At 39.6% G+C, this 120,645-nt stretch overlaps 2 protein-coding genes and 2 pseudogenes across 3 annotated transcripts; 2 read left to right on the top strand and 2 right to left on the bottom strand.

The window, feature by feature from the left end:
- Nucleotides 1–18,947: 18,947 nt before the first annotated feature.
- On the bottom strand, nucleotides 18,948–20,138 carry LOC123838282 (glyceraldehyde-3-phosphate dehydrogenase-like; annotated as a pseudogene).
- A 12,225-nt stretch (nucleotides 20,139–32,363) lies between these two features.
- On the top strand, nucleotides 32,364–53,993 carry GLIPR1 (GLI pathogenesis related 1). Of its 2 annotated transcripts, XR_006790597.3 has the most exons (7): nucleotides 32,364–32,641; nucleotides 33,870–34,112; nucleotides 43,672–43,784; nucleotides 50,722–50,804; nucleotides 50,899–50,974; nucleotides 53,686–53,712; nucleotides 53,816–53,993. XR_006790597.3 is itself a non-coding variant. In XM_045872945.3 (6 exons), the coding sequence occupies exons 1-6, from the start codon at nucleotides 32,468–32,470 to the stop codon at nucleotides 53,968–53,970; spliced, it is 795 nt and encodes a 264-aa protein (XP_045728901.1). In that variant the 5' UTR covers nucleotides 32,364–32,467; the 3' UTR covers nucleotides 53,971–53,993. The 2 variants fall into 2 exon arrangements, 1 of the variants encoding a protein (XP_045728901.1); XM_045872945.3 differs by lacking the exon at nucleotides 50,899–50,974.
- LOC123843488 (large ribosomal subunit protein uL23-like) lies at nucleotides 43,797–46,999 on the top strand (annotated as a pseudogene).
- On the bottom strand, nucleotides 53,365–69,111 carry KRR1 (KRR1 small subunit processome component homolog). Its single transcript, XM_045872944.3, has 10 exons — nucleotides 68,954–69,111; nucleotides 66,040–66,212; nucleotides 63,834–63,968; nucleotides 63,530–63,655; nucleotides 63,355–63,438; nucleotides 62,201–62,257; nucleotides 60,290–60,460; nucleotides 58,005–58,082; nucleotides 57,805–57,898; nucleotides 53,365–55,129 (listed from the first exon to the last, which is right to left on the bottom strand). The coding sequence occupies exons 1-10, from the start codon at nucleotides 69,039–69,041 to the stop codon at nucleotides 54,987–54,989; spliced, it is 1,149 nt and encodes a 382-aa protein (XP_045728900.1). The 5' UTR covers nucleotides 69,042–69,111; the 3' UTR covers nucleotides 53,365–54,986.
- Nucleotides 69,112–120,645: the final 51,534 nt, after the last annotated feature.

The raw sequence follows: 120,645 nt of genomic DNA, 5'->3' as shown, positions 1-120,645 counted from the left end.
TATAGGGGTGGCCTAGTAAGAGGTATTAAAATCTATGCAGATAAGGGGGCATCCATGTTTAGAGGTAATTTCACATGAGGTATCAGAGTCCAAGCTAGGTGAGGAAAGCTTTAATGTGGGGGAGGTGGCCTGGCACTGGAGGGGTCAGAGCCCTAGTGGAAAAAGGAAGGAATCTACACACTGGAGAAGCCCAAAGCTGGGTTTCACAGTCTGAGCAGGGTTGGGAGGGATCCAAGTGGAGGATCAGCCTATAGGTTGCCAGATTAAATACAGGATGCTCAGTTAAATTTGGACTTCAGGTAAAAAATATATATATATATATTTTTTAGTATAAGTATATTCCAAATATTGCATGGGATATACTTGTCCAAGAAATTCTTTGTTGTCTTCTGCAATTTGAATTCAACTAGGCATCCTATATATATTTTTTAAGTTTTTATTAAAATTACAGTTAGTTAACATACAGCGTAATATTAGTTTCAGGTGTACAATATAGTGATTCAATACTTCATTCAACACTCCGTGCTCATCACAACCAGTGCACTCCTTAATCCCCATCACCTATTTAACCCATCCCCCACACACCTCCCTTCTGGTAACCATCAGTTTGTTCTCTGTAGTTAAGAGTCTGTTTCTTGCTTTGCTTCTCTCTCTCTCTTTTTTTTCCCCTTTGCTCATCTGTTTTGTTTCTTAAATTCCACATATGAGTGAAATCATATGATATTTGTCTTTCTCTGACTTATTTCACTTAGCATAATACTCTCTAGCTCCATCCACATATTTTTATTTGCTAAATCTGGCAATCCTACAGCCAGATGTAGGGTGTAAGAGCCCAAGCAGAATGAGGAGGGCACCCATGTAGGGGAGAGAATAGAGGCAATAATGAAAATTGGAAACATACTGGGGATTGATTAAAAAAAACAAATGGATTAAGGATAATGGAAGCCAGTTTTCTCACTGTCAGAGAATGGAGTATAAATATGTAAAGGAAGAAAACAAACATGAATCTTATGATGAATTGAGCTCTGAGATGGTTTTGGAGCAGTGGCCTCCCACCCCCAAAGGAATGAGCACAACTAGCACCCACATCTTGGTTTCCAAATTCTAGCCTGCAGTAAAAGAAACGAGGGCTCATTGGAGAAAGGTTCCAGGGCTGGGGCAGGGAAAATATCATATAAAGCCGGATCATCTTTTTATACCTAAAAGCAAAGAAGTGCTCAAAGAGTGATGGGGACATATAGCAAAATGGACACACAGGACACAGAAGACCTCTTAAAGGGCTCTCCGTGATCAAATCTGGGACAATTTGAGTCCTGAAATAAAAATAGTAATTGATTATAACTCATTGGATACAACAGGAAACTATGATTCATACTAATATAAATTAATAAATGAATAAATTAAAAGTTTGATGAGGAACAATGTATTACATAGTTCCAAAGTAACTCCCCATAAAAATATTTAATTACTAATGGGAAAAGAGTAATTTCACAATGGAGCAGCCTAGCAGACACCACCCTAATAAAGTGATCCATGTGAACATCATCAGCAATGGGAAAAATCAAAACCAAAACCCTGCACCACCTGAGACGGTGCAATGAGAATAGCACAGCATCACTTCTGTGATACTCCTGCCAAAGATGCACAAACAAGTCCAATCACAGAGAAGCGTCAAATAAGTCCAAATTTCAGATTTGTCTAGAAAAAAATTGAAGATTTGTCTGCAAGATAACTAGCATGTTATCTTCAAAATATGTCAAGGTCATGAATGTCAAAGACTGAAGCACTGTCCCAGACAGAAGACTATAAAGAGACATGAAAACTAAATGTAATGCATGAATCTGAACATGATCTTTTGTTACAAAGGACACTCTTAGCACAGCTGGCAAAAAATGGAATGAAGTCTAAAGATTAGAAGGCAGTAATGTAACAATGTTAATTTCCTGATTTTGTTGGGTGTATTACGGTCATGTAGAGAATGGCCACTTGCATTAAAATGGTTCAAAATAAAAGTTATTTGTACTGTATTGCAACTTTTTTCTAAATGAGGGATTCTTCTAAATTAAAAAAATATGTGTTAATGCAAAATCTAAGGAAAGCAAATCAATTTGAAGTTTTTTGTTATAGTACAGGGGAGAGATGAGGTTCATACTGGAGTATTTGTAAGAGAAATAGAGATGATGAGACAAATTTGATTAATATTTATGGGACAAAATTAGCAAGTCTTAGAGACTAATTTGATATAGTGATAAGAAAAAGAGTCTAATATAAATATCAAATTTGGTGCAATTGATTGAGATATGAATTATATGAAGAGAGAAGCTATGGAAAATAGATGATGGGTTTTGATCATCGTTAGCTTTAAATACCTGTTTAATATCTGAGTATATAAGATTCATAAGCTTAGGGTACAGATCAGGGCTCTATTTCAGAATCATGAGCATGTAGACAAGTCTAAAAATATAAAAAAGGAAGAACTCATCCAGGTACCGTACACAGAGAAAGAAGAATAATATACTAAGAATAGGATCCTAAGGGGGGAAATAAAACAATGAGAAATACTGAAAGAGAATGAGGGAAACAGTAGATGGGGAACAAGGAGAAAATGATACCCCAGTGTTCCCTTTCATTAAAGTGTACTTATTGAATTGGCAATATGGGAGAACATTAAATCTGGGTTTCAAAGTCTGAGCCAGTTGGGAGGGGGTCCAAGTGGAGGATTAACCTGTAGGTTGCCAGATCAAATACAGGGCGCCCAGTTAAATTTGAATTTCAGGTAAACAAAAATATTTTTAATATATCTCAAATATACTAATGAAGAACTGAAAATCACATTGAAAACAGCACAAGGAACCAAAAACACTGGAAGATACAGGAAGGGATATGGAGGTCAAGCCTAAGAAATGCAAGCAAGAAATTTAAAAGATTAAAGAGAAAATTATAAATAAGCACTGATATATCAGATTCAATATGTGAATAATTGGAGCCCCTGAAGAACAGAACAAAAATAATAGAACAGAAAACAAAGCAATAGATAGATATACAGATATTTAAAGAAACAATAAAAAATCTCAGAAATAGAAATTCTTGAATCTAAACATTGAATGCCTACTATGGAATGTAAACTGGAAAAAAATAAGAGGTTCCTCAAAAAATTAAAAATGGATCACATGATCCAGTAATTTCACTTCTGGGTATTTATTTGAAGAAAATGAAAACACTAACTCAAAAAGATATATGCACCCACATGTTCATTGTAGCATTATTTACAATAGCCAAGATATGGAAAGAATCTAAGTATCCATTAATGGATAAATGGGTAAAGAAAATGTGTTATATCTATATCTATATATACACACACACATACACACACACACAATGGAATACTATTCAGCCATATAAAAAAATGAAATCTTGATATTTGTGACACCATGGATGGCCCTTGAGGGCATTTTGCTAAGTGAAATGTCAGAGAAAGAAAGATACCATAGGATCTTGCTTATATGTAAAACCAAAAAACCAACAAACACAAAAACCAAGCTTATTGATACAGAGGATAGATTGGTGGTTGCCAGAGGTGCAGGTGGGCAGTGGGCAAAATGGGTAAAGAAGGTCAAAGGTAGAAACTTCAACTTCTAGTTATAAAATAAATAAATCATGAGGATGTAATGTACAGCATAGGGACTATAGTTAATGATAATGTATTGCATATTTGAAAGTTACAAAGAGAGTAGAATTTAAAAGTTCTCATCACAAGAAGAAACATTTGTAACTATGTATGATGACAGATGCTCACTAGATTTACTGTGGTGATCATTTCACAATAAATACAAATATCAAATCATTATGTTGTACACCCAAAACTAATACAATGTTATATGTCAATTATACCTCAATTGAAAATAAATAAATAAATAAAAATACAAACAACAACTTTTTAAAGATAAAAAAGAAAGAAAATGCATATTATGTGCCAGGAAAAAGTGATGCAAAATAGTCTCCATTTAGACCCTGATTAGTAAATTAGAGGAAAATAAAGAATCCTTTAAACATCCAAACCAAAATGTAAAATAATTCATTAGAGTTTAATAGTCTGGGTTGAGTCAGGAAAGCAGCCACTTTAAATATTTTTTTTCATTTTAAATATTCTGACAATATAGTGTTTAACATAGAAAACAGAGCTTACGTGAATGGTGTAAACTCTAGGGGAGCAAAGATCACAGAAGTTGCTATGAAAAGGCAGAGAAACTGTAGTTAAAAGGTCAAAGAAGCAGAAACAGAAGACCTCTTAGCCTTAAGCACCAAAATAGGTGGTTCTCAAAAGCTTACAAGAAAATTGCTGCAATTCTCAAGAATCTTTGAGAAAGCTCCCACCAAACTGTATCAGTGTTTGACAGCAAAGCAGATAGTTAGTTTCCCATTCTACCAAGCAGCCACTGTGATTCTCACATCTGTTTAGGTATCTGGCTAACAACCACCCCTGGAGAATAATAATGGTTTCCACTTCTCTTAAATCTTCCAAAGTTCACTTGCATCCCTGTCATTGGCAAACTCTAACTTGAAGCTATACAAAGGAAGGAATTCACAGAAAGGTAGTTAGTTCCTGATCTCAGGTCTGCAACACAGGATCAGCTTTACACCAGTGCGGTAGAATGCTGCATTGGCAATTGACCAGCCTGCACATTTTGGCTGTCATGAAACTTTTCAATAATAACAGTCAATGCCAAGAGACAGTGGAATAATTCCTATATTGTCCTTAATGCTGTACATAAATTCAGCCAAACCTACTATTCAAGTACAAGCAGATAGACAAATCTTGTGGGAACACCAAGAAATTTGTGGTACATAGTTCTCACAAGCACATTCTCAATAAACCCCTAGAAGCTTTCACCAAAAAAAAGAGATGAATGGAAAATGAAAAGCTGCACTGGAAAAACTATAAGCATTGAGACTTAATTAATAGACAAAGACTAAATTCTGAAGGCTATAATACAAGACAAAATGTAAATATAATAAATTTTGGCAATATACAAATGATATAATTAATAAAACTTGGGAGAAGAGAGAGAAAAATGTGCTTAATTTCCCCATCTTTTATAGCAAGGGGCCAAAAGATACTATTTAAAGCTGATAAACAATAGAGATGTAAGTAGATTTAAATGTATTTAAATATTCAGTCAAGTGCAAAAGTAAAAGAAGAATGTAATCGATGGAAAATAGTGATAACAGATGAAGGAAAATGCAAATAAGAAATATGCTAATTACATCATTGCTCAAACTAAGTGATCAATAGATACACATACACGGAATGAAGTAGAGAAAATACAGACTGTGTGGTAAAAGATTTTTTTTAAAAGGAGTGCTAAAATAGAAATCATTGCATAAAATATGAGGGAAAATAAGACCAAGCACAAAAAGCTAAAATAACCTCAAAGATCCAATAGGGCAGTTCATCTCTAGGATTATCTGAAGAGTGATTTCTAAATTTTCTTGTAAGGGTAGTGTCAATGGCAAGACAAAGCCTCTGGTTGCCATTGGGTTCTCTATGTGTGAGAACTAATTTATCCTTTCACTTTCCTTCCTAATGGAATCCAGGAATGATTTTCTGATCTTCTCTACCCCAGTCAGCAGAGGGAAGGAAATTTGTTTCCTGAAAAGTATTTTGAAAGCAATGGACTAGATAGCAGAAACAATGAATACCAAGCTATAGAGTTAACTTTGCCATGTAGGAAATGAAGAGCAACTAAAAGCCCCTGAGAATAAGAATTGGATGAGGAAAGTGAGTAAATTCAGAAGATTAATTTGGATAATGATCTGGGGGAAAAAAGAGAGATGCAAGTAAAAGATATTATAAAATCCTAGAATGGTAAAGCTGGAAAAATCTTTAGGGCACAGAAGTGAAGTGATTCATACAAGGTGACAATGATTTAGAGACAGAATTGGTAATAGAATCCACACGTCCTCATTCCTATACTTCTATGTTCTCCCTAGCAGACTAGGCTGACTTTTACTAAAAGAGAATATATTGTATTTTATGATGGGCTAATGGTTGGAGGAGGCACATCAAAGATGGCAGCATGATACCTGTGGACTAGGAGAACAGTGTCATTATTTTTAGAAAAATTATTTTATTTCTAGAGAAAGAAGGAATTTTATGTAATTCTTTATGGACTTTCTTTTTCTTTTTAGGTAATGCAGATCGTGACCAATCCGTATGTATGTATTGTTGTCCTTTATTTCTTGGACAATTTAACTACCTTATGCAAAATCCAGCTTTCAATTTTGCTTCTTTATTTACAGATTACCGATTCTGGTATCCCAGATGGGAAGTTCCCCGGCCAATTGTGTGTGATCCACTGTGCTTATTTATTTTCTTTCTGAGAATGCTATGTTTTTCAATATGTATCATAGTTGTTTTGATAATACAGTCTCGGTTTCCAAATATATTATTGGAAGAAGAGATGATATTTGCCCCTGAAGTAACTGAGGTAGAGCCAGAAAAGTTACAGGAAGAAGACAGGGAAAAGGTGGAGGAAGTGGGGGAAGAGGAAGGAGATAATGAAAAGGAGGAGGGAGAGGAGGAGAATGGAGAGGAGGAAGGGGTGGAGGAAGAGAGCTTAGATTTACCACCATCATAGGACAAATGTATAATACAAAAACTAAATAAATAAAAGCAAAAAATAAAACACTGAGCTTTAACAAAAAAGAATATGTACAAACCACTACTGCAATACCTTTTATTCTCTTCTCTTTCTTATATTTGTTCAACAAATTTAAATTTGAAAAACAGAAACAAATAAACAAAAAACATGTTTTTTATAAGTATTGTAAGGCAAGCTCTTGGACGCTAAGAGTAGGTAAAGATGTGATGACAGAAATACTAAAAAAGATTTGACCAGTCTAATTAGTTTTAAGATTTGACTGTGTTATCCTTATAAAGGAAGGAATTCCCATTTTCTAAATATGTTTCTCTCTGTGTGTTTTAAATATTTCTTAAATGGGTTAATAAGTTTCTCAAGTATTAAGGTGCCTAGGATCATTCCAACTCAAGATAACCATTTAATAACCTTTGGTTTTGTTATTTTTATCATTACTGTTATAGTTGTTATTTTTTTATTTTATTTAAAATCAATTAATTATTATTATAGTTGTTATTGATAGTGGTGATGATGGTGGTGATGATATTGACCATGGGATATCAAGGCATTGAATATCATTATGTATATTTATATTGTGTGTGTTTGAAATAATTTAAGTGGTACTTGTACATGCTGTTAGGAGATAAATTTTTATTTCTACTTCATGTTTAATATTTCATTAAAGCCTTGTAATTCTTTATTAGGCTATATAATTTGTTGCCACTAAGGGCAAATAAATGTCAAAAGTTTAATTATTTATGATTGAGCAATTTGGCTGCTTCCAAATTTATGTGGTAAAATAAAATAAAAATTTAAAAAGTTATTTACTGGCAATTATTTAATATGTACAGTATAAGTTCATAAATTAATAATATAAAATAACTACTTACTATTTGTAGTACTAATAAATGATCTGAATAAAAATACCTAACATAGCACACATCAAATGGTATAAACTCCATATTTATTAACTTCAGTATATTAAAAGACTATTCTTAAATGGGGCAAGGTGAGAATTATACAAAAAAGCCCTGCATATATACAATTTCTGTGTAGTCAGCCTCTTTTCTAACCAGCTTCCTAAGAAAAAGCCTTAGGTAGAGAAAAGAGCTGATTCTCTACAGTGCTTTTATTTATTAGTATTTTCTGATATTTATACACTACTTCATAGCTTCCAAAGTGCTTTCACATAATTCTTTAATTCCCAAAACCACTGTGTGGAGTTGGCCTTGCTTCCATTTTTAAAAATGAGAAGACTGACTTTGAGTTTGTGAAGTGTTACAACCTAGGACTGAAAACAAATTAATTTCTGGACATTCTGATGCATTTATAAGTGTAAATTCTTCATGATACCACGTTCAGTTCCCACTATGACTTACGTATCTGTATATCTAACTTCTACTCATCTAACTTCACGCTTCAACATATTCTCCAGGTGATTCCATGGAATATGATTGCTATAAGCCACTTTTTTTTTAAAGATTTTATTTATTTATTTGAGAGAGAGAGAATGAGAGACAGAGAGCATGAGAGGGAGGAAGGTCAGAGGGAGAAGCAGACTCCCCGCCGAGCAGGGAGCCCGATGCGGGACTCGATCCCGGGACTCCAGGATCATGACCTGAGCCGAAGGCAGTCGCTTAACCAACTGAGCCACCCAGGCGCCCAAGCCAGTGGTTCTTAACTAGAGGCAATTTTGCCACCTTCCTTCCAGGGACATTTGGCAAAATCTGCAAACGTTATTGAAGTTGTGCCCAGGAAGGTACCACTGGTATCTAGTGGAAAGAGGCCAGGAACGCTGGTAACAATCTTACAGTGCCTAGGACAGCCCCCACAGCAGAGACTTATCCTGTCCAAGATACCACCAGTGCCAAGGTTGAGAAATTCTGCTGTTGGCTTACTTCCACCCTGGACATGTGTAAATTATGGATGTATTGTATATGTTATTGTATTTCCTTAATTTCTCATTTTTCTAAAAATTTGTTCTCTCATTTTCTTTCCTACCCTTCTTACCTCACCTTTTTATATCCACAAGTTACCATGGGAACATCATTTTGCTTTTGTGATTCTGTCTCCTTACTTTGGAGATGGTCTGCTGACCACAGGTGGGTGCAATCATAGGTTTTGGCGTGGAGATCCAGACAGACATTCAAGACAGATTCTCCTTGGTGGCAAAAGTTGTTTTTTTTTTTTTTTTAAAGATTTTATTTATTTATTTGAGAGAGAGAGAATGAGAGAGAGCACATGAGAGGGGGGAGGGTGAGAGGGAGAAGCAGACTCCCTGCCGAGCAGGGAGCCGGATGTGGGACTCGATCCCGGGACTCCAGGATCACGACCTGAGCCGAAGGCAGTTGCTTAACCAACAGAGCCACCCAGGCGCCCAGTGGCAAAAGTTTTAATAGGTAAAGCTCTGAGGCTGTTTAGAAGACTGCATGGAAAGAAAGAATGAATACAGAGAAGCAGTGAGTGGCTGTTGTCCCTGATGCCTAGTTTTATCCCAACCTTTCACATGTATTTTTTTTTTTCCCAGAATATATCCTATTTCCATCCAGTAAGGTTTCCTTACATTATTTTTAGTTGGATTCTGTAACTGACTCAATTAACAGGACATTACTATAAAGATATTTTCATTAAAATGTCCATTATTGGGCACGTGAGTGGCTCATTCGGTTAAGCATCTGCCTTCGGCTCAGGTCATGATCCCAGGGTCCTGAGATGGAACCCCACATCAGGCTCCCTGCTCAGCGGAGAGCCTGCTTCTCCCTCTGCCTGCCGCTCCCCTGCTTGTGCTCTCTCTCTGTCAAATAAATAAATAAAATCTTAAAAATTAATTAATTAATTAATTAAAATTATTCTGAAACGGCATTAGCAATAATGGCACTAAAACTCAGTATGTAAAGATCCTTCATAGCATCAAGTGGTCAAAGGAATAGAGTGTCTTTTTAAGTTTTATTTCCTAAGTCTTGGTTCTTGGTATCATCTCCATCTCTCCCAGAACCATATACTCTATGTGCTTAGAATACTTACTTTTATCTTTATTACACAAGTTACAGGTTGACTCCCTGCATAAGGGATCATTAGTATGAACCCCAGAGATGTCAGGGGAAATTACTCTTACTCAGTTTCCATGGCACTGAGTTTCAGGAATATACTTTCACCAGGATGTTCTGACCTAAATGGTCTTGAGTGGTGAATGACCATTTGGTTCATTCCTTAAAGTATTATATATTCCATTTTGCATTATAAAATTCTAAGACTGTTGAAATGTTCCTGGCACTAGTAAGGTAATCTCCAACGAGTGTCTATACTACATTACGTGTAGTATATACTTGCCCTTGGTTTAGCTAAGGGTTTGATCAAGAAAGTGTCAGAGTCAGTTCACTTAGTCAATAAATATTAACAAAATATTAGTGATCCAATGCTATCTTGAGCCCTTCATTTAAATGGTCAAGGATCAAGTATGTTATTCCTTAAAACTAGATAAAGGTAAAGATTGTTGGGTTTTCTATAGGTTCCTCAACTCCCCATAACAACTACATTGCTGGATGGTAATAGACACTACAAAAAGAGAGGCTGGGGAAGAACAAGAATGAATACAGAATGTTCACAGGAACAACACACAGCAATGGGGAAGGAACTAGATAGAGTCCTAAGGGTTTGGTGACTCTAGAGGGGGTAGGAGGACTTGCAATTATTTAGCATAGCCGTGAGCCCCTTCCACAACATTCAGTATAATGTTGCTGGGAAACCAGGTTGGTCAGAAGTGGTGGGCTGGAGCAGAGTGGAGGGCATTGGATCTTTTCTTTCCCTTCCATAGCAAAAGCAATTGCCAAAAACACATGCCCACTCAAATTCAAAGTACTGCCTGAGTGAGAGAAATTTATTATGGGCAGTATTAGATAAGATCTCTAAAAATATTTGAAATCTGAGGAATATTATTGATATTCCTGTTATTAAACAGATTTGATAGACTTCAACGTTGGAGTGAGACATCTGATGGGATGCTAGCTTGTGTAATGTTCTATTCCTGTGGATCAGACATTCAAGAAACCAACACACAGTGGTGTTGGCTAAGACTCTGAGGGCAGGAAAGTCACACCCATACCCAGAAAAGATGTCAGAATAAGTGTCTATTTCAGTGAGAATGAACCACTGGCTTTTCCAGGATGGAAGGAGCCCAATGTAGTCAACTTGCCACCAAGTGCCAGTTAGTCTCCTCAAACAATAGTGCCATGTTAGGGACCCAGAATTCATCTCCATTGTTGGTAGATTCTATATACAGAGGTACCTGGACCAACACTGATAAATGAAAGTCTATGCAACTGGATCTATATGTGGCATCCATGCATTCTATTTGTCTGCCCATCATGCTAATTCTGGGTGGGCAAAGGAAAAAATCTGGTTAATGTCAACTGATGAATTATTTCATCTACTTTGTCATTTGATGCATCTGGTGGGCAATAATCTGTAAAAAAAATTTCTGGCTACCATTCCCACTTCTTTATTTCCATTCACATGCCTCTGCCCCAGACCCTCTTATTTCTGACCTTTCAATCCTTTTCCTTCCAAACTCCTAACCTACAGCTAGATATTTGCTATGCTCCATGTGTCCATATTGATTCTCATCTCAAGCCACTTGTACTTCCATACAAAGTGGATAGTCAGGTCTACCACTCAAAGTTCCACCCTGAAGATTTTCTCTTACTGCTGCCTTTCAAGGCTATAATGCAGTCATTGTCCATTTTCTGCTTGCACCCACATTTTGGGCCAACTAATAAATTAACATTTGGCTTTTAAAAATTACTTTTACCTAGATGTACAGGACACCCCCTCAATATAGTCACAAGTGTGAACTGAGATGGGGTGCTGGTATAACAGTGGTGGGTGAAATGGAGGTCTAGGTTATCTGCTCATGTAGCTTACTCATGCCCTGTGGTCCCACTTGGATTTGATTCCATGATGATGCTTTGGTTCAATGTCAACTCAGATCATGTGTCCATCAGTTTCCCAAATGTGTGGATATTCCCCTTTCAAATATATATTCATTGAAGTAAATGTCCATGGGTTCCTTTTGGAAAATACTCAGAAATTCGTTAAAGTGCATATTAGTGGCCTCCTAGGAACTCAGCCACCTCTTCAGTGGTTTCCTGTATAAAAATTGGCTTGGTTCCAGTAACTAAGCAAGGGATCATGATTTCTTACCACTTGCTTCATTGGATCACTACTGAAACCAACTGTGCCAGTTCAGATCCTCCTGAAGCCAATGTCAAGACAGAATTAGAAGTATAAGAGGTTCATTATTTGATGCCTGTAAAACTTGAGGTATCAAAGAATATAATATGAGAAAGAGGGGAAAAAAAGAGTAACTTTGTAGTGGAGAAACCTGATAAATACTACGACAGCCAGGTGATCAAGATCAATATCAACAATGGTAAGTCATGTTAATAGCATGTATCCTTGATATGGTATGATGAAAATGGCATTTTACCTCTATAGTCTTCTTCCCCAAAATACTGGAATCCCAGTCAAATCATGAGAAAAACATCAGAGAAATCCCAATTAAGGGACATTCTATAAAATACCAATACTTCTAAAAACTTTCAAAACTTTCCTTATCTCAAAAAAAACCCCAAACTTTCCTTAATTCATCAAAAATAAGGAAAACCTGAGAAACCATCAGAACCAAGAGGAGTCTAAACCTAGACACAAGACTACTAAATGTAAGATGGTATCCTGAACAGGATCCTGGGACATAGGAAGTACATTAGGTGAAAACTAAGAAAATCTTAATAAGTATGTGCTTTAGCTAATGAACTTGTATCAATATTGGTTCATTAATTGTGACAAATGTACTGTAAGATGTTAATAATAGGGGAGAGTGGGTGTGAGGTATATGGGAACTCTGTACTGTCTTCACAATTTTTCTGTAAATCTAAAATTGTTCTAAAATAAGGTTTTTAAGAAAATTAAAAAATTATGGGACATGAAAATTACATAAAATTCAAATTTCACTGTCCATAAATAAAGTTTTATTAGAATACAGAAACACACACAAAGGGCTGGGAGAGAGCATTAGTAGATAGGGAAAGCCTTCAGACTATAATGCAGATCTGACACCTGTAAAATTCAGTCAGAAAAAGGCTCAGACCACAGTGCAACTCAGAAAAATCTCAGCCCAAACAAGGCGGGGAGCTGTGGTGCAAAAATCCCCTATAGAGATCTTTCGTGCTGGGAGAAGTATGTGTTGGGCAGTGTTGTCAGAATTTCAATCTAAAATTAAACCAGAGGGGGAAAACAAATAAATAAATAAATAAAATCAAACCAGAGGATACAAAATGGAAAAAATCTCATGCATGTCCCCTCAGGAGCACAAAACTTAAGGACTGAGAGACTCATTTCCCATAAACAGAAAACTGATATTATTGGAATTTTTAAAAATGATACAGGGCGCCTGGGTGGCTCAGTCGTTAAGCGTCTGCCTTCGGCTCAGGTCATGATCCCAGGGTCCTGGGATCCAGCCCCGCATCGGGCTTCCTCCTCCACGGGAAGCCTGCTTCTCCCTCTCCCACTCCCCCTGCTTGTGTTCCCTCTCTCGCTGTGTCTCTCTCTGTCAAATAAATAAATAAAATCTTAAAAAAATAAAAAAATAAAATAAATAAAAATGATACAGGGTTTGCCTTATATCAACCTTGGGAAGTTTTGCTAATAGTTCCCAGAAGAAAAATGACCCCAGTCGGTTGGCCTTGCAAAATAAGCTGAATTGAGCTTTGTTTGTATGACTGGATGGGTTTTGTCTGCTCAGGGAATTTTCAAAACTGGTCTCTGTTTTTGATTTTAACAGATGCTAAGTGAACTTTCTCCTCTTTACATCTCTGCCCATAAATACAGACTACCGCAAATCCTCAACAGAGGATTGCCTGTGACTTGCTACAGTTTGCATGTTTTGAATTGCAATTCCTTTGCTAATTCCCAAATAAACCAGTCTTTCCGGCCATTTTGAGCCAGCATCGGTTTACCTCGTTATCTAGGTCGATAGCAGAAATGGATTAGTGCAGCTGTCATTCTCAGTCACTGACCACAGTTACCCAGGAAAAGTGGAGCCTTGGCTGAGATGCTGTAGCCAATTCCACAGTTCTGCGGCTGGGGACCATCAGCTAACCGCACGCCTTGTGACAGGTTCTATCTTGATGAGAGATCTGAGCGGTAAGCCCTTGCGCGGCCACAGTAGGTAAAGAAGATTCGCCTACGGTGGCTAACACTTCACATGGGTCAAAGCAGATATGCAGCGAATCTCACAGCTTTTAAGATTTAAAGGAAAAGATAAGGGGGAACCAATTGTTAAAAAAAAAAAGTGGGGAGGCAATTCTGATTAGAGTGTGAGATTAAACTCTCCTCCATAAGGGAAATAATTCCTGGAATATGATATGAAAATTCCAATTGACAGGCAGGCGAGGAAGGTCTGAAACCATGTGATGACATCACAGTATAAGGGCCTGAGGATCAGTAACAGAACTTTCCTGGGTTTCTGGGTACTGGGCTTAATGTGCAATGTAGCTCAGATCCTAGGGCATGAGCCATATGTCAATATTGAGGGGAGAGAAGGACACAGCGGTAAGAGTGAAAGGTGTTAGGCTAGCCAGTTCTGTTAGGAGGAATACCAAAGCTCATCCATGGTAAGGATGGTGTGAGTGAGTTGGGAAACCCGCTGCTGCCACTGAGCAAGGGTGGGTTCTTTACTTGGGAGCCTTGGAGTAATCCAAGCTGAAAGGCATGGGTGAGTTTAAGGACTCAGACCCTGGGGGACACAAAAGGAAATTGTACTTCTGGCAGAAGACTGAAGGAGGGCTGCAGGAAAGGACATTGCATTTTTTGCATTAAGAATACTTGATCCAGTTATTCACCATTTTCCCTTTGAAAGGCAATCATATGCATTCTACTGGGTTGAATGCTTGGTTGAGACTTTATTAATAAGGGACTCCAGTGATTTTAAGATCAAAGATGCCAGTAAGCACCTGGGCATTGTCAGAGAAGCATTTAAATTAAAAACAGGCAGCTCGTCAAAATGACCCGATTAAATGGAAAAGATACATTCAGATACCTGTTTGTAAATAAGGGGAAGCCATTTCCCTAGGGCCTAGAAGATGATTTGCTTCTGACCTTGAAGGCTTGTTCCCCACTATATGAGTTTCTATGTGCAGAAAGAAAAAACAAGATAGAACTTGATTTGTGGATGGCAATGCTTGATTGATAGAGAAGATTTGTTTCTGAAATAATGCCAGCTAACAATAAATTTCTAGTAAAAGAAAAAAAGGTGCGTAATTTGGGCACCTAGGTGGCTCAGTCAGTTAAGCGTCTGCCTTCAGCTCAGGTCATGATCCTGGGGTCCTGGGATCAAGCCCTGCATTGGGCTCCTTGCTCAGCTGGGAGCCTGTTTCTCCCTTTCCCTCTGCCCCTCCCCCTGCTTGTGCTCTCTCCCTCTCTCTCTCCCTCTGTGAAATAAATAAAATCTTAAAAAAAAAAAAGTGCATAATCAGCAATATGGACAGTTATATACAGTATATCTAACACAAACTCTTACTGAGATAAGTAGATAGATAGATAGATAGATAGATAGATAGATAGATAGATAGATAATAGATAGATAATGATTCAGTCAATGACCAGTGGTCTAACCATTTGTTTTGGCAAGTGGGACACAGAGAACCAGACTTAAAAATACCATCATTTGGAAGCTGGACTTAAAGAAAAGCCATGAGCTTTTTATCTTAAAATATGGATTAGTCAAAAAAATATATGGATGAATCATGTTGATGCCCATCAGTCACATTCAGAGGAGAGTAGTGCCAGTGATTCAGAAAAACAAGACATGTTTATTTGTGCAAGCTGTGACAGTGTTAGGTCCCTGAGAGGAGTTTGCATGAGGTTGTTAGCCAGGTCTCAATAGACACATTTCCAGAAATTGCTCTTGTTTTGTGTCCAGCTTATAATTTACTAAAGACATGTTTACATTTTAGTCCATAAACTGATCCCAAAGTTACATGGCTCATCACCCAGGGGAGTAATAAGTTACAACTAGGTTTTCTTTGCTACTGACAATTTTGCGGGCTTTGATTTTGTGACCGAGGCCTTGACAAATACAAAAAAGTCTAAAAGATAAAGACCATCCACATACACAAACCCAAACTTAGATACCAACAGATCAGGGAATGATAGCATTTTATAGCAGACAGTATAAGACACAAAGGAGCAAGAAATGTAACATGAAGTGATCCTCTCAATAATTCATATCAACCACAAAACAGAGGAATAAATGAAAATTAAAATAGGCACTTTAAGTAATTGTACCCTCCTTGATCTTCATAACTGGCATGGTAACCTTTAGCAGGTGTTCTTCATTTTATATGATTGATTTACTAACCCTCCTTTCATATCTACAAATCTTATTTTTCTTTCTGGAAGAAGAATTAAAGCCCTTACACATCACAGAACAGGAATTGCACAACACAGAAAGCCTCTTGCACTGAGAGCTGTTAAGTAGGCACCACTAAATCTCCACGGAATCAGGAAATGTTACAGGCCACTGCACCCCCTCACTGATCCACCACGCCCTGTGCCTTTAAAACCCTCTTGGCGAGGCAGAAAGCGTGGAGTCGGTAGCCAGCCTGCTGAATAAAGCTCCTATTCCTTTTCAATCAACACTGGTCTCTTGAGTATTGAGCAACAGGCGGAACTTGGGTTTTGGTAACACAATTATTAGGCAAAACATGGCAGGGGTTGTGATAAAGCATTAAGGAGTAATATTCCAGATTAAAAGAACGTGTTTCAACTCACGTTGCAGGGCGATAAACTAGCTGATCACTAGCTGAATTGTTTCTAAGAAAGGGAGTTGGCAATGAGGGGAGAGACATGAAAGATGCAGCTTTCTGAATAACTTCTCCAGAGGTAACTTATTTTTCTGCCCCCTACACAAAGTGGAAACAAGCTATCTCCATTGTGTCCCCAGTCTGAAACAGACACCTTCCATCCCCTCCTCCTCCTCCTCCTCTGTATTTGGAGTGTGGACATGAAGCCATGGAGGGAGCAGTAGTCCTGTGACCATGAGATAAGTATCAGTGGAAAAGCCACATGCTAGGGATGGTGGGACAGGAAAACAGAAAGTGAGGGACATAATGGCATCATGTTGCTACCGCACATCCCTGCACCCCCCACCTTTGGACTTCTTGTTATTTTAGAAAAATCATATCCCATTGTAGTTAAGTCACTGTGGATGTGTTGTTGGGCAACTATCCCTTCCTTCAAAAAACAACCTCAGGGGGCGCCTGTGTGATTCAGTCAGTTAAGCATCCGGACTCTTGATTTTGGCTCAGGTCCTGATCTCAGGGTCGTGAGATCGAGCCCCACTGGGGTTCCATGCTGATTGTGAAGCCTGCTTGGGATTCTCCCTCTCCCACTGCCCCTCCCCCCACTCCCCACTTGCACGGGCACTCCCACTCTCTTTCTCTCTAAAAAAAAAAAAAAAAAAAAAACACCACAAAACCTCAAAACAGTGAAATTTGAAATGCAGAAGACCGTGTGTTAAATGGACTGCTTGCTTGGGCCTACCTGCTCATGCAAACCCATAAGACTCAAGCATGATTTCATACCTGCATATCTTAGCAGCTCAACACAGGCAGATAACGTCTTTCTTAAAAATAACAAATAATATATATTTTAGTTCTAAGTTTCTAGTTCTTTTTGTTTTAAACCAAAGAGTGGCCTACATTTTCACACCTACCAGGAAAGTTCCAAGTTACTGTCTCACTGGTGACAACTGTCCTCCTCACAAAAGGGCAATCAGAACAAACTCACTTGTTCATGGGTGTGATTTTGTTTTGCTTCGTCTTTGCTGACTTCGGTTTTAGATATCAAATGACCTCAGACATTGCCCGTTGGCAGAGTTCCCATCTGGTTTTTGACGTGGCCTGCTATTTCTCAATCCTTTCTGTCTGCCTGGTTGGGCTTTCCTAACACTGACTTTGGCCTCAGCTGTTAGCCCTCCTCACAACAGGCAGCCCCGTGGATCCTGGCTGAGCTTACCTATACTGGGCTAATAAAAATGATAACCCCTAGCAAGACTGGTCAAGAAAAAAAAAAAAGAGAGAGAGAGAGGAAACAAAAATTGCCAATATCAGAAATAAAACAAGGGCCACTACTAGAGATCCTGGAGGAGAAATTAGAAGAATAATAAATGAAAATAATAAATAACTTTTTGTCAATAGATTCAGTGATTTAGTTGGAATGAGCAAATTCTTGAATGAGTCCACTTTCAAAACCAACATGAGAATAAAGAAAAAAATCTAAGTAGCCTCCCATTAAAAAAAAAAAAAACTAAACTAAACTAAAACTATGAAAGGTCCGAGATTGTATGTTGCTTGCAAACTAACAAGTTAGTCAACCACAGTTTCAAAGATACTGAAAGAAAACACAGGACTTCTGGGTCAGAGATGAAGGACAGTATTTTACAGTAATGGTAATGAATTAAAAAAACATTTTTGTTTCTTAAATTTTATTTATACTTAAGAAAGCAAATAGTCCTCTATGGCCTGTAATAAAAATATAGTTGTCCCTGGAACCACAGCTGACAGCACATGCTAAAGATGCTTTAGCAAAGAAACTGCAAAAAGAAAACAAAGGGGAAAAAAAAGTTAAGATCTAGAATGTTGAAAGAGAACAGCAAAATTCCTGTTGGAACCACCACTTCCTTTGAGTTGATCAAGTTCAAAATCATTTCCTTCTCAAAAGTGAGAAATTAACTAGGCTAAAAGTGTGTAGCTACTTGAATAGTGTAAACTTTAATTGGGTAAGTCTCAATGCTATGATTATATTGGCTACCTCATCTCTTTGAACATTTATATCTTATATTCCTACCTGGAAACGCTTGGGTTATGATCAGATACAAGGTACTCATGTTCAGATACATGACAAGCTTACCTCATGAATGATTAAATCTAGCAACATTATACATTATGTAAGTACTTCATAAACACAAGCACTAATCTATTAATATTTATTTTTGCCTGTGTATGGATTTAGAAAGTATATTTATCCTTTCTATATTTACAATAATTTTAAAAGTTTAGCCATCACAATTATCTTAAGATAAATTGCTTTCAGAAAAGGGCTATTTTTAAAAAAAATTTTTTTAAAGATTTATTTATTTATTTTAGAGAGAGAGAAAGAGAGAGAGCACACACACAGGTGCATGTGAGGGCAAGGTCGGGGGTAGAGGGAGAGGGAGAGAATTCAGAAGCAGCCTCGGCTCTGAGTGTCCAGGGGGCTCTTACTCCTTGGAGGCCATGTGGACCATAAGGTCCACCACCTGGTTGCTGTAGCCAAATTCATTGCCATACCAGGAAATGAGCTTGACAAAATGGTCATTGAGAGCAATGCCAGCCCCAACATTGAAGGTAGAAGAGTGGGTGTCACTGTTAAAGTTGCAGGAGACAACCTGGTCCTCAGTGAAGCCCAGGATGCCCTTGAAGGGATCATCTGATGCCTATTTCACCACCTTCTTGATGTGATCATATTTGGCAGCTTTCTCCAGGTGGCAGGTCAGATCCACGATTAACACACTGGGGGTGGGGACACGGAAGGCCATGCCAGTGAGCTTCCCATTCAGCTCAGGGATGACCTTGCCTATAGCTTTGGTAGTGCCAGTAGAAGCAGGGATGATGTCCTGGCAGCTCTTTGGCCATCACACCACAGCTTCCCAGAGGGGCTGTCCATGGTCTTCTGGGTGGTATTGATGGCCTGGACTGTGGTCATGAGTCTCCCCACAATGCCGAAGTTGTCATGGATAACCTTGGCCAGAGGGGCCAAGCAGTTGGTGATGCAGGAGGCATTGCTGACAATCTTGAGGGAGTTGTCCTACTTCTCATGGTTCATACCCATCACAAACATGGGGGCCTAAGCAGAAGGGGCAGAAATGATGACCCTCTTGGCTCCACCCTTCAAGTGAGCCCCAGCCTTCTCCATGGTGGCGAAGACCCTGGTGGACTCCACACCATACTCAGCACCAGCATCACCCCATTTGATGTTGGCAGGATCTGGCTCCTGGAAGATGGAGGTGGGCTTTCAAGTGATGACAAGTTTCCCATTCTCAGCCTTGAATTTGTGCCATGGAGTTTGCCATGGGTGGAATCATACTGGAACATGTAGACTATATAGTTGAGGTCAATGAAGGGGTCACTGATGGTGACAATATCCACTTTGCCAGAGTTAAAAGCAGCACTGGTGACCAGGCACCCAATATGGCCAAATCCATTTACTCCGACCTTCACCATGGTGTCTCAGGGATGTGGTTGGCACTGCACCAGAAGATGCAGCTATCGGGGTGCCTGGGTGGCTCAGTCAATAAGCGTTTGCCTTCGGCTCAGGTCATGATCCCGGGGTCCTGGGATCGAGCCCCACATCGGGCTCCCTGCTCTGCAGGAGGCCTGTTTCTCCCTCTCCCATTCACCCTGCTTGTGTTCCCTCTCTTGCTGTGTCTCTCTCTGTCAAATAAATAAATAAAATCTTAAAAAAAAAAAAAAAAAAAGATGCAGCTATCTATCGAATGGGGAGGAGCAGATAGCCTAGAATCTTCTAATAATGGGGCAAGGTAGCATTATCACCAACATCTTTCAAATCTTAATCTCATATTGATAAGAAACTTGAATTTACTATATAGTTTGCAGAATTATAAAAAATAGACTATTCTTGTAAGTACAGGTTTGTACACAAAGTTCCTAGTTGAAAATATTCCTAAACTCTATCGGTCCATACTTCTGTGTTAGTCACTATATTCATACTGCACATATATATATTTATTTAAAATGTCACTAATATAATGCAAGCCACACCTGCTATTTTAAATATTTTTGTAGCTATGTTAACAAAGTAAAAAGAAGCAGGTGAAATTAATTTTAATAACAGACTTTACTAACCCAACTTATCCAAAGTATTATTATTTCAACATTTAATCAATATTAAAAGTATTAAAGAGATATTTTACATCCTTTGTTTCATACTAAGTCTTTAAAATCCAGTGTATATTTTATACTTAGAAAACAATTCAATGTAGTCTAGCTACAGTCCCAGTGCTCAGAAGTCCCATGTGGCTAGTGGCTATGACACTAGATAGCACAAATTTAAAGACTCAGATCTTGCAATGCCCCAACTCTAAAGTACATCTTGTCCAATATCCCAACAGGTTTCTGTTTACTTAATATCATTTGAGGTGGGGATTCTGAATTAGAGGGTATGTTGACTGAAGGTTTGCATCCCCTCCAGATTCATATGTTGATGCCCTAACCCCTGATGTTATGGTATTAGGAGGTAGGGCCTTTAGGAAGTAATTAAGTTTAGATGAGGTCGTGAACGTGGAGCCCCCATGAAGGGATTAGTGTCCCTATAAGAAGAGGAAGAAACCAGAGTTCTCTCATTCTCTCCACTATGTGATGACAGAGCGAGAAGGCAGTCCTCTACAAGCCAGAAAGAGGCCCTCACCACGAACTGAATCAGCCTGCACACAGATGGTGGGATGTCCCAGTCTCCAGAACTGTGAGAAATAAAGTTATAAGCCACCCAGTCTGTACTGTTTATAACAGCCTGAGGGAACTAAGGCAGAGGGAAAGATAGTAAGAGGTAATATAATGAAGACAAACTGCTTCTGCCTCATAGTTTAGAGGAAAAGGAAGACATGTATGTAAAGGGAAAAAGGGAACACAGAGGAAAGGAGAGTCAGAAAATGCAAGAGAGAATGGGCAACATTTGATTTGGGCCTTATGGGATGAGTAGGAGTTTGACAAAGAAAGCAGTAAAAAAATGACACTTGGGTCAAAAGGAACAGAAACACTGATTCAGAGAAGAACCTGGCATTCAGTTCCTGTCGAGAAGTTTAAGGAAGCTGAATTACAGGAGACCAGCTCCTCAGCATGTGTCAGTGGCTTAAGGATTGCAAAAGGTTTGGATACACCACTGCTCAAAATAAAAAAGTGTATCTGATTTAAAATTCTGAGGAACAAAAAACTGTGATGATGACCATCGACATGTTTTTTCTACTTTCTGTAGTTCTACTTAGTAAAAATTAAACTAGCACACATTCTTTGATCAAGGATCAGCTGACCAAGCTCGCAGGGAGATCCTAAAGTGAGAGTATGGAAGATACTGGTGTGAGCATACTTGCGGTTCCTGATCATTGGTATCTAGGCTAGATAGTGAAAAGGAACAAACAGGTTGGAGTCAGGGGGCATGATGGATGAGAGAGTAAGATGAGAAGCTTTTGAGTCACCAAAAGCATAGACAGCAGATTTAGTAGCAGGGACTGTGCCAGAACTTGGGAGGTAGGAGGCAGTAGATTGTAGGAATTTGGAGGTAGAATAATTCCATTTGGAGTTTGGAAGTAGAGCAACTCTAGCTGATAAGTCTATGTGAATGATTTCTTAAAATCAATGAAGTAGAGTGGGCTAAAAAGTTTGTGCTGGGTGTTAGGTATCCAAATGGAGACAACAGTTATAGGCCATGGCCCAAGTCCTCAAGGACTAGAGGGGAGGTTTGAGGAGGATGAGGGTAAGAATGGAATTCAGTGCAAATGGATGTTGTGTACTCACAAAATCTTACTGAGGAAAGCTTGTGTAGCAATGGAAACAGGTAGAAAGCTGGGAGACTTTTAGTCCCAACATCCTAAGATACAGGGAATGAGAGTGAATAAGTGCCTTCAGCCTAAGTACTTTGCCAGAGATAAGTTATCATTACAGCAAAGAGAAGCCACGTGGTGTAAAATAGTGGTTCTTAAACTTTGGCCATATCCCAGAAACACTGGCAAGAGTTGATTAAAAGCACTGACTAATTGTCATGATGTGGACTGTCAAGTGTAAAAGGTGTGTGAGTCATTGGTATAAAGAAGAGAGATGAGGGGCACCTGGGTGGCTCAGTTGGTTAAGCAACAGCCTTTGGCTCGGGTCATGCTCCCAGGGTTCTGGGATTGAGACCCACATCGGGCTCCCTGCTCAGGGGGGAGTCTGCTTCTCCCTCTGCCTCTTCCCCCTTCCCCCGGCTTGTGCTCTCTCTTGTTCTCTCTCTCTCAAATAAATAAATAAAATCTTTAATTTAAAAAAAAATGAAGAAGGGAGATGACCCTTGGTTTAATGCACTTCTTTCATTTGCTGTGAACTCGAGCAGATTACTTAACACTGGCCCTCAATTTCCTCATCAAAAATTTAGCTACAGAATACATACTTTCCAGGATCCGAATGAGGTAAACATTAACTGAGAACATGGTGGGCCACAGTAAAATGGAAAGTATAAGATCATGGATCTCTGTGTTGTGAAGGGACCATCACCATGGTAGTGACCGGCAGAAGAGAGCCACCCTCTTTGTTTAAGTGGAATAGTCCAGAGTACAACTATCTGGCTTCCCAGCGTTGGGCAGCGTAAAAGCACAATGGCAGAAGGTGAAGGCTTGTTGCTATGGTAACTACATACCAGCTCTCTCAGCTTCCCCACAGGAGAGCTCCTCTTCCTGTACACAATATGCAGTTCGCACCAAGCTCTTTGCTGAGCTACTGAGAGCCTGGTAGTATAGCGGAAGCATGTAAAGCATGCTCTGAGATCGCCCCCGTGGAGAGGCCCTGAAGGCACTTGATGGAGTGCAAAGTAAGAGCTTCTCTCTTGCCTTCTTCAAATCAGAACGGCGTCACTCTGTGAGAAACAGAAAAGAGAGCATCAGGGAGATTTTTATGCTAAAACTGAATTAACTCATATTTGGACTCTTAGCAAACTAAGAAATGCAACCAGAGGATGTAAAGCTTCAGTAAATGTTTTCCTCTGAAACAGATCTAGCTTCGGGAAGTTTTTAGAAATGTGTATACATATACATATTTCTTGTGTATATATATAGGAAGAGAAGTGTGGCAACATTTAAGAGTGTAGAAATGTATGTTACTCATTTCTCATGCTGTCATTATCTTTGAGTTCATATTTTGAAAAGTGACTACTCTGTTTAAGGTTGAGCAGAATTGATCCCAGTGCTTATAAATTTCGTTTGGATGCTGTCTCTCTTGTTATGCCAAAGGCAAAATTGAGAAGTTCCACTATGACTTCCTTTTTGGAAAAACCGTTCCTTGATGTCTGTGTGGCTGAAGCTGAAGTCAGGAAGTGATCAACTAAAGTCTGGCATACAAAAGGATAGAAAACAGGAAGTACTTAAATATGTATGTTAACATGACACTCTTCTTGATGGGACTTCATTCCTGTTCTTGACTGGACCTCAACCTTGCCCCCCACCCCATCCTTGCCAGACCTGCATAGGCCAGCTTTATCAACAATCCTATCAGTTGAGAGTATCAGGGAGCAAGAATTCCCATCCACTTCAAGGTCCTTCTAGCTGGACTAAGAATCTGAGTGACATGAAACAGACTAACAGGAGAAAATAAAATTTAATAATGTATGTACAGGGAATCCACATAGACATGGAAATTCCAAAGGCAGTCAAACAAAATGAGGTATATATGTCATTTTGAATTAAGGAGAAGGGGGTAGAGGTCTAGGACTTCAGAGGAAAGGACTGTATTTCACAGGGTGATAAGAAGAACGGATATTTGGTAATTAGATGTTTGCCCTGACATACAGATGGTTCACTCAGATAACGTTTATCTCTGCTAAGAACCTTGTTTTGGGAAAGACCCCCAGTTTAGATTCTTCTACTTAGTTAAGGAAGGGGCAAAACTTTCTCTTGCATTCACAGGGTCTTGATTACCTTCAACTCAAAATAATCTTCAGCTTCAAAATAATCTCAAAATAATCCTCCAAAGCGGCCCATCTTGAGGCGGCCTTCCCTTGGCCCCTATATGAGAAGCTCTCCCTCACCCTTGATATATGATTAGCCTCAGTATCTAATCAAATTCCTCACAGTCTGCAGGCTATACTTCTTAGAGCAACACCCAGGTCTGGCTGATAAGAAAACCATCACCACTGTGGCTGAGTAACGTCATCAGCAGGATTCTTCTACAACTGGGGGCCAGCAACTCTAGAAAGCTACCACCTTTTAAACTGCAACCCCCAGAGGCTGTACGTGTCTGTTGCCACTCATCCAGCAAAAAAATGGAAACAATGTGGGGGCTATTCATGTTGCTCATCTCCAAATCAAAGTCTTGGAGGGTTTTGAGCAAAAGAGTGACATAACTGACTTCTATTACAGAAGGGATACTTCTGACTGCTGGCAGGGGAATATAAGGTAGGGGCAGGGGAGGAAGCAAGGAGACTACTTAGGAATGTAATGCAATAATCCAGGTTGGAGGTGAAGATAGGTTGCTAGAAAAGGGAGTGGTGAGAAGTGGATGAATTCCAGATATATTTCAATCAGATTTGCTAATGGATTACATGTAATGGGTGAAACAAAAATCAAGGGGGACTCCAAGATTTTGGCTTGAGAATTTGGAAGACTGGGTTGTAATATACTGAGAATGAGTAAGAGACAGGCGGGACTAGCTAGGGAGAGATATGTAGGGGGCTATGGGACCAGGCTCACAAAAATCACAAAAATGTGGAGGTGTAAGGAAACCAGAGATAAGGGAACAAACTAGACCACCCTGCCCTAGGTGTGTAGGCAGAGTGTCTTTTTTATGATAGTCACCTGTGACCAACAAAGAATAACCAGACCCTAAAAAAGACATAAGCCATTAAAGATGTTATCGCCAGTCTTACTCAAGCCAAGACATCATAAGAATGATAAGGCCACAAGCGTCCTGGTCAGTTCTAAATAAAAGACTGTCAGTGGAGGCCCTCAGCGGCAACCCCATCGGGATCCCTCTCACTCCTGGGAGCTTTTTCTGTATCCTTGCTTAATAAACTTCTATTGCTTTACTCACTCTCCTTTGTCTGAGAGATTTATTCTTCAACTCCGTGAGACAAAAACCTAGCTCTCCCACTTCAAGATGGGAAAGATGATGTATGGAGATGACAAGTAGCAGCTAAATACGTGACAGGAGCTCAAGGTTGAAGATAGAAAAAAAGAAAATGCTTTGCATAGTGGCTAGTACCTATAGGACAGTGGGTAGGGATTTTCTGTTGGATCTAAGTACAATTCTGGGCATACCTGGGCTTGTTTGGTCAAAATCCTATTTTCATGAAGACTAAGGAGCCTTCTAGAGGGAACTCAGGCTAAGTTTGAACCAACAGAAAATTCTTTAGACCTTGACAGTGAGAAAAGATTCTGAACAGCATGGGGACTATCACTTGGATTTACCTCTTAATCTATACCCCATTAGAACACAGACGGGGCGGGGGGGAGGGTGGTAAGTAAAAACTACAAGGCAAGCACCTGGGCATGGAGCACTGCTTTGAGACCCATCCTTATGGCCTGGCTCCTTTATGGAATAGTGACCACACAAGAGAAAAGACTAGAAAAGTAGCATGTGCCTTGAAAAGTAGCATAAGCTATTGGTGGAAATGGATTTACTCATCAGCTAATGTAAAACAAATCCTTTGCAGGCAGTGAGGGCAAGAAACAGTGGAGTGTACATTACTATCCTAACTTGTTGTGGTTGGCTCTGCTTGGGGAAGAAAACTCTGGTTAGAGTGTGTATTTTCACTAATAAAGAGTTGAAGAAAATGAAGAAATTCAGAACAAATCTCCCCAAAATATGCCACTTTGTCATGTAGACTATTTTGAGCTGAAGACAATCAAGACCCTGTGGGCTCAAGGGAAACTTTGCCCCTCCCTTAACTGCCTAGAAGAATCTAAATTGGGAGTCTTTCTTAGAATAGAAGTTATTATCAGAGGGACACCCGGCTGGCTCAGTCTGTAGAGCATGCAACTCTTGATCTCAAGGTTGTAAGTTCCAACCCCAAGGTGGGTATAGAGATTACTTAAAAATAAAATCTTTAAAAAAAAAAAAAGAATAAAAGTTATTGCCAGAGATAAATTTATCTGAGTGACTCATGAGTATGGCAGGACAAACATCTAATTATCAAACATCCCCTATTCTTATTGCCCTGAGAATTGCCCTCCCCTTTTTTGGAGCCCCTGACCTTTACCCCATTCCTTAGCTCAGGATGACACATTTACCTCATTTTACCTCTCTGTCTTTGAACCCCTTATGTATGTGGGATTCCCATACACAGGAAATTAAATTTTATTTTCTCCTGTTAATCCATCTCCTGTCAGTTTAATTCTTAGATCAGCCAGAGGAACTTTTGAAGGGGAGAGGAAAATTTTCCTCTCCAACAAAAGGAAAGTAGTAGGAGTACAAAAGACTGGATTATTTCTTCCCTTAGGTCTAAAAAATTTGAAAAGATACCACATGACAGAATCCTTAGTAATGAAAGGGAGCAAAATTTGCCACTCCAAAATATGTCTCTTTGGCATGAGGATTATCTTGAGCTGGTTATATTTAAGAAATTGCAGAACAGAAAAGCTCTGAAAACTGAGTAGATATTACCCTTTTGTAGGAAATATTTACATTTACAAGGGAACTCTCCATTTGTTAGCCTCTCCCCATCTCTGCCACCCCCCCATAAGAAGAGAGGGATGCTCCTTAATTTCTAGAAACTCTTATAAATGGAGAGGGCAATGATTTAAATCAATACCCTTGTTTACTGTGCCTTTCTGGGTAACCTCCCATAACTGACTTTCTCCTCCCCGCAACATCTTCTGTCTTTCCGTATTTAAGGCAGTGGCTTGGGCCATTTCAGGGACTTACTCAGTTTTCCTGGGTATCTTTCGTGTATACATGTTATTAAACTTCTGCTTATTTTCCAGTGTTAATCTGTTTTTTCATTATAGGAGGTGTCTCAGCCAAGAATCTAGAAGGGTAGTGAGGAAATACTTTTTCCTCCTCCACAGTTACAAGAAAAGATTCAAGATAGTTATATATGAGAACTACATATAACCCCAAGCTCCCAGTCATCCAAGCTAGACAAGACATGAAAGTAAAACTAAACTTTATAAAATTACAAGTCTTAAGAAGGCAATTGTTTTTTGAAAATGCATCTTCAATTGTTGAGTAGAGAAAAATGTATTGAAAAGAGAGAGAAAAGAAATGTATAATGCAGCTAAAAACTTCAAAACATAAAAGCAGAAAAGTATTTCAGTCTAACAAATGAAAATGCCAATATTCCTGCTTTGTATATTATCTTAGAAGAAATGAGTGTATTTTTTAGTAGGAGCATGTCTCTAGTCCAGTGCGTTTGTGTGAGAAGGACCTTTGAATGAAAAGTGGCATTTGCCTACCATTCTCCATTTAATCTCCAAAGATGTTTAAAACTAATTATAAAATATCATTATGGGTAATTGAGTCGATCTATTTCTAAAATTAGGAAAATAAATAATTTAGATTATCCAAATGAATATCAAATGCAGTGGCATAAAAAAAATCACAAGATAAAGAATCTATTAAGAAACAAATCTAACACCATTCTGAATAATTTGCATCAAAATCCATTGTGAATCTATTGCAATAATTTTTATACTGTCAAGATATATTTTTTCTAACAATTAACTTATCTAAATGTAATGCCATAAAGTATGAAAATGTTCTAGGTTAAACTTACTTTCATTTGTACCTATGGGATGTACATGTGCCTACCTAGGTTATTAAAAGGAAGTAATAATAATAGTTAATAGAGGTAGTATTTGTGTGCCTTGCATGCACTGAACTTTTTTTTAACAAATAATTTCTTATCAATTCAATGAAGTGGATGTTATTACTCTCCCATTTTAAAGATAGAGAAGCCAAGGCACAGAGGAGTAAAAGGCTCAGTTCTACAGCCAGTGCATGGGACCTGATTTGAACCTAGATCGTTTAAAGAACTTGTGCTTGGGGACACTTGGGTGGCTCAGTTGGTTAAGCATCTGCCTTCGGCTCAGGTCATGGTCCCAGGGTCCAGGTCTTGAGTCCCACGTCAGGCTCCCTGCTCAGTGGGGAGCCTGCTTCTCCCTCTTCCTGCCCCTTTCTCTGACAAATAAATAAATTAAAGGGGAAAAGAAAAAAAGAACCTGTGCTCTTAACTGCAAACAGGATTTGCAATCAGGCAGACCCGATGTTACCCTCTCAGTAGTGCCCTGCTCTTGGTCCAGGTGTTTAACTTCTTTACGTCTCAAAACTGGGATATGTAAAATAAGGATAATAATGTATATCTCACACAGCTGTTGTGAAAGCACAGTGAGATGATGAACATGAACAAGCTCAGCCTGGTGCTCGCCGTCACTGCTGCCACGTGGCCTAAACTCAGGTAGTTTCAAACGTCAGGTTCTTTCTGTAAACATGTGTAAGCTCAAGCTGTGGGAGCCTGGTTAGGCAAAGGCTATTTTCCTCATCCCAACCTCAATATTGGATGCTATGCTACTATGAAAGCAAGTCTTAGGGGCGCCTGGGTGGCTCAGTCGGTTAAGCGTCTGCCTTCGGCTCAGGTCATGATCCCAAGGTCCTGGGATCGAGCCCCACATCGGGCTCCCTGCTCGGCGGGAAGCCTGCTTCTCCCTCTCCCACTCCCCCTGCTTGTGTTCCCTCTCTCGCTGTGTCTCTCTCTGTCAAATAAATAAATAAAATCTTAAATAAATAAATAAATAAATAAATAAATAAATAAATAAATAAATAAATAAATAAATAAATAAAAGAAAGCAAGCAAGTCTTAGACAAATTCTGCTAAATGTCTAACCATTCATTAGCAAGCAGTTACAAAAACAGTTCTGTTCTGTCCCTAGATGCTCCAACCATTCACCTGTATGAGAGGCTTGCCCAAGACCCGTTCTCAAGTCTGGATCAGGTTCTTCAGATAGAGCAGGGGACCGGGGTCTCAGTAAGAGAGTGTGCTTGGCTGTTTCTCTTAAACCTCCATGCAATGGCGGAAGGGCATGTTCAATCTTCCTACGCACCATCCATTTTGAATTGTGTTCATTTTGCCAATGGAAATTGTTAACATCCTTACCCTAGTTAACAAACTCTCTCGGGTATCCGTTTTCATAACTGTATGTGAAATGCTCCAAGCACCTTTGGACTATGGATTCCTGATTAGAGTCCTTCAGTGCTAACTAATGGTTCCTAGGATGTGGATTAGAGTTAACTCGTACACACGGGCATCCATACCACTGGCTTATACCAAGTTATTATTGTGTGAGGTATTATCACACAGGCAATATAACCGTGTCGTGTTTGTGTTAGGTTGATTAATATTATAATCCTTCCCCCTTTCTGGACCCTTTCCCTTTGTCCATCCCCACCCACCTCCCATCCTCAATGTAGTAGGTGACTAGCACCTCTTGAAACCAAAATATTTACAGATTCTAATTAGGGAGGCATGGGGATATAGGGCATTCTACATCATTGCTCCCCAAGAAATAAGAAAGTTCATCATGGATCTAAAAAAAAAAAAAAAAAAGTGTCAAGAACAACACAGAGCAAGGCTGAGATTTTTCCCATAATATATACAATTATCTCCAGCTATCCAAACTGTTGTGGTTTTTTTGTTTTTTGTTTTTTTTAGAAGGTTCCTGAGTAAAACATGCTGGGATAGAGAGCCCTACCTCATCATTCATTGACAAGCCTTTAGTCTTCTATCTATGCATGGGTTTATCAGCAGTGAGTATGTGTTAATTTGTGTATGATTATAGAGATCCCATGGTTCTCCAAAATAAAAATGTTTTAGTTTTTCTTTCTGATTAAAAGAGATATTATATGCTCACTGTAAAAATATTTCCATAATACAGAAAAGACTAAGGAAAATACAAAAAAATCTAAACTGCCGCCATTCAGAGATAAACACTGAAAACAAAGCTCTTTCTTAACATACATTACTTTTCAAAGAGACCATGGCAAAGACCCAGGGTAAAGAGAGGAAAGACTCAGCAAAGTTGTAAGCCTTCTTGAAAAGAAGTGGAGGCTTGCATTTGCTCCTAGCTCAAAGTTCCTGTTCTGAGTAAACCACTTCCGTGGGCTTTTGTTGTGAAAAGTTTTGTTGTGGAAATTAGGACCTTAGAGGGTTTTAGCTCCGAGGAGCTAATTTACTTTGCATAATAATGTAAAAATGGTCTCAGTAATGGCAGACTTTCCCTTTTGCTTATTATTTTCAAGAAATTAGAGAAAAAAATTGGATTAGTTCCTTACAGTACCAAGACAATATGGCTTACTCTTGGAAGGTATATGTATACAATGGGGATTGTTCAAACGGTCACAAAATGTCACTGAATTTCCTCGTTTGCAAGGTTTTATTTTTCTTGTTCTGGTGTTCAAAATTCAGTCTAGCTCATAGACTCAGAAGAAGGTGGGAAGCTGCAGCAGGCCTGCCTCCCACCTCAAGCTGCAGGAAGGTCTCACTGTTGACGATCACTGCCTTGATCAAAAGGTTGCCTCTGAGCCCTAGACTAGGGGTCTTAGGTCAATAGACTGGAAAGGAATGCTAGTACAAATTAGGCCGCCTGGACACAACTGAGATTATATATGAGTACTTTGTGAGGTTATATTGGGGGGCAATAATTCCACCTTAGAGTTCTGTAATGTTTCCTTTTAATAATTTCCATTAAAGGGATGCCTGAGTGGCTCAGTCAGTTAAGCGTCTGCCTTTGGCTCAGGTCATGATCCCAGGGTCCTGGGATCGAGTCCTGCATTGGGCTCCTTGCTTAGCAGGGAGCCTGCTTCTCCCTCTGTCTGCCACTCTCCCTGCTTGTGCTCTCTCTTTCTCTGACAAATAAATAAAATTATTATAAATTATTATAAAATTATTTCCATCTTTCTCTAAGCCAAGGACCCTCTTGGCTGGTCCTGTGGGACCCCCTCTGGGTACCTGGACCTGGCCTGCCTGCATCAGATATGTGGTCCCTGTCCCCTCCAGTTCTCTTCACCTCCTTACCCTTTTTTCACTTGATCAACACCAGTCTGACTCCAGCTCAGCAAAGACGTCACTGCTGTTTAGGAAGCCATTTTGACCCTTCCCAGGATGGGTTAAGCATCCTCTGTAAGTCCTTAGCCCCGAGTGCTTTCTTCTACCTAGACCTTCAACTGTCTCTGTCCTTGTCACCACTGTCTCACAGCTCCTACTTCTCTGAACTCCTGGAGGGCGGGTGTTTATCTCATATTACGAAACTGAATACCCAGAGCCGAATTTAATACGTGTTAATATATTAGCTAGTTCATTGGATCCTCCCAAATCCTCTTTGATTAAGGAGCTAGAAAAAGTTTTATTGGCCTCATTCAGTAAATAGGCAGCTGAGGATTACAGTTTGGTAACTTGTCCAAGTCTTACAGCTAGTGAGGAACAGAACTTAAACTAAAATGTGAAATTGAGACGAGTGCTCTCTCTACCATTTCTCTCTCTCTCTCTGCCCTCTCTTTCCCTTGGTTACACACACACACACACACCCCATCGTGAATGAATTCTATGTCAAGTTAAGATGTTAGCCAGATATTCCAACCGATATGACTCTTACAAAGTTTTTGAAAAGCATTTTGCAAGACGTTTATGGAAGAAATATGTTTTTATTTAACCACCAGAACCTCCGTAAAAATTGAGACTGTTATTTCTGGAGATTCTAGAATTTCCCTTGGAAATATCCCCTAACTCAAAAGAAAGTCTGATGCAGCCTCACAAAAATCTATGTTATAATAGGTGCTGTGTTACTGAGAACCACTGCAAAGGCGGGGTTAAAAGCCCCAAAGTGGCGGCAAACCATATATGGAGAAACCCATTTCTTTAAACTTGTGATGAACTCATGTTCTGCTTTTTGTTTTTTTCTCGAAGCTGAAGTCAGTAAAACCGAGAGAGGCACACACGTCAGGACCAGCCGTGGCTCTGGGGTCCACCCTCCAGGCAGACCGAGCATGCGAGTCACACTTGCTATGACAGTTTGGATCGTTTCTGTAGTTCCCAGTCACGCATATACAGCAAGCAGTTTGCCAGATACCGAAAATGAAGATTTCATCAAAGACTGTGTTCGGATTCATAACAAGTTCCGATCAGAGGTGAATCCAACAGCCAGTGCTATGCTATACATGGTAAGGAAAAGAGCAGCATTCGTGGCATAAGTAAGTAAAAGACAACTAATGTGTACTGACGTGGGAGGTAAATCCTTGCTAACCCGGGATGCTCTTTTTTTTCATCGTGATTCATGCGTGCAGTAAATTCATAATCTGTGATCAAAATGAATCCGGTTCAGCTCTGTTGACTCATCTCTTGCAAGCAGGCTCAGCAAGTACATTTTATTTCTCTCTTTTAGATACTTCCTTTCCTCTGGTCATAGATAGATTTTGCTTTTTTTTTTTTTTTTTGTCACTTTCTTCCCTGTTAATTTTTGAAGGTTTTGTTGTTTGTTTATGTTGTCTCTAAGTTTGCCTTTTTTTTTTTTTTTTTTTTTTTTGCTGCTGGCAGAGTATTGGCTTTCTCAGGAAGGCAGCATGGCATCTCAAGAAAGGATGTAATTTTGAATCGGTCAGGCTTGGGTTTGGGCCCAGCTCTGTGGCTGTGAGCAGGTTTTTAACGTGTCTGGGCTCTTTAGGGTAGGGCCTATTGTGCTTATTAAATTATATCAACTGTATGAAACACAGCATATAATATTCTGCACGTAATAGGCCCACAGTGAAATGTTGATCTGTGTCCCTCATTTAGATTCTGAATTCCACAAAACTCCATCATCAGCTTTCCCACTGGCCCTATAGGGTAGTGGAAGACCGGAATGAGACCCCTATTCCAGTTGTCACCCTCATCACACCTCATTCCCTTTCAAACTCTCACTTTGCTCACTCCAGTTACGTTGTTTGGTAAGAGTTTTCATTCTTTTTGAATGGAAAGGAATAAGAGCTTCATTCAGGAGGCTGGCCACCCGGGGAGGAGGCCCCCTCTGGTCCAAAAGCCGGCTCTACACTTTCTGTCCACGAGGGTTTTAAAGGGACAGGATGCGGTTAATCAGCGAGGGGGTGCAGTGGCCTGTAACGTTTCCTGATTCCCGTAGGCTTGGTGGTACCTATTTACAGGCTACAGGGCTTGAGGGTTGTGCAAGAAGTGTAATTCTTGTTCTGCGACACGTGAGGGCTTCCTGTTCTCTCATTAATGGTAGGAAGCTGAGTCACCCGCTGATCAATCCGCTTTCTCATCTTCCAGTGTCTACGCTGATCGCTCTTCAACTCTTTTTCCTCACTGTAGTTGAAAGATCTTTACAAAATCCAATTTTCATTCTTGACCCTCCTATTGTTTAATGTTTTGTTTTTGGTTTTTTTTTTTTGGCAGACGTGGGACCCAGCACTAGCCCGAATTGCAAAAGCATGGGCAAAAAACTGTCAGTTTGCACACAACGGACAGCTGCAGTCGAACAAGCTGCACCCGAATTTCACTTTCGTGGGAGAAAATATCTGGACTGGGTCTGTATCCATATTCTCTGTGTCTTCAGCCATTACCAAATGGCACAGTGAAATTCAGGACTATGACTTCGAGACTCAGAAATGCACCAAGGTCTGTGGCCATTACACTCAGGTAAGCGTCTGCCCTGTATTCTCTTTTTTTAAGATTTTATTTATTTATCTGACCGAGAGACACAGCGAGAGAGGGAACACAGGCAGGGGGAGCGGGAGAGGGAGAAGCAGCCTTCCCGCCGAGCAGGGAGCCCGACGCGGGGCTCGATCCCAGGACCCTGGGTGTCGAAGGCAGACACCCAATGCCTGAGCCACCCAGGCGCCCCTGCCCTGTATTCTCTTGAAACATCTTTTCAAGGGCAAAGAGAAAACTGGAATCGGGTGTTAAGAAAGTATATAGTTAAGCTGGTGCAACTGCAAATATGAAAGAGTAGGGGTTGCAAGCTTCCTTCAAAAATAAATAAATGGGGCAAACTTCCATAGCAGGGGAGGTCATGATTGAAGAGTTCAGTTATGTGCGTAAACCTAAAACGTGAGGCTCACTGATCTGGACAGACTTTGGATGTTTCGGTAACAGCAACCCCCCTGGGGGACTTGATTCCATTTGTGAGCCATCAGAGGATGTGGTGAGTGAATGGATTTTCAGGGATGCGTCCTCTATGGAACTGGAGGCACTTGATTTGGGACTCTAAAATTGGGAGACATAAGCATCTCTGACAGAAGCTTCAGTTCCATATGCTCCCATTCCTCCGGGAGTGGGCAGAGAGCCTACCGTGTGTTGCCTGAGGACGAGAGAAACAACAGTGGAGAGGCCAGCATGTAAGCTTGTGTAAACCATCCTGTGGCTATTCTGCCCCCCAAATCTACAGGATTTAGTCCCAGTGGCCACATTCAGAGGCTCCCATTGAGATTTTTTTTTTTTTTTTAATTGAAGCTGGTTTGGTTTCCTAACCCTAATGCATGTTTGCAACACGTGGAAACAAATCCCTCAGGTAGACCATCTTCTATGGTCTTCTTACTCTGCTGCCTCCCTATCCCAGCCACATTTCATTTATTTACTTTTATTTCCTGGCATCTTTGTCAAGCCAATAACTAATGGTGCTGAACCCACGCCTGACTGGTTCTAATGTACAAAAATGTGTTGAAATGAGGTATGAGGGCAAAAACATTTCTAACAAGGTAGTTAACTTGGAATAACAGGTGTTTTTTTTTTAAGATTTTTTTAAATTTATTTATTTAACAGAGATATAGAGAGAGCGTAAGTAGGCAGAGCGGCAGACAGAGGGAGAGGGAGAAGCAGGCTCTTCACCGAGCAGGGAGCCCGATGCGGGGCTCGATCCCAGGACCCTGGGAGCATCACCCGAGCCGAAGGCAGTCGTTTAACCGACTGAGCCACCCAGGCGCCCCAGAATAACAGGTGTTTTTAAAGAGTGAGACGTTGTTGGAAAAACTCTCAATGAAGTTCAGCCATATAGAACCTCTGGTCTCATTACAGGTAAAACAAGGTTGGCATCACTATTTATTATTATGATGTGAGGGGAATGGAAGATTTCAGTGACATTTTCACCTCAAGATTATTGTAAGCAAGGAAGAGTTATCAAACCACGAGTAGCATTGGTCCCTTTCTTAAAAATATAAATAAGGTTCCTCTAGACTTATCCCATAAACCATTCATCTTGGCTTATGTTCACAAAAAATTGTAACCAGAAAGTTGATTCCATCAGAATCCTACAAGTCCTCGAGGGCCAGGAAGCTAACTCCAGGTTGTTTACAAGTGGTACCTGGTACCATTAAACATTGCGCTGTTTAAATCTCCAAAAATAATTGTCAGTTTGAGGGTACTGACTCTCACTCAGTCCGTGTTTAAGCTTCTACCCTGCACGCGGTACTGTTGCAAGGCACTCCCTGGTCATATGTCTTTGTGCAGACGCCTGCCAAACAGAGCCTGGGGCAAAGGCTTTCTGTCCTACCACATTACTGAGGAGTACAATCACCAAGAAGTCAAAGTGAGGAGAAATGCGGGGTGGGGCAGGGAATGAGGGACACAGATGGCAATGGCCCCTGACCCTTAGGAGGCGAGCTTCTGTGAGGAGAGACGTGTGTAAGTGGATGTAATGTGGCGCACGGTTGGCACATTGTGGAGAAACTGACAAGGTGCCATGTGGGCAAAGAGGACACGGCAACGTATGTGGCCAAAGGGAGGTCTGGAGACATAGGAGTTGTTCATACGGCAGGAGCCAAATCAGTTGGTTCTTGAAAACTAAGTGAGAGTTTATCAAATGAAAAGGAAAAGGAAGAGAACTCCTGGCAAAATTAACAAGGTGTACAGTGGGTACAAATGAGCCCCGTACTTCAGAAGAATGGCTAGGAGCTCACCACAGCGAATATCTGCAGATCAAAGGACTGTTAAACTGAACACAGACTCCTAAACCATGCAAGTCAGTACACTCCACATCCATGATTCCAGGGACTAAAAACAGGAGGAGGAAACTTGATTTTATGTCATCTAGACCTGAGATTTCAGAGATGGCCTTCCCCAAATTAGCTGTGCTTACTTGTAAATTTTTCCCTTCCATCTAGGACAAAAAAAGGAGGGCCAACATTTCGGACCTGAGAAAACTCATTTCCTTGCATACGGGTATCAGAGCCCAAGCTGAGTGATCCTAACCTGTTCTCTCTTAAGAGACCACTACATTCTACTCCCAATTCTGAAGAGTAAGCCTTATCCTGGAGAGGAAGTCCAGGGACACCCTGGGTTTGGGATAACACAACCCGCAGCAACCACTTTTAAGTGTGCTTCTTAGCTCTCCGTGGTTTAAGATCTCATTCAAATCTCACCACAAACCTGTCAGAGAGCCGCAATCATCCATAGATGAGTCAACAGGCTCAGGGAAATGAAGAAGTTGTTTTCCTAGACCTTGCGTCCTTGCCTCTGTGCACCTAATCTCAGCTGGTCTGCAGGGGACCCCCTGAGCACCAGCCCTAATCCCCCCGCAGGGTCCCATTTCTGCTCCAAGATGAAAGAAACTATCATGAACCAGGAGAAACTCGCCAAACTGCAAGCACACGTGCGCATCGGTGGGAAAGGAACTGCCCACTGGAAGAAGGTGGTGCATAGAACAGCTACAGCAGATGATAAAAAAACTTCAGGTCTCCTTAAAGAAGCTGGGGGTAAACTATCTCTGGATTGAAGAAGTGACTACGTTCACAAACCAAGGAACAGTGATCCACCTTCACAACCAGTAAGTTCAGGCATCCCTGGCAGCAAACACTTGCGCCATCATAGGCTGTGCTGACGGAAATGCTACCCAGCGTCTTCAACCCACCTGGTGCAGACAGGCTGCCTAGTTCAGGAAGATGGGCTGAAGCTCGGCCCACACAATCTGTGGACGGAAAAGCATCACTTGCTATAGGAGAGGAAGAGGAGGAAGTTCCAGATCTTGTGGAATTTTTTTTAAAGATTTTATTATTTATTTGACAGAGAGAGAGAGAGAACAAGCAGGGGGAGAGACAGAGGGAGAAGGAAAAGCAGGCTCCCCACAGAGCTGAGAGCCCGACGTGGAGACTCGATCCCAGGACCTGGAGATCATGACCTGAGCCGAAGGCAGACACTTAACCACGAGCCACCCAGGCGCCCCTGGATCTTGTGGAATTTTGATGAGGCTTCCAAGAATGAAGCAAACTGATCTGACTCATCTTCTGAAGAAGATAAAACTTATTACTGTGAGCTGCTATTTTATATGATGACTACTTTTTAAAATTTTGTTCATGGATCTGATGAAATCTGGATCTCTAATATTTTTTAAGCCCAAGCCTCTTGGCCACTGTAGCTCTTTTCAGTTTTTGCTTAGACACAATTCATTCTTTGCAGCTATTAAGCTGAAGAAGCCTCAGGATAAAGTTTGAAACAAGGTTAATAAAGATCTTTGCCTAGTGGAAGAAGAAGAAGAAGAAGAGGAAGAAGAAGAAGAAGAAGAAGAAGAAGAAGAAGAAGAAGAAGAAGAAGAAGAAGAAGAAGAAGAAGTTGTTTTCCCCGTGTCACAAAGCTGGTAAGAGGAAGGGCTGGGATCCAGATATCAGGTATCTGGTGAGGATTAAATAATAGGATTTAGATAAATTATCTAGTAAAGTGCTGGTACTTAGCAGGCATTAAGCAAAGGTTAGATCTCCTTCATGAGCTGGGGTTTTTTGCCAATTATATTGGAAGAAGATTTTGACAGCGTGGTTAAAGATGACCTCACATTAAAATATAATGTTTTGATCCTTGCAAGAAATATTACCGGGAGATTCAAGACTGCTCAGTTGCCATTTTAAATTCTTGCTGGAAATCACCTCAAGTGGATATTATAACCCCCCCACTTATCCTCATCTTCTATTAATAAAAAGCAAGTTATTTTCAGATTTTGGCTGGTGAAGGATGGTTGTACAGAGTAAAGACAATAGATTTAGATCCAATTACTAACTCATAAAGATGTGGTATTTCTTGACACATTAGATCAACACTTTAGCTCGGTCTTCACTAGAGATAGATTTGCACTGTGTAAGAATTTTGGCATATTAATATGGAAGATTAGATATTTTGCGATCAGCAGTTCGCCTTTATAAAACGGGAATAGTTTGACTTCAATATATGGGCGGGGCAACAGCTTCGGTTCGGTAGTGCTGAGAATGCCCACTAGATGGCACCATAGATCTCATTTTTGGTTTTAATCCCGGCCGCGCTGCCACCTTCTTGAAATCGTTATTTTTACTCTTACCAAACAAATGGAAGTGGGACATGTTTCAGCTTCTCTACCTGGTTTTATATATGTTGCAGTGTCACCATACTCGTGATAATAGGGCCTGATAATGAGTCAGAAGGACTCATACTGAGACTTGAAAGAAGATGGTGGGAAGGGGGCATTAGCTCCAGTGGAGAGACATGCCCCTGCCCCTAGGTTCCCCAGATGCAATGTTTTTGTTATAAAGGTGTAGAAAACATCCTCACTAAATAGTGAAGGAAGCTAAGGTCATGGTCACAGAGTGAGTGGCTGAGCTGGAATATGAACTCCATCTTTGTAGCCCCAGAGCCCACAAGTTGAACCCAGAACCTGATTGCTCATAAAGCTTTTTAAAAAGAGACCAACTTGAACGGAGAATAAACTGTGGGACATCCGTGCAATAAAGAAGTGAGCCCAACAGTACGAATGGGTCTCAAATGCTTATGCTTCGTGCAAGAAGCTAGAGTGGAAAAACTACATTTAAACTGATCCCATTTATGTAATATTCTGGAAAAAGCAAAATGATAGGGACAGAAAACAGATTAGAGATTGTCAGGGGCCAGGGGATGGGGGGAAGAGCTGACCCCAAAGGAGCACAAGGGAACTTCTGGGAGCAATGGACAGTGTTCTAGGTCGTGAATATGGTGGTAGCTACACAACTATGTTTTTCTCAAAATTCATGGAACTGTCCACCTAAAAAGGATGGGTTTTACTGTGTCTTAATTACAGCCTGACTTTAAAAAAAGAGAGACCAATTAAAACAAAATGAATGGTAATTAACATTGCATACCCTTGGAAACTAAGAGACCAGAAAAGAAAAGTAAAAGACGGTAAAACAAAAGAAACAGCGTAAAGCATTAAAGATGTGTGTGTGGGAAGCCCAAAGATTAAGAATACTTGAGATAAAACAACACCTGAAGAAAGTGTGCGAAGACCAAAGGATAAAAAATATAAAATGATTTACCGAGGTGATGGTAAAAGGAAAACACAGACAACATTGCACCCAGTTAGCATGCATAATAATCACCTACAGAACTTGTTAAAATATAGATTTTATTCTTTTTTATGGCTGAATATTTCTATATATGTAACATATTTTCCTGAAGAAAAAATTCTGCCATTTGCAACAACATGGATGGACCTGGAGGGTACTATGCTAAGTGAACGAAGTCAGGCCAAGAAAGACAAATACCATCTTATATGGAATCTAAACAAAAAACAAAGTCTTAGAAACAGAGAATAGACTGGTAGGTGTTAGGGTGGGGGTGGAGGGGAAAAATGGGTGAATGTGGTCAAAGGCTCAAACTTACAGTTATAAAATAACTAAGTCTGGGATGTACAGCATGCTGACTGACCATAGCTAACAATATTGTAGTATATATTTGAAAGGTGCTAAGAGAGTAAATCTTACAATTTCTCACCACAAGAAAAAAAAATTGTAACGATATGGTGATGGATGTGTTAAATAACAAAAATTCATCTAAGTATGTTAAAGATCTAATTGGCTTTATTAACTAATTCATGAATCAGGCAGCATCCCATCTAGCAAGCAGAGGGAGCTCAAGGGGCTACAGAAAGGGAAAGGTTTTAAAAGGCAGGACAGAAAGAAACAGAAAAAAAGATTATTTTGAGTGAGGTGATCTTCCTTTGGGGAGAAAAGGGTCTTATTAGGTGGTTTACCTCATCTTCCTTTGCGGGGATGGAGAGGTCCCTTTGACGGATTAGCTTATTGGTGCTGACCAGGAAGTCCCTGACTGCATTTCTGGGGATGCCTGGGTGGCTCAGTGGGTTGAGCTTCTACCTTCGGCTCAGGCCATGATCCCAGGGTCCTGGGATCAAGCCCCGCATTGGGCTCCCTGCTCCGCGGGAAGCCTGCTTCTCCCTCTCCCTCACTTGTGTTCCCTCTCTCACTGTGTCTCTCTCTGTCAAATAAATAAAATCTTTAAAAGAAAAAAAAAGTGCAATTAGGTTAGGCCTTAGGCCCCAGTTTGGTGACATGGTCTAGCATAAGTCATGCCATTTTAGGCCTGTGATTTTCTTTTTGACACATGTTAACAAGATTTATTATGGTCATCATTTCACAGTGTATAAAGTTATTGAATCATTATGTTGTACACCTGTAACTCATGTAATATTATATTATCAGGGATATCTCAATTAAAAAAAAAATACAGATTTCAAGGATAATTCCAGTGACTCTCATTCAGCAGGACTGAGATAGGCCCAGAAACCTGCATTTTAAACAAAGCTTCCAAGGTGAAATCACCTTGAGATACAGTGAAATTTAAAACTTTTTATTTTATTTTATTTTAAAGATTTTACTTATTAATTTGACAGAGAGAGAGACAGCAAGAGAGGGAACACAAGCAGGGGGAGTGGGAGAGGGAGAAGCAGGCTTCCCGCGGAGCAGGGAGCCCAATGCGGGGCTCGATCCCAGGACCCTGGGATCATGACCTGAGCCGAAGGCAGATGCTTAATGACTGAGTCACCCAGGTGCCCCTAAAACTTTTTAAATAAATGCAAAAATGATTGGAAAGTATACGTACAAGGGTCAAACCTGAGGATTCATGGCCATAAAGCTAGGCTCTCGCCCTGAGCTAGAGGCCTCAGTTCTCTGCAGGGGATTCTGGTGTGAGATGAAAGGGCAACCCCTGACGTCGATCAGGAAGGGAACCGGTCCCTTGCTGAAGGAGAGCACGCCTCGTCCTCTGGAGGGGAGCCCGAGCTGCCTTCCCATAGTCTCCCCAGATGCCAAACCAAAGAGGACAGAATGCAGAGCGCTGCTCCCTATCTGCGGTTTTGTCCCTGTCCCTCCTACCCCCTTCAGCCTCCCTAGCCACTCCCCCACGACGACCCCACCTTTAAGCCTTGGAGAAGCGCAGACTCAGATCCACATCTCCCGTCCCACTATACTCTCTCCCTCAGGCGTGGTTTTCACTGATTTTTTTTTTTTTTTGAAGTAAACTTGAACTTTTTCTGCAGCCACACCAGCCTTGTGTCAGTTCGGTGAGTCTTTCTCATCTTGGGTTAGCATAAACTGCCCTCTCTGGAAGACTTCTCCCGGCTCTTAGACCAGCTCACCGGGCTTCGGTCCAGCCTCACTAAGGCAGAGCAGGCTCCTGCGCTGTACGCTCCCTTAGCCCCCTCTGTTCCCCGCACCACAGTCAAACCCTTGCATGAAGGCCCCACGGCAGCTTTTCTCTACATTTTGTAAAGGCACCCACCGGCTCCGGCTCTTTCACCTCTGTATCCCCCATACTGGGCTCAATTCTTGTCACAAAATTACTTTTGAAAAAATGTGTAAAAGTAATTTAATATGCAATTTGGTATCACTGTAAAAAGGAGTGCATCTGATCGCTGGCTTATCTCCAGACACCAGCTCTTTAAAAATATTTTTTTTTCTTTAGGCTTCTGTGACATCAAACACTCTTGGTTAAGATGAGCTGTATAATTTGTGGGGTTTCGTGCAAAAGGAAAATGTAAAGTTCCTTGTTAAAAAATCGGGGGAAAAGTGCCACTAAATGTGGGAAAGTATGTGACAATGTTGAACTAAACCAGGTACGGAGCCCTCCCGACCTATGCGACTTCACAGGCCCCTCTCCCTGAGGCCGGCTCCGTCCTTGGTTTCCCTCCTATGCCGCTCCACACTCCTTTTCAATATGCTTTGCTGGTTGATTTTCTTTTTCTCTTTATCCCATGCTCTCATTTACTTGTTTATCTATTATCTTTGCCTACGATCTAATCTAGTCCCGTGTCTTCCAGATTTCTATCTCTAGCCTTGCTCTGTCCCCTGAACTGTAGATGGTCACTTTCAGCAGCAAAGTCACTCCACACTTGGACATCTCAAAGGTCACCCGACCTGAACAGAACCCCTGTCCATGCTCCCTCCCACCCTCCTCCTTCCCTACTTTTCCTAATCTCACAAGTGTTACTCAGGCCCCAAATGTTCCCACTTTCCTCACACTGAAGCAAAAGCAAATCCTTTCAGCTTTAGCTAGAAGCTGAACCATGAACTTGATGGATTCCCAGGAACGGGCCACCACCACCCAAGTGTGGGCCACCATCTTGTCTTTGTTGTACCACTGAAACAGCCTCTCAAATGCCCTCCCTCTTTCTTCCTTTGCTCTTCTCAGTCCATTGACTTCATAACAACCGAAGAGATCTTTCTGAGATGGGAAAAAGAGTCTATGCTCACTTGCCTATCAGATTCCCCGAGACCTGCCCCTCTGCCTCTTAACTCAATGCGAACGACTCTCCCTATTACCTGGATCCCAGCTCTGCTGGCCTTTTCTCTGCCACTCTCACAAGCCGGTTTCACCGCGAGTCCTCCACGCCTCTGCTCCCTCCGCCTGGGAGGCTCTTCCTCCCACATTTAGGTCTCCTGCACATTCTACCCTCAGTGCGCCTCCTCCATGGCCCCTTCTCTGGATACCCAAGCTCAGCCCCTCTTCCCCAGCACTCACTATTTTATTTCAAGTGCCCAAAATGATCTTAGTATTGTGTATATGTTTATTTCACACACACCCCAATAATAAAATTCCAAGCCTTGTTTTCAACTGAATTCTGAGCACCTGAGTGCTCCCTGGTAACAACGGCTTTCCCTGCTGGAGTGAATACACCTCACTGTGTTTAGGAAGGCCTACTCATACTCAAATGTTCACTTTATTGTCTTTCTCTCTTTTTTTTTTTTTAAGATTTTATTTATTTATTTGACAGAGAGAGACACAGCGAGAGAGGGGAACACAAGCAGGGGGAGCAGGAGAGGGAGAAGCAGGCTCCCCGCTGAGCAAGGAGCCTGACACGGGACTCGATCCCAGGACCCTGGGATCATGACCTGAGCTGAAGGCAGACGCTTAACGACTGAGCCACCCAGGTGCCCCTATTGTCTCTCTCTTGCTACAAATCCTTATTTTCTTTCAGGTTGTCTGGGCAGACAGTTATAAAGTTGGCTGTGCTGTACAATATTGCCCCACAGTTTATGGCATTAACAGCTTAACCAATGTAGCACATTTCATATGCAACTACGGACCAGGGTAAGTACCCAAATCAACCTCTTTCTAAACTTCTTTTAAATCTACTTTAGAAGTATTTATTTTCATTATAGAAAATTGAGATAATAAAGAAAGTGTAAAAAAGAAAATTAATATCACTATTAATTCCTCTACCCAGAGATCTACTCCATTAACACCTGGTACATTTTTTTTTTAATATATGTGCGTGTGTGTATGCACCCTTTACAAGTGCTATATAAATACACACATACATACACAGCACGTGTTTTTAAGAGTGGCAAGACTAAAATGTTTTCAGGGACATAGATCAATGGGAAATCGTAATAACACCACAAAATGGGAGGATTGGTGTTACTTTATATTTATTGTTTTTTTTTAAAACTTGGCATGTTTTGCACAATTTTCAAAAAAAGGAACAATTAAATTTCTCAATTTATGTAATTTATTTCATTTACTTTTGAAAGTTTTGGTTTTGAAATGGATACAGTTTTTCTTCCTTTGGAAAATAGGGTAGACCCATGACATGCCCCCACCTTTCTTTAAACATATATGTGTGTTTATGCATCATACACGTTATTGAGAAAATGGAGATCATAATGGAAATGCGCATTTTCTACTTTTTACTTAAAATTATACCATGAGCATTTTCCATGTCATTGAATTTTTAAACATATGAATGAATAATTAGAAAAATAATGAAAGTACTCTTTCACAAAGATGGCATTGAAGGTGAAGAAGGAAGCCTCTGCCCCTCCCAAAGCCAAGCCAAGGCTTTGAAGGCCAAGAAGGCAGGGCTGATAGGTGTCCAAAATCACCAAAAAAAAGAAGATCCACACATCACATACTTACTGATGGCCCAAGACATTGTGTCTTCAAAGGCAGCCCAAATATCTACAAAAGAGTGCCCCCAGGATAAACAAGCTTGACCACTATGCCATCATCAAGCTCCCCCTGACTTAACGAGTCAGCCTTGATAAAAGCAGAAGACAACAACACACTGTGTTCACTGTGGATGTCAAGGCCAACAAACACCAGATCAAACAGGCTGTGAAGAAGCTCTATGACTTTGGGTGGGGGGTGGGTTAGCCTGGTGATGGGTATTAAGGAGGGCACGTTCTGCATGGAGCACTGGGTGTTATACACAAACAATGAATCATGGAACACTACATCAAAAACTAATGATGTAATGTATGGTGATTAACATAATAAAAAAAAAAAAGAAGAAGCTCTATGACTTTGACGTGGCTAAGGTCAACATCCTGATCAGGCCTGATGAAGAGAAAGCATATGTTCGAGTGGCTCCTGACCATGACACTTTGGATGTTGCCAACAGAATTGGTTACATCTAGGGCTTCCAGTTGCCTCAGTCAGTTAAGCGTCTGCGTTCAGCTCAGATCATGATCCCAGGGCCCTGAGATCGAGCCTCATGTGGGGCTCCCTGCTCAGCGGGGAGTCTGCTTCTCCCTCTCCCTCTGCCACTCCTCCCCCTTTGTGCTCTCTGGCATGCTCTCTCTCTCTCTCTCAAGTAAATAAAATCTTTAAAAAAAAATTGGGGATCATCTAAACTGAGTCCAATTGGTTAAATCTAAACATACATTATTTTCACGATAAAAAAAATAGAGTAATACTTATAAAATGCTTACTATATGCTAAGCACTTTTTTTAAAGATTTTATTTATTTGAGAGAGAAAGAGAGGGAACGCACGCTTGAGCTGGGTGGGGGGGCAGAGGGAGAGAATCTCAAGCAGACTCCACGCTGAGCACAGAGCCCCACATGGGGCTCTATCCTGAGACCCAGGAGATCAAGACCTGAGATGAAACCAGAGTCGGTCACTTAACCATCAGAGCCACCCAGGCGCCCCGCTGAGCACTTTTCTAATTGCTTCATACGTATTAACTTACTTAATGTTCATGAAAGGTCTTGAGATGGGTCGTCTTACCACCCCTGTTTGGCAGTTAAGAAAACTGAGGTACTGACAGGGTGAGTAGCCTGCCCAGGGTTCCACCATTGGTGACACTATTTCATATGTCACCAAGTCATAGCTGGATTGTGACCTGGGCTGTCTGGCTCCCGAGTCTGTCCTCTAGATGGACACAACAGCTCATCCTACTGAAGAATTTAGATTGTTCTCTGTATTTTAATATCTGATGAACAACCTTGTATAGAAGTCTTTGGTCGCATCGATTTCCCCACAATTCCTAGAAATAGTATACTAAGTGATACATGTGAACATCTTTAAGTTTTTAAAAATGCATATGGCCAAATTATCCTCCACTATTACTTATACCAATTTATACTCCTTCATTAGGACTGGGATTATCATTTTTTAATATTTTCCAATTTGATATAAAGTGTTATCTCATATTTTCTTTTGCATCTCGTAGACTACCATTGATTATACATTTTCATCTGATTGCCTATTTACATTCCTCCTTCTGTGAAGCATATGGTCTGCTCATTTTTCTACTAGAGTGATTTTCTTAATGGTTTATGGTAGTTGTTTGTATTTTAAAAAGCTTTTAACCCTTTGTCAAATATATAACATTTATTTTAGTATTATTTTTTTAAGATTTTATTTATTTGCCAGAGAGAGAGAGAGCTCACACAAGCAGGGGGAGCAGCAGGCAAGGGAGAGGGAGAAGCAGGCTCCTCGTGGAGCAGGGAGCCCGATGCGGGCCTCAATCCCGGGACCCTGGGACCATGATGTGGGCCAAAGGCAGATGCCCAACTGACTGAGCCACCCAGGCGCCCCAACACTTTTTTTCTTTGTTTCCCTTGAATTTTGTTTGGATTTTTCCAATCTTTGGGATTCCAAAAGATTTGTTAGAAGCCTCTCTCTCTTTCCCTGAAGTAATGCTCAGAAGAAATGTTTGATAGTTTGACTGAGTGTAGGTGGGAGTGAAAGGACTAAAATCAGGTGTCATTCAGAAGAGAACAACTTTGACTTAAAATCCCAAAGTCAGCAAATAGGGAAAACCCAGGAAAAACCGGCCAAAGCCATCAAGCCAATCAGTGGTGATTTTTCATGACATTTATATAACTTAATGGTTAAGATATGGGGTCTTGAGACCCACTACCTTGGTTCACTTACTGTGTGACCTTGGATAAGTTACTAATTTCTCTGAACCTCAGTTTGCTCTGCAAAAGATCAGGATAATAAAAGCACTGAGTACTTATCAAGTAGCTATGAAAATTACATGAGAGGGGTTCCCCGGGTGGCTCAGTCGTTAAGCATCTGCCTTCGGCTCAGGTCATGATCCCAGAGTCCTGGGATCGAGCCCCTCATCGGGCTCCCTGCTCCACGGGGAGCCTGCTTCTCCCTCTCCCACTCCCCCTGCTTGTGTTCCCTCTCTCGCTGTGTCTCTCTCTGTCAAATAAATAAAAAATCTTAAAAAAAAAAAAAGAAAAAGAAAACTACATGAGAAAAGCTAGGTAAAACACCAGGTATATGTAATACCTGGCAATGGTGATTATTTGAGAAATACTCACAGTTATTGTTATGATGAGGCACAAATGTGAAGTCTTCTGGCTTATACTCACTTTACTTGCTTTTAGAGTTCTAAACAATAAGTTGTAAAACTTAAAACCAGTTATAATACTTCTATAGAGTAACATTCATTTATTCATACAAATAATTCACACATTCGATTATTCAACAAATATTTGTTTACTGAGCTTCAAAAGAGAACCAGCCCAACACAGTCCCCACTCTCACGGAATTTGTATTTATGGGGCAGAAAGACAATAAAAATACAAATAAAATAACTGCATCATGATAGGAGTAATGAAGGAAATACCAGTAACACTGAAATCGACACTATCAATAGGCAGGACCTTACTTGAATAAAATGATGTACTTAAGTGTAGGCATGAAGAATAGAAAGGAACCAGACATGTGAAGAACTTCATGAATGGATGTCTGCTGCAGAAAACACCTGCAAAGCTTCTGTGGAGAGGATTCAAGAATGGACGGAAGTGCAGAGTGCGTGGACCACTGAATGAGATGCGACTCGGGGAAGGAGGCAGCTCAGCCTTGCAGGGCTGTGTAGGTCATGGCAAATCTAACTGTATTCACATCACAAGAGGAATCCTCCAAGTATTTTAAGCAAGGGAGTGACAAGACCTGCTTTAAATTGAGAGATCATTCTGTATGAGCTGTGGAAAATGGATTGGAGGGTATGGGGTGGGGGGCACAGAGGCCAGTTAAGGATGTCCTCATTTTCTACTGCCTTCTGAGCTGGCTTTTTCTCCTCAAAGGCCCCCATTCCACATAATTCTAAGAAGTCCAGTATCTTCCCCATTTTTCTGAGATTTCCTAAGAGTGGGGTGAGGATGCTTAATTCTCCTGTCACCTGTAACTCAAGCTCTGGAGTCAGTCATTGTCCAGGACAGTTTTGACTCCTCCTCCTGGCCGCTTCAGATCATTCTGATCTGCATTTTTTTGAACGTAGACACAACTCTCCCTTCATTCTCCTGGGCCCCTCTGAGCTAGGCTATCTTGTGATTGATTAGTGGAAGAGAGGATTATAGCACGTTAGAGGAAATGACAACCCTGACCATCAGATCCTACAAGACCTAGTGTGTTCTGCCTTAAGGACCCTTAACTCATATTTATCTTTTTCTTTAAAGATCTATCTTTTCTTTTTTTTTTAAAAAGATTTTATTTATTTATTTGACAGAGAGAGACACAGCGAGAGAGGGAACACAAGCAGGGGGAGTGGGAGAGGGAGAAGCAGGCTTCCTGCCGAGCAGGGAGCCCGATGTGGGGCTCGATCCCAGGACCCTGGGATCATGACCTGAGCCGAAGGCAGCTGCTTAACTGACTGAACCACCCAGGCGCCCCTAAAGATCTATCTTTTCTCAGGGCGCCTGGCTGGCTCAGTCAGTAACCCTTAGACTCTTGATCTCGGGGTTGTGAATTTGAGCCCCATGTTGGACACGGATTACTTAAAAAAAAAAAAAAAAAAAAAATCTGTCTTTTCTCTTCTTCAGTCCTGGGGCCCTGACTTTCTTTCTCAGGCTACCAGGGGGAACACTAAAATTTCTTGCTTCTTTATGGACAGAATACTTTAGGGCTCTTGGTCTCAATTGTTCCTGTCCAGACAAATGCAGGCCATTCCAGTAGCGTATTTCTCCCGGGATGAATTCTGCCATTTCCCTAGAATTCGTAACTGCCTTGTCTTTAGCCTGGTTTTGAAACAGTAATTTCTTCTTCTTTATAGTTTGGAAGACACAATTCAACAAAGAATGAAACAGCACAAACGATTTTATTAAAAACATTCTAGAACTTGACCACTCAATGAGTTTTGTGCTAACAATGAAAGATAGCCCCATAATTAATGTGTATTTTGGAGGTCTTTTATAATTGTTATCAGAATATTCCTTTGACTATTTTCCACAGTGTAAAGCAAGCATGAGGATAAACTTAGTTTCTGAAACAACCTAGATTAATTTGGAGCCAAACATGATTAGAACATATATTTGGTGTTGGGAACCTGGTGTTAATAGAAAGTAATGTCTCCTTAACTTTGGAGGTAAAGCTATAGTGTTAGGGGAGGGGAGTTGAGTCTATGAACTTGGGAGTTAAATCTTTATTTTCACTAACCTCTACTGAAAATAACATTTCATTATGTATGAAGACAACACTTCAGCCCCATCGGCAATACTGTAACTCTGTGTTAGTACTACTTCTTTCTTTGTAAATATCAGATATTCTCATAGCACATTCCATTTGCTGCAGAGATCTCAAAATATGGTTGTAATCTATCATTAAAGGTACTATCATTAGAATTCTTGCTAGATCTTATTTAATATTTAATAGAGGACATATTGCTATATCAAAAATATTTTTAACATTTTGATAACTATTTGAACTTACTCAGTTTCCTTTATAATCTTACAAACTTTATTTTATGCACTTAAAAACAAACTATTTTGGGGCACCTAGGTGCTCAGTCAGTTGTGTCCAACTCTTGATCTCGGCTCAGGTCTCTGTATCAGGATTGTGAGTTCAAGCCCTGCATTGGGCTCCACCCTGGGCATGGAGGTTACTTTAAAAAAAAAAAAAAGTAAAAATAATTTTGAGAGTCCATAGGCTCCACCAGACTGCCAAAAGGTACCATGACACAAAAAATTAAGAACTCCTTTCCAAAAAAGATGAGTGCAATGGCAGAGTTACTGAAATGCATGTACAGTTCTCATCATTTCTACTCTGAAGATATTCATGGGGATATAAAATGCTTGGATATTATTTCACTTTCTAGTGTATGACCTTGGTCAATTATTTCCACTGTGCCTCACCTCTAACTATATTGGGGATAAATAAATAATAGTATCTTCCCCATAGGCTATTGTGAAAATTAATTCATTCAAGGATGCTTAGTACAGTAATTATTATCCACATTACATCTTTAATGTGAAAACAAATTTAGAAATCCCCCCTCTCATTTTTTTTTTTCTTTTTTTAACCCAGCCAAATGACTCCTGTCCAACTAAAACCAAGGAGGCTTGCTAAACTGAGAGGAGTAAATGTGGGTCATGAGACCTTAGGATGGGCAGTTTTTTGGATGGTAGTGATCATACAGGCCAGACAGTTAAATAGAGCCAAGTGTTGCCCTGGAGTCAGACCAATCCAGATTTCCTTGTGACTCTGACATGTATACATTGTGATTTTTGACAAGTTAATTTCTTAGAGCTTTAGTTTCCTTATCTGTAAAATAAAAATAAGAATAACTTCCAGAGTTGTCTTAAGAGTTAAATGAGAAGATGTAGGTGAAGACATAGGTTCATAGACATAGACACATAGAATAAAACTCTATAAATATTAACAGGCTTCCACTTCCCTCAACCCTCGGAATCTGTGGACTTCCATCCTACATATTTAGTCAAAGATTCACAGTAAATTTCACTGGAAAAAAAATCATCTCTCCTAATGGACAGCTTTTTTCTACTTTACAGACAAAGCTCTCAAAGGCCATACAGAAGAGGATCTACTTGCAGTGCCTGCCCCAGTGATGACAAATGTTTGGACAACCTCTGCAGTGAGTAAAAGGAAAAATCTACCAATAATACAATGTGTTTGAAACAACTTTCTCTGCAGAGTTCAGAATGCAAATGTTTGCTTTATCCTAATAGCTATTTTCAGGGAAGCTGGAGTCAAGTAGCAATCAAGCCGATGGCTTACTGTCCTGGGAATGAACATATATTCAAGGTAAATTTAAGGAAGCAAATAAGAACCTTCTTTTTTTAGCTCTAATCAGTACAACAAAAAATGACTATGAGGATAGAAACTGTAGACCCAAGATTTGCTCATTTCAGCAAGATCAAAAAAACTCCTGATTTGTAAACACTGATTTCTCATCTTCACTTCGGGTACAGCCACACTTTTTTGATCAGCTCTCTGAGCGGTCATTTCTCCCCTGGTTCGACCATTCACTTCACTCACAGCAGTTTTGTTAAAGCAACTCAGTAACGTGTAGCAACGAATCTCTTCTCGTAGCATCAATGTATTAACTGAATTTTTCATGTTGCTACAATACTACAAAGCGTATTATTTTTTTTTTTTCCAAGTTAGGCTGTATAACATAGGAGTTAAAACCACACATTTTTGAAACGGTATGCCCGGGTTCAATTTCCAGTTCCACCACTGTGACCTTGGGCAACTGTCTGAACCAAGTTCCTCAACAATAAAATGTAGATGCCCCACCCCCATCTTCTTCTTTTTTTAAACAAAGAATGTATTGTTTCAGAGGCACAGGTCTGATTCATCGGTCTTACACAATTCACAGCGCTCACCATAGCACATACCCTCCCCAGTGTCTATCACCCAGCCACCCCATGCCTCCCACCCCCCTCCACTCCAGCAACCCTGTTTCCTGAGATTAAGAATTCCTCATATCAATGAGGTCATATGATACAGGTCTTTCTCTGATTGACTTATTTCGCTCAGCATAACACCCTCCAGTTCCATCCACGTTGTTGCGAACGGCAAGATTTTGTTTTTTTGGTGGCTGCATAATATTCCATTGAGGGGGAAATTGGAGGGGGAGACGAACCATGAGAGACTATGGACTCTGAGAAACAGAGGGTTCTAGAGGGGAGGGTGGGTGGGGGGATGAGTTAGCCTGGTGATGGGTATTAAAGAGGGCATGTATTAAATGGAGCACTGGGTGTTATACGCAAACAATGAATCATGGAACACTACAACAAAAACTAATGATGTAATGTATGGTGATTAACATAATAAAATTTAAAATAATTAAAAATAAAAATAAAAAATATTAAAAAACAAAAGCAAATAAAATAAAATGTAGATGGCAGTATCTCTTCACAGGTTTGATGAAACAGATCAAGGAAAAGAGAAAGAAGTATCTGTATTTGGAACAAGAACCTGGCATACAGTAGCACTCAATAAATACTACCTATTATCCATCAATTCATCCTTCCTGTACCCCCAAATGTTGAGTTTACTCTTGGTGTTTTATGCCCAAACTCTGTCACGTTTTTATGCCCACGAACAAACCTCATGTTTCTTCTTTAAAATCTGTGGTGAAAACTGAGACAATTATTTTAAATTATTTAAGGAGTAATTCAATTATTGCCACTGGTTAGCTATCTTTCCCAATGGATTCTAAATTCCAAACAGGTAGGAATTATGCCTAATTCATTTATACCCTAGTCTGGCAAATAAGCACTAATTTGAAGGCATGTTTCCTTCAAAAAAATATTCCTTCTCTTTAAAAATCTAGATAATTAGTAATAACTTCACAATGAAAAGAAGAAAGTTCCTGGAATTTTAGCTTTTGACCTTGGGAACTAGCTTGAAATGGCCTCTAGTCTTGCAGGATAAAAATTCAGAAAATGAAGGCTATGATCCAATAAAAGCCCCTGGGCCCTTAAGAAACATAAAGGGCAAACATGCTAATGTGCATGAGGGTAAAGAGCTTTTAACAGATTCCATCTCTGACAAATTATGACAAATATTGGAGGAAAAAAATTCTTTCTGGTGCTTTAGGTACTTACTGTTGGCAGGTTCAATAAATACCCACAGAGGCCAAATCAGGATGGTTTTGCATAATGTGCTGGGTATGCGAATGATACATGGGATGATTTTAGCTAGTGCATGAATGTACATTTGTTTCAATATTCAAGAGTTGAATATTTAACATTTAAAAAATGTATATGTAAGAAAAAATGTAACTAACACAGCACATCCTTGATTTCATGGCATTAACTGCCCAAAACAGTTAAAGTAGCAGCAGCTTCCTGGTAACTTCCTACAAAGCCCCCTCACAGGGATGATGATCAGGGATGCTCACCAGCACCCTGGCCACGTCCTTGCTGGGCTGTGCCACAGATTTCAACACCAGCTGGCAAAGAACTGGTGTAGAGAAGGTACCTATTTAATTAGAAAAGTATCAAGAAGGCTAAGGCAGATTGTTCTGAGTGTCAAAATCCGAATAAAGCTCAGTGAAAAGAGAGGGATAATTATGACATTATGCAAACCAAATCCCTGTAAGAGAGAGGTCATGGTCTCTTTATTACTGACTGATCATAAAACAGTATCATTCTTCTCAGGGAGGAACTTATTTCCAGGAAATATTTTAATAAATTGCTCACATTGACTATTACTAATAATTATTTTTATTCTTAAATTCTAATAGTTTGTTATTTTAATTGTATTTATTATCTGCTAGTTATGGTATGTAAAATTATTTTCCACTTATAGTAATAGTATATAAAAAGTTTATAAGGTCAATTTAAAAATAACAAGTTAGTACAGTTAGTACAAAAAATCTTTAATGTTTGAAAAAAACTAAGAAAGTGAAAGCAACAGTTAATGGTCATAATTAGAGACTTGGCTTTTTAAAATAAAATAAAGCCTCACCAGTACATATTTTTTTTCTTCTTCTGACTTTACAGCTAATCCAAAGCGAGACAAAGTCACAGGTATGTACATAAATCTTTCATTGTTCCATTAAGATCTATGTGAATTGTATTATTGCATTCTGAGAAACAACGTTTAAGAGGATATTTTATGTTTGTTTCACAGGTTACTACTCTATTGTGCATCCTGACTGGCCAGTATTTTCACGCAACAGATACCTATCTCTCTTTCTCACTGTTAGTCCACCAATCCTAATATTGAGTGCTATAATGATCATTTGGGTCAAGCACAAATACCCTCATTTAGTTCTTTCAAACTAATATAATCCACAAAAAAACCACAATTCATTCAGATATGTGTTTTTTTTTAAATTAACAGGTGTATTTTTTAGTTCTAATTTTAAAACATTTCAGAAAAAAATACGTTGTTGCAGTAAACCCTTAATAAAAAAACTGTTCAACTTCCTATCTCTAGAATAAACTCATTTTTACTTTCCACTTTTCTATGAATAAGCATTGTTTTCAGGCTGCCAAAGCTATGACTTTCAGTAAGTAACCCAGCCTCTGTATGTCTCAGCTCCTAAAACTACAAAATGAATGTGCTCGATTTAGGTGATTCTAGATAACTCCACTGACCCTCACTAGTAAAAACATTTCTACATAACTTGTTGCATGCTGCTTCAATTCTAAACATCTGGTCTCCCCACCCCCCCCACCCCCACCTTGCAATCTGAGGTCTTTGGTTTACCATTTTCCCAGATTCAGTATAGTAATTAAGGGATTTAAGGGGCCTTGCTTTTTTTGCTTATGGGTTGTTTAATCTTAAACATAATGTAGAATGAGATTATAAAAAGAAATAAGCCTAAATGTTCACTCGTTAGCAATAGAGAGAGCACTGCAAAATCTGCATTTATTTTGCTCAAAACCAAATGGTGGGACATGATTATATTTAAAGACTAACCAGTGGCATCAAACACTGGATTTGATGGATAATTACAATAGCCACATTCCAAAAATCTTTATATAAACAACCTAAAAATTACATCTAAAATCATGCTTAGGCAAAACACGCCAAAACAGGTTAGGTGCAATATATACAAAGACATATGTAGCACTTTCTAGCATAAAGTTTTCCAAAAACACACAGAGAATACAATAATTTATATTTATAAAGGACAGCTGTTTATATAAACACTGTTTTGAAGAATGACATAAACTCAGAAAAATGTGATCAGAGTATTCCTTCTCACATACAGGCTACTAATGCCCTAGTATCTCAAAATCCTTTACAAAAGGAGATAGCTTAAAAGGTTCTCATCCAGGGTTTTTTTTTAATGTTACTTTTTCTTCTTCTTCTTTTTTTCATCTGCTTCCATTTTAAGCTTAACTTCTTCAGCTGAAAGAGCTCCCAGTTTCTTATTCTTGGCTTTCTTAACCTTCTCCTTGATGGCAGCCACATCAATTTTATTTTCAGTAGAAGCTAAACAAATTAAAATGATATATGTAATTCTTTATAGATTTTACCATAGAAAACATAAAGAATATGTATTTGGTACAATAATTTCAGAGTACTGTTAAAAGGTGAAAGGTCATGTTGTAAAATATAAAACACCTGCCTAAAATATAAAACAACTGCCTAAAGGAAAGTTAGACACTGAAGAGAAAACAAATCATAAAGTACTTTAAAAATACATTAGTGAAAGTACACATGAAAATGGCACATTAGGGAGCCTAGGTGGCTCAGTTGGTTGGGCGACTGCCTTCGGCTCAGGTCATGATCCTGGAGTCCCGGGATCGAGTCCCGCATCGGGCTCCCTGCTCAGCAGGGAGTCTGCTTCTCCCTCTCCCGCTCCCCCCTCTTGTGCTCGCTCTCTCTCTCAAATAAATAAATAAAAATCTTAAAAAAAATAAAAAAATAAAAAATGGCACATTAATAAAGGTACAAATGAAAATGGCACTATAGTTTAGCTTTTTAAACTAATTACTGAATTCAACAATATTAAAACTTCATTTTTCCCCTTAAATTGCATTTGAGATTAGTTTTACTTATATTCTTTCCCATATTTTAGAATTGCAAGAGTATTCATTAAAATGCCAATTTTCGGGGCGCCTGGGTGGCTCAGTCAGTTAAGCGACTGCCTTCGGCTCAGATCATGATCCCAGGGTCCTAGGATCAAGCCCCACGTTGGGCTCCTTCCTCAGTGGGGAGCCTGCTTCTTCCTCTCCCTCTGCCTGCTGCTCCCCCTGCTTGTGCTCTCCCTCTCTCTATCTCTATCAAATAAATAAATAAAATCTTTAAAAAAAAAAATAAAATGCCAATTTTCCATTCTGCACATTAAAATAACTTAAAATTACATTTCATGAAGAATATTAACATGCAGCCCTTCTAGCTTCCATAATTTTAATTAACTAATCATTAAGCTTTAGGTCAAAATCTACTTCATCTAATACCATACATAAAAACTTAAAAAAATAGGGGCACCTGGGTGGCTTAGTCCGTTGGGTATCTGCCTTTGGCTTGGGTCATGATCTCAGGGTCCTGGGATCAAGCCCCACATCGGGCTCCCTGCTGATGAGTCTGCTTCTCCCTCTCCCTCTGCCCCTCCCCCTGTTCATGCTCTCCCTCTCTCAAATGAATAAAATCTTTAAAAAAGACAACTTAAAAATAAAGTTTTCCAAATATTAGTTCAATGAATGACTAGTAGTACTTTATTTAACAAGGTTTTGGTAATAAAGACAATGATCTGAGAGTATTTGGAGATTCTCGTAACAGAACCCAACCATGGAATCAATGCCAAAAGCTTGAACAACGGAGAAAAAAAATGTAGGTTTTTCTCACCCTTTAAAGAGCAGTATTCAGAGCATAGGAGAATCACAAGATAAAACATCATCAAACTTCCCAGCAACTTGAGTAGAGATGTAGAGCCTTCACTATCATAAAATAGCTACATTTTTAATCATTATAAATGGAGATTAAAATGGCTACTAAACGACCTTCAAAGTAAAACTCACAGGCTCAGCAAACTGGAAATTATAATGACATTTTTAACTTTTACATAACCAATGATCTACATAGAAGAATACAGTATTTTTAGAGCTATTAACATTGATATAATTAATATAGGATATTAAAATAGTAATGTTATGTCTGGTTTTGACCAATAAGTCAGGTACGATAATGCCAGTGACCTCCCTCCCCTCACTGTGTCACTGGCTACTCTGGAAATTTACTTCAGGAAGAGTACAAGTGTTACTAGTGGGAAAGAAAATGCAGAAGAGGAAAGGGTAGATCAAATGAGGCTAGGGATAGAAAAGATACAAAACTTTTCTGAGTGTTTTTTTTTTTAATCTTAGAGCATCGAGGAGGGAAGGGCAGAGGGAAAGAGAAAATCCTCTAGTGAACTCCTCGCTGAGCACAAAGCCTGACGTGGGGCTTGACCCCAGGACCCAGAGATCATGACCTGAGCCAAAACCAAGAGCCAGCCGCTTAACCAGCTGAGCCACCCAGGTGCCCCACTCTGACTTTTTAATAGCTCCTAAGATCTTGTTATTTTGATGGTGTCCTTTAGCCCACGGTGATCAGAAATCCATCATAACAATATAGGAATCAAACTTTAAGCCATGGATCACATAAGTAAAGAGAAGAAAAGCATAACCTCTGATAAGCTCTTTCTGAGAGGCATGATAACAGAGCTCGGGGATCTCACTGCTTTAGTTACTTTTAAATCTATGGAAGATTCACTGCTCTAAGTTCATAGCTTTCACAACAGAGAGTCCTTCTCCAGCAGGCAGTCTGCCTCTCCCTCTGCCTGCCGCTTCCCCTGCTTGTGCTCTCTCTCTGACAAATAAATAAAATCTTAAAACAAAACAAAACAAAAAAAACCCCAAAGTGTCCTTCTCCAGCACAATCAGAGGTCAGGAGAGGACTGTCAATCCAGGACATTCTTAAATAGGCACTAGCTGCTAATAAATTATAGAACACCTCAGTGGTCTCGTCCCTAGGATTAGTGATTAATGAAATGTCAACAGAATTGATGAAAGATATAGTTATGTCTTTAGTTAACACTCAAAGAGATTCAGACAAATTCCCTATGGGTTTACTTTTCAGCTAACAGACTTTAACATCAAACCAATAATTGGAAAACAAGCATTTACCTTCCCTTGGTTTCACAACTGGTTTTTCCTTAGGTGGAATAAAAGCTTTGTTTCTTTCCTCTTGTCTTTTACTAAGAGCTTCTGCTTGTTTAGCCTGCATTATTAATAAGAAATACATTAATAACACAATTTATCATTAAACAGGAATTCAAATTTCTATGAACTGTGCTATCGATGTTGTGAGCTAGACACAGTCTTACCTTTATGGCTTCCATTTTCTGCCGCTTCTTTTGACTTGCCTTCAGAAAATATTCACCACTAGCCAATTCTTTATCAATCTGTTGAAATCAGTATTTACAATTACATCAGAAATAAGGTAAATGAGAAGTCATCCCTAAGAAAGGCACAATGTCCTTGAGGTAAAGACAGTGAGGTCAAAAATTTATGTTCAATTCATAAAGGCACTGACATAAAAAGGAGATGTGCTCTATGCTGAAGGGAATACAAGCAATAAGCATGGAGGTAGGAAAGAAGGTGATGTGTTCATGAAATATACAGCAGGCAGTTTTAGATGGGCTAGAAGATCAATGATTCAGAAAGGTGTGAGGAAACTAGAAACATAATCTGGGGTAAGCTTGAAGAAACCTGAATGCCAGGTGAGAGGGTAGGCTATGATTTAGAAATGACTCCAGGTTTCTGAGAGAAAAGAAAGAGACCAAAGCAGCATTTAAAAGGTACAGAAGAAAGAAGAGATAAACGCTTGAAATAAAGTATGGCATGCAAAATGAAAGGCAAGAATTGTTAGGATTTGGTGACTAATTCAATACTAATTAGAGAAAGCACTAGCTTATTCATTCAATATATAATTGACTTATCTCACACTTACACAGCATTATTATATCTAAGGCAATGTTTTAAAACTCTTAATAGTTACTAAGCTCTTTACAATTACTAATCATTTAATCCTCATTAACAATCCTTTGAAAAAGATGTTTTTATTATCCCCATTTTATGTATAGGGAAACTGAAGCACGGATGGGTTAAATAAATTGCCAGTCATGAAGCAAGTAAGGTGGCAGAGTAAGTCAACTGAGACATCACTGTTTTAAGAAGCTTAGCCATAGGGAAGAAAGATAAGACAATTAATTACTAACTACAGGACAGGGCCATAAGAAGTATACCAGGTGTTACGGAATGACAGTTGGGTAAATAAGATCACTCTGCTTTCCCCCAACAAACAGTTTCTTTGTTTGCTTCCCTTTACAGAATAGACCTCATGAACCAACACTTCCATTGTTTTATCACCATGATCATTACTTCTTTTTCCCCTCTGACCTTTCATCAAACCTCTGAAATTCAAACTCCAAATACAGGGCTATGGAAAAGACAAGACAGTACACAGAAAGGGATGTGTTTACATGCTGAGAACAAAGCACTAGTAGAAAGGAAAGACTTTAAGATACAGCCAAGGGAGGGAATCATGAAATAAGATCCCTCAGGAGACAGGCTCAAAGACAGAACTCAAAGAACAGGTAAAGAGAGAATTGGTTCAGATGGGGAAAAAATAATTATCGGTGAGAGAAAAGGAAGCTGGAGGAATTCTCACTTGATGGTCTTAAATATGTCCATAAAATAAAACGGACGTCATCTGCTAGGAGTGAGAGGGTGCTTCAAGACTTAAGAGGGCAGGGGAGCCTCGGCGGCTGAGTGGGTTAGGCGTATGCCTTCCACTCAGGTCATCCTTCCCTTGGGCTCCCTGCTCAGCATGGAGTCTGCTTCTCCCTCTCCCTCTGCCTGCAGCTCCCCTGCTTGTGCTCTCTCCCTGTCAAATAAATAAAATCTCAAAAAAAAGAAAAGAGAGAGAGAATTAAGAGGACACGCAGAATTACCAGACAATAGTGAGGACCTACCAGAGGTTGGAAACGTGAAATTATAGTGGATTTAGTCCAAAGATAAGATGTTCTCCAGCTATGTTTAGTAGCCACATTATGGGAAAGAAGCCAAATTTTAGGACTGATCAAGTTTGAGAGTTTTGCTGCACAGGTGTGAAAAGAAGGAAAAGGCAGCATACAAGAAACAGTGATGGACAAGAGAGAAAAGGAAATTTGGGGGAAAAAATGAAGCCAGAAAACAGGTGATAAAATGAGAGGCATTCATAACTTAGAAAAAGGATGGATGTGAGAATTTAAGATTTCAAAACTGGAGCAGTCATATAGCACATGGTCACAGGAAAGATGCTAAAGCAGCGTGAGAGCATTAAGGGTTAAATCGTTAAAATTTTTTTCATCCATGGAACAGGTACTGTGGCTATAGGAGCACAACTGACAGCAACCACCTAGACATAGTTTACACTCCTACTGTGAAGCCCCCACCCTCCGCGCTCACGCACTTAGCTCAAAATAAGCCTATTTACACTTACCTTTAGTTTCTTATACCTGGACACACACATACAAAATCTACCTAAATTGCTCTCCATAAAGTTTCCAACAAAATAGATTAAAATGGTTTCCCCCTCACGTAAAGAAATTCAACATTTAATACTGACCTGACTTTCTGGCTGTGGTGGTGGGAATGGTGTGTACTCTTTCTTGACAGTTTTTTTCTTTGGTTCCTTGCGTTTATTCACATTCTTGTGCTTAAACTGTGGCAAAAATCTTTCCCAACTTTGTGATCTTAATTCAGAATCTTTTGCCAACTCTCGTTTAATCATTAAGGTCTTTAGTCATGGGGATATAAGAACAAAGTAAGAATTTTTAATTTTATAAGCCAAGCATTTGTCAAACTAAGACATTACAAATACTGTTCCTATAAATAATTCAATTAAAATGAGTAGTTCTTGGGGCACCTGGCTGGCTCAGTTGGTTAAGTGTCTGCCTTCAGCTCAGGTCATGATCCCAGGGTCCTGGGACTGAACCCTGCATCGGGCTCCCTGCTCAGCGGGGAACCTGTTTCTCCCTCTGCCTGCAGCTCCCCCTGCTTGTTTGTTCTGTCTCTGCCAAATCAATAAATAAAATCTTTAAAAAACAAAACAAGGGGCGCCTGGGTGGCTCAATCGTTGAGCATCTGCCTTCAGTTCAGGTCATAATCCCAGAGTCCTGGGATCAAGCCCCACATCAGGTTCCCTGATGGGCGAGGAGCCTGCTTCTCCCTCTCCAGCCCCCCCCCGCTGTGTTCCCTCTCTCGCTGTCTCTGTCGAATAAACTAAAAAAAAAAAAAAAATTTTTTTAAATTAAAAAAACAAATAAAAAACAAAACAAAACAAAAAAACCCGAGTAGTTCTTAATCTCCTCAGTAGGAGAAAACAATTCCATAAAAAAAAGTAATCTCAAACCAAGCATCAGAAAACCATTAGAAACTTAGATTAAATGCAGAACTGCCGGGTGCCTGGGTGCTGTCAGTTAAGTGTTTGCCTTCGGCTCAGATCATGATCCCAGGACTCGGGATCGAGCCCCAAGTTGGGCTCCCTGCTCAGCAAGGAGCTTGCTTTTCCCTCTCCTCTGCTTCGCTCCTCCCCCTCTCTTTCAAAAAAAAAAAAGAAAGGCAGAACTGTTCAAATAAACTGAGATGACACTAATTCAGCTTTTCAACCATTAGTTCATTAAAACCTTTAAAATTCAACTTATTAGGAGGAGAGTTCTTAATTAGCAATGTTCCCTGAAAGCAGGAAGTTTTTGGTAGTACTTTAATTATCACAGGGAAAGAAAAAAGTAAACTTTCTCTTGATCAGATAAAAACAATATTCTCATATTTCTCCTACTCCATTTGAGTTTTGCACACATTGGGACATCAAAGGATGCAAACCAGGCATCAGATACAAGACAAGCTCTCTTTATCTTTAATGTCCCAAGGCAACTCAAAATCATTCTTTCACCCCAATCTAAGAGTGACTTCATAACTTCATCAAATTTAAGTGGACTGCTTAACAAATACCCCTCACAAAATAGTTCATTACAGCATGTTACATTTCCAAGTATAATCATGAATGCTGTGCACACAGGGATTAACATCTCTCTCAAAGAGTTTCTAATTTGAGCGTTAAATAAAAAGTTTTAATACAATCTGAAATATCCCAGACTCTACTTAATAGAAAAAGGCAGAATTCTGAAAGATCACATCTTTAAATATAGTAATAGGCCCATCATCCAAGAAAACCTGATTGTTATCATCTACAACCAACTCTACGAAACTTACTGCCTTTGTATTAGAACTATGTCATACATTACAGGATCCCCCTTCAATAGTTTTCAGACTGCACACCACAGAAACCTAAGTCTCCAAGGATGTAACTACAGGACTAGGGTAGAGTTGAGTGGGCTGAACTCTACCTCTAATTTACCCTAAATACTTCTACTTTATCTATTTCTTGCATTAGGCTTCCATAAAAGATTTAATTTCAAGAAAGGTTTCTGTAGCTAAAAGAAGTCTGACAACCACTGTTAGAGTAATATAAACTCACTTTAATGTTATAAATTGGATGAATATTCTTCATAGTATCTAGGACTACTTTTCGAACCTGAAATTTGCAAAGAAAAATGAATTAGTCACAAAGATTTTAACTAAGTGCAACTAAGTGAAAGGGGATTAATATACTGCAACATATCCTATGAACCGAGCAATGACTACCAAATTGAATATAGTAGTTCCTTCAACTGCTTTGAGTGACTTCTAGATCTTTCGTAATAGTCAACCTCTCTTGGACGCAATGAAGTTTCTCAACTTTACTGCTAAAATATAACATATAGAACTAATACAACAACATTTTGGAACTGTGGAATTTAGGCAGAAGGCAGCTAGATTTAGAGTCAGAAAATACGTGCTCAAATAATGGGAATGCCACTTCATAAGGTAAAGTCCTGTTCCAGCTTTCTCATCTGTAGTATGGAAATAAAACTATCTCAAGGCTCTGCTGTGAAAACTAAATAAGATAATATAGTTAGACTTTACAAAACTATAGGGTATTCAATATACTTAAGTTATTATTGCCACATGAGAAAAGGGCAGATAACTTATGAGAAAGAGGTCTAACACATCTGCTATTATGAGTCCTAGAAAGCAAACAAGACCTCATAGCCAGATCCAGACAACCAAAGCAGTTAACAGAAACCAAAATTGCTCCACAGATTTTCTCATAACACTAAATCTGACAGATAAAAAAGTTCATCAATACATTAAATAAACATTCCAATAAAATTCAGACAAAAATATATATTTTAAAGATGGTTTCAGAATCTGACCTCTACTGGTTTATATAGGTTACTGCAAATGACAATTATCACCATTTAATTCTCTAATCACTTGAGCACATGTAACTATGTATTTCCCAAATGTGCTACAGACTAAAATCTTAAAAACCCACTTAAAATTTGTAGTGGAAAGAGGTATGATATGCAGACCTTCTAATTCGGAAATGGATACTCTTTAGTTGCCAAAGGTTGGCCATGTATGTTAGGATCTAGGAATGATGATTCCCTCAAACAACATGAAGCACAAAGTATTTACCAATGGGAAATCAAACAAAGCACATTCTATATTATCCAATGAACTCTTATAACCAAATTACTTAATTTGTTCTCTGCTGAAAATTCACAGAAGATAGTAAACAGTACTCACCTCTTTTAAGCCACTAAAAGGTCCAATGACTGAAACTGTGTTTCCCTGAACCATAATATAACAGTTTGTTAAGAGTTCCAAAGCCTATATCAAAAGAACAGTAAGTTGAAATTCAGTACACTGAAAAACTAATGACAGAGGAAGACACTTAAGTTTTTCACTGATAAAAAAGTACCTTCAATGTAGATCCTTTGGGACCAATGAGACGTTGTCTTCTTTTCACAAATCTTTCTTTATTTCTTACTAAAGAACCTATTTTAATGATGTCACATGCAACATCATCCTGAAGAATTCGTACTGCCTTTTGGAAAAATGAAGAAAATATTCCATCAATATTCTTTACAAATGCATTTATTTTCAAGGCCCAGGCTAATGAAATCGAAGCAGAAAAATGAAAACTCTAAGAGGGAAGGATGCAGTGCTATATGTTATCTCTAATGTTGACGCAAATAAAGCAAATTTTGTAATTCTAAATTTACCTGTTCAAATGAAACACTCCTTGCTAAAAGTTTTATTAGGTCTCTGGCCCTGATGATGATATATGGATCAAAAGTCTTCTTTGTTGTACACACAGTCATACTGCCCTCAATCAGGTCCAGGGTTGCATTAAGGTGCTGCAAAAAGGAAAGAGCAAATACACAATTGTCTAAAAATCACTTCAATTTTAGGTAATTATAGAGCCTATCCTAATCAAACTACTAATTACTGTAAATTAAGTTCTCATTCTATCAACTCCCTCCTTGAAGAAGCTGAGTAGTTGATATAAATAATGAATACTTGATTACTTTCATATTTCAAAGAATATAAGAAACACGCAACTGAAAGCATTATACGTACTTTAGGATACTTTGTACTTATTGGAATAAAGATTACTTCTAGTTTAAAAAATATGTATCAATGCAAATGAAGCCAAAAATGTAAAGCTACATATAGCTCCCCTATCCTGGACCCAGCTCTGATCTGCCATCTGTTCCTTAGGGTGAGAATGGACTTTCCCTTTCAAACTTCTTTCTAATTGGTTTCTATTAGCTAAATACAAAGTCAAAACAAATTCTCACAGGTTCAGAAAGAAGCAATAACTGGAAAATCATGCATTAACTCTTAGTAGGAAGAACCAGATTTCTACAAAGCAAATTAAAATGTCATTTTCTGACTGGAGCATACTCTGAAGAGTATTTCAATGCAGTGAGTGATGAACAATTCAACATAAGGTTGGGTCTCTCTGAGTTTACAAGAGTCCAATCTCAGATACAGACAGCTGTAAAACAGCTTGCGGTTTGCTGAACCACCGTAATACCTAACGGGCACAAACAACTCCAGAGCAGTCACACAGTTGAAATATACATTTTATTTTATTTTATTTATTTTTATTTTATATCACCACCTAGTGTGTGCACATGTGCCCAAATACACACATATACATGAACCAAAAGTTTCATAAAATGAAACTTATCCTTACCATATGTGATACATTATTTTTTTTCTTTTTACTTATTTATTTTTTGGGTACATTCTTTTTTTAAAAGGCTCATTGTATCCACTAAATGGACTTCTTGCTCCACTAATGAATTTTAATCCACAGTTAGAAAAACAAAAACAAATATACTGTTCTAGGGAAATAGCAGCAACATACAAGGGAAAGTTGGCCACATCCCCATCTTTCATTTAAAATGAAAATTAAGGGGCGCGTGGGTGGCTCAGTCGTTAAGCGTCTGCCTTCGGCTCCGGTCATGATCCCAGGGTCCTGGGATCGAGCCCCGCATCGGGCTCCCTGCTCAGCGGGAAGCCTGCTTCTCCCTCTCCCACTCCCCCTGCTTGTGTTCTCTGTCTCTCTCTGTCAAATAAATAAAAAAATCTTAAAAAAAAAAAAATTGAAAATTAAGAAATCATCCAGGAACATGCCTCAACTTGAACTATACAGGAACATGGCAAGTATCACAGTATAGAATAGGCATCCTGAAACTTGGGAGTTCACAGTTGAGATTCAGAAAGTCCATGAGATCCCTAAATTTTAAAGGTATGTGAATTTTTCAAAGTAATCTATTACTGACAAAATTAAAAACAAGTGGAATATAAGAATAAAGCTTAGGGCGCCTGGGTGGCTCAGCAGGTTAAGCGTCTGCCTTCAGCTCAGGTCATGATCCCAGGGTGCTGGGATCGAGCCCCACATCGGGCTCCCTGCTCAGCAGGTAGCCGGCTTCTCCCTCTCCCTCTGCTGCTCCCCCTGTGCTCTCTCGCTCTGTAAAAAAATAAAAAAATAAAAAAAAATAATAAAATAAAATAATAAAATAAAATAAAACAAAAAGAATAAAGCTTATATTTAGGCTGTTTAAAATACCAAGGGAACCAGGGGTGCCTGGGTGGCTCAGCTGGTTAAGCGTCTGACTCTTGATTTCGGCTCAGGTCATGATCTAAGGGTTGTGAGAACAGGTGCCATGTTCACCGCAGAATCTGCTTGGGATTCACTCTCTCCCTCTCCCTTTGCCCCTCCCCCCAATCACTCATGCACACGACACTCTCGCGCTCTCTCTCAAGATTTTTCTTAAACAAAAACAAAAAACAAAGGAACCAAATTAACCAGTTATGCCAGTACCTTAAAAAAAAAAAAATCTATCAGCATACATACTTATTTAAAAGTAAAGGTATAAGAACAGAATCTCAAAGAAATATATAAAATGTGCATACATGTTCATTCAAGGCTTTCTGTACCAATGGCCAGCACTCTTTCAGGTAAGCCTCCCTATATTTTGGGAACAAAGTTGCAAAACTGCTCTCTTCCAAGAGTCCTCTGGGATTGTCCTCTTTGGAAAAAGCCGGTTCCTTCCAACCATCAGGAACAGTGAGGAGTTCTGATTCATCTGAAGAGGGGAAGAAACTTACACATAAGATTTTAGCCTTCTTTTGGACACTTTTTTGCATACATTTACATGCTTCCCAATACTCTCCTTGTAGTTCCTGTTCCTATGCTCTTTCGTCAACAAAGAACATGCCTCGGTCATTATCATCAATACACTGTATTAAAATTAACTGCAGATACTTCAGCCTCGTAAGACAAAGTTCCTTAAGGGCAGGACCCTCCTTGGATCCACAGTAATTAGCATATGCCTGACAGACAGTGGGGTACTCCAGAAACTTCTATTGCATTAAACTATTAAAGATCCAAATACCCCTTGGTTTACATGACTATTTTCAATATAACCTTTTAGACTTTCCTGAATTGCAGCCTTGTGTGTGTATATATATATATACATGCATATGCATATATATTTGTGTTTGTGTGCACACACACACACATATACTTTCAGTTACCAATCACTGGTACAGGGTTTTAGACTTTCCAAAGAGTTTTCATATGCCTTATTTCTGTATACACCTTCATGACAACTGTGAAAGGTAGTAGGAAGAACCAGTATTATTTTCCCCGTTTTATAAAAGACATTCAGTCCAAAAAGATGAGTGACTTGTCTAAGGGGACACAAAGGTGATTCAGTCTAGGTCTCCTTTTAATAAAACAAAATGTCTCCTAAGGGCCATATATGATCTCCTACATCATTTATTAAAACTCCTGGTCCTGGATTTTAGGAATCTCTTAAATCTAACAGCTATGCTTTAATTCCGTACTCCTCAAGGGTATGACCCACAGGCCTGCAGCATCAGCATGAACTAGGAGTTAGTCAGAAATGCAGTTCTTGGACTCCAACTCAGACCTACCAAATCTGAATCTCTGGAATGAGCCCCAGGAATCTGTGTTTTAATAATCTCATCAGGAGATTCTTATGCACACTAAGTCTGAGAAAAGGGCCTTTGTTAAACTTGCTTGTAAACTTGCTTCTCTTTCTTATACTCACATCTACTTTGTTATTTCTGGTTCAAATCACAGAGAATTAGCTAGTCTTCATACATCACTTCCCAATATCCTTAAAAAAACAAAACCCCTCCAATTCTATAACTGTGATTACTTAAAATGTTTATCTTACCAAGTTTCTACCCAATTTAAACACTGCAGTGGCTACAAATTAAAAAACAAAAACAAAAAACCTAGCAAAGAAATACACAGGCGTTTTACAACAGAGGAAGTGCAAATAGCCCAAAAAACATGTGAAAAGATATGCAACCTCACTACTAATAAGGAAAATTCAAATTAAAACCCCAACCAGACACCATTTCATACTTACCAAAATGACAGAAATTCAAAATGCAGATAATATCAAGTGCTAGTGTGGATGTAGAGCAGTAAGAATTCTCATCCACTGCTAGTGGAAGTGTAAACTGACACAACCCCTTTGGGAGTGATTTACCATTACCTGCACATACCCTAACTTTCATGGATTCCAGTCCCACTTACATAATCTGAAGAAAACTCTTGAACATGCAAACCAGGAGATACACAAAAAGATGTTTATAGGAGCATTGTTTATAACAGCAAACAATGGGAACAATCCAAATGTCCACCAACAATAGAATGATAATATAAATAAGTGTATATTCATAGAAGAAAATCTCATCAATATCAAATGAAAAGAATAAACTACAGCTACAAGTATCACCTTGACTCAGTAAGAAAAACAAAGTTTAGCCTAAGAAGCCAGAAGAATGTCTACAGTGCTCTTGCATTCATATAAAATTCAAAAACTGACAAAATCAAACCACTTCATGCATAGGTGGTAAAGATTATGCAGAGAACAGAAGATCAAAACGATTCAGGATGGTTACCTCATGTCCTGTAAAGGAAAAGAATTATGATCTGGGAGGTGCTCCTAGGGGGGTCGGGAGTATGGTAATGCTTTTTCTGCGTAATGGTTTTGAGTGCTCCTTTCTCACCTGTTGTGTTTATTCTTCAAACTGTACATAGACTGTACTCTATGTTACATAATTAAAAATAACAGAACTCCTTTAATACTTCCCTAATGCCTACAGAATGTGAGTTCAAGGTTTATAACACTTCCAATAAGACTGGTTGCTCGGGTCTTGAGCTACTTCTCTAGCCTCTCTTCCTGTCATTCATACTGAAGAAAATGTATAAAACCAGACTACAAAGGAAGACAGCAATTTACAAGTAGGGCAGTCTAAAATTAGAGTACGAGTCGTGTCGTCTAATATTTTAGCGGTTTGACGAACAGCAATGATGATAATGTTACAAAATTTCACTAACGGACAAACTAGCGTTAAGAACACGCCAGACACCTCCTTCTCCTATCTGTCTCACTCCTTTATAATCAGCGTTCACTCATATATACAACGACCTCCTATTCCTACCCCATTCCATCTCTCATTTTGTCAACGACTTCCAGCCACCGCCACGAGCGTAAGATCCTGCGGCGCCCTCCACGATTTCTTAATCCTCTTCCTTTGACAGAAGACAAACTCTGCAACATCTTTACTTTGAAAAGCCTCTAGCAAAAGCGGTTAGGAACACGTGGCTGGCACCATACCTGCCAGTCGGTCCCGCAGGCTTGGCCATCATCCCCAATCCTCAACAATGGTAGGTACTCAACTTCACAGAACACACTAAGGCAGCGTTACACGTCCCCAGCCAGCGGAAAAAAACAATCATAACTCAATATCCTAATATCAGGTTTCAGTTCTCATTCAACCTTACCTCGGTTCTCCGGCTTCGGCTTCTTGTTACGAAATAATTCACTTTTCCCGTCCGCAGCGGCCGGCCCGTTGAAGGAGGAAGACGCCATCTTCAAATTGCTTCCGGTGTTACCGGAAGTGGAACTGTTCTTAAATCCTACCGGATTTTAGTCCTGAAAATCTGTCTATTCAAATTGAGTTCCGTAGAACTTAGACGCCATCTCCGTGCGTGCGTACGCTAAAGCCCGCGTTATTTGCACAAACTACAAGCGTTTCTCCTGCGTAGCCAATGAAGAGCCGGAGACGTCTTTCCCAGGATGCATGGCAACCACGGAGTTTAGCTGCATGCTGGGAATTGTAGTCCAGGACTATGGGCAAGGGGAGCCTGTCTTACCCGTAGTTTTCTCTTGGTCCCGGTATCTTACTTAGGACCCCGAACTCCAGAGTTTGGCTATATTAGCGCAATCGGTCTATCCTTGATGTCACTCAGTCATTCATTTGATAATATTTATGTGACTGTCAAATAAGTGCTAGGTCTAAATACGAAAATACATAATCCTTGACGGCAGGGAGTGACAGTAATAGCTAACATTTATTGTGAAACTACTTTTCGCCGGCACTTTATCTGCATTTCTAATTCTCAAACAACATTAAAACAAACAAAACTCCCTAAGATTGATAATTTTTTGTAGGATAATTTTTAAAAGTCTTTGTTTCTGGTGGTAATTTCCTAGAGTCTTGGTATACCTCTTTCTAAGCCAGAAGGATAGTAACTAAGTGACACTTCTGAAGAGTTTCACCTAGCCTAAGATTTCCCAAATACCTCAAGATGTGAAGGGTGGCTCAGACGGTTAACTGACTCTTGGTTTCAGCTCAGGTTATGATCTCAGGGTCCTGAGATCAAGCCACAGGTCAGGCACTGCACTCAGCGCGGAGTCTGTTTGTCACTCTGCTCCTCCCCTGCTCACACATTCTCTCTCTCTCTCTCTCTCTCTCTAAAATAAATAAAATCTTAAAAAAAAAAAAAAGAGGTATGTCTTGTAAGTGGCAGGCCATGATCGCATCCCTATATTCTTGCAATTTACTCAAAAAGCAATGACAAATCCTGGGGCACTTGGCTGGCTCAGTCAGTAGAGCATGCGACTCTTGTTCTTGGTGTTTTGAGTTTAAGCCCCAGGTTTCGTGTATAGATTACTTAAAAATAAAATCTTAAAAAAAAAAAAAGCAATGACAAATCCCTATAATAAAACAAATAACAACAGGGGAAAGTAATAAAGTAAGAATCAACTCCTTCAGTGTTCCCAGGAATCCTATGAAGCAGATTTTTATTACTGCTATTTTAAGGAACTCAGTCACTAATAGGTGGTGAGCTAGACATCAAGTCCAGGCAGTCTGACCATTAGCAGTTTCAGAAAGGCTACTAAAAGGATTAATTGTTACAAATGTGTTGGAAGGAGGACTGGGTTTTCAGCCTCATAGCTTTTGAATTTGAGGGCATTAGCTCTTCTGTGGATCTCCAGCCTGCTGTCCCACCATGCAGACATTGGACTTGTAGTGGAGTTCATCCAAATAGCTGATAAGCATATGATGCTTAACCTCACTACTGTCTTAAAAGCATGTAAACATAACTGTGAAATATCACTTCTCACCCACTAGACTGGCAAAAAATAAATAATAAATACATATATTTTTAAATGATAATCTGATGGAAGAAAGTGCACTCTCATACACTGCTGGTGAAAATGCAAACTGTCACTGCCTTTTTGCAAAGCAATCTATCAATATAAAATATACACATATTCTTCCACAGTAATTCCACTCCTGGAAAACTGTCAACTAGAAGTAAACCACCATTCCATTAGAATGTGTGTATAACTGTGTCATTTACTGCTTGTGTAGAAGCAGTTCAGTGAAAGGGACTATGGGGCCACACCCACCAGTAAGTTTCTTACCCATCCCTGTTCAGTTTCCTGTAACAGGAAAAATAACCTTAACTCTGTGACTTTATACATTAAAAATGCTAAAAAAAAAAAAAAAGCGCTTCACATTTGGTACATATTCAGTGTTAGCTATTATTTATTTAAGGTGGCAAAAAAGTAAAAGCATCTTGACTATCAATTAGAGATATAGTGAAATAAATTGATATTACTTCCATAGTGGTGAGATATTATGCAACCATTCATAAGAATTAATTAAATCTAATGAAGAGATTACCAGAGGCATTGAGTGATAAAAGCCAGATACAGTACATATATAAATTGTTATATGTAATTATTTATATAATTATCCCATTTTAAAAATAATTATCCCATTTTGGGGGCACCTGGGTGGCTCAGTTGGTTAAGTATCCAACTCTTAGTTTTGGCTCAGGTCATGAGATCGAGCCCTGAGTCGGGCTCCATGGTAGGTGTGGAGCCTGCTTAAGATTTTTGATCTCCAAGGGATGCCTGGGCGGCTCAGTTGGTTAAGCGTCTGCCTCTGGTTCAGGCTAGGGTCCCAGGGATCCCAAGGAACCCATTGGGCTCCTTGCTCAGCCGGGAGCCTGCTTTTCTCTGCCTGCCACTCCCCCTGCTTGTGCTCTCTATCTCTCTGACAAATAAGTAAATAAAATCTTTAAAAAGAAAGAAAAAAAGATTTTTGCTCTACCTCTCCTTCTGCCCCTCTCCCATCCAACTTTCGTGCTCTCTCTCTCTCTCAAAAAAAAAATTATCCCCTTTTTTTTTTTAAGATTTTATTTATTTGACACAGAGAGAGAGAGAGAAAGAGAGAGCACAAGCAGGGGGAGCGGCAGGCAGAGGGAGAGGGAGAAGCAGACCTCCCGCTGAGCAAGGAGCCCGATGTGGGGCTCGATCCCAGGACTCTGGGATCATGACCTGAGCCGAAGGCAGAGGCTTAACCGACTGACCCAGACAGGCACCCCAAATTATACCATTTTTATACCATTTTATTGAGCAGCTATAATGTTTCAGGTTCTGTTCTAAATACTTTGTTCTATGTGCTAGATATAATAATTATATGTATGTATGTGTGTATATGTGAATATATGTTTGTATGTGATCATACAAAAAAAGATTTGGAAGGCTACACATCAAGGTTATAGCCTGGCTATCTTAAGGATGAAAGCAGAAAAGAAAAAGGAAGTAGGCAAAAAGATTAAAAAAATAGGTAAAAAAATAATCATCTTTAGAAAAATAATGTCAACAAAAGTAAAGGAGTCTGCATGAAAGCCTGGAAAATCTGGGAATCTAGGAGAGACCAAATTTGAGAAATATATTCAGCCAGTCTTGGAATGTTTGCTGTGCAACAAAATGTTTCATGTGTCATGGTGTTGGGATAAAATATGCTTGCAGGATATCAACCTCTTCCCGCAAGGCCCCATTTAGCAAACTCTATAGATACGGACAAATGATGTATGGCTTTGGCTGATAACCAGCTTGAGTAAATACTTAACCAACTTCTTTTTCTTCAGTTGTAAAAATGAGAGAGTTGAGTTAGATTATTGCTTCTTAAAATTTAGCCAACCTCAGACTCACATGGAGGGGTGACCCCATTCCCAGTTTATACTTCGGTAGGCCTGGGGTAGGGCCCAAGAATTTGCAGCCTGGAAAACAAGGAATTATCCAAACCCAAAATGTCAGTACTGCCAAGGTTGAGAAACTTGGGTCTACAGGTATTCTTAATTTCTGTGATTCTACTTCAAAGGGCTAGTAAGGGCTTTATTCCAAACCAGGCATGCATTGAAAGTAAAGTTTTTTCCCACTTTTTACCTACCTAGGGCAGAACTTGCCTGGTATCAAAGCCAAAGTTTCCAGATGGCTGTTCATTATTATGCTGGGCTCCGTGATGGGCAATCCTGCTCCATTTTCCTCAACTCTGCCCGTCATTCTGGAATTCTGTTGTCTCATTACCCAAACAATGATACTGGTACATACAGCGGATGCTTAAGGTCTAAAGACACCTATTACCACTTGAATATTAGTCTCTCTGGGCCCCCGGCCCACAGAACATTAATATTTCCTTGGGCCTCTCCTACTATTTCCAAGGCAATCTCCCATCTTTCTTTTCTTGATTGTTCTTATTGATAAGCAACTGCTTTGATTTAATTTTCAGTTATAATATTCTTCCCCCTAAAGGAAAGCTGGAACACATTTCATGATATTAGGTTCCACCAAAGCAACAGAAGGCTTTTTAATGCATGCATGAATATTCAAGATTTAATCAGTGGCATGTGAAATGTATTGATACTGCTGAGAATTATTATTTTATGCAAATAGAACAAGCAAACTACAGTCTTTATTTGTTTACATGACACCGGGGGAATATTTGAACTTCCCTAAGAAGCAGATTTCTAGTCATTTGTTAAATCTATATGCTTCTCCCATCCTTCAGACAGTGGTAACCACAGATGGCCCTTGATGAAATGAACTTTTTTTTTTTTATGAAATGAGCTTTTTAGATTATGTATTTCAAACATTTAATGGGTTTATATTTAAACAAATCATTTCATGATGTTAGTAAGATGGCAACATGGCTTCTCCATTGTTTCAAAATCTCAAATTAAAAGTGCAGTTATCTGATACACTTAGAGACTGGAAATTCAGATTTTAACACTACATTTTTGCTTTTGATTATCTATCAGTGATTTTAATTTCTTTTGGTTTCTGAGTCCCTTTACTAATGTGATTAAATCAATGGACTCTTTCTCCAGAAAAGTACATATATTTGGGTACACATATCATTTTACCCACAGTTTGATGGATATTCACTTTTCTGTCACACTCTTTCATAAAACCCCTGCAGGATCAAGCCATCAGGTTAGGTTAGGGACCCTTGCCTTAAAGCAACACGGGAGAAGGTCTCAGACACCCAGATCTGACCTTAGGAGCACTCAAATCCCCTGCTCTTGGAGTTCTCCAGAAGACACAGAATTAGAATTTTAGTATGCTTTAGTACTTGCATATAAGTATACTTCTCAAGATTCCTTTGATTGCAAATCATAGAAATTTAAATTAACAAGTAAAAAAGTGGATTTATTGTCCTACATACCTGGGAACTAGACCTAGGACCTCAACAATGCCATAGAGATATTCACGCTCTTTCTCTATCATAATATCTCTCTCTTTCTGTGTGTCCTTCCATCTGTTGGCTCTGTTTTTTCTGTGCTGTCACAAAAACACACTATGTGTACTACAATAAGCATAGCAAGTTATGCAGAGGATTAATAAGTTTTCAGGTTTTACCCATCACCATCTCTCATTCCCGTGCCACCAATTCATTAAAATAAGCCACATACTTAAAGAATTACTTAGCCCCAGTCACAAGATAGATGGAGGAATTATGTACTAAAATTTTTGGGGGTGTGTGTGTGTAATAACGCTCTATATTTGCTGTGAGGATTTTAAAATGTATTGATTGGTCTACTAGTTTGATTTATACTTCTCTAGGCACATGTGGTGATACTGAAAAGGTGATCTGCTATAATTGTGATGACTTGGTGTAACCCCTTTTTATAATAATTATTCTCTCATGTAGCATATTTTCCTACAGGAAATTGCTACATATCTTTTCTTTTAACTTTGAAAAGAATAAAAAAGGCAATGCAAGGAACAATGCAACCATCATCCAAGAATCCCTCTACCTAAATTTAATAAATGTAAATTATCATTTATCATTTTGGCCCCAGATTTACATTAATATTTGTATCATAAAATCTCACATATATGCAAAATAAAGTCACTCCACAGTCTTAAAGTTTCTCTCTTTTCTAGAAGCAGTAACTAGATGTTTTTTTTTTTTTTAAGATTTTATTTATTTATTTGAGAGAGAGAATGAGATAGAGAGCATGAGAGGGGGGAGGGTCAGAGAGAGAGGCAGACTCCCTACTGAGCAGGGAGCCCGACGTGGGACTCGATCCCGGGACTCCAGGATCATGACCTGAGCCGAAGGCAGTCGCCCAACCAACTGAGCCACCCAGGCGCCCGATGTTTTGGTTTTTAAGAACTATTTCTGACTTACTAAAAAGCAGATAGACTAATATAACAAATGCTTTTGAGGTCATAATTAAATTTAAGGCACAAAATTATTTCCAGTTAAAGCCCCTGTCTACACCTCCCTAATCTCATTCCTCCCCCTTCCACCAGAAGTGACCACTATGCCCAAATAGGTGTTTATTATTTCCACATATATTTTTGTTTATATGGCTACTATACACACACGTAATCTCTAAACAAGATAAACTGGGCTTTAGATATTTTACATATGACTTATTTACACACTATACATTAATAAACTTATATATAATTATGTATCATATAAGTATTTTATATTAATTATATACATATAAATGCTGTATGTATTCATACAACTTGCTATTTATTTATTTATTTATCTATTGAGAGAGAGAGAGAGAGTGTGTGTGCGAGCGGGGAGTGGAGGCGGGGGGCAGGGACAGAGGGAGAGGGAGAGAGAGAATCTTAAGCAGGCTCCATGCCCAGCAGAGTCTGACATGGGGCTTCATCTCAGGACCCTGAGATCATGACCTGAGCCGAAATCAAGATTCGGAGGCTTAACCGACTGAGCCAGCCAGGCGCCCCTACAACAACTTGCTTTTTAATGGAGTAGTTTGTTTTGAGATTTACTCATGTTGAATCTATGTGATTCTAGTTCATTCATCCATGGTATATAACCTTTGAATTAGTATGTAAAAGACATGGGCAGCTTCAGTCTTGGATTCTTCCTTTCTCTCTCTCTCTCTCTCTCTCTCTCCCCACCCCGTGACAGCTCGCTCTGGGAGGACCCAGCTGCCATGTCTTGAGCGGCCCTGTGGGGAGATCCAAAAGGCAAGGAACTGAAGCCTCCGGCCACCAGCTTCGTGAGAGAGCTTGGATCACATCCTCCTGCCTGGTCAAGCTTTCAGATGACCAGAGCATGGCTAACTCCTTGACTGCAGCCTCCTGAGGCTAAGCTGCTCACAAGTTACTGACCCTTGGAAACTTCATAAATGTTTGTTGTTGAAAGCTGCTAATTTCGGGGGTAATTTTTACACAGACATAACTGGAACAATACTGAAGCAAGCCTAAGCGTTCATCAAAATATTTATCAGATTTTAATTAGGGATATGGACATGAAACTTTCTCAGGAGGAATAGTTTCCTTTGATTCTTGCCACTAGAGGGCAAAATGTTCATAAACGATGGCTTGAATAAAGAATTGAAAGGCTTTTTCTATTTCCATGGAACCTCAGGGGTTGGAGTGAAAAAAAGATAACCTTAGAGAACACCTGGTCCAGCTCCGTTAATTTACAGATGAGGATTCTAACACCCAGAGACTTTAACTGACTAGGAGAATGTCTCACAGACTTGGGTCTAAATGTACAATCTCAGCTGCATTTAATAACATGCAGACTCAGTAACTACTAATCAACCCTGTTGTTTTTTAAAATCACTTGGTGTAGAATAAAGAGAGAAGGCTTTTTAGAAATCCTCTATTTCAACTAGCATATTAGTATTCTCAAGATCAAAAAACTTGTGATATAAGCATTTCCATTTATTGGGTGCCTATTATAAGCCACTTACCATACATTACGTGCTATGTCTTTTCGTCTAATCTGTACAACAAAACATTGAAACATATACTCATCAATGCAGTATCTTGTCCAAGGACATAGAGCCAAAAAGAAACAAAATGAATTTTAATCTGATACAGGTTAAATCTCATTACAATAATTTTGGGGGGCACAAGTCATAATGTCTGATTATAACAGAAGTTTGTTGTTTCTGGAAATCACTGAGTATGTTAAGACATGTGAATGGCTGCCATATAACAATGGAAAAGAAAAAATGATTTTGATGACTCTCTTTTATTCTTCCCAGAGAGGGTTTTTTTTTTTCTCTCTCCCTCTTATTCTGTCTCTCTGTTTCTGTCTCTGTCTCTACCTAATACACACACACTGCCCCTCCCCTTCATTCTAGCCAACCAGCTGTGCGATGTTGGATAACCATCCTAGAGCTTCACTTTGTTGCACTTCCTTCATTTCTAAAATGAGAATACACCTACATCCTTCAAGCTCTCAAAGGGATGCTATGATGATTAATGAGGAAATCTTTATGAATCTCATTTGATTTTGCAGAAGACAGGTGTTTAATAAAGCTGGGGAATCATTATAATGGTAATTAGTCATATTTTAGGACTGATGGGCAGGTATTTGGCAGTAGTGACTTGGCTGGAGCTGTTGCCACACCAAAGCAATGAAGTAATGTCAACATGTCAGCAGCATTGAGTTAGGTGCAAGGAGGGCATAACGTCTTCTTACACCACAAGCTGCTTTGTTCATCATCCCTGACTGGCGCATACTGGTACATAGTCACAGCATTTCCAGGGCAGTTAGGCAGGCAACCTTAGGAGAACCATCTCATTACTGTGATTTATAGTCTCCAAAGAGAGCCACCCTTGATGCCTTCTCTCTTCATACATGCATGCCACTCACACCAAGAGATCGAGCCTATTCCTCCTCGCCCTGAATCTGGTCTGGCCCTGTGACTGACTTAGACCAATAGGATGCTGTGGGTAGGGCTTTGCTAATTCCAAGTCAAGGCTTCAGGAAGAGTGGCAGTTTCTGCTTTCTCTTACTTGGAAGAGAGCTGCAGGGTAAGAAGTTCAACTTCCCTGAGACCACCTCACTGCACGGAAGCTTAAGCTAGCTATGTGAAGCAAGAGAGACAGAGATGTGGCTGGCCAGCTCTCAGATGTTCCAGTCATCACTGCTTATATTCTCGACATGGATGGATGAAGAAGCAATCGTAGACATTTCAGCTTCAGTAGACACCATGTGGAGCAAAAGAATGTCCAGCCCGATTACAGAAACAGGGAAGTTAATAAAAATATTTGGTGGTGTTAAGTCACTATGTTTTCAGGATGTCTGTTACACAGAAATAGATATTTCAAACAATTATCAACAATGAAAATAGGGTCAGATATCGCTTGATGCCCTGTCTTTGCTGAATGAAATAGTAGATTCCTTCAGAGAAATGAAATGAGGAAAAAAGGAGTTTGGTAAAATGGAGGGGGTAATTCATTTTTAGAGGATACAGTTTTTAGCTTCATAAAAGTGCTATTAAAATAGAGCATTCATTCCTTCCTTCACTCACTCACTCATGTTCCATAAATATTTGTGGAACAAATATATTATTTATTATACATCTGGTGCAGTTCTAGGCATGGAGTACATAGTGCTAAATGAGAAAGATAAGGTCCCTGATCTCATGGTGCTTACATCCAAATTGGAGAAGACAAATAACAACCATAACAAAAAGATTATTGCAGCTAATGATAATGTAATTGGGAGGTGGGTAATGTGGATAGCATTACCATTGTCTTTCTAAGGTTGCCTTTCTGATGCATTAGCAATAAAGTAATAGGTTAAAAGGAAAAGGAAAAGAAAGAGAGAGAAAGAAAGAAAATGTTGCCCCTGAGCTGCTTGAAATTCAGTTTAATCATCTGCAACCTAATCAGCAGCTTCTTGATATGAGTATATACTCACAATTCAGGATTTGGGGAGCACCTTACCATTAGGGACTTAATGTCTGTAGCTTTGCTAACCCTGAAACAAATCTAGTAAGAGGGCTATTCTTCCTCCTACTTCATCAGCTTCAGGGGAGTTAAAGATGGGAGGTGCTAGCATTGGAGGACTAGGCGTGCTGGCCTGCGCCCTATTGACCCAGTCCGTGAGACATGGCCATTGCAGCACTCAAAGAAAATGTTTGAATTAGGAAAGAAACAAGGAAGTGTCTATTTGATCGTCCAAAGTAACTGTTAGTTTCAGTTACTGGTTTTCTTCTGAAGAAAGGGCATTTTTCATAAGAATATTCCAAATGGAAAACCACTCTTCTTTCATATATAGCATGGTTCTCTGTGCTGTCCTGTTAGTCTACTGCTGAGGCCCTTCCATATTCTTTTAAAATTAGTGGTGACTTCTTTGAAGGCAGGGACTCTAACTTACTTTTTTTGCTTCTTCATCCCCTCACATAATATTCTGCCCCTAGTACATGCTTCATAAATATTTGTTGAGTGAGCAGATATTAGATTAAAAGACCAGGGTCTGGATTTGAATCCCAGCTCTGCAACCTACTGGTAATGTGTCTTCGGTCAAGTTACTTAATTTTTCTGCATTTCCATTTTCTTAATTGTACAGTAGGAAAACCAATATTTTACATGATTGGTTGTAATAAAAATTAAACAACCATACACACACATATTATTCTTACTATACACACACACACACACACACACGAATACATAGTGCAGTTAACAGAGCCTACATGTGATTGAAGCTAATTAAATGTAGTTTCTTTCCAAAGTGGTTATTTGCCTTTGGATAGAATTGTGAAGATCACTATAATCTGAATGTTTGTATCTCTCCCTCCCTCCCACCGCCCACCCTGAAATTCTTATGTTGAATCTTAACACACAAGGTGATGATATTAGGTGAAGCTTCTGGGAGGTGATTAGGACTACCCAGGTGAACGGGATTAGTGTCCCTCCAAAAAGGGCCAGAGAAAGCTCCCTTGCCCCCTTCCATCTTGTGAGGACACAGCAAAAAGACAGCTGCCTATGAATCAGAAAAGTGACCCTCACCAGACACTGAATCTACAGGCGCCTTGATCTTGGACTTCCTAGCCTCCAGAACTGTGAGAAGTCAATTTTTGTTGTTTATAAACCACCCAGTCTATGGTATTATTATAGAAGCCCGAGCAGACTACAACCATCACTATTGCTAGAATTCCATTTAAATGTATTTTTATTTAAATGGTGACTTTCCAAACTCTGCTTTCATCTAAGATAAATTTCTTATCTGGCCAGTATTAACTGGCAACAGCTGAGCATCTATTATAATTTTTCAAGAGTCACTGCTTTGGAAACTTATTATTTTTGAATTAATGATGTAATGATGAAAATTTGCTGGGGCAAAAGAGTCTGAGGTACAGAAAAGTTGCAGCAAACTCGACTCATTCTACAAGCTATAGGTCTGATGCCAGAAGAGCTAATCTCAGGACTTAAATGACCTACTTCCATTTTGACCTCCATCTATACTTTCTGATTAAGTTCTTTCCAGCTTACCTTTCAACTGAGGCAAAAATCCTGGCAGGCAAAGCATCCCGTGATGGGAACTGAAACTATCCCCTCAAGCAATAAGGAATGCCATGATGCCAGCAAGACCCACCGTGATGACTCCAAGACAATGATCAGCCTGCCCTTTCCTGCCCACCTGCAGTACCCACCGACCTCTGCCCCACACTTTCCTTACATAATCTGGAAGTATTTTCAGCGCCCTGGAGACAGTCTTTGGGAGGCTAGTCCCCTGTCTTCCTGGGGCTGGTCTCACTGAAATAAATCCCTTTCTTGTTTCACCACCACTTGTCTCTCTGCCTCTGGATTTTGTCAGTGGCTAAGTGGCAGAAGCTGGTCTGTTTGGGACCCCCCAGGGCCACGTGCCCTTGCACCCTTGGGACCCAGTTTCATGTTGTGGAAAACTCATTATAAAGTCCTACAAGGTAGGGGTTCTTGGGTGGCTCACTCGGTTAAGCGTCTGCCTTTGGCTCAGGTCATGATCGGGGGTCCTGGGATCGAGCCCCACGTCGGACTCCTTGCTCCGCGGGAAGCCTGCTTCTCCCTCTCCTCCCAACTCCTGCTCTCTCTTGATATCTCTGTCTCTCTCTCTCTCAAATAAATAAAATAAAATAAAGTCCTATGAGGTTAACAGCATAAGTGATACGTCCTTGTGATGAAAGATAGTTGGAAGGCAGTCAGGCAGGCAGGGACAAGCGCCCACCCCCCCCCCCCCCCCCCCGCAAGAGGAAACCATCCTTAAAAGGATTTTACACCACCCAGGAAGGAGCCCTCCACCCTTTCCCATATGATAGGTGACAAAAATCTGATTGGATGACAGGTGCATGGAGGGTTAATCAGATTAAAACAGCCCATCAACAAGCCCATAAAAACCCCTAGACGCAGAAACTCTGGTGGCTACCCTCTCAGGTCTCCCCCCCCCCCCACCTTCGGGAGCTTTGTACTACTGCTTATTAAACTTTGCTTTACCAGCCCTCAATAAACTTTGCTTTGCTGCCCACCTCTTCATCTGGTCTACCTCTTCAATCTTTGAAGCTATGTGACCAAGAACTGAGGGCCCCGAAGGAAAAGAAATCCTGCAACAATTTCAGCTCAGGCCATGATCTTGGGGTCCTAGGATAGAGCCCTGCAAAGGGATCTACTCAGTGGGGATCCCTCTACCCCTTGCCCTGCTCGCGTTCTTTCTCTCCTCTCTCTCACAAAGAAATAAATCTTTTAAAAATTAAAAAAGCTAAAGAAATAAACAGTACACAAAAAATAGAAATTCAGGGCAACACCCTCGGGTCCCCTCCTGCCTTGGGAGCTTTGTGCTATCACTTTGCTATTGCTCAATAAACCTTGCTTTGCTGCCCACTACTGTCTGGTCTACCTCTTCATTCTTCGAAGGGGCGTGACCGAGAACCATGGGCACCGACTGTGCAAAAATCCTGCAACACTGGCATAAAAAGGGCCCAGGTAGAAACTTTGAGGAAAAAATGTGGGGTCTTCAATGAAAGGTAATAGTAGAAAAAAATATGACAATGGTTTCTGTCCTTTTTTATGTTTACTATGTATTTGTGGAATAGGTAGGTGAGGAATTACTGATACAGACTTTGAAAAACTCGAATGAGAGAATTAATTTTTAGAGCATAAGCTTTATTTCTCAAGAGGAGAACACATAATGGCCGATTTACTAGTATTTTAAACAGTTTATAATGAGATAAAATTATGGTTGGAACAGTCAGCTTAACACTAAGAGCCACTTGTTTTAGACTATAACTTAACAGGAAATAAAATGATAATATCCAATTTAAAGGATAATCTCTTTAAGTGGTTAGAAAACATAGCCTTTAAGAGGATTCAAACCTTTTCTTCTCTAACCACTAGGGAGAGCTTTATCTGTGCCAAGAGTTGCTGAAATAACCTTTCGATCTTTCAAAATCTGTATCATTTCTAATTTCATGGTGCCCCATCCTGCAGTGAACATAAGGGTTTATAAACATATTTAGAAATAGCAACAACAACTGATTCCTCTTTCTGGAGTGTATTCTTACCTTGGATAAGAAATGACAGATTCCCAAGTGCTCACATGCTTGGCTGACCAGGCAGTCTGCAGTCTGAAATGTTCTCTAGCCCCCAGCAATCTAGACAGTGATGTGGAAATGTTGGGGTTCGGAGCCAACAGTCAAGAAAGAATTCTTGAGACGTCTTCGGTACAAAAAGTGTTTTTTGTTTTGTTTTGTTTGTTTTTTAGAGCACAGGGACAGGATCTGTGGACTGAAAGAGCTGCCCTGGGATTGGAGGAGCAACTGATTATATACTTTGGGAGAGGTGAAGACAAAGGAAGTTTCCAAAAGGACTTTCATATGCTAAAAAAGATTCACGGGCTGGCTGTTGTCAAGCTAATGTTGTTTTTTTCCCTCTAGGGAGGCATTAACATTGAGACAGTATCCACTTCGGACAGCATCTCCGTTTGGAATAAAATTGAACAGAACAATTTTCCCTGTAACCTTAAAAACACTGAGACCATCTCCCAAGAGTAAGCCATTGAAAACCAGGTGAACAGCAGACCCCAAGGATATGGCAAAAGTTAAAAAGGTGTTTTTATCACTGGGCTCCAGCTGGATATAGGCTCTAAGATAGGACACTACGTAAACTGGTTATACATTCCATGCTCATGTGGAGAGCAAAGGCAAAAGAAGTGTAGATAAAATTAAATTTCCTTATATGCATCCCACTGACAAATACTCGAGACAGGCAGAGTGTGACATTCCTCCAGGAACTCCCAACTGTCTCAGTGTTAATGCCTTGCTAGAGGAAAAAACAACCTTTCGACAATAGCCAGGCCTCCAGGATTCCTTAAATCTTCTTCTTCTTTTTTTTTTTTTTTTTAAAGATTTTATTTATTTATTTGACAGAGAGAGACACAGCGAGAGAGGGAACACAAGCAGGGGGGAGCGGGAGAGGGAGAAGCAGGCTTCCCGTGGGGCAGGGAGCCCGATGCTGGGCTAGCTCGATCTCAGGACCCTGAGATCAGGACCTGAGCCAAACGAAGGCAGACGCCTAACGACTAAGCCACCCAGGCGCCCCCTTTAAATCTCCTTTAACATATCAGAGTCCTTTTGGAAACTTCCTTTCTCTCTATGCTCCCAACTTGAAAGTATATAATCAGTCACTCCTCACAACCCCAGTGCAGCTCTTTTTGCCCACGGGTCCTGCACCGTGCTTTAATCAAACTACCCTTTATGCACCAATTAAAAGTCTCAAGAATTCTTTCTTGGCCATTCGCTCACAGACCTCATTTGAAATCACATCGCATACCACCCCAGACGGCTCAATGAAGGGTCCTGAGGATTTACCACCCCAGGTATCAGTATCATTAGCTCTGCATTTAAATTTTCACTCGGACTTTCTGGGTCTATATACTGTTGTCAGGTAAACAACATCTTCTCAGCATCCATCTCTCAACATCTTCTCTTCTCAGTACCATTTTACTGAAAATACATCTCTATTTCCATTTATTCACAGATTTACAAATAGGAGGGACTTAAATGCTCCTTGGTTCTGGGAAAGTAAGTTATAAGGGGGTCAGGAATGGAATAGGTAGTAAAATCGTCCTTAGTCTAATATTGTATTGACTTTTTACCCAATTTCTGTTGATGACCAGAATAACAATGGCCTTGAAAATGCTGGTGACTGAGGAAGAAAGATCACAATCTCTGTCAAGTATTGCTTAGCACCTTTTGGACCACCTAGTCTTTATTCATTCTGTTAAAAAACAAAATTCAGGGGCGCCTGGGTGGCTCAGTCGTTAAGCGTCTGCCTTCGGCTCAGGTCATGATCCCAGGGTCCTGGGATCGAGCCCCGCATCAGGCTTCCTGCTCCACGGGAAGCCTGCTTCTCCCTCTCCCACTCCCCCTGCTTGTGTTCCCTCTCTCGCTGTGTCTCTCTCTGTCAAATGAATAAATAAAATCTTTAAAAAAATAAAAATAAATAAAAATAATAAAACAAAACAAAACAAAACAAAAACAAAATTCAGGGACCCCTGGGTGGCTCAGTTGGCTAAGCGACTGCTTCGGCTCGGCTCAGGTCATTCTCCCAGGGTCCTGGGATCAAGTCCCACACCGGGCTCCTTGCTCAGCGGGGACCCTGCTTCTCCCTCTGCCTGCCACTCCCCCTGCTTGTGCTCTCTCTCTCTGACAAATAAATAAGTAAAATCTTAAAAATTTGAAGATCTAATTGACTTTATATTAAGTGATTCATGGATAGGGTAGACTCGCGTCCAGCAAGGACAGAGATACTCCACAGAGTTGTACAAACCGGAAGCTTTTTATAGGAAAGAGGGTGAGGAAGGAAGTATTAGCAAAAGAAAAGAAAGGATTGTTTCAGGCCAAGACATCTTATTTTGTTGGGAAGGGAACAGCAGGGTTTTTAACATATAGATTACCTCACTAGTACCAATCGGAAAATTCCAGATTGACTATTTAAAGGTCACATTCCTGGGATAGGTTGAAACTATAATTAAGTCTTGGTTTGCTGGGGGGTGGGGTGGGGCAAATGACTCCATGTGGAGTTTGTCATTGCTTCTTTTTTTTTTTTTTTAATAATTCCCTAAAAATATATGGAGTACCTAGTCTATCCCTGAAATTGTACTGGGCCCTAGAAATACTGCATTTAAGGAGACAGACATAGTCCCTACCCGCATGAGAGTTTACAGTGTAGGGTGAAGGACACTAAACAAATATTTACAGTAAAGTATGGGAAACACATGGTGCTATGGGAATACACAGTAGGAGTGTTCCTAATTTTTCCAACTGGTAAAATAGATAAGGGTACCAAAGCGGTCCTCATCAGGGTGTCCCAGTGCAAAGGACCTGATTTCCTGGTCTTCAGTTTCCTCAGATGAGATAAGAGGGCTTAAGCTAAATGAATTCTAAAGGTCCCTTCTGAAGGCCGCTTTTAGGCAAACAGGCTTGAAGGGTGGGATGCAGAAAGGGGCCCCCTGGCTGAGTACAGACAGGCCCATCAGGCGACCCACCTCAAAATACCCATAGGCCCTCACTAACCAATGGGCTACTTACAAGCCCGCACAGTTACCAAAAAAGGGAGAATTCCAGGCATCGCCATACCTCCTCACCTTCCCCCTTTAAATACGGCCCCCACCACTGCCTCATTGCAGACAGCCTCTCTCCTCCGCTGTCCTGCCCACAGCTCCCTTGTGGTGTGCCGTATTGAAGACACTTCTATCTCCTTTGTTCTTCTCATTGCCCCACATTTGGGGGCCCTCCACCTGATTGGAGAGACACACCTTCCATTGGTAAGGTGCTAAAATTTTATTCAAACCTCCCCAATCCCAGATGGCATTTTCAAGGGATTTCTCTGAAAGAATAATTTGACTATTCCTTGGGGACTAAGTGCAAACAATAGTTACATCTTTGAACATTCCCAAAGAGCTGTGAAGCTCCAATTCAGAATCCTGAGACGCTCACTCACCTCTACGGGAAATACCCTGTGAATTAGGTCCCTGTGGTACGCCACGTGGTCTTCCTTTGCGTTTCCCAAGGGCCCCCTTTCTTGTGTGTGCACCAAGCTGGGTGAATACTACTACCTTCTGGTTCATAGTGAGCTGTCAAATGCCCCAAAAGTGCCACCTCAGAAGGTTGCATCCTATCATTTTTTTTCCCTGAAGTAACCAAGTGGATTAGCATGAACCCCAAATTATTCTAATTAGAACCTTCAGAACCAAAACGAGGGATGAGTTATATATACAATCAGACATGTAGAAACATCCTCAAGATAAATACACAAGAGACTTCCATAGTTGCTGTCGCATGGCTCTTTCAATACCATTTCCAACCCTTCTCTCTTCTACCTTTGAGGCTAGGCAATGAATACGTTCAACTCCCAGCCTTTCTCTTAGCTCAGAGTAGCTGTATAGCTCAATCTGGCCTATGACATATAGATGGAAGGCCCTTGAGAGTAAGAGGGCTTCTTGCTGCTTGGAACGTGCTTGTGATGACTCGAAGTACAGCAGCCCTCATGAAACTGATGAGGTTTGAAGTAAGGTTCAAAGCCAACCACTAAGAAGGAATTCATGAGACGTTTTTGGTGCAAAAAGGGTGTTTTGATTAAACCACGGGGACAGGACCTGTGGGCAGAAAGAGCTGCACTGGGGTTGTGAGGAGTGGTTGATTCTATAAGATTTCTATCCTATGGAGGGGAGGGTGATGTTAGGGCTCCAGGAAATTGAGTCTATAGGTTTCTGGAGATTGCTTTTTTCTTGTAAATCATGCAGACAGTTACAAACTGATGGAGACTCCTGTCCTGCATGACTGTGACCTCTATCAGTTAACCATTTATTCCTCTTCCCTGTTCTTGGGCAGCCAGGGGTGCTGAGGAATGTCACACATAGCCCACTTGGTGGGGGGGGAGGGGGGAGGAAGGTGTCACTGGGTATTTGTTAGCTTTGCCCTCAGCTTGCTTTTTGCTCCCTCGTCATGAGGATGAAAGTTATCACTAAGGTTGATGGAGCAGGGAAGAAACAAAATTAATTCTTTGATGATATTTTAGAGATGCTGCTTCAGCCTTGTGCAGTCTACACTAAACTTGGTATTTTAAATGTTTATTGGGTTTTGGTTTCTCACAGATGAATATCATCCCACTGATCAACGTCTGATAATAATGCTGATCATATATAAAAGTTTCATACATAGAAACTTCAGGGTGGCCTTACTGTAATTAGCAGGAGCCTGAAGTTGATCAAAATATGCTTATATGTGTTTGGGTAGTATAAAATCATTTTGTTTTGGGGCACCTGGCTGGCTCAGGTGGTAGAGCACACAACTCTAAATCTCTAAATTGTGAGTTCAAGCCCCATGTTGGGCGTGGAGGCTACTTAAAAAGAAAAAATCATTTTGTTTTTTTCATAGCATTTTATCTTCTAAGTATGAGGTTTTGATCAACTATGTGATTGCTGTGCTATGTTTTGATTAAAATGAACTCTATGTGGCTCTTAGCTAATTCCAAAATTCACTTTCACCCTTAAATAACAAAACTTTGTCACAATTTAGAATATTTAAAAAAAGAAATATAGAATGCTACATTGATTTAGGGAAGAATGTAACAGAGACATCAACATAAAAGAGCATTTTCAAAAACATGTCCACACACACTGCGTGTATGTATGTGTATGTGTGTCTCCCAGGATCACTAAATTGGAATAGAAAAGAACTTTTCATATATAATCTTCTAATTTCTTTTTTCTTTCTTTTTTTTTTTTTTTTAAGATTCTTTACTTTTATTTTATTTATTTTTTTTGAGAGAGTGAGAGCCGGTGAGCATGGAGGTGGGGGCAGAGGGAGAATCTTTTTTTTTTTTTTTAAAGATTTTATTTATGTATTTGACAGAGACACAGTGATAGAGGGAACACAAGCAGGGGGAGTGGGAGAGGGAGAAGCAGGCTTCCTGATGAACAGGGATCCCGATGTGGGGCTCGATCCCAGGACCCTGGGATCATGACCCGAGCCGAAGGCAGACACTTAACGACTGAGCCACCCAGGTGCATTGGGAGAGGGAAAATCTTAAGCAGGCTTCATACCTAGCACAGAGTCCAACACAGGGCTCGATCTCATGACCCTGAGATCATGACCTGAGCCAAAACCAAGAGTTGGATGCTTAACTGACTGAGCCGCCCAGACATCCCTCTAATTTCTTTTTGATTGCATCCATTTAACAGGTATATTTTCCCAAAACATTGTAGGTCTACAATGAGCAAGTCATTTACATATTCATTAAGAAGTCATTCTTGCCCTAAGGGAGCCCTAAATCCAAAGAGAGTTCCAAAAACACACACGATGTTCCAAGTAATAAGGGCTATCCCAGAAGGAAACACAGAGCTGGGAGTAGGGGAATCCAGAGGGGTTTACAGCTTTCTTTGACAGATGCTGTGAGAGAGACAAGGGCTGCAGAGGAGGGGACCTAGGGGGGTTGAAAGTCTCGTGTCACATGGCAGAGAACCATTGCAGCCTTAATCTTTATTCAGCCAGACCATGTTTTCAATGAGTTGTACCATCACCGCCTTTGGGGCAGTTCTGTCTGTCCCACAGAAAGAAACTGCTAAATCTGGTTCACGGTGAGTGACCAGGAAAAGCCCATCAGTCCTTAGCAACCAGGTACCTCTTTAGCATGTGCATTCAAGGCTGCTGGCCTCCGTGTTAAACAAGGGACACTGAAGTAGGACCAAGAGAGACAAAAATCATTGAAATGTCCCTGTTTTTCATGTGTCCTCTGCATCCTCATTTATTTTTTTTTATTATTTTTTTTTTAAGATTTTATTTATTTATTTGAGAGAGAGAGAATGAGAGACAGAGAGCATGAGAGGGAGGAGGGTCAGAGGGAGAAGCAGACTCCCTGCCGAGCAGGGAGCCCGATGCGGGACTCGATTCCGGGACTCCAGGATCATGACCTGAGCTGAAGGCAGTCGCTTAACCAACTGAGCCACCCAGGCGCCCCTCTGCATCCTCATTTAAAAGAAAAATGTAAACTGTACTCTCTCCAAACATAAATTCAAATCTGGCGTCCACAACTTTGTGCTTTAATTTAATCAATAAGTTATGTCTGTCCCCTCTGACATTTTCAGTGATTCAATTTATTAAGGGACTAGATTTATCTGCCACCAATTTTCAGTTCTATCCTGTCCATTTTCTGTACCCTATCATGTTCAGAGAAACAATCACACAGGGATACAGATGTTTTACCAGGGCTGAAAACATGGTTTCATCATTCCAGCGATCAAAGTATTTTACCAAGCATAGCTGTAACACTTGGGTAATAAATGTAATATGTCCAGATTAAGGAATAAGAATATTTTATAAGAGTAATTTTTCCATTGCTTCTCTAAAAAAAGCATCCAATATAATGTTGAATAGAAATATCACACATTGTTTTTAAATATGCTCCAATTAATCAAATATACACACACATGCATGTATTTATTTGTTTTAAAGTTAATTTCTGTTTAGATATTGTTTAATTGTGAAATATTTCAGACATATGAAAATGTATAGAATAAATGTAATAGTCACCTAGTACTCATTACCTAAAATAACAGTTTGCCATGTTGGTCTTCAGAGTTCCTCACCCTTCACACCCAATGAGTATCACTGTCCTAAGGTTGGTACTTGTCTTTCTCATATATATCTATATTTTTATAACATACGCATATACACATAATACCATACAGTATAATTTTGTGTGAGTTTAATTTATGTAAGTATTATACAGAACATATTTTACAACATGCCTTTTTTACTCAATATTTTTGTTTCTGCAATTTATACATGTTGGTATATACAACCGGCATTTATTTCTTTTAACTTCTAACATTATATGAACATACTCTGATTTATTTTTTTCACTCAGTTGATAGACACTTCTAATTGTTATTATTGCCACTATAATTGAAATAATGGACACGCCTGTATAATGTCTTCTTTTGCAATGTACAAGAATTTATCTGGAAGAAATACTTAGAAATGAAGCACAGAGTCATAGAAGAAAGTTCAGCTTCAGCTTTCATAAATACTACCAAATTGCTATGCATAATTATTCCCTTTTTTCACAACCTCACCATGCTTAATACTCAACCTTTAAATTTCATCAATAGAATAGTCACAAAATGGTAGCATGCTGTGTTACAAACAACTTCTCACTGTATATAGCTTTTCTTTTTACTTTTTAAATGGTGTCCTTTAACTTTTTATATTTTAATATAATCTAATTTCTGTGGGTTTTTTTAAAAGATTTTATTTATTTATTTGACACAGAGAGAGACACAGCAAGAGAGGGAACACAAGCAGGGGGAGTGGAGAGGGAGAAGCAGGCTCCCCGCTGAGCAAAGAGCCCGATGTGGGACTCGATCCCAGGACCCCGTGATCATGACCCCGGCCGAAGGCAGACACTTAACGACTGAACCACCCAGGTGCCCAATATAATTTTTGTGTCTTGTTTAAAATTTTTTCCTTCTTCATAAAATATGATTATAAAATATTCTCTTTTTTTTTTTTCCTAAGGCTTTCAGGGTTTTGTTTTTACATTTTCGCCTCAATTCCCCTTAATTGATTTTTGTGTTTGGTATAAAGTGGGAATCAAATTGTATTATTTCTAAGTCGAAAACCAGTTGTGCCAGGACTATAGACTGAGCTGTCTTTTCTGGTGGCTCGGTAATGTTTCCTCTGTCATATTTTAGTCAGTGGGTCCCAGATGACTGTTCTATTACTTCTGTATCTTTTTTGGACACCTAAAATATTTCACAATTAAACAAAATCTAAGCAGAAATTGACTTTAAAAGTTTTCATCCATGGGCTTTCTATTTTGTTTCCTTGGTTATTTATCCATCCCTGTACTAACACCATGCTTTTTTTTTTTTATAGTAAGTATTGATACCTAGTAGGGAGATGTTGTGCATCTTGTCGTTTTAAAAAATTGCTTGGGTTATTCTTGCCTCTTTGTTTTTTTTTTTTTTAAAGATTTTATTTATTTATTTGACAGAGAGAGACACAGAGAAAAAGGGAACACAAGCAGGGGGAGTGGGAGAGGGAGAAGCAGGCTTCCCGCTGAGCAGGGAGCCCGATGCGGGGCTTGATCCCAGGACCCTGGGATCATGACCTGAGCCAAAGGCAGATGCTTAACGACTGAGCCACCAGGTTCCCCGCCCCTTTGTAAATTAAATGTATATAATCAGTTGTCTAATGTGTCTAACACACACACACACAAACACACAGTTATTGGGGATTGGGATTTGATTTAAAATTAATTTGGCAGGAACTGACATCTATAGGATATTGAAGTTTTCCATCTTTAAGCATGGTGTAATCTCCCCAGTTATTTATGTCTTCTTAATGACTTTACATAACATTTCTGAACATTTTTATAGGTATTCTGAAGTATCTCGCAATTGTGTTCCTTTTAAAATGATATCTTTTAAAATAACATTTTCTGTATTGTAGATAATTAAAATTGTAATTGACTTTTATATATTTTAATATTGTATGTAGCAAGCATTCAGGATGCTCTTATTAATTTATAATTTTAGTTGTGGAATCTCGTGGAATTTTAACATAATCAAAAGGTAGTCTCTGTATAACGGTAGTTTTGTTTCTTTCTTATTAATCCTTAACATTTTATTTCTTTTTCTTACCATGATGGTTAGGACATTCAATATAATATTGCATAGAAGTATCACACATTGTTTTTAAATATCTTCCGATTAATCAAATATAACACACACATGCATACATATATATTTGTTTATTTTAAATCAATACCTATTTAGATTGAATTACATGTTTATACATTTCTTTGCTCACAACTGCCCCTCTCACTCTATGGATTCAATTCCTTTCTTACTGAAATATATCTTTGAATAATTCTTTCAGTGTGGGTATGTGAGTGCTAAATCCCCTACCCTTCTTTATGTAATGTCTTTATTTTATTCTTACTCTTGAAGGAACTCCCTTGGATATAGCATTCTAGGTTCACATTTTGTCAGCATTCTATGAATATTATTCAGTTGTCTTTCTGTCTTTACTGTTGCTGATAGCAATATGACTATCAATTTAATAATTGTTCCTTTGTAGGTAATCTGTGCTTTTTCCTCTTGTTGCTATTAAAATTTTTTCTTTGTCTTTGGAATTTTGTAGTTTACAACAATTATCAATGTATCTATCAAAGGATTTTTTTTTTTAATATGTAGGACCTGTCTGTTTTAAGTCTGTAAACTCACATTTTCATTAACACTGAACATCTTCATCTGTTTTCTCTTTATTTATTCCCCACTCTTTCTTTTCTTTTTGCAATTCCCCGTAAAGCTTTGTTGATCTCACTGTGTCCTCCTTTTCTCTCTTTTTTTAATTAAAAAATTAAAAAAAAATTTTTTTTTTTAGAGAGCATGTGTGTGTGCATGCATGCATGTGCATAGGGAGTGGGGAAGGGCAGAGACAGGGAGAAAGACAATCTCAAGCAGACTCCATGTTGAGCATGAGCCCAATGCAGGGTTCGATCTAACAACCCTGAGATCATGACCTGAACCAAAACCAAGAGTTGGACACTTAACTGACTGAGCCACCAGGTGCCTCCTGTTTTTCTCTTAACCACTCTTTGATATTTGGTATCTCTGTATGTCTCTATGCTTCATTCTAAGCTATTTCCTTAGAATTGCTTTCCAATTCATTGTTTCCCTTGTAGCTATATAACTTCTATACATTTTGCTTTTTTTTTCCTTCTAAGTATCTTTTATTCTTGGTTTCTAGTCCTTTTTTTTTTTTAAGATTTTATTTATTTATTTGAGAGAGAGAGTGTGCACAAGTGGGGGGGCAGAACAGAAGGAAAAGAGAGAAGCAGACTCCCCGCTAGCCTGATGCGGGACCCTGGGATCATGACCTGAGCTGAAGGCAGATGCTTGACCAACTGAGCCACCCAGATGTCCTGGTTTCTAGCCCTTTTTATCTCTTGAACGCATTGAGCATTTATTTTATAGTCTTTTTCAGATTGTTCTACTATCTCAAGTCCTCATAGAGTGTTAATTCTCCTAATACTTGTGTCTATTAACTTTCCCACTAATGAATATTATCTGTGTAGTAATTTTTCCTATTGTGATCTCATTTTCAACTGAGGATTTTTTTTCTGCTGTAAGAGTCCTGAACATTCTATATTTTGAACTATTTATACAAAGCTTCTACTAGTTGCCTCAAGGTGTTCATTGGTCCAGAATTACCTCATTGTTATTTTTCAACTTAAAGAATCCTGCACATAGCTAGCAATATACAACTGGATTTCACATCAGTATATGACATAGGTTTTTAGATTTTCCAGTAAACCTTTTTTTCCACTCAGCTTTAGGCCAAGACAAACTTTGTTGTCACTCATCTAGCAGCCTCTCCAAGGTACCATATACATGTAAAGACATCTCAGTAACGCAATATCTCAACGCACAATCAAAGACCAAATTTGCTGTCCTAAGAGGGACATCAATAATCCCTATTCTGCCAGCTAGGATCCTTTGAGGTATCAGATTACAAAACTGTCACAACGGCTCTAAGACTTCTCTTTCTTTCTGCTGATTTAGGATTTCCCTTTCAATTAAAAAAAGATCAGCCATATATTTGTGTTTGTGTGTGTGCATGTGCACAGACTTGTCTGTATGTTGTGTTATATTTTGTCTAGCATTTCCATCTATTTTTTACTAGGTTGGTCTGCATTATTGACAGAACTAGGAGGTTTGATTACTTCTTGAATACAGAGAAACTTAGATTATATAAAACATTCCTTCTCATGAAACTTGTTGCATTTCTCCCCTAGTGCTAAGACAACTTAAATATGCAATGTTCTCAGCCATGTGCTTACTAATGACTATTTAGACCCATAGATCCATTTCTAAATCCTGATTTCTTAGCTAAAAGAAGGCTCAAATAAAGTTTTTTCATAAATAAATGTTAGAAAGTTTATTTATACTATAACAATAGATTCATTGCTCATACGTTATAACAGCTATTCATTTTATGCAGATATTTGAAACATAAGTCTTAGGTCACTGGAGGCAAATTAAATACATCAATAAGGAGTTCTTGCAACGTATCAGTATTTTCCAAGGGGAATGAGTGGTTTTGGTTGAATATCATTTATTCATTTGTAAATAAGAGACAGATAAGACCTCCTGCTTTTACCAATAAAGTGCTCATCTCATTAAAATTAAAGTAATGGGTGTTTTAAAAAATTCGAATTTCCACACTTGTCTATTTAATGTACAGATCCTTAAGAATATTGACCTAGGGGCACGTGGGTGGCTCAGTTGGCTAAGTGACTGTCTTCAGCTCAGGTCATGATCCTGGAGTCCCAGGAGTCCCAAGATCAAGTCCCGCATCGGCCTCCGTCTGCTTCTCCCTCTGACCCTCCCCCCTCTCATGTGCTCTCTCTCTCTCATTCTCTCTCCCCCAAATAAGTAAATCTTTAAAAAAAAAAAAAGAATATTGATCTAATGTCATTATTTAAAATCCATTCTTTTTTTTAAAGATTTTATTTATTTATTTATTTGAGAGAGAGAGAGAGAGAGTGTGTGTGTGTGTGTGTGTGTGCATGAGCAGGGGAAGGAACAGAGGGAGAGGGAGAGAGAGAGAATCTCAAGCAGACTCCACATTAAGTGGGAGCCTGATGTGGGGCTTGATCTCACGATCCTGAGATCATGACCTGAGCTGAAACCAAGAGTTCGCCACAACCAACTGAGCCACCAAGGTACCTCTAAAATCCATTCTTTTTATATCATAAAACATTTAAGTGTCCACATATCAGTCACTGTGGAAACATGAGAATGACATTGTCCTTGATTAAAGAATGACCCAATCATAGATACAAACATGTAAAAAAATGATTATAATGCATTTTGATAGATGTTACAGTAGAGGTACATACATGATCAAAACTCATGGAATCATAGGGGAGGAGGGTGATTCTGTGGAAAACTTCACCAGAGTGTCATGTTTAACCTATAGTTTTGAAGGCTGATAAGTGAGGGACTAGAAAAATTCAGAACTATTCAGCTTGGAGTAGAAGTGAGGAGTGGCAGAAAGACATGTTTGGGCCAAATCAGGGAAGACTTTGAATGCCATGGTAAAAACTTCAAAATTTATCCTGGAGATGGTGGAAAGCCATTGAAAAATTATAGGCAGGGGAGTGATGTGGTCAGATTTCATTTTAGGTAAATGACAAATTTGAACAGTCAAATCTATGAATAAGAAGACAAGTTAGGAGGCTATTCTACCATTCTAGGCAAGAACATTCTCAGTCCAGATAAAGGGCTATAGCAATGGGGATGAAGGTAGAGGGAACAAAGCTGAGAAATATTTAGGAAGTAAAATCATCAGAGCTTGGAGATTGATAATATGTAGTCAGGAACTTAAGGGTAAAGAAATCTCAAGTGATTCCGAGGCTTTTGGCTTCAGTGATGTAGGGGATAGTGGTGCTACTTTTTTTTTTTTTGTTTGTATTTTATTTTGTTTGTTAAGTTTTATTTTAATTCCAGCTAGTTAACATACAGTGTTATATTAGTTTCGGGTATACAATATAGTAATTCAACACTCCATACATCACCCAATGCTCATCACAAGTGCACTGCTTAATCCCCATCACCTGTTTAACACATCCCCTCCATCCACCTCCCTTCTGGTAACCATCAGTTTGTTCTCTACAGTTAAGAGTCTGTTTCTTGGTTTGCTTCTCTATCATTATTTTCCCTTTGCTTGTTTGTTTTGTTTCTTAAATTCCACATATGAGTGAAATCATGGTATTTGCCTTTCTCTGATCTACTTATTTCGCTCAGCTTAATACTCTCTTCAGCATAATACTCTCTAGTACTATCCATGTCATTGCAAATGGCAAGATTTCATTCTTTTTTATGGCTGAATAATATTATGTGGCATATATATATTCCACATCTTCTGTGGGATAGTGGTACTATTAACTGAGATTAGAAAACAGAAGGAGAGCAGATGTGGGGAAACTAATGAGCGATAAGTGCTTAGGGAATCCAGATGTACAACCTTAATGCCCAGGAGAGAAGGAAGGGCTAGAGACTGAGATTTTTGCATTATTAATATATAGATATGGTCAATACCACAGGGAAGCCAAGTATATCTGAGGACAGCATGCAGAGTAGAAGTGACCTGGGATCTAGATTCTAGAAAGCATCAGTGTTTGAGAACAAATGATGAGATAAAAGGGAATATTAAGAGGAGAGTCCTAGAAGTCAAAATGCAGAATTTCAATAAGGGAGTGTGTGTGTGTGGTATTTCTAATGCAGGTCCCATTTTGATACTTCTAAGATATGTCAATTCACTATCTTCACTCTTTATAAGAACTGATGGATAGCTGGGACTCTACCTAGAAATAGACATTAAAGGCAACAAACAAAACTTTGAAATTCTTAGGCCGATAGTTCCAGAAAAGAATGAGAATTTCATCATGGATCTCATTTTCCTATCAGCCAGCAGGATGCCACCATTTTTGTTAATAGTTACTGTTAATAGAGGAGCTAAAAAGCTCTCTTGAGGAGAAAGATATCACTTTACCGGTAAAGTAAGTAACTAAAAATCCCTACTATTATGCAAATCGAAAACCAGGAGGCAAATTTTAATTAAAAATATTTATAGCAATGGAATACCAGCTGCTAGTTTCTCTCACCACTCATGAATGTGTTTTGTAGCTGGCCATAATTCTCTCTTATTTCAATCAGCTTAACCAATAATAACAGCTGTTCATTAGGCAAGGTCCATTTTATTAGCACCCATGTGATATGCAGTAACTGGTAAAGAAGTCTTTAATATGAACGATTTTTAGGAGCCCCACACTTTGATTTGATGGACCATTGTTTAAAGAAGTTTTGTTTCTTTAAGAAAAAAAATCCCTATGACCTTAAAAGTGTCCCCATGTTCTGGAAGGCTAAAACATTTCCACACATTTCCTAATCTATTCATTTAAAACTATGAGAACATCTTAGACCACGTTAAACATAACTGGAAGGGGCATTGGGAGATGCTAATGAGTGTATATGAGGATGAATTTGTTGCAATATTTATGGTATTTCTTAAGATACCATGTCCTTAGAAATATTATCAATCTCCTTCATCAGAGGTGCTAAATACCTCTGAGTCCAGGGGCTAATCACAGCTGTTTATTTGCTTGTTTTGTTTTGTTTACTAAGTTGGCCAGCATTTCTGTGTCTAGTAAGACATTCTGTTCTAGTTAGTGGAAAGCAGAAAAGTCAGACAACTCAATGAAATGAACTGAAGTTGTTTAAACCATCGACGCACATTACGATAAGGACTTTAGCAGATTTTTGATCCACATTAACAGAAGAAAGTCATGACTCATTTGAAGAGGACCCATGGTAGAGCCTGTTGCTCAGAGCTTGCTGGCTAAAGGTGACCTTGCTCTGCTATACACTCATGGGGAGTAAAACAGATCTGATTAGTATGACTTAATAACAGAAGTAAAAATGTTTTCTCAAGAAAAATATATCAAATAAGTAAAAAAAAATAAAATATGAGCAGATTCTAACAGAGTTCATATTCCTATTGTCAGTAGACAGCAATAGCAGAATTGAAACTTCGTTCTCTTAAGCAGGTCAAAGTTACCCATAAATGGGACAGCTCATGTTTTTCTCTGTTCAGGATGCCTTTGGTATACTCCTTTCTAAAAATATCCCCAGCTTCCACTTATTAGAAACTATTATTTATGGAATTCAACTACACACCAGAGGCCAACTTAATCCCTTGTTGTATTCCTCAAATATTTTACAAATTAAATTTATTTTTGTACCTGAAACATGTATTGAATTATAAAAAAGAATGACACAAAAACAAATCTTTTTCTGACATGTTCCATTTATTTATTTATAAAGATTTTATTTATTTATCAGAGAGAGCACAAGCAGGGGGAGTGGCAGGCAGAGGGAGAGGGAGAAGCAGGCTCCCCAAGGAGCAGACAGCCCCATGAGGGACTCCATCCCAGGATTCTGGGATCATGACCTGAGCTGAAGGCAGACACTTAACTGACTGAGCCACTAAGGTGCCCCTGACATGTTCCTTTTGGTCAAAAAAGAAAACAGAGAAGGATATTTTAAGGTATCATACTTAGGTATGATGCTTCTTATGTATGAGTAATCCTTTTTGAACAAAATGAAACAGATTCTGAAATTGTATGCAAGGACTAAAGAGAGCAAGCCAGAAGCAGGAGATTGGAAACTGAGCAACCTGAGTCTGACCACAGTTTTCTTATGGCCACTCTAACACCTGTACAGAGACCAAGCTCAACCTTTGAGGGGGTCAGTTGCAAAAGTCTGATTAAATTTGCAGCCAAGGATCTTTCTCCCTATCAGTCTTTATTTGATGGGAGAGGAAAGAGATTTGATTCGTTTTCTATTTACAAGTAAAATGAAGGGGCTCTAGATGACTTTAAAGGGCTCTTCCTGTTCTAATTTTCTTTGAAAACACTGAGCGCCTCCATCTGAGTTGCTGTACTAAATTTACATAGGCAGGAATAGAAATAGTCAGTAAGCCAAATTTACTTCTAAATGGGCCAGAAACTTCATTTTAAAATAGAGGAGAATTAGCAGGAAATAGGAATGAAACCAGAGCAATTTAAAAAGGAGAAGAGCATTTGATTTTTTTTTTAAAGAGGAAAGGGGAAAAACAAAATTAAAAATAAGAAAGAGGGAGAACTTCTAATAGTGGGACGCATTTGTTATATCATTTATTTTTTTAAAAGATTTTATTCATTTATTTCAGAGAGAGAGAGAGAGAGAGCATGACTGGGGCGGAGGGGCAGAAGGAGAGGGGGAAGCAGACTCCCTGCTAAGCAGGGAGCTCTATGCAGGGCTCGATCCCAGGACCCTGGGATCATGACCTGAGCCGAAGGCAAACCCTTAACCAACTGAGCCACCCAGGCACCCCTGTTATTTCATTTATATGCTTAGAATAACTGACTGGTTTGAAGCAATTTGACTTTGCTTATTTTTAGTGCAAAGCAAAAAATACAAATACAGGACTTTGAGATAACAACTTAACAAGCAGAAATGATAATAACAGAACTCTTCATTCTATTAAGTTTCACTGGACATCCCCTTTGAGACTACTTACTGGCTTCTGTGTAATCCTCATGTTTATAAAAGGACAAGCTCATGATTTTCTGATCGGATCAAGACGGAATAATTAAAGTGTGCAAAGTGCAAGTGGTTATCCCTGCTCTAATTCTGTAAACACCAGGGGGATTATCAATTAAAGATGCCCTCTCCATCTGCTATGAAAGAAATTTACATGTTGGAAGCCTGATGAATTTTTATTATTCCAAATTCCCTGCTTCCTAACACTCTCTTCTACAAACTGTTTCTCAATCTTGAATAAACTTTTATAAACATAATACATATCTTGATTCATGAAGTTATAAGCAAACCACAGTCCTTGGAGCAAAATGTAGTTGAACCATAGGATATACATCTCCTGTTATCACATCAGAGTTGTATGACACTAAAGGTCAGTTATTTTCCCATCTTTTTTACATTTTTTTAAGCCAACTTGTATCTGCATGACTTTGTGTCTACTTTAGTTCTATTGCCTTTATCCTTTAATTGCATTGCTTTTGAATATGCAAGCTATACTTCAAAAAGGGTAGTCATAGAACTTCTGTAAGAATTATTTTAGGCTTAGTAGAGAGAAAGAGAGAGAAGAAAGAAATAAGAGGTCAGTTAGAAAGGAAATTGCTAATTATTTCTTTGTTCTAGATTTTTTTTAAAGATTTTATTTATTTATTTTGAGAAAGAAAGAACAAGTGTGAGGGGCAGAGGGAGAGGGAGAGAGAGAATCTCAAGCAGATTCCATGCTGAGCGTGGAGCCTGACCTGGAGCTTGATCCTAGGACCCTGGGATCATGACCTGAGCTGAAACCAAGAGTCAGATGCTTAACTGACTATGCCACCCAGGTACCCGGCTAATTATTTCTTTGTTTTCCTTTCTTCTCTTACTCCTGGCTCTCTTTGGATTGGGGGAGGGGATGGAATGAAAGGAGAAAGAACTTCAAGCAACCTAAATTGAACACAACCTGTGGGGCCTGAACAGTAACTCAACTAGAAAGGAAGAGAATAGAGATAATGAAATAAATATAAGTCAATGAACATTAATTAGCTCTCCAAATTCTATCCTAGAACTTTATAATATATTATGAGGAATTGAGTAGAAAAAATCTGGAATTTAAAGTTTCCTCTGCTTACTAAAGATCTATTCCTTTATTCATTTAAATGAAAACTGAGGCAAGCCTTAATGTCAAAAAGTTTCTGAGAGGGTCATGAGTTGGGGCCCTGCATTAGGCTCCACGCTGGGCATTGAGCTGACTTAAAAACAAAACAAAACAAAACGAAAACAAAAAAACCCAAAAAGTTTCTGAGTAAATTAAAAATATGTCCAATTATTTATAAAGAGAATCAATTGTGTAGATATAAAATTACAGTTGACTTATCAATCTTGGTCTTAGATTTGTTTTCTTGTAACTCATTCTGTCTGAAACTTTGTATAAGCAAAAAATACCCGACCCCTTAATAGGAAAAATATCTTGCTTCATGTATTTTCATCAAGTATTTAGGGACCTTATGTTATTTTTATCTAGTAAACAGCCAGAGGTTTGTTGTTTTATATTAAATAAAAGCCAATATTTCTGGAATACTTGACTCTCAGCCTGTGATTTTCTTCCCAACTCTATAAAAAGATAAGGGAGGAAAAAAAATAGTTGGGGGGAAAAAAACAAATAAACACTACTTTGGACACCAGTAAACATTTAATGTATATTGTTTGCCTAGCACGGTGCTAGATACTGTGTGATAAGGAGGGAGTTACTAAAAATTGAGACTATTAAGTTCACTCTCTAGGTGATGAGACAAATATACTCACATCAATTGGGTGAAAAATCAATGCACCAGTGAGAGGTGTTGTTAATAAGAACTTTGGGAATTCAAAGATTGAGGAAATTAAGAGTGAACCCTGATGATATAAAAAAAGATGACCAAGAAATATGGAAAAAAGGAAGAATGATACTGAAATGATTATCATTATTTTCCAATGTGGAAGAGTAGACAGGATGACATATTGGGTAAGGAAAAGAGAAAATCAAAAGTATGGCTGAATCAAAGACTAATAAGGACCAGTCTTGGCCAGAGTGGAGCATTTGGGCTGGATCACCAGAGTAGACAAAAGCAGAATGAGAAGGAATTTTGGAGAACTCTGGAGGTCAGGTAAAGGAATCCAGGCAGAATAGAATCTAAAATTTGTTTTTGTAGGTAGTGGGCAGTGGCTGAGAAGAAAAAGAAAAGCAGCATGGAGATATCAGATTACTGAATTAAGGGACTGAATTCAGACAAAAGTAAGGAAGTGAATTATTCCAAAGAAAATTGGTCTTCTGGATTTCTTCACTTGCATACACTGAGGCTCTTTAATAATAAGCTAATCTGGATTTACCTAATTAATAAATGTAAATGAGATATCACAGTAAATTCGTATGTGTTGAAAAAAAAATATGTTAATATACCCCTGTTATGTTAACTTTACAGATGGTTAACTGACTGCTGGCCCAATGTCACAGCACTTAAATGATGAGCTGGACTTGAACCCAAGTCTTCCAAATGTAAATCTCATTCTCTTTCCCCTATTTTATTCCATTCTCAATCTATGCCAGGCACTGAGTTGAATATTTATCTTAAAAAAAGAACAGCAATGATGCACTGTATATGCTAATATTTTTATTTAAAAACTTATCTCCACGTAATTGGAGACAAATACAGAATAATTTGGGGATTTTTAGTAATTCTCCCAAATCAAGAATAGGCAAACTTTCAGATACTTAAAAAATAGCCAGTTCGAAATCAAATGTTTGATAAGTGAATACCTATTTAAAAGTTTATTAACTGCCATGTTTATAGAAATTACATTTTCACTAAAAATGGAAGTTTTATTGTTTGACACATTTTTTTTTTTTACTTCATGAAAGAATTATATTAGAATATGTAGTACATTTGACTCATTCTTAAGAGCGGGATCCTACAAAGCATAATGTTTGTCACAATCAGTTTTTATATGTCCTTTTATATGTCATTAAATTAATCCAAATTTTCAATGTGTAGAATTAATAGAGATAAAGTTATGCCTGGGATATATTTGATTCTTTCAACAAATATTTATAAAATGCCTAATATGTGAAAGACAGATGTGGTACTGGGCTATGAGGAAAAACAGATTTTAAGAATTTGGAGATAGTTTCACAGAGAGCAACCAAAAATGTCAAAACCTCAAATTCAACTAGGACTCAGACAAGTAAGATAAATAAATGAAACAGACTTTATATAATACAGTAGGAAGTGGTTCAATTTACATTATATGCACACAAACACTTCCTCCTTTGAAAACAACTAAATTTCAAAGTAACCTTTGAAGGCAGTGGTTAATTCTTTTTTTTTTTTTAAACTGGTTTGCATATTTGGACAGTCAGAGACAAGTTATGTGCTGATAAATGTTTTATGATTGGCTCTTCGGAAACAAAGTCTTGCATTATAGTATTTGCCTATTTCTGTAGGCCATGGCCTACAGAAGCCATGAGAGGGATGTCTGTTTTCTAGCCACTTGGCCCTTTTCAAGCCACTAGAAGGATATCACTGAACATAAGTAGGGAAGAGATGCACAGTAGCTCCCCATGATGCCGTGTTTTGCCATGCAGATAAAATAGACATAAATGCCCTCCAGAATACAGATAACAGTAAAATAGAGTAAAATAGTAAGTGATGAGTTTTGAGTATTTATCAACTTTGTTTTAAATATAAATTTTAGGGAAGCCTGGGTGGCTCAGTCATTAAGCGTCTGCCTTCGGCTCAGGTCATGATCCCAGGGTCCTGGGATGGAGCCCTGCATCGGGCTCCCTGCTCTGCGGGAAGCCTGCTTCTCCCTCTCCCATTCCCCCTGCTTGTATTCCCTCCCTTGCTGTGTCTCTCTCTGTCAAATAAATAAATAAAATCTTAAATATATATATATATATATATATATATAAATTTTAATCATATGTTTCTTTTCATCCATTTTTTAGTACTGGCAGCATTTAACAACCAGATCTCAAAATTCCTAAAAATTTAACAATTGGCTCTTGTGAGCTAGTGCAAATTGGCTTCACTGGGAGACCAGGAAAAAGAAAGCAGGCATGAAAAGCCACAAGAATGTTTATCTAGGCAAAGACAACAACCCTTAACCTATGAGAGCCATGTGTAGAGTGGATCAATTAGATATTCATCAGTATTTACTGGGAGTTTACTAACTGCCAGGCAGCATTTTATGTCTAATTTTTTTATTTATTCTTCACAACAATCTTAGGAAGTTGTATTACTAGTATCACTTTTTAACAGACGGGGAAACCGGCATAGAGAGGGAAAACTAACTCCAGTTTTGTTGAACTCAAATGCTCCTGCTGTTACAAAATTATATACCCTCCTCTCCCTCCCCCACCTCATGAGAGATCTTCCAACCTTCAAAGGATTACAACCTCCTAAGCCACTCAATAGTCCAATTTAAGGGAGTAATGAATTTGCTCCTCCATCAGGAAGGCCTAAATTAGTAAACATCATGTGGTGTAAATAAATTACAAAGATTGAAACAAATTTCACTCTGACCCTCTTCCATCTACATTCTAAAGAGCGTGCACACTCCTCTGATTACTATGTTGTTTCCTTTCCATGGGGCTTTCCCGTTTCCAAAGAAATAAATGCAATTTGGTTAAGGCTAAATGCTTCCCCCCCTCCCCCCATTTCCTAGATTTCCAACCACTGTTCTGGAAAGAGTGGGCTCAGTTCTTGTCTGCCTGTCAGAGTGATTAATTAGATTTAATTCCATGCTGTCTTCTCTGCCGTCCTTCCCCCGATGACTAATAATTCTTCCACAGAGTCCAAACAAATGGCCACGGTATCTAGTTTTTATTTTTGGAAGTTTTCCCCAGCCAAAATGCACAGAACCTCTTCACAGACAGCAGTTTGGAAATTCCTGGCTAGGATTCCTGCCCTAACAGCCGCACTTGATACGGCTAGCTGGCCTGTTGACTGATGTCCTGGGTGGCATCGTGCCAGATCGAAAGTTGTGGGGCTATTTGAATCAAGAATCAGCACTGGGCAGTGATAAATATAGATGGGCAGCCTAAAAACAGCTCTGCGAGGGGCCATATCTTCTTCAGGAAGTAGCTTTGTGCCAGCACTAAAGCATTAACACCACGTGTCTTTTTCTACACTTGACATCTGCGGACACTTAGAGTATGTGACAAAAGGAGGAAGTGAATGAGAGTGGAAAGGAAGACAAGGGTTTATAGGTGAAGCCAGCAAACCCGAGAAGGATGAATTGCAGCTGGGGCCCGGAAGTCCATTAGGAACCCCACCTCATTGGCTTTTTTAGTATGTGGTGTGAGCATTAACTACGGGCGCCTGGTTTCAAAGCCAGAGCTTAGCACAACTGAAGAAAGAGGTTGGAAACTGGCAAGTCAAACCTCAGTTTCTAGCTGTGCCATAGATGCCCCCCCCCCCCGACCAAAAGAGTCCAACAGTCAATATGCCACATGGTCACCAGGTGTACTTTAGGATAGGAAACAAACCCTTCCCAGTGAGTTAAAACATGTCATGAACCCAGATCATTGGCATCTCGAGGGGGCGAGAAAACACGGCTGTTCAGAAAGTTCCAGACATCCAGACAAGCTTGACATAGCTTTAATAAATTCATCAGTGCAATGAAGATGTCTAGTAGTCTAAATATGTGTGTGAACATGGGAAGACTTCAGATTTGGGATTTGTGGGACTGAAACTCTGCCCTGTGACTAATTTAAGGCTCATGAAGGTTAACAACTGGCCCAGTATCATTTTACAGATAATCCTCAATTTCCTTATCTGTAAACTGAGAATAAAATTAAAATATCCCTTGCAGTGTTGTGAGGCTCAAATGAGATGATTTATGCAAAGCACTTTCTTAAATGGCTAAAGTCCTTTACAGCAATCATTGTGCTTGCTCCTTTGTAAAAATGAGTTACAGCACTAATCTTCATCATCGGTCCTATTTAGAAATCATGTATAAAACACACTCTATAAGTCATGACTCTAGTATTGGTACTACAGTTGTTTTTATTTTTTATTTTTAAAATTTTTTATTATTTTCTTAATTAAAGATTTATTTATTTATTTTACAGAGAGAGAGGGCGCAAGCACACAAGCCCAAGGGGCAGAGGGAGGGGCAGACAGATTGTCAAGCTGACTCCACATTGAGCACAGAGCCCTTCTCAGGGCTCCATCTCAAGACGCTGAGATCATGACCTGAGCCAAAACCAAGAGGCTCAGAGGTTGAAGAAACTCACAATATTCATTGATGTTTGGGTGAATTGCCAAGGTCACACAGCAACTTGGTATCAAATCATGAAGAAATACACAGTGAACCCAGAATGGCTTTTTATTTATTTATTTTTCCTTTTAAAAAATTTTTTCATTTAAATCCATTAATTAACATATAATGTATTATTAGTTTCAGAGGTAGAGGTCAGTGATTCATCAGTTTTATATAACACTCAGTGCTCATTATATCACATGCCCTCCTTAATGTCCATCACCCAGTTAACCCCTGCCCCCTGCCCCCACCCCTCCAGCAACCCTCAGTTTGTTTCCTATGCTTAAGAGTCTCTTATGGTTTGTCTCCCTGATTTTGTCTTGTTTTATTTTTTCTTCTACTCCCTATGATCCTCTGTTTTGTTTCTTAAATTCCATATATGAGTGAGATCATATGATAATTGTCTTTCTCTGATTGACTTATTTTGCTTAGCATAATACCCTCTAGTTCTATCCACGTTGTTGTGAATGGCAAGTGTTTTTTTTTTTTTGATGGCTGAGTAGTATTCCATTGTGTGTGTGTGTGTGTGTGTGTGTATACACCACATCTTCTTTATCCATTCATCTGTTGATGGACATCTGGGCTCTTTCCATAGTTCAGCTATTGTGGACATTGCTGCTATAAACATTGGGGTGCAGGTGCCCCTTTGGATCACTGCATTTGTATCTCTGGGGTAAATACCCAGTAGTGCAATTGCTGGGTCATAGGGTAGCTCTATTTTCAACTTTTTGAGGAACCTCCATACTGTTTTCCAGAGTGGCTGCATCAGCTTGCATTCCCACCAACAGTGTAGGAGGGTTCCCCTTTCTCTGCATCCTCGCCAACAACATCTGTCGTTTCCTTGTTAATTTTAGCCATTTTGACTGGTGTGAGGTAGTATCTCATTGTGGTTTTGGTTTGTATTTCCCTGATGCCAAGTGATGTTGCGCACTTTTTCATGTGTCTATTGGCCATTTGTATCTTTGGAGAAATGTCTGTTCATGTCTTCTGCCTATTTCTTGATTGGATTATTTGTTCCTTGGGTGTTGAGTTTGATAAGTTCTTTATAGATTTTGGATACTAGCTCTTTATCTGATAAAACATTTGCAAATATCTTCTCCTGTTCTGTTCATTGTCTTGGTTTTGTCGACTGTTTCCTTTGCTGTGCAAAAGCTTTTTATCTTGATGAAGTCCTAATAGTTCATTTTGCCTTTGTTTCCCTTGACTTTGGAGATGGGTTTAGCAAGAAGTTGCCATGACCAAGGTCACAGAGGTTGCTGCCTGTGTTCTCCTCTAGGATTTTGATGGATTCCTATCTCACATTTAGGTCTTTCATCCATTTTGAGTCTATTTTTGTGTGTGGTGTAAGGAAATGGTCCAGTTTCATTCTTCTGCATGTGGCTGTCCAATTTTCCCAACAGCATTTGTTGAAGAGACTGTCTTTTTTCCATTGGATATGCTTTCCTGCTTTGTCGAAGATTAGTTGACCATAGGGTTGAGGGTCCATTTCTGGGCTCTATTCTGTTCCATTGATCTCTGTGTCTGTTTTTGTGCCAGTACCATACTGTCTTGATGATTACAGCTTTGCATTAGAGCTTGAAGTCAGGGATTGCGATGCCACCAACATTCCTTTGGCTATAGAATGGCTTTTTAGAAAACAAAAGCAATATGGTGGTAAAAAATGATGTGGGTAGGTATATGGCATTATCAGTGTGATATATTTTCAAATTTTGGATTTATTTTACAATCTTGAAAATTCATTCTATATTGATTCTATTTTCTCTCAACACACCCAAATTAATTCCTGGCCACTTAATGCTACTTCCTCAGAGAAACCCTCATTCTCTCCTCCATCCACTATCAATGGTCTCTGGGTGTTCTAGTAGCACTTGGTTTATGACACTGTTCTAACATTGGCATGTTATCCTCTAGTTTGTTTGTTTGTTTGTTTGTTTTTGGTGTTTTGCTTATTTATTTATTTATTTATTTATTTTTATCAGTCTCTAGTTTACATATTGTGAGCTTCTTAAGGGCAGGGACTCTTACTGATTTTTCTTTTTTAGCACCTAGCATGGTGCCTGGTACATAATAAGTATGTTTAATAAATGTTTAATGAATGAACGGATGGATACAAAACAATTAAATTACGAGACAATATAAATAAACAAAAAGGCTTTTATACCATCTTAACACATTTCCAGCCTGACCAAGTGCTTATCTATTTACTATCTTCTCTTTATCTCGGAAAAGTATCAGGCATTTTGATTCTGAGTATTCTGAAGAGTACTGAGTCATGCCACCTCAGCAGGACCTGGCTTGAGGACACTGCATGAGGATTATTGTTGTTACTAGAATTATTTTTAGTACTTCTATTTAGTTGAATGCATTCCTTTGTGGGGAATTTAAAGTGCTTCATTCACATGTCTGTTTAATTGCCACAATCCTGTGAGCTGTGTGGGGATGGGATTATTATCTTATTTCATGAATGAGAAAGCTGGAGAAGCTTGACTCATTTAAGGCCACTGAGGTAGCTTTTAGGAGGAGAAAAATAGAACTGCTTTTCTTATTCTTGGTGTTTCTATCGTGTGGAACTGCTGCCAATGTTAGCACTGGAGTAATCAAAGCCTGACTGCTAGTGAGAGACTCAGACATTCACTTGGGTACTGGCCCTCGGCCCTTGTACAATTCCAAAGCTGCCGCAATCAAGAACATACTGTGTCAGATCTGTTTTACCCTGATATATAGGGCCTGGAGCTGTTATTGCTGGTTCTTTCCCTAGGACCAGCTACATAATTGGCAGCACTCAGGGCAAAGTAAAAATGCAGGCTCCTTGTTCAAAAATCAAGAATTTCAAGAAAGATTCTGCAAAGTGTTAAATCCTTCAGAGGTTGCATGCTAATGAAAGTCACTTATCTTTGCTCTTCTCCTGTTACTTTACAAATCCTCCTAAAGTTTTACCTAACTGTTGCTCCTAATAGCTCCTATCTTCCCCACCTGCTTTCAATAACATCCTATTTAGTATATCCTCCATATTGGCATTAGGGTGAAATTTCCCAAACTAAAAATCTGTTGAGGTTCTTACCTTGCTTAAAGTCTTCCAACGATGTCTCATCATCTCCTGGATAAAGTAAAGACTTCTTAAGCATCTCTTTCAGTTATCTGTTGCTACATAACAAACCACTCCAAAACTCAGCTGCTTAAAACCACCACCATGTATCTGCTCACAATTCTGGGGTTTGACAGCTTGTCTCTGCTCCCTGTGGTATCTGTGGGGTAAAGTCACGTGTTTTGTGTCAGGTGACAGATCAACCAGGGACTGGTGGGCCCCAGATGACAGTTGCCCAGGGCTCTCAGCTGGGGTGCTTTAGTTTTCCTCCACGTGGACTTTGTTCTCCTTCAGTTGGATGCTCCAGGAGGCTGGCTGGACTCTCCTGAGAGAAGACTGGCATCTCTGGATTCCAAGAGAGCAAAAGCAAAAAGCGAAAGCTGGAAATGCTGTCTGAGGGCTCAGCTCATTGTGCAATGTCACCTGTTCCCCATTCTGTTGGTCCAAATATTAGCGCACTTCGTCTTCCAAATTCTCTTCCATGGGGGTATTTTTTTTTTTTTAAGATTTTATTTATTTGACAGAGAGAGATGCAGCGAGAGAGGGAACACAAGCAGGGGGAGTGGGAGAGGGAGAAGCAGGCTTCCCGCGGAGCAGGGAGCCCGATGCGGGGCTCGATCCCAGGACCCTGGGATCATGACCTGAGCCGAAGGCAGACGCTTAACGACTGAGCCACCCAGGTGCCCCCCATGGGGGTATTTTTATTCCCATTTTAGAGATGAGAAAATTGGGATGTTCAGGAAGAACCTAAACTGGGATTCAAACTCAGGTACGCTCGACTCCAACACCTGTTAACTTTTTCCGATGCCACGCGGCCATATCAAAACGTTTGCCTTACTTAATGTGTGCTCAACATGACTTTGTGACGCCCCCATGCTGCTCCCTTTGCCTGAAAGCCTCCATCTGCACCTTCTCTCTTCCTTGTTCTTTTCATCCCCTCCCCCCTCACTATGTACTATGGAAAACCACATACACAAGTCTTCTTGATAATTCTGGTTGCCCCAGGCAGAGTTAGGTGACCCACTTCAGTAACCTATACAACTCTTTGTTCTCTTTCCTGATCATTTGTTCCTTCAGCAGAGGAATCTTATCTTGCCTTGCATCTCCCAGGCCGAGTACTGTGCTCTGCTGAGAGCCATTTTTTGATAAATGACCGTGGAATGGAATTTTTAAAAGCATGTTAACTTTGATAATTAAGATTACATTCAGGCATATTCTTAATTTTCACTGAAATAAGCAATAGAAAGAGTTGAATAGTCGAAATGGTTGTCCATGTAGTTTCCGAAAATCTTTTGCATGTGCTAGTTGCATCAGGCCATTCATTTATTCATTCATTCAGAGTCTAAGAGGCGGGGATGTTTGTTTGATTTTGCTTTATTCACTGTGGTAGCTCCAGAACTTGGAAGTGCCTGGCACATAGTAGGCATTCAATTCATGTTTGCTGACTGGATGGATAACGTAACTGTCTGAGGAGCTGCCTCCAGAATTGCGAATCCTTGATTCTGTTCTGCAAGATTCATTTTCAGCTGTATACCTCCATGGCTCTCTGAAACCTGACTCAGCCACTAAGTTGGAAGTGTCTTGAAGCAAAGTTTCATGCAGCCTCAGAAGAAGTCAAAGAAATAAATCACAGGAGTCCTCTACATTTGGTGACCTTCTATGCTCACTTTATTATAATATCACAAAGGCCAGAGTGAGAGGATATGGAAGAGGGACCTGAACTCTCGGCTCTAAATAAAGAACCATGTCACATATTTTATCTGGGCTCACCGGCTGCCTGACTCCGTTGCCCATATCCCTCACACTCTCTCTCAGGCAGGATGTGATCTAATGAGAAGGCTGGCCCCAAGCACCAAAATGCGGTCATAAAATTTGCAGTTTATTGCCTCCTCTCCACATTTTATCATCAGAGAGATGATGGAAGTTTAGGAGGCAGAGAACTGCTAGCTGTCCACCTTTGGGCTTTATGTACACACTCACAGGTGTTTTGCTCTTTTTCACATCTAATATCTCCGAATAGACCAGGAGCATTGAGTGACATTTGGGTGAATCCTTCCTCCTATCGATGGACTCTAACAAAAACATCTTGGTTTGTTTTCAGCACTCCACACACCTGTGAGAAAATACCTGTCTCACATGTAATTAATTCTAAGGTGTCAGTGTGAGCACGATGATGCTGGTGTAACATGCTGAGGTAGAAATAACTACGGATGGAGTTCACTGTGCACAATGAATTTGTCATCCTCTGAGAAAACTTTACCTACTACAATTATTATTCTTCTTTTTAAGGGTTTCTTTCTTTCTTTCTTTTTTTAGATTTTATTTATTTATTTGACAGAGAGAGAGACAGAGATAGAGAGTAGCAGAGGAGAGGGAGAAGCAGACTCCCCACTGAGCAGAGAGCCAGGACCTTGGAATCATGACCTGAGCCAAAGGCAGATGCTTAACCCACTGAGGCACACAGGCACTCCCCTTTTTAAGGGCTTCTAATGGAGGGTTCATTTTGATTCTTTAAAACTACTTCTTTGTTAATCTTCATAACTACTTTTACTCTACAGATAACAATACCAAATACATGACTTAAAGTGGATTTTTGTGCTATAACTGTCATGCCTATAATGTCCAAAGAGGGAAATTACTACTCTCTGGAGAACAGTCTAAACTAGTCCAACAATTTGCTTGAGGAAAGCCTGAAGTAATAAGACTATTTTCACTTTGTTTTTAAAAATAGAAACACAGGGGCGCCTGGGTGGCTCAGTTGGTTAGGCGACTGCCTTCAGCTCAGGTCATGATCCCGGAGTCCTGGGATCGAGTCCCACATTGGGCTCCCGGCTCAGCGGGGAGCCTGCTTCTCCCTCTCCCACTCTCCCTGCTTGTGTTCCCTCTCTCGCTGTGTCTCTCTCTGTCAAATAAATAAATAAAATCTTTAAAAAAATAAAAATAGAAACACATGCAGCAGCATAATATGAGTTCGGTGTCCATGAAGGTGCTGCATCCCAGTCAGGAGACACGAAGTCCTTATTTTTTCATCAGAAGTCATTCAATAATAGTTCAGTATTGGGAATCTCCATGTTCCTACTCTCTTTGGCGTTCCTGGGCTCTAATAAGTACAATTGTACACTTTTCCATTTAATTAAATTGTGCCAGGATGTTAGTTATGAGAAACCGATTTGGGAGTTGTTTGTCTCATTGTGGCCTTCCTTTTGTTCTCCGTTCAGGATGTTCCCCACCTTGGGCACAAGTCAGTACGTCTATTTTTGGAGATTTGTATTGGGTTTGCCTCTGCAGCCAAGTAATTGGATTCCTCCATCGATTTTTGACCCCTGTTCTAACCTCAACTATCACCCCTTCTCTGGCCCAAGGGAGATCTGAGCTTTGTTTATGAGCAAAAGAGCGGGCGAGAGTCAACTGACAGGTCAGGGTTAGGCGGTAATGAAACACTGGGATCAGGTGGTGGCAGCATCAGCATCTTCCACAGGACACTGAGCAAGAATGAAGACTCTAGGGCACCCCTCACAGGAAAGCAGAGGTGAGGATTATATTGGCTATGCTGAAGCCCCCACTGGCCACTGCTGTCTTGCAGAAACATTCCCAGCTGTGCAGCTGACCTGGTTTATGGAAGGATGGAACAGTTTATGGTAGAGATGCTCTGCAAATCATTTCCTAACCTTGCAGGGTGTTAGATATAACCTATGAAGCAATGAAAAGTATGAATATTTCACAGATTATCTCCTGAGCTTAGCTTCCCAGGAGTTCCCCTTGTACAAATCTGTGGTTTATGCTCCTTTGGTCGTGGAGGTCGGATCACTATTTTGGGAACTGACAGTGGGAACAGTCAGCTTGGCTCTGTTCATGCTCTTGAGTGTATATAAGCAGTCAAAAAATTTGGCTTCTTGATGTGAAATGACACCTGATATGGAACGGTCCCCTAAGGAGGTGTCAAACATAAAAATTCAACAGAGAGGAAGAAGCACAGTCCAGCTGGGCATGCACACTGAGCAAAGACTGCAATTGATCAAAGTGAGCGCTATCATGATTTTTAGTTTCCCACATGCTCTATTGAGAGATTGGTTTGAAACTTGGTTAGGGGACAAAGAGCTCTCTGGAGGCCATGTCAAAAAAATTTTAAAAGGTGTTTTTAAAAATATCAAGCGTCTACTTAAGTGTTTGTGAAGGGCCAGAGACTGTGTTAAGTATTTTTCAAGCATCATCTCATAGGTTCCTGATTACATTTTCTGAGGAAGGCTTTCTTATGATCCCCATTTTACAGCTCAGGAAACTGAGGTTTAGAAGGGCCAACTAACCAAAGAATGGTTTGCCCAGGTCTGACTCAGTCTAATGTCCCCAAACCTTAACTGATAGACCCTGTTCAACATTCACTCATAATTTCAAAGTCAGGCATGATACCAAATAAAATTAAGACATAATGATCTGGAAAATGTGCATTGTCATTGGACCACAGAGCGAGTTTAGAAAGACAAATCCTGAATTATCCCATTAGATAGCCAGCTAGACTTGAGTTGCACATGGAGTTGAAGAAATTTACATGTCTGTCCCACATAGCAATTAATTTCAGAATAGCAAGGTTGTCAACATGAAACTCCTTCCTTTAAAGTACTGATTTTCAAGAATACAGGCCATGCTCCCTTTTCCTTGTTTTCTCCCTTTCGCCCGGGTGCTTACGGGACCTATTTGGCATACCACAAGCAAGGCCTCTTTTCCCATCTATTCAGCGGTTTGTGATGACCTAACTCTGGCAGGTGAAGATAGACATGCCGTCAGAGTTTTTCCTTTTAAGACTTTCTTCAACTCACATTGTTAAAAGAGTCAATTTTGCCCAGGAAAAGCACTCCGTGGATTAGTGGAACGCACTTCCCAAAGGCTGGTGGTGCTAGAGACGCAATGCTTATTCTAAAAGCGCTAACATTTATTTTCCCCACTGGAGGGCAGTGCTTGAAAGAATAATAGTCCTTACCTCGGAGGTTAGGCAGTACTGAGGACGGGAACAATCCCCTCATTGTTACTTCCCCTAGCCCACGTGCACTGCCCATAAAGAATTTATTTCTTTGGAGGAAAAAGGAGAAATAAATACGTTTGCTCTAACATGATGCAGAAATCAATGATGATGCTGTTTTAACTTGCTGAGCATGGAGAAAGAGAAATGCCAGGAAAATGTAATATTCAGAATTGCCAAAACAGAAATGAAAGAAGACATCCTTATAAGCGTAGGTGAAATCCTTTTACAATAAACTCTTAAACAGATGATATTTGTTGAAGCCATGACCAAATGCTCAGACAAATAATCTCTGTTGCTTTGGTTTGATCATTGGAATTTACTTATTTCAAAAAATATCTTTTTTCCCCTTTACTAGTATAATAGTCACACATGGTGTATGGTTCAAAATACAAGCTCAAAAGATGTATAATATTATGTCATGGTTAAGTTTGCCCTTGAAAGAAGGGGATGAGTATTGAAAGGCAAGTGGTTAATGCTATTTGAAGATGGATTTAAAGGCCTTGCCAAGGACCCCCTTCTGGTTACCTGCTCAAATCTTCCAGTAAGAGTGTCACTAATTAGATAGACTGCCAACGTGGAAGCATTGTTTCCTTAAACCATAATTGAAGCTCACATCCCCCAGGGTTTGATCTCTGCTTTCACAAGAACGACTGGGACCCTGAGGGATTAATTGGGGACGCCTACTTTTCAAAAGGGGCTGTGGGAGTGGGGGAAGGGGAAGACTAGATGGAGAATAAAGTCCTTTATCAAAGGTACCAAAGCCAACCTCTCATTTTTCCTGGAGTCAGCCCAGATGATTCACCAATCAGCAAGCAGTTATTGAGTGCCTGCAGAGCCACAGAATTGGAAAATATTGGAAAGCCTGGCACAGTGCTGGGAACTGTAGGAGTTTTCAAAAATTATCAGCCTTTTCCCTGCCCTGAAGGAGAAATAAGTACACTCATCAGTACAAATGGAAAACGAGGGATACAGCGAAAGTGGAAAGAAGTCAGACATGAGGATGAGGGAATGGAGGGCACTGCTCCTATCTCAATTCAATAAAACAGGGTACTTTCCCTCTGTGAGCTCACAGGCTAGTGAAGACGCACTGACATTCAATTAACCCTTCACTTTCCTACTCGGAGGGCAACTTGATCTGAGGAGTATCCACTCAGTAAATACTGAAGGTTCACTTTCATTCACTTTCTGCTCTTGGCTTGGGAATAGTTCCAGACACCCACAAAGCAAGATTTGTAACAAAAATCACTATAGTCTGGACGATCAGGATTTTTGTCCCACCCTCACTTGCTGTGAGACTCTGTATGGCTCTGCCCAGGGCAACAAACCCGTCTGTGCAACACCAACACAGTTTTCGTCTTTGTGGAATGAAATTACAGATACACCCACGTCACAGGATTCAGTGTGTGGATGGACAGGAAATAAGGGCAGAAACCACTCTGAGCCCCTGACAGAGCTCTTTCTGTTAGGGACCCATCATGATCTCACAGACTTCACTAATCTCAAAGGAATAGATTATTCACATTTCAAAGGATCCAACTTTAAAAGCTTTGAAGCAGGATTTTTTTTTAATAGGCATTTTTTCCCCCAAATGAATTAGCTGTAATTGTGGAATGCTGGATCTGGAAGAGACTTTAGAGATCTTTTAGGCATATACACTCATGTCTCCCAATTTATAGATAAGGAAATAGCAATCAGACTGTTTTCCCTAAGTCAAGAGTCGATTTTTAGAAAAGCTGGAACCCTGTCATCTGATTCTCAGTTCTATAGGTCGGTCAACTGAGGACTACAAATACAAGATTACAATCAGATGTAAAGATAAAGTGACTTTAAAACCATCACATTATTCAATGAGATTTGCTCAGTAAAGAATTCTACATTTTATGACTCTTCAGAAATATATTTATAAGAAATACAAAAGTACCAGTATGAAGAGTAACAAAGAACATGTGCACAAATACCATTTATTGCATGCAGTCACCAGCCCACCAGGTTATTTCTAGTCTTACCAGAATCATCATGACAATAGAATGTCTCCTTGTCCTTCCATTAAAATGCATGAAATTTGTTTTTCTCCTACATAGAAAGATAAGGTTATTAATTACAGGAACTGCTTATCAGCAAAATGTAAAATAACAAGAGAGTCATTTGATGGTTTAGCGAAGAAAAAGAAATGGAGGAAGAAAGTCAGGATAAAGGAAAGCTTAGGGAATGAAATGAAATCTTTATTCATAAAGGATTTCATATTTGTTTTTTTTTTTAAAGATTTTATTTATTTATTTGACAGAGACACAGCGAGAGAGGGAACACAAGCAGGGGGAGCAGGAGAGGGAGAAGCAGGCTTCCCGCTGAGCAGGGAGCCCGATGCAGGGCTCGATGCGGGGCTCAATGCGGGGCTCGATCCCAGAACCCTGGGATCATGACCTGAGCCGAAGGCAGATGCTTAACGACTGAGCCACCCAGGCGCCCCAAAGGATTTTAAATATTTCCTGGAAAGGATTCTCTCATTTTAAAAGAGAGGAGATACTGCAGAATAAGTATATATGTAAACTGCCATTTAAAATTAAAGGAATAAACCACTGTATTGCCTTTGCTAGAATTTTTCCAAATGAAAAACATGAACTTGCCTCCAGGATTCCTGGCAGGTTTGTGGGTGGCTGGGGGGACACTGGGGAATGAGGCAGAGGGGACCTCAGACTTCACTCCAAATGCCTGACTTTGATTCCTGTATAACCCTGTCAATAACTGCAGTCTGGGAGCACCCTATGTTGTGAGAACTTCATTTCATAGTGATTTAAAATAAATATGCTGCAATAGAAAGAGGGGATTATCTTCTCTCCAGAAAGGAGAGAAATAGAACGCTCAATTCTATCCACTTTGACATGTGTTTAGAGCATTGGTGTTACATGGACAGCCCGCTCACAGCTGTTGTGTTTCCTTGCCTGTCAATCAGAATGTCCGGCAAATGGATTCTCAAAGTTGGATGTTAATCAATAACCTCAGTCTTGAAACAGCTCGTGTCGAGGCTAGATCCTTTGGCATTTAATTTCTACACGTCACAGTCACAGGTTTTAACTTCCTCCGCAAAATAAATTAGTGCAAGTCACTTTTCAGTTTTCAGCATAATAAACACGTATTCACCTGAAATACACAGACACTTCTAGTAAATTAATCACAGCCCCCAATTTAGAGAAACAGACACTGAGTATTTGGGGGCCATTACATTTCTGTTGTTTTCTCTTTAGTAGGAAGGACAATTCTGAATATATTTGGGTGTTGGTGCAGAAGGACTTTAAATTCACCCCTATGGCTCAAAGCAGTAGTTTTTATGTAGAACTACAATGTTCTATTTATACTGTCTATCTCTCTATCTACCCATCTTTCTATTTATTAAGAGTAGTGTTCTAAAACTCTCTCAGCTATAGAATCTTTAAAAAAGGTTACATTTGAAAATGTAACATAAAAACAAAGGCACTCTGCTAGTGCCTGGGGAGCAGCCTCTACCCAGGCGGGCTCTGCCTCTCCGTTCCACCGTGTGTTTGGAAAAGGGTTAGTGGTGACTGAAGGAATTGGCTTGTGATTCCATGGTGGCTGCTTTAGGCAATCCCAAGAGGAAATGCTTGCAGACCAGTCTGAGTAAAAGTCACCAAATAGGCTGCTTCAGTCTTTGCCAAACCAGAGATAAATAATTCACTATCATTAACTAATTAAAATATACAATCCCCCTTTTTAATCTGTACTGACTGGAAACACTATTTATAAACACTGTTTAATAAAACAAAATTAGCAAACACTCTAAATAAAATAATATATCTTCTGTGTTAAACATCCCCAAATCACAGTCCATGCATAAAAAAGGACATCTTCTGAGCCAGCAAAAAGTAGAGTAGTTCAGCAAGAATCCATTGTTAGCTATTTATAAAGAAGACATCTCGATTTATATTCTACTCTGCAGTGGGAGGGGGTGGACTACTCTTAATGTATTTGCTTGTATTTTAATTTCAGTCTATAAAAAATACCTATTTTGGCTGTTGCTGGATATTTGTATAGCTGGCCAAGTGGTGTTTAATCATGTATTTGAGTCAGTGTTGGTCCGGGACTATGAGTTCTCAGAAAATGGGACTCACAGCGGCTTGACTTCAATTGTTGGCCATCTGCCGTATGTATTAGGCACCTAGGGATGGCCTTGGAGTCACATCCTTTTCTGTTGCTTCCTGTTCCTCCTGGTGCTCTCTCTGATACCCAATCAGACTTTTGAAAAAGAGCAAAGCACTTCCCTCGGTAAAAAGGCTGCATCTGCAGAACTTCCCTCTTCAGCGTCTGTCACGCAGGACTGAAAACTTGATGAAATGCAGTTGATATTTGGCTCTCACCAAAACAATTCTAAGAGACTTTGAAGCACTAGTTGTGCTTTACCGGCAAAGTGTTGCCTTTTTTTTTTTTTTTTTAAATTAAACATTGAACCCTAGGGTTAGCTCATCAGATCATCCAGATGACCAAACTTTATTACAGTCCCACTGACAATATTTCATAGTGAATGTGAGATATGGATTAGACAGGTGGGTAGACAAGTTACGATTCTCGGTGACAATGAACAGCCAGGTCCAGTGTCTTCCTAAACATAGGCTCAACTCCTTTCTGAAGTCTTTGCAGATTATATCTGATTGCAAGGTGCCTTCTAGACCAGGAAAAACAATGTTATCAAAACCCCATTCTTCAACTGCTGCTTGAAGGTAGGGGGTCTTTCAAAAGTCCCTTCAAGTTTCCGAGACAGGATAGTTCTTTGAAACTTACAGGTCTCTCAGTAAATTTGGATATGTGCATTGGTCCCAGGAGACAGCGTAGTTTCCAGCCCTCGGGCAATCATGTCAACCAGGAATGCATTTATCACTTATTAGATATATGAGGGCCCTTACAGCTTTAAGTAAGCATTTGTTTGGAATAACTGGTGATCCATTCACTCATTTACCAATACATTCTGTAGATGTTTATTGGGTGCCTGAGAGATAGCAGGCACTAGACCAGGTTTGGGTTGCAATGAGTAAGGCACATTTCCTTTCCTTAAGGGTTTATAGGTTAGAGCTACAGACACAGAAGTAAACAATGAGGACTGATAATGTACAGGCAGAAGATGCACAAGGTCCTGAAAAAGAACACACAAGGGGGACCTAACGCAGCCTTGGATATGAGGGTGGCACTGAGCTGAGCTGGGCTTTGGGAGGTGTGCATGAGAGGGTGGCGAGAGGCAAGGTGGGGGAGATAAGCAGGCACCAGATTTTGAAGGGCCTTGTACACCAACTTAATCTATCTGACCTTCATCTGCCATTGTGTTTATCAAGACTTTGATATCCTGGTGTGGCCCATATCCCAGAACCAGAAGATAAACAAGAAACGTCTTCCTGGTTCCACTTAGTGGTGAGTAATCTAAAATATTTGTTACTAAAGGAGTAGAATGCAAAATCTGTGCACAGTTGTAAGATAAATCATGAGTTCCTAAGACATTTTGCTTGAGATGGGTTACTTCGGCTCTACCTTCAGGCCCACCCTCTCCTCTGCCATTAGGGAGTCCTTGTAGAAATGGTTGCAAAGCACACTTCAAGGAGCTACTTAAGGGTTTTAAGCCGACCAATGACAGGAGCCAATCGGCAGTCAGAAAGACTCCAGGCTACAAAGTAGGTGACCAGAGAACAGCGGAAGAGAAAGCAAAAGCAAGGAGAGCAGTGAGGAGGCTCTTGTAGTCACCAACACGCAAAATTATATTGGTCCTAACCAGGGTAGTAGCAGCAGGGATGCAAAAAGTGATTTGCAAGATATTCTGGAGATAGAAGCAGTGGCATAACTATTGATTGGTTCATTATTTAATAAACATTTATGGAGTGGCTACCGTGTTCCAGGCATCATTCCAGGTTTATAGCAGGGAATAACCCAGAAAAGACCTCTGCCTTCTTAAGCTTATACTCTAGTGGAAAAAGACAGAGAAAAACACTTAATCATATAAATAAATGCCCTGAAGAAAATGAACTGGGCAATGGGATATTGCCTTGGGGAGCAGATAAGGTGATCAGAAAAGGGATTTGGAGCATGAGTGGGGAATGAAGGCCAACATGATGGGTGAATGACAGTGTACTACATTGAGACCTGGAATGCAAGACAAAAGGAAGACTTGAGAGGAACTAGTGTTGAGTTCTGTTTGGGAGATCCAAGAGAACATGCCCGTAAGAGATCTATGAAGACATGAAGATATATATATGTCTACACCAGACATGCACCACACACACACAAACACACACACACACAAAGTTACATCATACAGATACGGGGAAGTACTGAAACTAAAGATCAAAATAGCAGCAATACGAAGTGAAGGGGAGGTCCTAGAAACTTCTTAAGCATGTGTTAGGGTTTAAATGAAAGATAATTTATTCTTCATAAGCTAAGAATCGTCGTCATGTAGGGCATGAATGCCATGTTTCCTCACATTCAGTACATATAGGCCATGGTCTCATGGTCTGATCTAATAATGCATGCACTCCTATGCTTTTATTAGTGGAAGTAACTGTAAGTGTGTGCCTAGGGAGCTCAGTGGATCAGCCTCTGCTCTCCCTGGGGACATGCTCAAGACATCACTTCCTCACTGTCCACCTGAACTTCAAAAAGGCACCTGCACAGTCCCTAGAGAGACCCCAAGCTATAATGAGGCCCATACCCAGCAGCTCAGGGAAGCCATTAAGATAATGAAGGAGTCTGGTGTTCTTCCTTGCAAGTTCCCTAGAGCCCCAATTATAGAATTTAAAACCCCCAATTCCAAGGATGTGTCGACATTGAAAAACCCTAGTTTTTTTTCCTCCCCAGACAATGTGAGACAATAAAACCCCAGTCTGGAAAAGGACGAAGTCCAAGACACTTTTTCTGGGAAAAAAGTGGAGGAACAGTACATAAACATGTTTTCCCCTCCAACAGTCTTCCACTGCAACTGAATGTCTTACTTCAACTACTATTGCTTAATCATGTTAGCATTTACATTGACCTTTAAATTGGGCGTTTGGCTGGAGACAGTTTTCTGTGAGGCAGATTTAGCTAAGGAAGCGCCTACTGGTTTGTGCTAAAATCCTTCATAATTACAAAAGCCACAGACTTCACTGACGAAGTCTTCCAACATCGACATTAGCGAACACCCCACCTTCAAGAAAAAAAAATGTGCCCGCATGAAAGGACACTTTGAGTAAATGAAAGCGTCTTTTCTGATGTGCAGCTTTAAATAGATCTTTTCACGGATTATCCTATTATAGGAGATGGAAATGAGTGATTCTTTCCCAGTCATGGGGTTATATGTTAAGAGTAGGCTTAAAAACCACAGTTGGCTGGCCAAGTCCCAAAGCACAGACATCTTAGGAGGATGCTGGTCCTGTTGAACTGGTAACTGGTTACTCAGGGAACAGAATGAGAAAAGCTGGATGCTAAAAGAAGAGACCAGGATATGAAATAGATAGTATACGTTTATCCAAAAGCCACATTCTGGGATTGAATGCCC

Source organism: Mirounga angustirostris, unplaced genomic scaffold (genome assembly GCF_029215605.1).
Source record: "Mirounga angustirostris isolate CCGP_5_RB_7025 unplaced genomic scaffold, mMirAng1.0.hap1 SCAF_5, whole genome shotgun sequence".
In the NCBI taxonomy this organism is placed as follows: Eukaryota; Metazoa; Chordata; class Mammalia; order Carnivora; family Phocidae; genus Mirounga; species Mirounga angustirostris.
The sequence above is the reverse complement of the archived record's forward strand: the minus strand, read 5'-3'. Positions and strand labels throughout refer to the sequence as shown.

Coding starts and splice junctions, on each gene's coding strand:
- GLIPR1 (XM_045872945.3), top strand. CDS start 32,468: ATGCGAGTCACACTTGCTATGACAGTTTGGATCGTTTCTGTAGTTCCC. Junction 32,642..33,869: donor CCAGTGCTATGCTATACATG/GTAAGGAAAAGA, acceptor TTTTTTTGGCAG/ACGTGGGACCCAGCACTAGC. Junction 53,713..53,815: donor AAAGCGAGACAAAGTCACAG/GTATGTACATAA, acceptor TTTGTTTCACAG/GTTACTACTCTATTGTGCAT.
- KRR1 (XM_045872944.3), bottom strand. CDS start 69,041: ATGGCGTCTTCCTCCTTCAACGGGCCGGCCGCTGCGGACGGGAAAAGT. Junction 66,213..68,953: donor GCCGAAGCCGGAGAACCGAG/GTAAGGTTGAAT, acceptor TCCCCTCTTCAG/ATGAATCAGAACTCCTCACT. Junction 57,899..58,004: donor AGAAAATGGAAGCCATAAAG/GTAAGACTGTGT, acceptor TTAATAATGCAG/GCTAAACAAGCAGAAGCTCT.